Here is a 109223-nt window from a genome sequence, read left to right as displayed (position 1 = left end):
GCTTTGCTTAAGGACATTCCCTGATTACTAGGAAATGAATAAACACAAAAACTCAAGAATACACATCATAATATAACACAATTTTATTTCCACCTTCTAGAAAATGTTCCCGGAATGTGGATGAAGCTTGTGTAAAAATAGATGTTCAGAGTAACATGATTTATAATACCACAACCTTGGAAATCTAAACACGATATTTAAGTAAAACGTCAGGCAGGTATTTAAAATTATGTTAATAAAAACCTTGTGTTTGTCTTATACTTTTTAAAAGCCAAATGCAAAATTTATATATAATATGACTTAAACTATATTGACGTACATATAATGCACAAAAAGTGTATAAGTCATTTTTTCAAAATCACAGCAAGGAATTAGATCTAAGGATGGAATTATAGGTAAAGTATTTTTATTTCTTTATACTTTTCTGTTTTTTCTAGATTTTTCCATAATGAGTATATATTGTCTTATGATCTATAAAACAAAATTTTAAAATACTAGGGAGATGAGACTGGCTATTTGTAGAGAATGAGCCCAATTTAGATATACAAATATACTGTAAGTATACAAGGTAAAGCAACCAAAGGAAGGTGAGATAGCAAAATTTTAACAGTGGTTGTATCTTTGTAATGGCTTATGGCTGATTTGTCTTCTTTGTACTTTAAGATAGCTACCAAAATGTCTTCCATGAGCATATATTATATATTAGAATATTAAATATTTTTTAAGATGGTAAGAATCATATCATCTTAAGTATAGTTTTAAACTAATGGGCAAATTCTGGCACAAATACTCCCTATGTTTGATACTGTTAATTCCTACTTAATGTCAATGTTTTCTTCTCTTTTTATTACTAATTTAACCCTGTGTTGGGAATGACAGTGTTCTCTTAAAAAAAAAAAAAATCTCTCAACCTCTTTCTCAGTGAGCGTGGCCTATGACATGGTCTGGCCAATGAGATATAAGTATAATCTCTGGATGAGGTGTACTTCCATTTTATGTCTGTTGCCTTTCCTTTTCTTTCTACTTGAAATGAGAATATGGGGCTGAAGCTCCAGCAGCCTTGTTGTGAACATAAACATGAGGGTCACATCTTAAGGATGGTGGAACAGAAATGAAAAAGGAACCTGAGTTCCTGGTAATGTCATGGAACAGCCCTATCAGCTTCTTGACTGGCTATCTCCAGACTTTGCATGAGAGAAGATAAACCCCTATTTTATTAAGCTACTGTTATTTGGGTTTTCTGCTACATTCAGCCAAACTGAATCCCTGACTGCCACAATGGGTATGACTTTGGAAGTATTATTGAGCGTTTTGTGCTACATTGAATTATTCTACCTAATCCTTCATGCCTCTTAGCATCCACACCCTTGCCATGGACTTTGGTGGGGTATACTTCCCCAATCCTTGATTTTGAATTTAGCTGTGTGACTTGCTTTGACCAATGGGTTGTGGTGAAGTAACAGTGTGCCAAATCAGATCCAAGGCCTTAAGAGACCCCATATTTCTGCTTTCTCTCTTGTGCCTGTGTCATTGCCATGAGAAGTACATACCCTAGCAAGCTCTTTGGTCCCAGAATGACATGCATATGGCACAGAATTGCCTGAACCGATCTTTTAGTAAGATGCAGAGATGCCCAACTGGGGCCCAGGCCTAGACCCGCCAAACTCCAGTCAACCTGTAGATGTGTGATAATGAATGAGTATTGTTTTAAACCACTGAGTTTTGGAGTGGCTTATTATACAGTATAATTGTGGAAAGAGTTCATTTATAAACCTTTCGGTGATCTAAATTTCTCATTTATGAAACAGAGAAAACAATGGCATCTATCTCACAGAGTTGTGAGAGTAAAATGAGATAGCCCTCATGAAGCACTTAGCACAGCATCTGACATAAAAGGATTCATAAACTTTACATACTAGTATTTTGTGACCTTTATCATGGTTATTATTGACAACATCAACTATGACAATGTATTTTATACTCCCATGGTTTATTGGACTTCTAGTCTTTGTAGAACTAATTATTCCTAGTTTTAACATGGCAGCAATGGCATTTAATTAAAAAACATGGAAGAACCAGAGTGCATCCAGAGAATGATAAGAAAAATGTTGTCAGAATAAGATAGAATTGGATATATTTACCTTGAGAAAAAGAAGGCATGAGAACTCGTCTCAGTTTTGTTAAAAGAGAAACCAAGCTTTATGTTGTTTCAGAACACCAGATTACAAATCTACATAAAACAGTCTTAAAGTACAATTGTGATAGAAGTCTTTCTAGAAGAAGTGAACCCCATTTTATCAAATGTTTTTTATCTAAAAGCTGAAAGATTGCCTTTAAGAATATTGTAGAATTAATTTCTTCTGATTAAGTGATTTTAGTATGTCACAAACTATTCAACTTTTAAAGAGAGAGTTACATATTTTTCCTTTTCCTAAGACTTTAAGAAGTTTTAAGCTCAGATGAACTGAGCTTCTTAGCATGTTTAATAATTTTTTATTGAGTCGGACGCGTTGGCTCATGCCTGTAATCCCAGCACTTTGGGAGGCTGAGGCAGGTGGATCGCCTGAGGTCAGGAGTTTGAGACCAGCCTGGCCAACATAGTAAAATGCTGTCTCTACTAAAAATACAAAAAATTAGCTGGGCATGGTGGCGGGTGCCTGTAATCCCAGCTGCTCAGGAGGCTGAGGCAGGAGAATTGCTTGAACCTGGGAGGCAGTGAGCCGAGATTGCGCCACTGCACTCCAGCCTGGGCGACAAACCAAGACTCCGTCTCAAAAACAAGCAGCAACAACAACAACAACAAATAATCATTTTTTTATTGAATACTGGACATTGTGAATTGCATCCTTGTTGAGTGTCTGAATTTTATTGTCCCCCTTGAGGAAGGTTGTGCCTTTTTTTCAGCCAGTTATTTGTGGATGAGTTTGATTCATTTGAGGACTGTTTTTAAGCTTTATTAGGGTAGATCTAGAGTAGTCTTCATTCCAGGAATAATTTGGCCCTACTACTAATTAATAACTGCTCAGAGGTCTTCAATGGATTCCTTGGTTTTCACTGAGAACTTTTCACTCTGGCTGGTCAGAGTTCAAATGTCTTCTCATCCTCTGTGAGCTCTAAGAATTATTTAGCTTATACTCCCTGGTCATTCTGTGCTTGGCTGTATGGATTGACAGCTTGGCTGTATGGACAACCAAGTACTTAGCAAAATCTCAGACTTACCAGTTTTTAAATTTTATTTATTTATTTTTTGTATAGCTTCATCCTTTCCAAAACTCTGCCCTTCAATTTCCACATCTGTGAACTCTGATCTCTGTCTCCTCAACTCAATAAAGTTCCTAGACACTGGGTTTACCTTTCTATGCCCAGGATCTGGAAACTGTCTCCAGGCAGAAATTTGGGGGCAATAATAGCAAACAGTTGTTTTACATATTTTGCCCAGTTTTCTAGTTGTTTGTGGCAGGAAGTTAAGTCCAGTCCTTGTTATTCCATCATGGTCAGAAGTGGAACCTTGGGTAACCTTGGAGAGAGCCTAATAGGAAATACTCATCTAGGAGGGTAGAAGAGTGGGCTTACTAGAAAATTTCAGTAACTTTCAGTAATTACTGAGAAGTAATGAATGTGTATCTGAGTGTCAGGATCTTGAATTTAAAGTGAAAGCATTTTGCCATGTTAAGTGATTTTCTTTGGAAATTATTCAGCAGCTCAGGAGCAAGCATGATCTTGAAGAATAAATGGTTGGCTTGGCCAGGAACTAGTGTGTTGCCAGACTAGCATTATCATGCTAGACCATACATTTAAACCAATGTAGAGCAACAAAAGCAATTTACCAGTTGTTTTTTGTTTGTTTTTAGATGGAGTCTCACTCTGTCACCCAGGTTAGCGTGCAGTGGCACAATCTCAGCTCACTGCAACCTCCGCCTCGTAGGTTCAAGTGATTCTCTTGCCTCAGCCTCCCGAGTAGCTGGGACTACAGGCATGTGCCACCACGCCCAGCTAATTTTTGTATTTTTAGTGGAGACAGGGTTTCACCATGTTGGCCAGGCTGGTCTTGAACTCCTAACCTCAAGTGATCCACCCACCTTGGCCTCCCAAAGTGCTGGGATTACAGGCGTGAGCCACTGGGCCCAGCCAGAAGTTCTTTAGATATTGAAAAGACCTACACTAAATTTTTCAATTGCTAACAAAGATAGATAATTAACATTTGAAGAGTACTTTGGAGCTTACAAAGCTATTTCACAGATAAACTCATCTGTTCCTTAAAACAGCCTCATGAGAGTCAACATCATTATTTCATTTTACAGATATAGAAATCAATATTCAGCGAGCAAGAGGCTAGTCTAAGACTGCAAAGCTACTAAGTTACGGAGCCGTCTTAAGTCTTATTGCTCTAATAAGTACTTAAAATGAGGGGAACTCTTTTAAGCTTCTGAAAAGTTCTAGACTCTTTTTCCCAAAAAATTCATAAAGCCTCTAATTTTATATATAATTTCAGATAATTCACAGATTCCCTGAAGTTCATGCAAGTGGCAGTGTACTCTTGGTTTAAAATTTCTAATTTTTTCAGCACTGTAAGACAGGGTGGGAAAAAAAAGAAAAAATTTCTAGTTTTTAACTTGCATCTAGACAGTAGTTATATGGGTATTCACTTTATAATTTTTTTCAACTGTATAGATATACATATATACACATACACACATATGTATATATACATACACACATATGCATATATACATATACACACATATGCATATATACATATACACATGCATATATACATATACACATAGGCATATATGCATATACACACATGTATATATACATATACATATGCATATACACACATGTATATATACATATACATATGCATATACACACATGTATATATACATATACATATGCATATATACATATACACACATGTATATGCACATACACATGCATATATACATATACACACATGCATATATACACACATGCATATATACATATATACACACATGCATATATACACACATATGCACATATACACACACATATGTATATATACATACACATATATAATACATATGTGTTACATTGACTTGTCGATGTGTATGTTTTATCATAAAAAATAAAGGCTCAATAATGTAGAACTTCTCTACTTTTAGTTGTGCTTTGTGGATGTTAAGCATTAAAATAGAGCTGTATTTCTAAAAAAATCCTGAAAAGTTAAAAAAATACTGTTATTCACTTTGTTTTCCTTGTCCTTCTCCATTATTATCCATATGCTTCACAACAGTTCTCCTATTGTAAAAAAAACACAACCTATATATTATATGTAGTGCATTGATTTTGAAACTGTGAAAGTCAGAGTCCTAGAATTAGCTGACAATCTCCTTTTCCAGTTTATCTTTCCTTCTCCACAAAAAGGCTTGATAATGGAGAGGGAAGTTGAGTTTTCAGGTCAATAATGAGAAAGAAATTTTGGAACAAGCAAGACAATGCAAGTCACCCTTATTTCCGTTTCTCTTAGGATAAGCATGAGCTATTTTCATGTACTTTCCCATATCCTTTTAGTCAGGAGGATCCCAAGATTATTCCTTAACCATCTTCTCCATGCAGATTCTTTTTCAGATGTTACTTACATGGGCACAGATACAAAAAGGCAGAAAAAAAAGAAGATAGTTTCGTTTCCTGATACAAACATAGCATAGCTTCCTGAGTTGAAGGGTCCTGTCTGACCCTTAAAAATCTACTTTTCTTTGTAATTATCAAGAATCTTTTTCTTTTTTCTTCTCTTTTTTAAGAGACAGATTCTTTCTTTGTTGCCTAGGCTGGAGTGCAGTGGTGTGAATCATAGCTCACTGCAGCCTTGAACTCCTGGGCTGAAAGGATCCGCCTGCCTCAGCCTCCTGAGTAGCTGGGACTACAGGTATGCACCACCACATCTGGTGAATTTTTAAATTTTTTTGTAGAGGCAAAGCCTTGCTACATTGCTCAGGCTGATCTCCAACTCGTCGGCTCAAATGATCCTCCCACCTTGGCCTCCCAAAATGCTGGGGATTATAGGCATGAGCCACAGCACCTGGCCAAGAATCTGTAAAGGTAAGATGAATGATGAAAGAAAGCCTTAATTCTTCATTTTCCGTATCTTTATCCATTGCATGAATCAGTCAGTGGAGAAATAAGGGACCTTAGCATCAGATTTTCACAACCTAAATCAGGGAGGGTAATTGAGGCATTTAAGGAAGATAAACAAGCATAGGGATTTTTTATAAATTACAAAAGAAATCAAAATTATAAGAGCACAAAAATGAAAAAAAAAGAATCAGTGATTTCTACTATAATCATCAAGCTTCTATAAAAAGTGGGGGCAATAGTGGTTCTTCTTTCTTAGAATTATAAACCAGGTGCAACTTCATATGCATACCACATGGTCCTAATTAGGAAAACAGGATTGAAAGCATCAACATCTTCGCTACTGTAGCATGTGTGGCAATGATTCTCAACTCTAGAGAGTGAAGGACAGCATATCAGCAATGCATTGGCAGCCCACCATGAGCAACTCTGATAATGTGCTACTGATCTATTTTGTATATGTGGAAAATGTCACTGTGTAGCTTTTCTTAAAGGTGAATATCTCCCTGTCTTTTGCTTACCCACCATCTACCAATCCTTAACTAATAGGACTAAGTCTTTATTAACTTCTCTTGAACCAACTTGCTTTCTCCATTCCCACTTCTTCCACATTCATTAAAGCAACTGTCTTTTCTTGCTTAGATGACTGCAATAAACAACTAATTGAGCTCCCTGCCTCCAGTGTTGTACTCCCCCAATTATTTGCCTATACTCATCTTTCAATAGAAATCTGATATAGAAATCTGAAATAGAAATCTGATCATGTCATTCCCTGCTCGACACCTCGTAAAGGTTTCTCAGTGGTCTCTGGGTAAGTCCAGACTCCTTGGCATGGTATACAAAGCCCTTTATGTCAACCTCAGCTCTCACAACTGCCTCTCCTCTCCCAGCAGACCACACTGTTGCCATTCTCTGGCCGTGTTGAATTAACTTCCAGTTTTATCTGGCCTCCAGACCTTTGCCTAGAGGTTACTCCATCTATCTCTGAATGTCCCCTTTCCTCTTCATCTGATTAATTCCTCCATGTCTTCAGAAGCCATCTCTCCTATGAAACTGTCTCTGACCTGCAATATTGGGTTTAGGGTCCTAAATTTTTACCTCTAACTAGTTCTAAAACATTTTCACCACCCCAAAAAGAAACTTCATACTTATTAAGCAGTAACTCCCCATTTCTCCATTCCCCCACTACTTACACCTGACAAAGCTCTCAATACTCTATGGAAGTCTATTTTCTTGTCTGTCTCTCCCACTAGACCATAGCTCTTTGAAAACAGGGAACATACCTTGTTGGGTTCCCCACACCTAAGAAGAGAGCCTGGGATGTAATAGTCACAGTTGACCATTAGTGTTAAAGAGGTGAGTACAGAAGTGAGTGGGTTAAAAAAGGGGTCGGGGGGAGAAATTTTAAACATCTTTAAATGTGTTTACTAAAAGGTTAGAATGATTTCAGAGGGAAATTACAATTTTGAAGGGAAAGGAAAAGACATTGAAATTACAGGTTTCAGAAGAAGAGCTTCCTTTGACTCCAGCTTTGGCTCTCCTGCCTTAGTATCCCCAATCTGCCCCCAAGCACCCTTATATGCATTCCTCAGGAAGAGGGGTGTTGTTCTCAGTCTCTTCCTCTTCCCTCTGTGCCTCAAACTAGGCAGCTTCCAGTGGTGCCCTGGGCTTCAGAAGGTGGCCACTGAGCTGACCTCTAGGCTTGCAGGCTTCTTGGGAGAGCAGGTAGTGGAGGTGGGTATGGGGGGTGGTGACTGGGCTCCAGTTTGAATTTCATCTTTATGATTCCTTCTCACTATGGGGAGCATTACGGCATGAATCCCAAGGACAAATTTTAATTTGGGACCGTCTAAAACCTTATTAAAATCATACTAGTTTCTCAATCATCAAGAAAACTGCCTTTCTCTATAGTCCATAAGTCCTCAATTTTGTGAGGAGGAATTTATTTTTTATTATTTATTTATTTATTTATTTTATTTATTTATTTTTTTTTTTGAGAGAGTCTCACTCTGTTGCCCAGGCTGGAGTGGAGTGGTACAATCTCACTGCAACCTCCACCTCCCAGGTTCCAGCGATTCTCGTGTCTCAGCCTCCCAAGTAGCTGGGATTACAGACACAGGCCACCATGCCCGGCTAATATTTGTATTATCAGTAGAGACAGGACTTCACCATATTGCCCAGGCTGGTCTCAAACTCCTGGCCTCAAGTGATCCGCCACCTCGCCCTCCCAAAGCACTGACATTACAGGCGTGAGCCACCGCACCCAGCTAAGAAGGAATTTTTTGGATCTCCTTCCACCTTTGCTGAAATTCTAAAAAAGCTGCATTCCACTTTTAGCAGCTGTTTTCTTATGGCTGAATAAATGCCAGAGATGCCATCAGATTATTTTAATTCAATTGTCTCTCAGTTGAGGAGGGCAAAACTGTCAGTTTCCTCTTGGCACAATGCAAGTAGAAAGATAGTGATAAGTGGTCTGGTGCAGTGGATCATGCCTATAATCCCAGCACTTTGGGAAGCCTAGGTGGGTGGATCACCTGAGGCTAGGAGTTCGAGATCACCCTGGCCAACATACAGAAACCCCATCTCTACTAAAAATACAAAAATTAGCCAGGTGTGATGGTGTGTGCCTGTAATCCCAGCTACTCAGGAAGCTGAAGAAGGAGAATCACTTGAACCTGGGAGACGGAGGTTGGGGTGAGCCAAGATCACGCCACTGCACTCCAGCCTGGGAGACAGAGCGGGAGACTCCATCTCAAAAAAAGAAAAAGAAAGAAAGAAAGAAAAAAAGATAGTAATAACTCACCTGAATTTCTCGTCGGCACTTCAGGATCATGATCTCTAACGCTCATCTTCCCTCTGTCATACTTAGGGTTGGGGTCCAGCCCCAGCTGAGGTCTGAGGACAGTGGGTGGATGTGGGGCAGGGAACTGGAAGAACACTCAAGAGACAGCAGGTAAATGAGACATGGCTTTGTTCAGCAGCCCCTTCACAGGGTCCGTGTTACATTTATACACTACACAAACATTAGTGGCTGAGAGCCAGGTGGGGAGCTTCTCTATGTTGTGTCTACATGGCTATGATTGTATAAGACATGGGGCTGTGTACTTGCACCCCAATCCCGCTGAATCATCGAGGCTGTTTACCTCGGCCTGTACCTGCTTCTGTATGCGTGCTTGGTGACAGCACAACCATGTTCCTTACACTCTCCAAACCTGTCCCACTCTCTGCATTCTTTATGGGATGAATTGGCATTGATTTAATAGCTGGCTCAAACCTGATCCCATTTCCCCCACTCCCTCTCCCCTCACACTCAGACCTGTCACAAGCCTGCCCAGCCCTTCTCAGCAAGCCTCACATCCATTTCCTACCTTAATTACTAATGCTCTCACTCAGGCAGGTTACGGGAATCTCCTAACTGTATTATCTGCTTCCAGGCTGGGGCACTCCCACAGGTAAAGCTGATAATAGTACTGCCTGTGTACAGCCCTTTCTGCAGGCCACAGAAGGCCCTGCAGAAGAAAATTCAGTCCTCCTCAATGCATTGCAAGACCCTCCTGCAACTGGCCTCTATTTATCTCTAAACCTGCACTGTTCAATATGGTAGCCACTAACTGTTGAAGCTATTTAAATTTAAATTAGCTAGAAATAAATGAAAGTTAAGATTCACTTCTTCAATTGTACTAGCCAAATGTGGCTAGTGGCTACCGTATTGGACCGTGACGATATAGAACATTACCATCATTGTAGAAAGTTCTGTTGGATACTTACCTTACCCCTACTGCATCTGAACTCAAACTTTCAAATGACCCACACCTTTGAGCATATGGTGCTTTAGCTGAGGCAACCTCCTTTAATTGGATTACTTACCTTGCCAATTATGCCCTTCAAAACACAGATCAAATGTCATCCTATTCAGAGAAACCTTTCCAACCAGGCCTCCTATTCTTGTGCAAGTGATCACTTCCTCATTTGGACGCCCATTGTACTCTCTGCAGACTTCTACCAGAGCGCCCCTAACACTCCATGTCATCTAGTGTTGATGTCTGTTTCCCTTTACTACAGTATGAGCCTGGGCTGGGGGCAGGAACCCAATCTTATTCATTTTTCTAGCCCCAGCTCTATAGTAATGCCTGACATATAGGATATGCTAAGAACTATTTTTGGGAATGAATAAATATTACCAATAAATATTCTAAGGTCAAAATTTTATCAGATTTCAGAAACAAGAGAATGTCCCAATTCAAATGCCTCACTGACAGGTAAAAACCTTGAATATTTTCAGTCAAATCAACAAAATACTGGATATGCTCTTTTAAATCGCAATCTCATGCTAGAGTTGTGTTCCATTTACAGCTAACCCACGAGAGGCATGACAATTGGAGTGGATAATTGAGGTGGTTTGACAGGTATAGCGAGGTGTGGCTGACTGCACACGAAGGAAATTCTGGCTTCAGCAATTATTAGATACATACCTGTGATATTAAAAGCATGAAGATTTGGCTAGTCAATTCAAATATTAAGTGTCTAGGCTTAAAAATAATTTATTGGGACACTTTCCATTATAAAAATAACACACGCTCTTTATGAAAATTTGGGAGTACAAATCCCCCACCAATAGTTTCATTAACAAAGGATTAATATTGTTAACATATTCATGTAATGACTCATTCTATTGTACCTTATCTACATTCTTACCATATCTTCTGTTACTCTTTTACGCTTAACATTACAACGCAGACATTTTTATATCTTCTTATTGACTGTATTTTTAATAGCTGTATAATATGCAATTGAGTTCATGTGTCATGATTTACTGAAGTATTCCCACTATTATGTAGCATATTTTCAAGTTTTCACTATTATACATAACACTGGAATTATTTCAGTATAAGAATTTTTTGTATTGCATGTAATTTATTCAGATTCCCAGATGTGAAATAGCTGAGTTTTTAAATATCTGCTTCACTTTCTACTTTATTCCTAGTACCTAGAACAATGCCTATCACATGGTAGGTATTTTATTAATAATTGTTGAATGAATATGAGATGTTAATTAAGTGGAAAAAAGCTGGCTTGATATGTAGACATCAAAAGCATGTCATAGGCATGTCTTGTGATAGGTTCCAGGGAAGACTTTGTCCCCACTTTTAAAAAAATTAATAAATTTTAATTTTTAGAGCAATTTTAGGTTCACAGCAGAACTAAGTAGAAAGTACAAAGTTCCCATCTATCCCTATCCCCACACACATAACCTCCCTGGCTATCGACATCCTGCACCACAGTGGCACATATGTTATAATTGATGAACCCATCATTATCACCTAGTCCATAGTTTAGGATTCACTCTTGGGGCTGTGGAATTTATGGGTTGGGACAAACGTATAATGACAGGTATCCACCATTGCAGTGTTATACAGAATAGTTTTACTGCTATCAAAATCCTCTGTGCTCTATCATCCCTCCCTTCCCCCTAACCCCTGGCAATCACTGATCTTTTTACTGGAGTAAAATTGTTGAACCACATGGTAAGACTATGTATAGTTTTGTAAGAAACTGCCAAACTGCTTCCCAAAGTGGCTGTACCATTCTGCATTCCCACGTGGCAGCAGAGAAAAAGAATTACAGTTTCTCCACATCCTTGGCAGCATTTGTTGTTGTCAGTGTATTGTTTTGGCCATCCTAATAGGTGTGTAGTAGTATTTTATTGTTATTTTAATTTGCAATTCCCTAATGACATATGATGTTGAACACCTTTTCATATGCTTAATTGCCATCTATATATCTCCTTTAGTGAGATATCTGTTGACATTTTTTGCTCATTTTAAAAGTTGGGTTGTTTGTTTCATATTGTTCAGTTTTAAGGGTTCTTTGTATGATTTGGGTAACAGTCCTTTATCATATACGTATTTTGCAAAAATGTTATCCAAGTCTGTGGCTTGTGTTTTCATTCTCTTAATGAGGTATTTTGCAGTGCAGAAGTTTCCAATTTTCATGAAGCTCATCCTATCCATTTTTTTATTTTATGGATGATGCTTTTGGTATTCTATTAAAAAGTCACCATCAAATTCAAGGTCATCTGTTTTTTTTTCTGTTATATCCTATAGGTTTTATAATTTTGTGTTTTACATTTAGGTCTGTTATCATTTTGAGTTAATTTTTGTGAAGGGTATAGAGTTTGTGTCTACATTTTTTTTCTTTTTTTTTTCTTTGCTTCTGGATGTCCTGCTGTGCCACCCCCTATTATTGAAAATATTATCATTTCTCCTTTGGATTGCCTTTGCACCTTTTTCAAAAGAATTGACTATGTCTGTGTGGGTCTATTTCTGGACTCCTTATTCTGTTCCACTGATTTATTTATTTATTCTTTGGCTTATACCACACTGTCTTGTAGCTTTTTAGTAAGCCTTGAAGTCAGGTAGTATCAGTCGGTACATTTACTTTTCATGTCTTTTCCCTGTCTTACTGTTCTAATTAAAACTTCCAGTTCAATTTTGAATAGTAGCAATAGTATGTATGAGTTCCACTAGCTTAAAATAAATGCTTGCATTACCCCTTTAAGTATGATGTTTGCTGAAAAAGAAAAAATAAATATCATTTTTCTGGTTAAGGACATCCCTTGCTCTTTCTGTTTTTTCTTTTCTCTTTCTTTTTATTTTTTTTCTTTGAGACAGAATCTCGCTTTGTTGCCAGGCTGGAGTGCAGTGGCACGATCTTGGCTCACTACAACCTCCGCCTCCTGGGTTCAAGGGATCAGCCTCCCAAGTAGCTGGGACTGTAGGCATGTGCAACCACACCTGGCTAATTTTTTGTATTTTTAGTAGAGACGGGGTTTCATCGTGTTAGCCAGGATGGTCTCATCTCCTGACCTCGTGATCTGCCCACCTCAGCCTCCCAAAGTGCTGGGATTACAGGCATGAGCTACCATGCCCAGCCAAAAATTTTCATTTTAACAAGCATTCCAGCTTATTCTAGTGCAGATGGTCCAGGGGTCCACACTTTGCAAAAGTAGCTAATCTAAAATGCCATGTGCAGCAAGCACTTTTCCATTTTTCAATATTAGATACACATTCTATCTTTGATTCTGATGGACAATGATACATGTGTGCATTAGGCATTTAAAAAAATAGGTTATCCCTGTCAGCAACTTAGTAATAAAAATGACTTGAAATACCAAAAATGAGAGCATAGTTTATTGATACTTATAAACTTTTTAATCAATGTAAGTGTTGCAGACTAATTCTTATGATCTGATCATAATTTAGTCACGTACGATTGAAATCTGCAGTGGCCCAGATTTGCTCCATTTGTGGACTTTCTCCAACAGTACCCCAGAACAGAGGATTCTAGCAAACCTCAGATCGATAAGGAGAAACAGTATGGGACAACGGGTCCAACTGGCCAGAATGGAACTGAGATTACCAGCTATAAAATTTCAACAGGTCCACTTGATGAAAAGAAAGAGACTAACTGGTGCTACTACTTATTTCTGATATGAAATGAAGCTGACGTCTGTGGAGTCTAAGTATCAAGGAATGGTAAAATGAAAAGGTTCCTGGCGGGTTATCCATGCCATTACTAAAATTGTAGCATAATTTTGTAGTAGTTAGAAGTCCAGATTGTGATGTCTACAGCATGGATGAATGAGGTACTGTTAAAGCTGAATGCCAATCTTTATGAGAGAAGTTGAAGGAACATGTACTGCCAAGGATCTGACCTTTACTCCTAGAATAATAATCAGATTGTCAACCTCAAGAGGTAAGGACAGGTCCTAAGAAGGAAGAAAGTTCCTTCTGCTGCATTAGTGTCATCTTTCATACAAAAATCAATGTGAAGAATTGCCTCCATGTTCAGCCTCAATGATATACAGTATGTGACAATTACTCAAGTGACTGAAATGATTTCCTATACAGACCACAGTGCCACTTTTCTTACATATATGTAAGGGAGCCACCTACTGTCAAAATAGGATCTTACAGCTACAGATTCTCCCATTGCCCCACCCCCCAACTATACAACTACATAAACTTAGCCGCAATAATTTAGATGAGAATTTTGCAGAATTCAAGAAACTGACATAAAATAATTTTGGGGGTGGGAAGGAACAATCCATACTGCCCTGTGTCCTTTACAAGTTGGAAAATATTTATTAAGCAGTTACCTGTTACGCATTGCAAGTCTCAAAGAGAATCCTGGTATGCTGGAATTAGTAAGACAGTTTGTAGTAACAAATGCCCCTGCCAATGTCTTTCTTAGTATTTTTGGTAATGCTATCTCTTCCTGAACGTGTCTTTGCCTGTCTCAAGCTTACCTAGCCTGCAAACTCAGCTAAGTCTTACCTCCCCCATGAAGACTCTGCATATCTCCAGCCTGTTGCAGCCTCTCCTGCTTGGATCTCTGTTGCTCTGCTTCATCCCAGAGGCGCACTCCTGTGGGCATTTCCTCATACATACACTGCTTTGTGGTGGTAGCAATAGCTAGCATTTACCATATGTCGGCACTGTTGGACCACTTTCCTTCTATTAACTCATTTAATTATCATATTAACTCGATGAGGTGATTACTTTTATAATCCCCATTTTTTAAAAGAAGAAACTGAGGCCTAGAGAAGTTTAAAAAAACTTGCTCAAGGTCCTTAAGGTTATTAAGCAGTAGTGTCAAAATTTAAACCCATGCATCTGCATTTCCAACTTATTTGTAAGCACTTGGTGGACAAGAACTATGTTCTAAAATTCTTTTGAAGTTCCCACATTGCCTAGCCTAGTGCTGTGATCTTAGGGACTGAAGTTCTTAGTTTTATTACAGTTTACTAATTTTCCAGGAAATCAGAAGACCCAAGAAAGAGGATAGATTTTCCCCCATTAATCAGGCTGATAAAAAACAAGTTTGACAAGATACTACAGCAATAATAGGGAACTTGTATTAACCATGTTCTATAAGCCTGGCACTGTGTTAAGCATTCTTATATATTATTTAATTCTTACAATAAACCTTTTCAGAGAGGTACTCTTGTATATATATATCTTACGGATGAGAATGCTGAAGCACAGAGAGGTGAAGTAACTTGCCTAAGGTCCCTCAGATTCTAGCCTATGTCTAACCTATATGCTATCATCTCACACCTACTGTGTAAGAATGCTTATTTACGGCGGGGCACGGTGACTCACATCTGTAATCCCAGCACTTTGGGAAGCCAAGGTGGGTGGATCACCTGAGGTCGGGAGTTCAAGATCAGCCTGACCAACATGGAGAAACCCAGTCTCTAGTAAAAATACAAAATTAGCCAGGCGTGGTGGTGCATGCCTGTAATCCCAGCTACTCGGGAGGCTGATGCAGGAGAATCGCCTGAACCTGGGGAGCCAAGATCATGCCACTGCACTCCAGCCTGTGCAACAAGAACAAAACTCTGTCTCCAACCCCCCAAAACAAAACAAAACCTATTTACAAGGGGATTTAGAAATTGCAGTGAATACACCATGAGGAAGATGGCCTTCTCCCATAGAACAATGACTCCTAATTTTGTAGGATTGGTACAGGAGGGCGAATGTCCACAGAAGGATTGCATATTCCCAACTATTGATGTCTCTCTCCCTTGGCGAGCTCAAGAGTTACAGCTGCCATCACAGAACTGACCTCATGGGGGCACTGCTCCCAAACCCACAGCAATCCTGAGGCAAGGCTGGAACATTTGAAAAAGGATTTACTCAAGTCCAGGGTAACAGGACAAGTACACAACATAGAGCACCACAGTCTGGTTACAAGATGTGGCTCGCTCTCCAAGTCTTGAACAAAATAAATATTTTTGACCCTCCTTCCTGCAGTGGCTCCATTCTTATGTTTATGACAGAAGAGCAATCACCTGGCACCTTTCTCTTCAGTCAAGCCCCTAGACAGCTGGGTGCAGGAGGAGGTGGAAGTTTCCAGTGGTGTGAGAATTTCTATTTCCTTTATCAAGGCCTGGCACTTCTACATATGATGGCATTGTAGATGACCACTCTCTTGGGGAGATGCCTCCCCCTTCAGCTACTAGCTCCGGGAATGAGACCTGCTCTTAAGACTTACTCCTTGCTATGGTCTGAATGTTTGCGTCTTCCCAAAATGCATATGTTGAAACCTAATCCCCAAGGTGATGGGTTTAGTTAAGTAGAGTCTTTGGGAGATGATTAGGTCAGGACGGCTGAGCCTTCATGAATGGGATTGGTACCCTTATAAAAGAGACCCTAGGCCAGGCACAGTGGCTCACACTTGTAATCCCAGTACTTTGGGAGGCTGAGGCGGGAGGATAATTTGAAGTCAGGAGTTCAAGACCAGCCTGGCCAACATGGTGAAACCCTGTCTCTAGTAAAAAATACAAAAATTAGCCGGGCATGGTGGTGGGCGCCTGCAGTCCCAGCTACTTGGGAGGCTGAGGCAGGAGAATCGCTTGAACCCGGGGGTGGAGGTCACAGTGAGCCAAGATCATGCCACTGCACTCCAGCCTGGGTGACAGGGCAAGACTCTATCTCTAAATAAATAAATAAAAGAGGCCCCAGAGAGCTGCCTTGCCCACTTCTACTATGTGAAGACACAGCAAGAAGATGCCATCTATGAATCAGAAAGTGGGCCCTCATCAGACACCAAATCCGCTAGTGCCTCGATCTTAAACTTCTCCAGAACTGTGAGAAATAAATTTCTGTTCTTTATAAGTTTCTCAGTTTATGTTATTTTGTTATAGCAGCTGAAATATTAAGACATACCTCAAATGGACACCATAATGTCTAACTAGTCTATATAACATATTTACATGTACAATAATAGGTACAAGTAATAGCTGTCCACAAACCAACTCCTGTGGACAGGGTTTCAAGAGATGAAAGGAATCCTTGCACCCAGATGTCTAAGAGTTCAAGAGAAGCCAATAAGGTGAAAGGGCTCTTGCTAGGAGCACATCCTGACAATGCCGTATGCATGTGCACATGGGCCTGTGAGTGTGGACGAGAAAGGTGGTACATGTATTTTTGTTTCAAGATATTGCCTCTTGGGGTGCTAGTGACCGGGAGATCACTGAGAAGACTGCATGTGGAGACAAAGTGGAGGACAGCGCCTTCGGTGCTGGCGCTGCCTCCAAACCTGTCTGCCTACTAGTGCCAAGAGCCTGACTATCTTGTGGAGACCCAGACCCACGCTTGTAGGAGCTCAAAAGGCTATTCACTGATTTATATTAAGTGCTTGATTGATGTTTTTATTTTTATTTTAAAAAATAAACTATTTCTTTATTAGGCAACAATGCTTTACCTAGAAATTTCTTTTCTGGAGCTTGACTTTGGCATCAGTTTGGTCTTTGCCCTCTACTGAATCCTCAGCTCAGCTAGCCTTAAAATATAAATATATATCAGAGTATCCTGATAGTACTCCTGGTGATATCTAAGCACAAATGCAAGTGTGATAGTTGTCAGAATCAAACTGGAATTGCTAAAGTTAAGAAAACCCTGACAAATAGAGCCGGGAAGGCCACAAAGAGAGGGTTCGCATCCGTGTATGTCTGGTAACAAAAACTGTCACAAAAAACTGCAAAACCCACAACCTTGCACAAAGGCCATTGCCACCTTACACAAAAAAATACCTCTGCAAAGACACCTGTCCCACAACTGCCTGTCCAACCTCAGGCTGGCATCACCCTTGTTGTTGATCTTTATAGCCAAGGATAATTATTTCCAAACAATGATGTAATCCTCCTCATTTTTTTCCTTTAAAAACCTTTGTCTTTCTTTTCCTCCCTGAATACTCACATAGTTTACTATGGCATGCATACTGCCATTGCAATGCTCTATCTTTAAATAAATATCCTTTCTTTTAGAGAGTCTGTCTCTGGTTGTTATTTAAGCTGACACAAGTATTCCTAAAACAGGGTCCCTGATGCTATCCTTTTAAGTAAAAATCAGGGTAAGTATTCAAGAAATATGCCTCAAGCTGAGTTCCTGGTTTCTCAGGAGGGATGAAGCATAGGTTAAAGCTCAGAAATGCCACCTGTGAGTAAAACAGATTGATTGATCATTCATTAAAAACCATGCCTGAGTTCTTCCTTCTCTTCAGTTGCAGCCTTTCAACACACATTGCTCTGCCTGATTCCCCTCAACTCTTGCCCTCCCTTTGCATAGGTAAACAGCCAGATGCACATTTAAGTTTTATCACAGCACGAGGGGCATTTTTGATGAAAATCATATATTTGAAGTAATTTAGAAGCTCACCTAATGGAGTTTGCTGGAGATTTTTAGAGCTGTAACACCAAACTATTCCTTCCAGGTGCTCCATATCATCACTCACTCTTTTTATCAATGAATAGTTTTAGGTTTTCAAGGCCAGTCAGTTTCTCTGAGGCACTCTCTGTAATTCTTGCAGTTGCACACCAGAGTAGTGGAGCCTGATAGAGAACACAGGTTCATATATTTTTTTTTTTTGTTTTCTTTTTTTGCTTTTCTTGAGACAGAGTCTCACTATTGTTGCCCAGGCTGGAGTGCAGTGGTGCAATCTTGGCTCACTGCAACCTCCACCTCCCAGGTTCAAGCCATTCTCCTGCCTCAGCCTCCTGAGGAGATGGGACTACAGGCACCCGCCACCACGCCTGGCTAATTTTTGTATTTTTAGTAGAGATGGGGTTTTCCCATGTTGGACAGGCTGGTCTCAAACTCCTGACCTCCAGTGATCCACCTGCCTTGGCCTCCCAAAGTGCTGGGATTACCAGCGTGAGCCACCATACCCAACCTCATATAGATTTCGTATTCCTATTACAGAGATTCTCAAACTTTCTTGGTTCCCAGCATCTTTAGTGTTTCAGTAATTTTTTCATGGAAACTCTAGGCCAAAAGAAGTACCTAATTGTTCTGGACCTAGGCCAAAGCAAGTGCCTAATGGGTCTAAACAACTTAATAACAGCAATTTGTGTGGTAGCTGGCAAATGTCACCGTGTTCCCCTTGAAATTTAAAAATGTCCGGCTGCCTCCCTGTGAGTTCACTACAGTGCCCTGGAGCAACTGGTGTAGAGTTCGGGAGCACCATCTTTATGTTTTAGGGCAGTTAGCAAACATTCCTTTTCCAATTCATATATGATGTCCTTATAAAAAATAAAAATTGCTATGATTTCATGTCTCTCTAGAAAATAAAACGGTGACATATGTCAACATGGAGAGATCAAATGCAATGTTAGGTAAAAAAAGGCAAGTTGCAGAATAATGTGTAGAAAAGAATAGCTTTTATTTAAAATTTATATCTTATGTATGCTGGAAGGATGCACACTCTCTCTAGGAGAGTGGTTATCTCTATGGAGGAGAAAGAATTTGACTGGAAGGAGAATAAAGAAGACCTCCATTTTATCTGCACCATTTTAGATGTGTTATTAAAATATGCAAGGCAAACATGAACAAATGTTGACATTTGTTAATTCTGGGTGGTGAGCCATAGGTGTGTTTTTTATACTAGTCTTTGGACTTTCCCATATTAAAAAAATTTTTAACCCAGAAAGTATTGAGCAAGAACTAAAATGGTAGATCAAGTATTAGTTTTCGTTTCTACATATGATCAACCCTTATAGCTATTTAATTTAGTTTGGGTTCATAAAATAATTCTTTTCTGGGGTCAGAAATAGCCAGATGATGAACTACATACTATGTGTTCAAAAACCCCAGCTGCTGTGTTTTACAAAACCAGCTGCTTTCTAATCCTAATAAGGTGTAACTTTTGCAACTAATTAGTTCCAAAAGGCAAATTTAGATTTACATTCAGATTCAACACATTATCATGTTGAAGAAGAGACCACATCATGTAGGTTTTTAAAAACTTTCAGTATCTTGCTGGGCGTGGTGGCTCACGCTTGTAATCCCAGCACCTTGGGAGGCTGTGGGCAGATCACCTGAGGTCAGGAGTTTGAGACCACCCTGGCCAACATAGTGAAACCCCGTCTCTACTGAAAATACAAAAATTAGCTGGGTGTGGTGGCACGCACCTGTAATCCTAGCTACTTGGGAATCTGAGGCAGGAGAATAGCTTGAACCTGGTGGGTGGAGGTTGCAGTGAGCTGAGATGGTGCCATTGCATTCCAGCCTGGGTGGCAGAGTGAGATTCCGTTAAAAACAAACAAACAAACAAAAATTCAGTATGTTATATATGGTAGGTATTCAATGAATGCCTTTCGAATTAGTAAAATTAATTTATCTTTACTTAGCATTAAAAAAAATTAACAATAAAAAAACCATTAAGGCACAGCTTTGTGGCAGCTTTATAATGTGGCTTGTAATTTTTATTATTTTTTAAATGTTATTTTAATTTTAAAGTATAATATGTTCATATGGTTTAAAATTAAAAGGTTTAAATCGATATGCCATGAAAAATGAGACTCCATTTAACCCTCAATCTCCAGCCACTCAGTTCTCTGAGAGGCAACCAAAGTGACCAGTTTTTGTGCCTATGTTTAGAAAAGAGGCATTTTATACATATATACACCTATATATGTATTTTACATATATTATATATATGCACATGAATATATATACATAAACAAATACAAAAATTTGTTTTTAAAATAGTAAATACATGTCATATTCACAGCTCTCAATACCATCTATGGATGACATTGATTAAACAATCATTTGGATGTCTAATAAATATTTCAAGTTTTATTTGAAACAAACATATTTCAAATAAGCTCCACCTGTAGCTTACGCATTCAGTTGATAGCAACCCCGGCCTTCGGGTTGTTCAGGCACCCTTGACTCCTCTCTTTCTTTCACGCTACACATCTAGTCTGTCAGGAAAGTCTGTTGATGACTTTGAAACATTTCCAGAATCTGACCTCTGCTCACCACCTCATCTGCTGTCCTGACCACCAGCATCTCTCACAGGGACCACTGCCTTACCATACTCTCTACTTCCACCTTGTCTCTCACAGTCTGTTCTCCACCAAGCACAGAGAGATCCTTTTAAATTACAAGTCATAAATGCCACTCCTCTCAAAACCCTACAATAGACCCAGTGCAGTGGCTCACACCTGTAGTCCGAGCACTTTGGGAGGCCGAGGCAGGTGGAACGCTTGAGCCCAGGAGTTAGAGACCAGCCTGGGCAACATGGTGAAACTGTCTCTACAAAAAATGCAAAAATTAGCCAGGCATGATGGTGCCTGCCTATAGTCCCTGCTGAGGAGGGAGGATGCCTTGAGCCTGGGAAGTGGAAGCTGCAGTGAGCCGAGATTGCACCACTGCACACCAGCCTGGGCAACAGAGCAAGAACCTGTTTCAAAAACAAAAAGCAGGCCGGGCACGGTGGCTCACGCCTGTAATTCCAGCACTTTGGGAGGCCGAGGTTGGTGGATTGCTCGAACCTGGAAGTTCAAGACCAGCCCAGCCAACATGGCAAAACCCTGTCTCTACTAAAAATACAAAAAAGTAGCCAGGTGTGGTGGTGCGCACCTGTAGTCCCAGCTACTAGGGAGGCTGAGGCACGAGAATTGCTTGAGCCCAAGAGGCGGAGGTTGCAGTAAGCCAAGATGGCACCACTGCACTCCAGTCTGGGTGAGATGACAGAGCAAAATGCTGTCTCAAAAACAAACAAAAACAAAAACAAAAAAACAAGCAAAACCCTATAATTGTTTGCTTTTACTCAGAATACACTTCAAAGTCCTGCATTGATGAAGTCCTGCATATAGGCCCTGCATTGATCTGCCTGCTTTATCTTCCTTGCCTTCATGCTCTGATTCTTTCTGACTCACTCTGCTCAGCCTTGCTGGCCTCTTCTGTTCCCTGCATTCACCAGACACACTCCTGCCTTAGGACCTTTTCTAGCTCTCTCTGCCTGCAACTCTCTTCTCCCAGATCTTCTTTTGACTAACTCTCTCATCTCCTTCAAGTCTGTGTTTAAATCTTGCCTTCTGAGGCCCAACCTGACCACAGTTTTTTTTTTTTTTTTTTTGAAACGGAGTCTTGCCCTGTCGCCAGGCAGAGTGCGGTGGGGCAATCTCGGCTCACTACAACATCTGCCTCCTGGGTTCAAGTGATTCGCCTGCCTCAGCCTCCCCAGTAGCTGGGACTACAGGCACATGCCACTATGCCCAGTTAATTTTTGTATTTTTAGTAGAGACAGGGTTTCACCATGTTGGCTAGGATGGTCTTGATCTCTTGACCTCATGATCCACCTGCTTCGGCCTCCAAAAGTGCTGGGATTACAGGCGTGAGTCACCGCGCCTGGCCGACCACAATATTTAATAGTGTCTTCCCCACAGGCAGCACCTGGATCTCCCATGGCCTGCTCTACCTTTTCTTTTAATCATAGAACTTACCAGTTTCCAATATACTACGTTTTGTTCATGTTTGTTGTTTATCGACTGTCTCCCTTAACAAGGTGTAAGCTCCACTATGGTTGAGACCTCTGACTACTTTACTTACAGATTTATCCCTCCAATGTGATGCTTGACACATAGCAGATGCTCAAAGGTATTTGTTGGATATGTGAATGAATAAATAAATTATACTCTGTATATTGTTTTGTGTCTTTTTTTCACTTAATGATATATTTATTCAAAAGAGGTATCTTGAAAATCTTGGAAATTTCTTATAAGCACATTGTCTCAGTCTATTTAGTACTGTTAGAATATCTGAGGCTGGGTAATTTATTTTAAAAAATAGGTTTCTTTGGCTTACAATTGTGGTAGCTGAAAAGTTCAAGATTGGGCAGCTGCATCTGGTGAGGGTCTCATGCTGCTTCAACTTGTGGCAGAAAGTGGAAGAAGAGTGGGCATGGGCAAAGAGATCACATGGTGAGAGAGGAAGCAGAAGACAGACACCGAACTGAGGAAGCCAGACTTTTAACAACCTGCTCTCTCTGGTACTCATCAATTCCTGGAGAGGAAGAGCTCACTCATCCCCATGGGAGGGCATTAATCTATTTTTGGGAGTCCTTCCCCATGACCCAAATACCTCCAACTAGTCCCCGCCCCTCAACACCCTCACATTGGGGATCAAATTTCTTTCCTTTCCTTCCTTCCTTCCTTCCCTCCCTCCTTCCTTCCTTTCTTCCTTCCCTCCTTCCCTCCCTCCCTCCCTCCCTCCTTCCTTCCTTCCTTCCTTCCTTCCTTCCTTCCTTCCTTCCTTCCTTCCTTCCTTCCTTCCTTCCTTCTTTCTCTCTCTCTCTCTCTTCTCTCTCTCTCTCTCTAAGGTCTGGCTCTTCTGGAAGTGCACTGGCATGATCTGGGCTCACTGCAACCTCCATCTTCCAGGCTTAAGCCATCCTCCCACCTCAGTCACCCAAGTAGATGGGACTACAGGCACGTGCCACCACCCCAGCTAATTTTTGTATTTTTTTGTAGAGATGGGGTTTCGCTATGTTGCCCAGGCTGCTCTCCAACACCTGAGCTCAAGTGATTCACCTGCCTCAGCCTCCCAAAATGTTAGGACTATGGTTGTGAGCCACCGTGCCTGGCCTGGGGGTCAAATTTCAATACGAATGTTGAGGGGGACAAACCACATCCAAACATAGTACACATACTATTTTTTCTCTCTCTTTTTTTTTTTTTTGTTCTTTTTTTTGTAGAGACAGGGTATCCCTGTGTTACTCAGGCTGGTCTCAAACTCCTGGGCTCAAGCAATCCTCCCACTTCAGCTTTCCAAGGTGCTGGGATTATAGGTATGAGCCATTGTACCCAGCCCATTCTTTTTTTTTTTTTTTTAAATAGAAACTTATTATTCCACCAGAAAGTTGTATCATAATTTATGTAACTAGCTATATTTAAATCGTTTAGTCCTTTTTTTAAAACAAATAATACCATAATGACAATCTAGTCCATATGTTATTCTGCATGTGTTAGAATATCTGTAGGATAAATTCCTGGAAGTGGAATTTCTGGTTCAAAAGGTATATATATGCCAAAGATATTGCCAAACTGAATTCTATACTTTCACCAACACAGTTTTATAATACTATTTTTTGCCAGTCTCAGATTTTAAAAAGTCTTCTCAGTGTAGTTTTAATTTGCATTTATTTTGAGTGATTGAAAAATCTTTCCTATTCTTCAATGATGTTTAGTTATTTTTATATTTTCTATTTAAAATTTTAATCTACTTTCCTATAGGGTTGTTAATCTTTTTTATTGATGCTTAAGAGTTCCTTATATAGTCAAGAAATAAGCCCTTTGTCTGTGATAGGAAATGCAAATATTTTTCTTAGGTTTGTGGTTTATCTTTTGACCTTGCCTGTAGTTTTTCTTTCTTTCTTTTTTCTGTGTTTTAAAATTTTCTTTTACAGCAACATTCCACTGAAGGCTATGATTTTTGACCTAGAAGCTTTTAAACAAATTTTTATGAAGTTGAAGTCATCAATTTTTTATTAATATTGCTTCACCCCTGGGTTTTGTGTCAAAAATAGAAGGTCTTCCTCAATCTGATTTATGTAAAAATTCTTACATGACTTCTTTTCATACTTTTGCAGTTTTATTTTTACTTGTAAACTTCGATCTAGCTGGAATATATTTTGATGTATTACGAGAGAGGATTCAATAATATTTCACCTCAATAACTCTCCAGTTGCCTTCAAACCATTAACTGAATGTCATGTTTTTTTCCACTACTTTGAAATGCCATTATATTGGTTTGTTTTCTGTTGCTTATAACAGAATATCTGAAACTGGGTAATTTATAAAGGAAAGGAATTTATATCTTACAGTTTGGGAGGCTGAGAAGTCCAAGGTTGAGGGGCCACAGCAGGTGAGAGCCTTCTTGCTGGTGGGGTTCTCTACAGATCCCAGGTGGTGCAGGGCTTCACAATAGCAAGTGGGCTGAATGTGCTGTGTATGCTAGCTCAGATCATTCTTCCTGTCCTTTTTTTTTTTTTTTTTTTTTTTTTTGAGATGGAGTGTCATTCTGTCTCCCAGGCTGGAGAGCAGTGGGGCGATCTCGGCTCACTGCAACCTCCACCTCCTCAGTTCAAGCGATTCTCCTGCCTCAGCCTCCTGAGTAGCTGGGATTATAGGTGCCCGTCACCACGCCAAGCTATTGCTCTTCTTTTAAAGCCATCAGTCCCACTCTCATGCTAACCCATTAGTCCATGAGTGGATGATGAGATCGCTCATCATCTCCTCTTTTTTTCTTTTTCTTTTCTCTCTGTTTTTTTTTTTTTTTTTTTTTTTTTTAAGACAATCTCCCTCTGTCACCCAGGCTGGAGTGCAGTGGTGGGATCTCGGCTCACTGCAACCTCTGCCTCCTGGGTTCAAGAAATTCTCCTGCCTCAGCCTCCCAAGTATCTGGGATTATGGGTGTCAACCACCATGGCCAGCTAATTTCTGTAGTTTTAGTAGAGATAGGGTTTCTCCATGTTGGCCAGGCTGGTATCAAACTCCTGACCTCAAGTGATCCACCCGCCTCAGCCTCACAAAGTTCTGGTATTACAAATGTGAGCCACCGTGCCCAGCCCCAATCTCCTCTTAAAGGCCTCACCCTTCAATGCTATCACATTGGGGATTAAGTTACCAACACACGAAATCTGAGGGACACATACAAACCACAGCAGCGATCTTTGTCATATACTAAATTAATAAATGCATAAGTGTATTGGTATCTCTTTCTGGAAATTCTATTCTGTGCCACTGATTCTTGTGTCTCCTGCCCCACAACTACTGCTTCCATTTCTATTGGTCTATAGTGAAAAGGCTAGTGCTCTATCATTGCATTTATTGTCAGAATGTCTCCAGATATTCTTGCTGCTTATTTTTTAACCTGAAATTTATAATCAGCTAGTTTAGTACCTTGCAAACAATATCAATACCAAAACCAAGATAGAGACAAAGACTAAGACCAACAAGAGCAACAACCACAACGCTGTGGTATTTTGTGGGTTCCTATTATATTCATACTCTTCAGCTCCAATCTTAGCTATCGCCTTTAGCATATTTGAATCACGACAAAGTCGATTTCTGTTTTGTCTCTGAATCCTTCCCTTTCTTCCTTCCTCCCTCCCTTCCTTTCTTCCTCCCTCCTTTCCTCTCTTCCTCTCTCTCTTTTTCTTTCTCCCAGGCTGGAGTGCAGTGGTGATCTCAGTTCACTGCAACCTCCACGTCCTGGATTCAAGTGATTCTCCTGTCTCAGCCTCCCGAGTAGCTGGGATTACAGGCCCAGGCCACCATACCCAGCTAATTTTTGTATTTTTAGTAGACATGGGGTTTCGCCATGTTGGCCAGGCTGGTCTTGAACTCCTGACCTCAGGTGATCCACTTGTATTGGCTTCCCAAAGTACTGGGATTACAGGCATGAGCCGCCACGCCTGGCCAATTCTTTATTTTTTTCTTTTTTTGAGACAGTGTCTCACTCTGTCCCCCAAACTAGAGTGCAGCGGCAGGATATCGGCTCACTGCAACCTCCCATGCCTGAACTCAAGCCATCCTCCCACCTCAGCTTCCCCAATACCTGGGACTACAGGTGCTTGCCACCACAGGCTAGCTTTTTAAATTTTTTGTAGAATCAGGGTTTTGTCATGTTGCTCAGGCTAGTCTCAAACTCCTAGGCTCAGGCAATGCAGCTGCCTCAGCCTCCCAAAGTGCTGGGATTACAGGTATGAATGACCACACCCGGCCCGAATTAATTCTTTCTGAATCAACTTCTGGTTGTGGTGCTGTCTTAGTTTCTCCTTCATCATTGGTTTGGACTGTTGTTCTGGGTTCTGTGCTTCAGCAATCCTGATATCCTTCTATTCACTTCTTCTCAGTTCATGCTATAGCATAATTTAAAGCAGTTTGTTCAAAATTGTAATTATAAAGGACTTACCAGAACATACCTTTCATTCGCTTCTTTTAGATAGAATTCTTATACTCTTGAAACAATCTTTAGTCATTTCAATTCAAACTGGAGTTTGTGATTCTAACCTTTACATTTTTAAGTACGCTTTCCACTTGAGTTCTTCAAGATTTAGACAAACGACCGGTTTCTATGCAACCACGCAGGTGAAGGGCATGTTCTATCTTGCAGCTTTCCATTCCTTAGCAATGTGCTTCCATCTGTAGTCAATAAATATACTCCACAGGGAAAAAGAGAAAAACATGAATTGTCTAAAATAATTCTTACATTAAATGTCAGCAGGCATTTTATAAGATTAATTTTTTAAGCTAAAATAAAAGTTCTACCCACCATTGACTAAATATATTTTAAAGCCTACAGGCATAAACTATACTTCACAGACATCTACATGAATACATAAAAGACTGAAGAAACCAAACATGATAAAATTGGCACATTTTAAAAATTAGAATAAAAGCCTGGAGAATCTGCATGAGAAATGCAGAACAATATATGTCTTGTGGGGATGAAAAATAATAACCAACAGTTGGTGTACAGATGCTCCTTGACTTATGGTGGGATCAAGTCCTGATAAATTCATTGTAAGTTGAAATTATTGTAAGTCAAAAATGCATTTAATACCTAATACACTGAACATCACAGCTCAGCCTAGCCTACCTTGAATGTGCTCAGAACACTTCCATTAGCCTGCAGTTGGGGAAAATCGTCAAACACAAAGCCTGTTTTGTAATAAAGTGTTGAATATCTCAGGTGATTTATTGAATATTTTACTGAAAGTGAAGAACAAAACGGCTGTATGAGTTCTACGGAATGCATATTGCCTTTTCACCATTGTAAAGTTAAGAAGTCTTAGTGTGAACCATTGTAAGTCAAGTACAATGCTAAGCATTCTATTGAGTCCATGTCACGACCCTGTGGACCAGGTGCAATTATTATCCTCATTTTGTAAGTGAAGAAACCTGAGGCTTAATAAGCACTTTGTTGAAAGCCAGCCACTTACCAACTGGTAGACCAAGATTCACACGTAAGCAGCCCAATCCCAGGTCACTATACTGCTACTATGCAGAAATCCCAAAGTGCTGGGATTACAGGTGTGAGCCACTGCTCCCGGCTTATGAATGATTTTTTGAAATCAGCTTTATTCGGTTTAATAGACATAAAATTCACCAATATTCAGTGCACAATTAGATGCATCTCAAAAGTACACAGTAGTGTAATCACCACTGAAGTTGTAATATGGAACATTTCTGTCATCCTGGAAAATTCCCATGCCCCTTCACAGTCGGCTTCTCTCCCATACTCTCTGACTCTTGGCAACCACTCATTGGTCTCTTTTCTGTCATGAGAGTTTTGCATCTTTTAAAATTTCATATAAATTGAACCATATGGTAGTAGTCTTTGAGGATGAATTTTTTAATTTACATAATGCTTTTGAGGTTTATGACGTCACATGTACATTACTGACTTTTGAAAAAGAGACAGGGTCTTGTTCTGTTGCCCAGGTTGCAGTGCAGTGGCACATCATAGCTTTTACTGCAGCCTCAAACTCCTGGGCTCAAGCAATTCTCCTGCCTCAGCCTCCCAAGTAGCTAGGACTACAGGCACGTACCACCACAACTGGCTAATTTGTAGAATTTTTTTTTTTTTTTTTTTTTTTTTTTAGTGGAGATAGGGTCTCACTCTTTGCCAAGGCTGGTCGTAACTCCTGGCCACAAGCAATCCTCCAGATTTGTCCTGTTATTCTTTTTTATTGTTGAGTAATATTACATTGCATGGGTGTGCCACAATTTATTTATTCACCAATTGATGAGCATTTGGGCTGTTTCCAAATTGGGGCAATTATAAATAAGGCTGCTATGAACATTTGTATACAAGTCCTTGTATGGCAAATGTTTTAATTTCTCTTGAGTAAAGTCATACTAGAAATATGACTTCTAGATTCTATGACAAGCAATACAAAATGGTTTTGTAGGTGAAAATCATGAGGATGGTATGCAAATAATTGCCTTTTGTTAACTGATCCCCATGAGCCTACGAAACCATATTAATGTAAAATGGCATCTTTTATTTCAGTTAATTATTTCAATGATCACATCTTTTATTTCTTTCATTTATTTGTAGTTAAAAGATACCAAATTACTTTTTAATTAATTATCCAGAAATCAAGGGATAAAATTGCAAAACAAAATGTCAAATTTCTAGGTGGACCTTGACCCTCTTGAGATCCCTGGAACTGGTGACCACAATTGTAGGATTTTTTTTTTTTTTTTTTTTTTTATCTCCCAAGGCCCTTCCCAAAGAGTCTGGAATTGTCTGCATTCCAAAGAACCCAGAGATAGTATTTTGTCAGGTACAAACCAATTGTCCTGAACCAATAGAGGAAACAACCATTATCCTGACCATCTGAAATCTTGAGAAGAACAAACATATGAGAACTAGGAAAACTTGTCTTTGACACGGTAGAATCCACTTTATATGCTGAAATCAAATTTTGAATCAAGCCATTCCTTCACTAATGTGGAGAGGACTTAGCACTAAGCAAGAATAAGTTAGGCTAGAAGGCTACTGATTCTAAGTGTTGGCATCCACCAGTATAGTATAATATCAACTAAGTGGCACTACATGCCCATTATTGTTTTTTCTCCAGCCCTCAAACATAATGATATGGTTTGGCTCTGTATTCCCACCCAAATATCACCTTGAATTGTAAGAATCCCCACGTGGTCATAGGAGGGACCCAGTGGTAGGTAATTGAATCATGGGGGCAGATTTTTCCCGTGCTGTTCTTGTGACAGTGAATAAGTCTCATGAGAGCTGATGGTTTTACGAAGGGGAATTCCCCACACACGCCCTTCTGTCTACCATCATGTAAGACGTACCTTTGCTTCTCTTTTTCTTTCCACCATGATTGTGAGGCCTCCCCAGCCATGTGGAACTGTGAGTCCAGTAAACCTCTTTCCTTTATAAATTACTGAGTCTCAGGTATGTCTTCATTAGCAGTGTGAGAACAGACTAATACACATAACAAGTGTGTTCACTGTCTTACTATCCACTTCATTGAGTTCTCTAATTGTAAGGACTACTCCTTATTTTATGTACTATGAACACAACCATCTTCACCTGACATATGGTAGTTTGCTTCTTGATGCATGTTGAATAAACAAAATCAATAATTAATATCTCATACATCGAATTAAAAGCTGCAATATAAAATTAAAAACTATAATGTAATTAAGAATGACATCCATAGAATTAGCTAATTCTATTATGTAACTAAATAATATCTTTAAAATAGGCAAATGAAACAAATAGCACCACTTGGGGACACTGAGTTGGGGTGAGGGGATGAGGTATACCCGTGCAGCATACAGTAGTATATCAAGAATACTGCCTGGTCTTGGGGTTCAGTTTGGGTCCTCAGCAGAGGAAGTCCTTTATGATCTTAAAGTCCAATGATGGGAAATAGATACCCAAAGTAGGTAAGATGGAAAGTTCCTAAGGTAAATAAGAAATACCGTATGTGGTTAAGAGTAAGGCAGACAGATGGGCTTGAATTTTGACTTTGCCACTTACCAGCTTACTGAGCTTAGGGAAAAACACTTAGCCTCTTTGTTCCTTAGTTTCTTTATCTGTAAAATGGGGGTTATAATTGTACTCATGTCATACGGTTGTCGCAAGGATTAAATGAGTTAATATAGTATATGATAAATACCTAGAGTGCTTTGTCCACGTAAGTACAGAATACATATTAGCTTTTACAATAAATACAGAACAATATAGAGCTAGAAGTACAGTAGGATATTTGGGGATGGCATCCATCATTTTTCAGCTGTGTGACCCTAGGTAAGTTAATCTTGATAAATTTTAATTTACTTCTGTATAAAGTAAGAATAATTAATTCTTACCTCTGAGGATTGTTGACAGAATTGCAGACAATGTGTGTAAACCCAGTGCCTGATGTGAAGCATTCAACATATAGGAGCTATACTGTCCCCTCTTTTATGTCTCAGAATGTAAAATTTGAGACCTAACATGCAGTTGCTCTATATTAAGGGATACTTTTAACTTTACTCAATTCAATATAAAAGTGTTTCTATTCAGAACTAACTAGAGAAAAAAGAGCAATTTTCAATGCTGCAATTTAAACTCAGAAATAGTTGGTTCTGCAATTTTCAAACAGAGTGGCAGAAATTGGAACCAGGCAGAATACTACCCTCAAGTGCCTGAATGCCTTTATCTGGTGGCTGTGATGCAGCAGTTGAATAATGCAGGTGGAGCACTCACATGCTGTCTGGCTTACTATTAGCAGACAACAAATGGCAGTACTTTTTTCCTTCCTTTTCTAAGTGATCCCAGACAAGCACAAATAAAACTTTATTAGAGGTAGCAGAGTGTCTAAATCCTCTCTCTGTAAATGAACCTAACTTTTGCCAAATAGTGTCTACATGATGTCAGTGGAAATAAGGCCCCTAAAGCTAAAATATGCAAGCTTTATTTTTATTTTTTTTAAGACAGAGTCTCATTCTGTTGCTGTTGTGGTTTGACTGTGTCCCTACCCAAATCTCATCTTGAATTGTAGTTCCCGTAATTCCCACGTGTTGTGGGAGGGACCCAGTGGGAGATAATTGAATCATGGGGGCCATTTCCCCCATACTGTTCTCATGGTAGTGAATAAGTCTCACAAGATCTGAGGGCTCTATAAGGGAAACCCCTTTTACTTGGTTCTCAATTCTCTCTTGTCTGCTGCCATACATGATGTGCTTTTTACCATTCATCTTTTTTTTTTTTGAGACGGAGTCTCGCTCTGTCACCCAGGCTGGAGTGCGGTGGCCGGATCTCAGCTCACTGCAAGCTCCGCCTCCCGGGTTCACGCCATTCTCCTGCCTCAGCCTCCCGAGTAGCTGGGACTATAGGCGCCCGCCACCTCGCCCGGCTAGTTTTTTGTATTTTTTAGTAGAGACGGGGTTTCACCGTGTTAGCCAGGATGGTCTCGATCTCCTGACCTCGTGATCTGCCCGTCTCGGCCTCCCAAAGTGCTGGGATTACAGGCGTGAGCCACCGCGCCCGGCCTTTACCATTCATCTTCCACCATGATTGTGAGGTCTCCCAGCTACGTGGAACTGTGAGTCAATTAAACCTCTTTTTCTTTATAAATTATCATCTCAGGTAAGTCTTTATCAGCAGCATGAAAATGGACTAATACAGTAACTAGGTAGTGGGGTACTGCTATAAAGATACCCAAAAATGTGGAAGCAACTTTGGAACTGGGGAACAGGCAGAGGTTGGAACAGTTTGGAGGACTCAGAAGAAGATAGGAAAATGTGGGAATGTTTGGAACTTTATAGACACTTGTTGAATGGCTTTAATCAAAATGCTGATAATGATATGTACGATGAAATCAAGGCTGAGATGGTCTCAAATAGAGATAAGGAACTTGTTGGGAACTGGAGTAAAACTATGTTTTAGCAAAGAGACTGGTGGCATTGTGCCCCTGCCCTAGAGATCTGTGGAACTCTGAACTTGAGGGAGATAATTTAGGGTATCTGGCAGAATTTCTAAGCAGCAAAGCATTCAAGAGGTGACTTGGGTGCTGTTAAAAGCATTCAGTTTTAAAAGGGAAACAGCATAAAAGTTTGAAAAATTTGTAGCCTGACAATGAGATAGAAAAGAAAACCCATTTTCTGAGAAGAAATTCAAGCATGCTGCAGAAATTTGCATAAATAACAAGGAACCAAATGTTAATCACCAAGACAATAGGAAAAATGTCTACAGGGCATGTCTCTAGAGATCTTTGCGGAGCCCCTCCCATCACAGGCCCGGAGTTCTAGGAGGAATAAATCGTTTTGTGGTCTGGGCCCAGGGATCCCCCTGCTCTGTGCAGCCTAGGGACTTGGTGCCCTGCTTCCCAGCCACTCCAACCATGGCTAAAAGGGGCCAAGGTATACCTCAGGGCATGGCTTCAGAGGATACAAGCCCCAAGCCCTGGCAGCTTTCACATGGTGTTGAGTCTGTGGGTGCACAGAAGTCAAGAATTGAGGTTTGGGAACCTCCACTTAGATTTCAGAGGATGTATGGAGATGCCTGGATGTCCAGGCAGAAGTTTGCTGCAAGGGCAGGGCCCTCATGGAGAACCTCTGCTAGGGCAGTGCAGAAGGGAAATGTGGAATTGAAGGCCCCCCACACAGAGTCCCCACTGGGGCACTGCCCAGTGGAGCTGTGAGAAGAGGGCCACCATCCTCCAGACCCCAGAATGGTAAATCTGACAACTTGCATTGTGCACCTGAAAAAGCTGCAGATGCTCAACAGCAGCCTATGAAAGCAGCTAGGAGGGCGGTTATACCCTGCAAAGCCACAGGGGCTGAACTGACAAAGGCCGTGGGAGCCCACCTCTTGTATCAGTGTGACCTGGATGTGAGACATGGAGTCAAAGATGATTTTGGAGCTTTAAGATTTGACTGCCACACTGGATTTTGGACTTGCATGGAGCCTACAGCCCCTTTGTTTTGGCCAGTTTCTCCCAATTGGAATGGCTGTATTTACCCAATGCCTGTACCCCCATTGTATCTAGGAATTAACTTGCTTCTGCTTTTATGGGCTCAGGTGGAATGGACTTGCCTTGTCTCAGATGAGATTTTAGACTGTGGACTTTTGAGTTAATGCTGAAATAAGACATTGGGGTACTGTTGGGAAGGCATGATTGGTTTTGAAATGTGAGGACATGAGATTTGGGAGGGGCCAGGAGCAGAATGATATGATTTGGCTATGTCCCCACCCAAGTCTCATCTTGAATTGTAGCTCCCATAATTCCCACATATTGTGGGAGGAATCTGGTGGGAGATAATTGAATCACGGGGGTGGTTTCCCCTATACTGTTCTCATGGTAGTGAATAAGTCTCATGAGATCTGACAGTTTTATAATGGAAACCCCTTTTACTTGGTTCCCAATTCTTATCTGCTGTCATATAAGATGTGTCTTTTGCCTTCTGCTATGATTGTAAGGCCTCCCCGGTCACGTGGAACTGTGAGTACATGAAACCTCTTTTTCTTTATAAATTACCCAGTCTTGGGTATGCCTTTATCAGCAGTGTGAAAACAGACTAATTACAGTTTTTCAAGCTGGAGTGCAGTGGCAGGATCACAGCTCACTGCAGCCTCAACCTCCCAGGCTCAATCAATCCTCCCACCTCAGCCTCTTGAGTAGCTGGGACTACAGGTGCACACCACCACACTCAGCTTGTTTTTTGTACTTTTTGTAAAGAAAAGGTTTCACCGTGTTGTCCAGGCTAGTCTTGAACTCCTGGGCTCAAGTAATCTGCCCACCTCAGACTCCTAAAGCGCTGGGATTACAGGCGTGAGCCACTATGCCTGGCCTAAAACACACAAGCCTTAAATAAGTCAGATGAAATCAGAGTTGGAGAAAGAAACTATCAGAGTGACCTTTTGGTGATATAAAAGTCCAGTGATTACTAAACTGCCCAACTCCTTGTGCTTTGTGATTAGGATGGAGGCTTCTCCATCTGTCCGAGTGATGCTATACATCTGTTTCGTAGCGCACAAGTTCCTTTACTGCAAAAAGAAAGTTCATGTCTTGGTAGCATAAATTCCAGAAAATTAAACTGCAGTAATTTCTTAAGAGTCCTCAGTCTTAGAGGCCTTCCCAGATGGCCTCCAGGAGTTAACACAGCTTCCTAATTACCAGAAACCATGTGAACTGCATGCACTCTTACTGTACAGGTAGCATCTAAGACAACTAAGATAAATGGACTTCTTTAAGTTCTCTTTAAAGTAACTCTGCAAAATGTTTACAACTTTAATAATTTATATGGGGCATAGTATCTAAGGTCTATAATGGCCTCTCTAGGTATTGTACTCAAAGGAGAGTTATTATTGTTCTCTGTCAAATTATGCTAAAAATTGGTTCACTCAGGGAATTTTTTTTCTTTTTTTTTTTTTGAGACGGAGTATTGCTCTGTCACCTGGGCTGGAGTGCAGTGGCGCGATCTCAGCTCACTGCAACCTGCGCCTCCTGGGTTCACGCCATTCTCCTGCCTCGGCCTCCTGAGTAGCTGGGACTACAGGCACCCCCTAATTTTTTAAATATTTTTAATAGAGATGAGGTTTCACCGTGTTAGCCAGGATGGTGTCGATCTCCCGACCTTGTGATCCACCTGCCTTGGCTTCCCAGAGTGCTGGGATTACAGGTATGAGCCACTGTGCCCAGCCCACTCGGGGAATCTTTTTAAAAATAGTCTGACTTAATCTCTGTCTCAGTCAAGTTTCACTTGAAAATCAGCATGAGGGTCCCAATGAAATTTCAAAAACATAACTCATTTTCAATTTTCACTTGACTTTGCTATTTCACTTGACTTTGCTATTTCACTTGACTTTGCTACAGGCAATTAGTCTCTCTCCAGAACCCTGAGGGCAAATCTGTCTTTCCTGACATTAGGATGGTGGGAGGGAGCTACAGAGTGTACCCCTCCACACATTTACTCGTGAGGCTTGGCATCAGGAGAGTACATCCAGTATGTTCAGGGAAGGGCATCCAGTTCTGCTCCCCATCATTCTTGGCTCCCTGCTCATGTCTGCTGGAAGGGTTAGGGTTCTGAAACCACTTTTGCAAAACTTATGACAGTGAGAGAAATCTAACATAGCAGACTCCATCTTGCTTCTAACCTCACAAGCTTATTGCCCTTGCTCATTCCTGAGTGTAGGCCAAGCTAACCATGGAAGGAATTTATTGTTTAACATTAAAGCAAGGAAGATAATTGCCCCTTCCCAAAACTACCCTCCTCCTAGTTCAGGCACTAAAACCACCTTTGCAAAATGAATGAAAGGCCAAAATGTTAGAATTATGGGAGGAGCCTGAATTCTGCTAAGACGTATGCATAGTTCAGTGATAACCAGCCATGTTCCCTAGCTTGCTTACTACTCAGGAGTCATGTAGCCAGAGGTCACAAGAGTTGTAACTTTCTCAATTGTTCCTACAGATAACATCTCTATTGTAAAACCTAAGATTGTTGTTTGAGATCTTTTTCAGACATTTGCATCCTGATGAACTGACACCACTTGGACCCATGACTCATACCAAGGAAATTAATCAACTGGTCCTGTAACTCCCACCCAGAAGCTGACTCGGTGTGCGAAGACAGTTCCAGCACTCCTGTGATTTCATCCCCAACCAATCAGTAGCACCCATTCCCCAGCCCCCTGTCTGCCAAATTATCCTTTTAAAACCTTACCCTCTGAGTTCTCAGAGAAGTGGATTTGAGAAATATCTCCCACCTTTTTTTCTTTTACAACTGGCAAATATAAGTGAGTCTGTAGCCATACCAGACCAATCTGACCCAACTTTTATGTAACAAAGTAGTACATTGTTTTCCAGTTGTCATGGACCCTCAGGTCATGTAACCTGAGCATGCCCAGATGGACCAAGTGTTCAAACACAGAGGGAACTAATTGCTCAGACTCAGGAGTGGGAACTGAATTAAAGAAGTGGACATTGCATGGCAGGATCCAGAATCCAACTGGAGTGAGCTTTGACATCACCCCATGGCAGGATCCAGTTAGATCATGCCTTCCGACATCTCCTCATTACAAGATCCAATCAGATCATGCCTTATTACCCTATGCTTATAAAACCTGACCCAGCCCCCTGCTCAGGGAGACACTGCTTTGGGGACTATCCCTGGTGTTCTCCTTACTCCTTATAAATAATAAAATCCCCTTGCTAAATCTTCCTTGGTTGTGGTCATTGGGTTGACACCCACCAAGTGACCAAACCTGCCTGTTGTGTGGGCAATAAGTCCTTCCTGAATTACTCTATATGGGAGTCCCAGCATTTAAATTTTATCCTACCGTATGTGAGAGAAATTGCTTTTTTAAATTCACAATGCTACTGCATTCACCAAATGATAATCTCTCTACTGGAACTTAGCACACCTGCCCAAAACAGGAAAAACCTAAGGACACTTCCTTTACTTGTTTTCTATGGCAATAAATACTGAAATAATTAATTATATGTCTGATGTAGAAATGAATAAAGACAGATACAGAAGCGTGTTTAGGCTTCATCCAAGAAACCTTTCCCCTCTTAATCAGTTTGCTCCCTCTCACAGTTTTTTCTTCTCAGACTTGGCTCACTATAATCTGGAATGTACTTTTTAATATTTTGGTTTTCCATGAAAAATCTTACAGCCCAATAGTACCCTGCACAAGGCTGGGAAATCAATAAATGGTTTTTGTAATGAGTTAATTTATTTAGTCTAGAATGATGTCTTTTGTAGTGAAATTTCAGTTGAAGACTTCTAATCAAGAGTTGTTTTGTTCTCCTCAATAACAAGATTAGAAGGTGTTTTCTTTCTTTCTGGCAGAATAAAATCTGCATGTCCTGGTGAAAGCTTAGGAAAGGTATAATTGATGTATTTTTGAAATGCCATCCTGGTTTCCTGTAATTCCTCCTCTAGGAAATCTTTCCAATTTGTCATGATTCCCAGTTGTTTTGCTATAGACAGCAGCTCCCCCTGGGTGTTGGCCAGTGTATCCATCACATTGCCAAGAGTGGCCTGATGTGTTTTCTCTGCTTCTTGAAGCACTTCCTGTACCTCTTCTTGCTTCTGCCTCTGAGCTATGCCATAGAGGACGTTCATTTCATGTTCTTTTTCCCTCATCAGTCGGGCCACACTGGTCTTCTCATCCTTAGTAACTGTGATACCAGTATTCACAATTTCCTCCGTGGCTTTGCTACAAAGGATAATATGGATTTATAAGTTAGATGGATTGGCCACTAAAAACAAAATAATTTCATCTTTAAACACAGATGACTGAGTAATTGTTGAGATGAGCCACCAGCCTGAGACAGGCTGATACAGATGAGCTTTTGGATTGCATTAGCTGTTAACAAACAAAACATGTTTTCAGAGCAGGGACGCTTCCTATGTACTTACCTGCTGTGGGTTAGGGTGAGGCCACTAATCTAACATCTAATGGCAACTTTAGAAACCTGAGACCACCTTTTTCAGGAAAATATACATGCATTGTGCTTAAAAATGAGGAGATAGGGTCAGAGTTCCAAACTCTGTAGAGAAAGTATTTCTTTATATTAATCCAGCTGCTGACCTTTAGCCAGAGATGAAAAAACTTTATACTCACAGGATAGATTTAGCTTTAATCTTGATTTTTATCTGAGCAATACTCTATGACAGTCACCTCAAACTTTTTGGTCTCGGGAACTCTTTACACTCTCAAAATTATTGAGGAAACCAAAGAGCTTTCATTTATACGAGTTATAGGTACTGACATTAACAGTTATATAAACTAAAAGGGAGACATTTTAAAAATATTAAAAATCTCTTACGAAAAACATTTTCCAAAACGATGAAATATTTCATGAGAAGAATGGTATAATTTAACTTTTTTTTTTTTTGAGACAGTGTCTTGCTCTGTCACCCAGGCTAGAGCACAATGGCCTGACCCTGGCTTACTGCAACCTCCAGTTCCCAGGTTCAAGTGATTCACACGCCTCAGCCTCCAGAGTAGCTGGGATTACAGGTGTGCATCACTACACCCAGCTAATTTTTATATTTTTAGTAGAGATGGGATTTCACCATGTTGGCCAGGCTGGTCTTGAACTCCTGACCTCAAGTGATCCACCCGCCTTGGCCTCCCGAAGTGCTGGGATTACAGGTATGAGCCACTGCACCCAGCCTAATTTTAATTTTTTTTTTGCAAAACTCTTTAATCTCCAGCTTAGTAAAAGCTGAATTTTCATACTGTTTCAATTTATTGTGATATCACATATCACAAAACCCTGGAGAACACTATTTTATATTCATAGGAGACTAAGAGTGAAAAAGGCAAATAAAGTCTTAGTGTTATTAAGAAAATAGTTTTAATCTCATGGACTGCCTCCGTAAAGAGTCTCAGGGACCTTGAAGGGTCTCTGGACCACACATTCAGAAGCACTGCTAAATGATTAATAGACTTCTGGCTATAATGTAGGGAATTATATATAATTTATAGCAGCCAACCATGTTGACCTCTTACCATGTCCAAGCAGGTTAATGAGCATTCTATGCATACATTAATTCAATGAATCCTCAAAAACAATTCTGTAGTGTGGTTCCATTACTATGCTCTTTTTATGAAGAAGACATTGAGCTCAGGGAGTTAAGTAATTTGTCTAAGTTTGCTTAATAAGTAAAAGAGGCAAAATCTGCAACACAACTCAGGCAGTCTGAGTCCAGGACAAAAGCTCTTAGCCACTGTGATACATTTCCGGTGGATTTCTGCAGTTAACACAGTTTGAGCAGAACCTCAAAGATTTGAGGTTTTAAGATCTCAAATGTATGATTGTTAATAAAAATCCTCCCCCTCTGCCTCCCAGTCTAATACAGCCTTTCCAAGATTTACCACTGGCCCAATCTCCTAAATTCCATCCTCCAAGATGCAATTCTCTCATCTTCTCTGAGTCTTTCCACTTGACTTTCAAACCTGACAGACTTCCCTAGTCTTGAAGTAAATCACATGTTTCTTTAGCCTCTGTAGCCACTAAACTATTTCTCTTCTTCCTTTTCCCACCAACTATTTCCAATATTAATAACAAGGGTAATGATTTTTGAGTGCTTACTGTATTGCAGGAACTGTGGTAAGCATTTTACATGCATGATATCTCATTTAATTTTCACAATAACCCATTGAAGCTGATATTTTATTTATTTATTTAGAGATGAATCTTGCTCTGTCGTCCAGGCTGGAGTGCAGTGGCACCATCTTGGCTCACTGCAACCTCCGCCTCCCAGGTTCAAGTGATCCTTCTACCTCAGTCACCCACGTATCTGGGATTACAAGTGTGCACCACCACACATGGCTAACTTTGTATTTTTAGTAGAGACACGGTTTCACTATGTTGGCCAGGCAGGTCTTGAACTCCTAACCTTAAGTGATCCACCCTCCTCGGTCTCCCAAAATGCTGGGATTACAGGTGTGAGCCACCGTGCCCGGCCTATTTTTATTTATAACCTGTGACTATTCCCTTGTAACAGGTGGGAAATGGAGGCTTAGAGAAGAGTGAGTTGTTCAGTGTCACACAACTGAGCAAGCTGGAGAGTTCCTGCCCTTAATCATTACCTGCTTCAAGCTCGAGTGGGCACTATAAATTTTTTGTCAGGAGGGCAGCACAATGAAAATAACATTTTAGACTTGTTATTCAGGTAACAGTGGGTGAACTGAATCTTAGTGGGGTGAGCTAGAGAGACCAATTGTATCATTTCATAATATTCTTGAGGTGCAACGATGAGGGTCTGAACTAATGACAAAAGAGAGGGTTGGGAAGAGGAAGAGAAAGGGTTAAGCCTAGGAAATATTAAAAAGTCATAGCTGCCAGAATCTGTGACTGCAAAGATACAGGGGATGTGGGAAAAAGAGGAATTGAAACCAACTTGCTAATTTTCAACCTGGGTCACAGGGGAATGGAGGTTCCATTAATAGAAGTGATGCTGTGTATAGAGTGGGCAGTGTGCATCGACACACATTCTTAGGATTTAGTCTGATGTCTGATAACATCCTCAGGCTGTCGATGAGATTGTCAGGGTGATGACCAGGGACCAATCTCCAAAGAGGAAGCTGTGCTCCCTGTGTCCTCTGACACAAGCAGGCATGAGTTTCCTGCCAAGTGGGGCTGACTCTCCTTTCACTCAAATGGGAGGTTTCATTTATGGGCTAACTGGAAGGTTCTACCAGAATTGAGCTCAGGTAAAACTGATCCAGTAACGTATATCTCGGATGACTCCAGCTCCCAACCTCAATGACAGTCCCTTTCAGACTCCCTGATATCAAAATATCTTACTGCTATACAGAATCTGGTACTTAAAAAATCTTTCCAACTTTTCTTTCTTCTTTTTTTTTTGGTTTTAAACAGGGTCCCACTCTGTTGCCCAGGCTGGAGTGCAGTGGTATCATCTTGACTCACTGCAAACTCTGCCTCCTGGGCTCAAGCAATCCTCCCACCTCAGCCTCTGGAGTAGCTGAGACTACAGGCATGTGCCACCATGCCTAGCTAATTTTTGTATTTCTTGTAGAGACAGGGTTTTGCCATGTTGGCCAGGCTCGACTCAAGTGATCCTCCTACCTCAGCCTCCCAAAGTGCGGGGATTACAAGCACAAGCCGCCGCGCCCAGACCCAACTTTTCCCAGCCTGCCTTAGTGCTTGAATATTTGATCCTTTGGTTTAAGGTCTGAGTGACTCTGAATTTCATTCTGATGAGTTCCCTGAAGTTGTGGAATTAAAGCCAGGAGTGGTGTGGGGTGCAGTGCATCGAGGGTGTGACCCGGAATGCCCATTTATCTTTGTATCTCCCCTGCCTAGTGTGGTGCCCGTTGTGGATACAACAGGCAATCAATAAATGTATGAATGAATAAATGGGTAATACAGATGAAGTTCTCTCTAAATCATGTTGTGCTGAATAACACTAAATTTTAAAGCAGATATGTTGGAACATTACAAAAGCTTAAAAGAATTCATGAGGCTGGGCGTGGTGGCTCATGCCTGTAATCCCAGCACTTTGGGAGGCAGAAGCAAGTGGATCACCTGAAGTCAGGAGTTCGAGACCAGCTTGGCCAACATGGAGAAGCCCCATCTCTACTAAAAATACAAAAATTAGCTGGGCATGGTGGTGAGTACCTGTAATCCCAGCTACTTGGGAGGCTGAGGCAGGAAAATTGCTTGAACCTGGAAGGCGGAGGTTGCAGAGAGCAGAGATCGCATCACTGCACTTCAGCCTAGGCAACAAAGCAAGACTCTCTCTCAAAAAAAAAAAAAAAAAAATTCATGCTTAAAAAGGATTCTTAATATAAGCAAAATATTTGCCATAGGAAAATAGCCAATTCTTGGGATATGTGTAAAATGTTTTTCAATGTACATAAATTAGTCTACCTGTATTTTTTTTTTTTTAACTGAAAGAGGGCCTAGAAAGCTTATCATATGAGAAAGAACTGTGAAAGAACTAGGTATTAGTACATTTTGGTTTTTCCTTCCCTTCTTCAAATTAAATCTTGGACATATTCTCTCTCCTCAAACATTTGAAGAATCACCATGCACAGAGAAGGAGCAGGGCCAGAAGCCAAGGGTAAAGGTGAGGCCCAGAGTTTCTGGATCCACATAAGGAAGAACATGACAAGTAGAGGTGTTCAGCATGTGGACCAACCACCTCAACCAGCAACATAAGGAGGCTCACCAATGACTGGCTGGCAGAAGGAATGGCATGTCCAGCTCCATAACCCCCCCAATGCCCATTCCGACGTGAAGTGAATGTCTATGCTTTCTGTAAGCAGTGAGGTTCTTCTGCCCTCTCTATCTTTATGAGGCTGTACACTTGTAATTTTGAAATACACACCGTATTTCAGGGTGGCACTGGCCAGAAAAGTAACTATTTTCAAAATAGTTGTAGTGTGTGTCCAAATTTACAGGATTCAGTCTGATATTTTATAAAACAGACTCTTGGAGAATGAAAACAAGTTACTAAATAAAATCATCATCTGATATGTAATAACTCAATCTTAACTGATAGGGGAAAAATAAACCATGGAAAATCCATACTAGCAATTGATCCTTTGCCTGGTTAGTCTGTAAATAAGCTATTAATCTACTTTTCATTAGAACTATAGGACTGTTAGCACTATTTCAATCAGGTACGAGCATTGTGTTTACCGGTAACCTATATTCTGATTTTCTACCTGGGACATGGGGAACTCCTGGTTCTCTGATCTGGCAGGAGGCTGCAGGCATTTCAGAAGTTAGGTAGGTGAGGGACATCTCCAGATGCTAGCATTCAGCAGTGCATTTCTATCCCCGGGTTATTAACACTCTGGAACCTCCCCTTGGTGCTGCCTCATTATACATCATGCTTTCTCCTTCCATGTCTTTGCTCATTCTGTTCTCATTCTTTTACCTCTCTCACAGGTGGGACCTCCTACCTTCTCTCTAAGGCCCAACCCATGACAAACTTCCTCCAAAAAACCGACCTCACTACATACCCCACCCATACTGCTTGATCTTTCCAGGACTTTGAACTCTTCCAGCACCTATGTGCTATTTGTACCAGCCCATCCAGCCTTGCTTGTTGGGGGCAGCCATGCTCTAGTGATTTTACACAGTGTTGAGAAAGAGCCCTTAATTTGTGCCACATCCACAGAAGGTACTTGAGGAGCTCTGTTGAAGTGAACAAATCCTCTAGAAAACTCACATAGCTTCTCTATCTCTAGAGCAGGTAGCATAATGGAAGGTCATAAGCTTTGACATCATAAAGGCCAGGGTTCAAATCAGGCCCTGTCACCTCTTTCCTCTGTGACCTTTGGCAGTTTACTTAGTTTCCCTTTAAGGCCTTAACCCTCCAGGGTCTTTGCCTGAAGATATGTAGGATGATACAATCTCCTAGAAAGGGATATGCAGATACAAGAAGGAGTATACAAAAGGCCTTGCATGTGCTGGGTATTGAATAAGGGAAGCTGTCAGTAGGAATTGCAGCCATGACCACAAAAAGTCCTGAGTGGTTATTTCATTCATGCCTTGCCTTGGGCTAGAAAACAATTAGAACCTTTACAAACAGAGACTTTTTTTTTTTTTTTTTTTTTTTTTTTTTGAGAGGAAGTCTCACTCTGTCGCCCAGGCTGGAGTGCAGTGGCGAGATCTTGGCTCACTGCAAGCTCCGCCTCCCGAGTTCACACCATTCTCCTGCCTCAGTCTCCCGAGTAGCTGGGACTACAGGTGCCCGCCACCACACCCGGCTAATTTTTTTGTATTTTTAGTAGAGACGGGGTTTCACCTTGTTATCCAGGATGGTCTAGATCTCCTGACCTCGTGATCCACCTGCCTTGGCCTCCCAAAATGCTGGGATTACAGGCCTTAGCCACCGCCCCCAGCCTTTTTTTTTTTTTAACTTTAAGAGAAGGAGTCCAGTGTCTCCTGGGCAACGTGTTTAGAATCTAATCACCTCAATCCACAAAAAAGTTTTCTATATAGTTAACAAATTTCTCATGATATATAAGTGTTCTGAATCCTTAAGTCTTGATGAAAGTTTATAAGATCTGGTGTGCTGAAGAGTGGCTTCGACTAACTGCAAGAAATTTAAACCATTTGTTCAATAAATATTTCAAGAATGCCTACCATGTGCCAGACTTTCTTCCAGGCACTTGGGAAACATCAATAAACAAAATGGGCATTCTAGCTGGATATATTTTAACACTACACATGGCAGTTCCTTAATCCTAGTCTACGGATTCAATAAAAGGCAGACATTGAAAACCTTCCATCAAACCTCACAGAGGAAAGGGCTGGAGGGGGTGCAAAAACAATCTAGCAAGAGAGGGAGGAGACCACAAGTGTGTGTGAGGAGGGGACCTAGAGGGTCCCACGGGTGCCTGCACAGCTCCTGCAGATGCCCGGCAGGAGAAAAAGGAAAAGAGGATCCACCTTCCAGTGCATTGAGCCACAACTCATTCCCTAACCCCCTCCTGGTATCCCCTCTCATCTTCGTCTTCTACCTCCACAATGACCTGTAGTCTATGCAGGAAGAGAGGTACCAGTTAAACTGTCACAGCTGCAGCTCTCATTCTCATTTATCTGTACCTCCTCCAGGATCTTACCTGTGTCCCTGTTCTAAAGAGTTCTAATGAAAAAGATTTTACCCATTAATTATATAGAAATGGATTTGTTTGTTAACTCAAGCAGCAAAGCAAAAGGGACCAGTCACAAAGGCCAAATAGGGAGGTCTCAGTCTCAGCTCTGCTGCTACAAATCAGTGATCATGGGCAGGTAAATGACCTGGTACAAAAAAATCTGGAAATTACATTTTTTCTCTTGCCCCTGACAATCCCTGAACTCCTAACTGCTGTCCTGTTCCAGCAAATAATCATTACATATATAGAAATAGTTACCTTGGTTGTCTTAAAATATATATATATGTGTGATCTGATCTGTGATTACGCACATACATATGGCTGTAAACACATGAAAAGGGCATGGAAGGATATAGACTCTATTGTTTAAAATAACTGTCTCTGGGAGGCAGGGAGGGTGCAGGGGAAGAAATGCATCAGGACTTGCAATTTTGCTCTATATATTTCCATAATGTCAATTTCTTTTGCAACATATATTACTTGTATAATAAGAAAAAGACCAAAAAGTAACACAAACATAATAGTGTATGATCTAGGCTAGAGAATGTGAAGATTGATTTTAATGATGTGTTTATGGGAAACGATTTCTTGATTCCTGTCCTTGGTTTCTTAAAACTGGTGATACAGAATGAAAAATACCATATTTAGAGAGTAGCTATCTTTCAAGCAGGGACAAGAAGAAGATACGATTGAGGAAGAACACATGAGAGCTTTAGAAAACAGCAATTTTCAATCCCTTAAGCTGAGTGGTAGGTTTTTGAGTATTTACGTTATTATTTTTCTTTAAGCCACACACATACTCTACAATATAAATTGCTCCCTATGTTTGGTATTCTCCATAATAAAAATGTAAAAACACAAAAACTGGGCAATATCTACCTATGTACTGTAACCTTATCTGTTTCTCCAGGTTGATTTTGATAAAGGAAGATACTAATTTGCAAATGAGTTCTCTGGAATACCTTTTCTGGGCCTGGATTGCTTTCTGGGCGATGAGTCTTTCTTCAGCCCTGGCTTTCTCCACAGCTTCCACCTTCTCTCTGTGGCATTCCATCATAATCCTTTGGATTCTGTGGACCATGCGCTGTTCTGCAGCCAAGTGCTCTCTCTTCATTTCGTCATCCATGTTTTGATACATCTCTGTCTTAGTTTTAGCTGTCACTTCCTGAAGCAATGGCAAAACTAGGTTTAGCTATTACAGATTTGATGTCTAAAACCACACATTAAGAGGCTATTTAAACCATAGTTTTATCTATCTGCTGGCAAGTGTACCTGTTAACACTGATGATTTAAAAGAAGAGTGTGTATGATATGGAAAACTTTTATTTATATGATGTTAGGTAGAACCAAAAATATACAAACGATGTAATATAAATATCTACATAGATAATATTGAAAGGGAATATGGAAAAAAGAAAATAGTTGGGTTAGAGGGGTAGGGTTAAAGGTCTTTTTTCTTGATTGTTCAAATATTCTAGTATCATAGTATCATTATGCATAATTACATAATGCAATTCTGCTTTAGTAAGCCAGTCCTGGAAAATGGCAGAAATAATTATTATGCCTCCTGAGTGTCTCCTGGGTGGGAGAGAACCTGAGGTTCAGGCAGAAAACAATTGCACGGTATTACAGTCACAGGAATCTGCCCACCTGTCCCCACCATTGTTTCAGCATTCCAACTTATTAGTGTTGAGGGGCCCTTTCTCCTTTGCGGAAGGGACAGGAATAAGTGCTCCATTGTTCCAGGAAGGAGGACCTGAGGAGGGCCTTCAACCAAATAAGTAGACGAAGCACTAGTCAAACCAAGACCTGTGGAAAACAGACCCACAAATTGCGCTCAGGGAAAACCCTGTCACCATTTTGGAAATGCCTACTAATACCACAGTGTGCCTGGCACTCCGAGGCCCAGATGCTACATACACAAGAAGGTGGGGATCTTGGTCCTCAGGGGATTCACTGTCTAGTGGAGGAGGCCAACAACCTAATTGTGCAATACATGTTACAGAAATATAACAATACGTAGAAATATAACATTATAAAGAGGAGGAGCAAATCATTCTGTCCACGTATTTTAAAATTTTCACTTAAAGGTAATTTTTTTTTTTTTTTTTTTTTTTGAGACAGGTTCTCATTCTGTTGCCCAGGCTGGGGTGCAATGGCACAATCACGGCTCACTTCAGCCTCGACCTCCCAGGCTCAGGCAATCCTCCCACCTCAGCCTCCCATGTAGCTGAGACTATAGACACTTGCCACCATGCCTGGCTAATTTTTCTATTTTTTGTAGAAATAGGGTTTCACCATGTTGCCCAGGCTTGTCTTGAATTTCTGGGCTCAAGTGATCTGCCCATCTTGACCTCCCAAACTGCTGGAATTACAGGCATGAGCCACTGTGCCTGGCCCAAAGGTAAATGTTTATCTCTATTTGGGAAGACATCAAAAGAACATAGAGAAATTAAGTTATTTCACATAGCACATCAATGGAAGAACTAGGGATAGAAGCCAGGGTTGCTGACTGCCAGTTTCTCACTTCATTCCTGGCTGCGATGCTGGAGTCTTTCAAGAGATTCATCAATTGTACAGTCTTGTAAGACATAGTACAGTGGGTTTTCTTTGGTTTTCAATAGCTGCAGAATCCCTTCTTTAAATGAAATCTTACCCAGAATAGAAAGGAATAAAACCAGTAAGAGTTCTCCTGGCTGAAGATTGCTCAACTCCCTTTAGCACCATTTCTACGGGAGCCCCTGAGAGAGCCAGCTGTTTACAGTGTCCAGAGAGATTCCTCAGCTGAAGCTGAGAGAAAGTCAAGAGAACTCTAAATTATAATGGAAACTGAAATTGCTTCAGCTTCTCAGAAGATTATTTCAACAATTAAAATATTTGTTAAGACAGACCTTTCAGCTTTTTCAAGAGAAAAAGTTCTCAATTTCTCACTTTGGCTACTTCAAGGGTGAAAAGTTAAAAAATGAAACAGACACCAGAAATCAACTTTAAGAATCTCTCCAAAGTGGCCTCAGTTGATATATTTAGAAAATCATTTTAGGAAAACATTGGCCATTTAGAAATGCTAGCTGGGTTTCCTACAGAAGGCTTTGTCTCTTAAATTACTAAAATTTTTTTGGACAAAATATTTTGAATGGAAATGTTTCTAAATGTCTTTAACACCATAAAAAGAACATTATGAAACAATCTAACACTTTCTTGATGATCCAGGCTTGGTAGACAAAGATGAATGGTTGTACTGGGCCAAAAACTTCATGTGGCATTTAATAATTGTTGAAGTTCATAGAGCCACTTGTTATCTGTCATAAACGATCTCAGATTGCTTTGCTTTTTGAAATTTCATCTTTGTTCCTTGTAGGTATCAAATCAAATTTTTCTTTTCTTCAAAGAACAGGAAGATTACTTGCCATCAGGCTGAGGATGCTGCTGTAGCTGCTATCAGTGAGCCCCTTTTTGTTATTTTTACTTTCCAGTATTTAATCTATTTCCAATTTGAAAAATCAAGCAACCCTCCTGGGTGTGGTGGCTCATGCCTATAATCCCAGCACTTTGGGAGGTTGAGGAGGGCAGATCATTTGAGGCCAGGAGTTCAAGACCAGTCTGGCTGCCAGGCCAACATGGCAAAACCCTGTCTCTATTAAAAATACAAACTTAGCTGGGTGAGGAGATGCACACTTGTAATCCCAGCTACTCGGGAGGCTGAGGCAGGAGAATCACTTGAACTCAGGAGGCAGAGGTTGCAGTGAGCCGAGATCGCACCACTGCACTCCTGCTTGGGCTATAGAGAGACTCCATTTCAAAAGAAAAGAAAACAAAAGAAAAATCAAGCATCTAAGTCTGTTGGGTTTAGGTTGTCAAATAAGCATAATGACATCTGAGTGGGGGTGAAGAGGTTCTGCTATGTGTAATAAGCCTGAGTTACTCTCTCGTAGTCAGAGGCCTTTAATTCCTTAGGGACATATTTTAACTTACTTCTGGGTTTTCAAGTACATTCTCAGTAATTCAGACTGCTGGGTGATGGTTGAGCTTAAGACAGGTGAAGTACTACCATAATATATTCCTATATGAATCATTAATTTTTTTCAGAATGAAATGTATTTAATAGAACTCTTGCAAACATCTGTTGAAGAAGGAAAAAAAGTCAGTGTCAATAGGGTGGTGTGAGACTGTTGTATGCCTGAAATTTTTTGGCACAAAGTGATAGTGTTTTTGTTTTTTTAATTTTCAATTTTTGTGGATGCATGAGGTATTTTGGTATAGGCATACAATGTGTAATAATCACACAAGGTTAAATGGAATATCCCTCACCTCAAGCATTTATCCTTTCTTTGTGTTACAAACAATCCAATTATACTCTTTCAGTCATTTTTAAACATACAATAAATTATTGAATCATAGAATTTAAAAATGACATTCCAGCCCTTTACTTTGGCTGGGTTCTGAAGCAGGTATTCAGATAATTAGAAATTATCTGATTCCTAATTACTAACTAGGAATTCAGATAATTGAACTCAGTCCCTCTTTTATGTAATGATTTAATAAAACGAAAATTCATTTACTGTCTCACATAGCATGTGGAATATATATTTAAAGCTCCAAAAATAATTAAGTAACCTGCTGTTCGTCGGTGTTCTTATTCAATGTAAGGAGGCCTTACATTGCTTTTACTTTTAATGAAATGCTTTTACTGAAATGCATCTTGAGTGAGTCACCCCACATTTTGAGATATTGTAAGAAACAGATTCATGGACTCCATCGTGTTAACTGTACAGATGTTTGACAGGCATTTTTACACAATGTCCCCCTCAGGAGATACTGCTCTGAGGCTTCATAGCAAGGAATATCTGAGCCTCTCAGGTGCCTAATTTGTCTGTACCTTATGGGCATGGTGAGTCACAGCATTTCCCTCTTTGCATTGGCTGGCAGAAAGCTCAAGGTCCAATCAGTGATAACTGCACAGGACATCATGGCATATATACATTTTTAAGTTTTAAATTTACCTATGACTTTATTATATTTTCTACTCTAGTTTTTCATTTATTTTTCCTTTAGCTTTCATCTTCTCATTTACTTTTTGATATTATTGTCTTTCAATAATTTAAACACCTTTTCAAAAGATTACCTATCCATCAAATAAGATCTAGAAATTTTATCTAACAGCATGCATTTGAAACACACCAAACTCCTTTTTTTTTCACACTTTAAAAACTTTATTTATATAAAAAACTCATTTGTTTTTAAAAGCATTAACAAGACAGAAAGAAAAGAGAAAAGGTATGAAGCAGAACACAGGCCCCTTAGCTGTGTTCGGTGGGAAGGTGGGATTTTTGGTTCTCTGGAATTGAATGTTTAGTGTTTTTATAAACGAAAGAGAAAAAAAAAAGTTAAAGGTCCCCAAAAGCCCATGGCTGTTCTATTACCCACACCCTACGGAGAAAAAAGAGCACCAGGAAAAGAGCAGAAGAGGACAAAAGAACTCAAGAGTGGAGCCAGGTCTGGATGGGGCAATTTCCCCTGTGCAGGAAATACACCAAACTCTTTAGAGCAATCCCTGGTGGTCTCGACACATCAGAATTTAATATTTTGTTCTAGAGGAACTTGGTTTTCTGCTATATATTGGTAATCTCAAACTTTAATATGTGTGAGAATCACTTGGGCTGCTGATGGAGTCGGTAGGTCAGAATGAGGCCCAGGAATCTGTATGTCAGGCCCCCACGTGAATAGATTCTGATGCAGATGGTTCACAGACAAGCCCTGAGAAGCAGTACTGATGTCTGTGTCTTAGTATCCTGCAGATATAACAGGGTGAAATAACCCCACACACTACTCTAGACTAATCATTCCTTCATAAATAAAAAATACCTGAAATGGTGGTATAAATGTAAATTCCCAACCCCTGGACAATTATTTCAGGAAGGTCAATCCCCCTTTAACTATCTACCTTTAACTTTTCTTAGGGCTTCTTTCTACTGAAGCACTAAGTGCATCAACTCCACTCAAAGGCTATGTGGGGTACAATAACATTATTTAAAGAAAGACTTGCATGTGAACCTTGAAACAGGCATCACATCTTCCTCATGTCTTTACAACCTAATGCCAGGAAGGACATTCAAAATGTGTATCAACCAGCACAGTAGGGCCCACCTATCTGAATGGCCTCTGGCTGCAGCATTATAGCAGGGAACTAGAGCCCCTTGCCAAGCCATGAGTTATCTTTTTTTTTTTTTTTTTTTTTTTTTCTTTTTGGAGTTATCCTTTTAAATTGCTGGATTGGGAGAGGTCCAGGAGTCTGCTGGGGAAGCAACCAGGGTGACCAAGGTGATAGAGGGCTTAGCGGGTGACTAGTTATCAACTGATAGAGAAGTATTTTAATACTTTAATTGCCAGTATGGCCATACTTGTACATAGCAACTGAAGAGCAGGCCTGCCTAAGACATGCTATAAATGCTCTTCACATTTTAACTGAAATGGGGAATGGGCAGTGGGCCACCACAGCCAACCCCTCAGGCACCATACCAACCCTGGCTGAGGCAGGCCACTGGAGCGAAGCCTTCAGGAGCCCTGGGGAGGAGCTCCCCTTCCTGCCAGCAAGTCCTCTCTGGGTAAAGACAGTTGATTTTTCTCACCTGGTACACATCTAGTATATGGTAGGTGCTCGTTGTTGCAACAATGAATAAATTGGCCTGCAGTCCCTGAACTGCTCATTAGTGTTCTTAAGTTAGGCCAAACCTGGGGCTGGACCTCTGCCACTTTCCTCCAGCTTCTGCCCGTGTATTGTCATACCTGTACCTTATCCTGTCCTGTCCCTCCCTTGACCAAAATGTGAAAATTGATCTGTAACCTTTTCCTTTGAGCAGATTTTGTAATCCAGTTACTGAACTAACAATGAATACTAGGGTCTCCACCTGAAAGTTTGTAAGTTACCTAGAGTCATGTACCTGAACAGGCTACAGGTTAGTATCCTTCATCTGTGATATCCGGCCCTGCATTAAATTCTTGAGGGACAGCTCAGATGTCCCTCTTGGCAGCACAGTAAGTGCAAACTTTAGAAAAAAGGAAGAAATCACAGAAGGAGAACAGCCTGCTTCACTTGTTCAACTATTTGAGCACCTACCAAGTCAGGGAATTATGCTGGGCACCAGGGCTAGTCCAGTGATGAGACAGACACCCCTGCTGAAAGCTGCAGTCATGTGGGGGAGTCAGACATTCAACAACTAACCACACAATCATTTATTTAATTACAATGAAGGCTGCTATGAAAAAGATCAGGGTGTCATGGACAGTGTGTGGGTGGCAAGGCAAGGCTGGTCAGGCAAAGCTTCCCTTGGGAAGTAAGCTATGGGTTCTTCTTCACCCATTCATCACTGCTCTAGAGAGCTCAGCATCTCTTCTGAGAACCTCCCAGGGATCCCAGCTAATGGCCATGAAACACCAACCTAGATTTTCTTATTATTTTTTTCTCATTCCCTTGCCAACTTTTTTTTTCTTTTTACTAATATAATTACTTTTAAAAGACAACAAGCCACTATAAAAACCTGTAAATCTTTTTGATGTTCCTCTTTCAAAATCTGAATTTCAATTTTGTGTCTGTCATTTGCTTCTTCAAGTGCTTTCTCCACTGCTTGTTTTTGACGTTCATTAGCCTTTGAAAGAAAGAGTCCATTTATCTATTAATGTAGCAGAATAAGCACAGGGCAACTTGGCTTATTCGGGATGTTAGTAAATCAGGTTTTCAAATTTACTGAAAATTAGCAACCACCATGGAGTCCCTAATTTCTTGCCCCATTCCCATCTCAAACCTCCCATATCAAACTGTCTGCCTTAGCCAGAGATGCTCTAACGCATCCCAATCCAGGGCTAGCCTTGCCGTTTCTGGAATCGCTAAAGGCAAGGCAGCTTTACTATACGTAGGCTGCTGGGTTGCCTTTTCTCTTTGGCACTTTATTTCTTGCTTGATTGACTCTCAAAGTAACATATGTGCATTGTGGAAAATCTGGAAAACACAGTGAAGTGAAAAGATGTACAAAGCTAGAAGGAGCCGAGTAAAGAGGCAGAGTACCATCCAGGTTCCCCGCATTAGGTCCTCAGAGAGAACTTCAACTCTATTTGAAACGAATACACAGAACACTAGACCAACTTACATTCAAATTGTAGACTATTTACAAAAGCATCACCTTGTATAATTGATGTATAATTGATGGTTCACAATCAGTTTGAATTTTACCACTAATAAAAATAGATGACTACAAAGATTTTGAGATAAATCAAAATCTGGGGTATACAGAACTGGAGTATTCATACAGAACTGGAGTATTATGTATGTTCAAAACATTTTCATAACAAGCTTTTGCTGGCATTAATACTGAACAATGCTAATACTATTTGCTATAATGTCTATTTTATAAAGAAACTGAGAAACATTGTTCTAAGCACAGTGGCTTGTTCTGCTCTCAAGGAGCTGTAATTCTCTTTAGGAAGTTATTGATGTCATTCTATGATTGGAAGAAGTGGGGCTACAGGATTGAGGCTTTGCTTCAGTTTGATGCCTTGGATCCCAATGTCAGCCCTGATATTTAAATTGCCCTTATAGCGCTCAGCAGTCGTATGGACAAGGTATTAAGGATTTTGGAGAGAGGGGAGGAAAAGGGGAGTAGGCCATAGAGAAGCATTTGAAGAAACAGGAGTGTTACATGCTCCACAAATGGATAGTCTATATATTAAATGTTAGGCTATAAGAAACAACTATCAACAAGGAGTCTTCTTAGTTATTTTTTTTTCTTTTTAGTTCTGGTTTCAATCAAATGAAAATAAAGGGAGCAGGAGTCCTCCATACAGAGAGGGCAGCTGAGAAGGAAGGAAGCTCCTGATGATGCCAGCTTCTTACTAAGCATCTACTGTATGCCAGGCATATTATTTCACTGAACCCTCCCAACTATCCCACAGAATGGGTACTATTATTCCTCTTTTACAATGAAGAAACCAAGACTACAGAGGTTGTAGAACTTTCCCACGGTCCCACAGCTAGCCAGGATTCAGTCAGTTCTGACCACTACACTATACAGTTGTTTCAGACAAATCCAAAATGTGAAAGAATTGTAAAGATGGACTTTGGGTTGACATGTAACTTCTTTTACCTGAGCCCATACTTCAGCTTCTGCTTTTGCAATGCGTTCTCTGAGTATATCTTCTTGAAACTTCTCTTCTTTTTTCAGAATATTTGCCCCAATATCTGTGTATGTGAAGAGCAATGGTCACAAACCTCCACCGATTGCTTCCTGGCTTTCCTTTCCACCATTATGTAGTTATTTATGAGGGCTACTTAGGAGATACATCCTTTTAGGAGATGTCAGTATATATATTTCAAAGATACCCATTGAAAGAGTAAGTTTTTCTCTAATTAGGAGGGAATTCACAGCACTGTCAGGCCTGGATAGAGTTGGTCATTCCTCTCATCACAACCAGTCCACAACCAGCAGACAACTGGGGAGGTGAAATAAATGCCCTGAAGAAAGGGACACATTTTGTACACTCAAAGTAGAATGATGAGTGAATATTCAAGAGGTCTTAGCACATTATACAGCTCTCTCTCTCTCCCCCTGTTCCTATTTGGGTGCTAGTGCTAGCATCAGGAGAGGCGAAGTGGAATGCCTTCAACACATTACATGCCTTTCTTTAGTCTGTGGTTCTTTGTGGGTTTAACTGCTTCAGTATGGAGTGAGCTAAGGGGTAGAAGTTTACTATTTTTCAGCCAATGATCTAATTTGATTTCCAGATAATAACGTTCCCATAATAATATCCTCTCTACCCAGACAAGGTAATAAAAGTCTAGAGGAGGTTAGAGGACCACGCAATATCAGATAGCCAGGTCTTTCTCCACTGGTATTTCTTTCTTTTTCTTTTCTTTTCTTTTTTTTTTTTTTTTTTTGAGAGGGAGTCTTGCTTTGTAGCCCAGGCTGCAGTGCAGTGTCCCAATCTCAGCTCACTGCAACCTCCGCCTCCCGATTCAAGTGATTCTCTTGCCTCAGCCTCCTGAGTAGCTGGGATTACAGGCGCCCACCACCATGCCTGACTAATTTTTGTATTTTTAGTAGAAACGGGCTTTCACCATGTTGGTCAGGCTGGTCTCAAACTCCTGACCTCAAGTGATCTGCCCACCTCGGCCTCCCAAAGTGCTAGGATTAGAGGCGTGAGTCACCGTGCCTGCCCTTCCTCTGGGATTTCTATGCTGAAGGTAATAGATTCTTAGAGCTATCTTGATCCACATTCCTCCTTTCCCAGCGGCTGGAGTAAGTCTAGCTGCAGCAGTAAACCATTAAGCCAACTCACTAAAAGGGTAAGCATGGACAGACTGAAAGCCTTGATGCCAGATTTCCCTTGGGTTTCTCTGTTAAAAGAGTCAAGAAATTCCATTTTATGCAATCTATTCTGAGTTAATGTTTCTGTCACTAGCAATTAAAAGTATATGTTTGATGGCAGAGAGTCTCCTACTAGTTCATCAGTGAATCTTAAAAACACAGGGCAGCATATATTACAGTAGAGATGGACACATACTGCAAAAGCCCAACATTGTATAGAAATAATTAGAAAAGATTTTCTAGGACAAAATGTGACTAAGCATGGACCATCAATGTATTGAACTTCATAAAAATATGATACAGGCGTAGGCTACCGCTATCCTCTTTCATGTTTAAATCCCATTGGTTTTATTAGTTGTTTTCAACCCTGATTGTACAACAGGACTCCTGCAAAGCTTTTAGTGCACGTACTGTAAAAGGAAAAAACTATTAATAAACAACTTGGATGAATCTCAAGGGCATTATGCTGAGCGAAGAAAGCCAATCTCAATGGGTTATATAATGTATGATTCTTTAGATAGCATACTCAGTGATAAAATTATAGTGATAGAGAACAGATTAGTGGTTGTCAGGGGTTCAAGTTTGGGGAGAAGAGAATGACAGCTAAGGGGTAACACGAGGGAGTTCCTTTGTGGTGATGGAACAGCTCCATGTTGTGATTGTGGTGACGGTTACATTAACATACACAAGTGATAAATTTCATAAAACTATATGCCTGGGGGAAAAAAGTATACATAAGGTCTGTACCTGAGTTAATAGTATTGTTTCAATGCCAATGTTCCGGCTTTGACAAAGTGCCAGGATTACATAAGATATCAATGGAAGCTGGATGAAGAGTACAAGGGAACTCTGATATATTTTGCAACTTGTGAGTCTTAAACTATCTTGAAATAAAAAAGGTTATTTAAACATGAAGGAAAAAATACACATGCTTAATCCTGACTGTAGAGGTCCTAATTTAGTGGCTCTGTGTTAGATTAGTATTAAATCCAGTGGGTCTGTGTTTGGATATCTGTATTAATGTATTTTTCAAAGTTCTATATAGTGCACTGCCAGGATTGAGAACTACTGTCCTATGAAATACTCACTAGCTCTTCTATGGACATTTCAACATGCTTTTGAACTTATAAAGAACAGAGAATTTCAACTTTTTTTCTTTTTAACTTAAAACAGTTCAGCGACAAATAAAGGTCACTGAATAGAAAAGATTAATTTCTAACAATAGATTTAACTTATCCACTTAAGGTTTGGGTTAGATATTCCATAAGGCACAAGGAAATCAATCATTAAGGTATATCTAAGAATGGAGATATACTGTCCTGGGTATGAAAAGTCACTTTAGAGATTATAATGAATCATTCATACTAAGCATTTACTAAATGCTAAAAAACAATTTTGGTATTGATGTTTTTAGAGGATGATTCCAATTTGATCTCCTCCTACATTTTAGTTTTTTTTTCCAAACACCTCTCCAGCTTCTTATATTTTCAAATATCAGAAGTGAAATGAAATCACCTCAGTTTACCATTTTAAAGGAAGAGAGGATCAGAGGAGTATTTTGAGAGTCCTTAGGAAAATACTTACAAGGCTCAAGGTCAGATTGAAAACTCTTATGAGAATAAAAGAGAGACGGAAACCTATAGCACAATTTGATTTGCTTATGTATTATACATATGTATATACAGTAAAAGTCCTCATGTTATCTATATGTATCTACTTTTATGCCACTAGCTACTATTTAAAGGTTATAGTTTCTTTTACCCATTTATTAGGGTACTTTAAATTTTTTTTTTTTTTTTTTTTTGAGGCAGAGTCTCGCTCTGTCACCCAGGCTGGAGTACAGTGGCGTGATCTCAGCTCACTGCAACCTCCACCTCCTGGGTTCAAGCTATTCTCTCACCTCAGCCTCCCGAGTAGCTGGGATTACAGGCACATGCCACCATGCCTGCCTAAATTCTTTTAGTAGAGACGGGGTTTCGCCATGTTGGCCATGCTGGTCTTGAACTCTTGGCCTCAAGCGATATGCCCACTTTGGCCACCCAAAGTGCTGGGATTACAGGTGTGAGCCACTGTGCCCATCCAATTAGGGTATTATTTAGAGATAATATTTCCTCTCCTACACATACTGAAAGGTGCCCAAGTATGGCCAAGGGCAAAATGAACTCACATTTACTATTATGTGCTAGGATTTATAATAGATACGAATACTTCATTAAAGTCTCATAACAATCTGTAAGATAGGTATTAGTATCTTTATTTCCACATAAGGAAACAGATTGAGAGACTAAATACCCTGCCCAATACACACAACTATAAGTGGAGAAGCTGTATTCCAACCCATATTCTTCTCAAACATCCCTGTACAGACAAGCAACTCTGAAGAGAAAAAAGCTGATAAAAGTCTGTGTACCAGAAAGAATGACACATAACGCTATGAAGTGTTACAACAAAGGAAAACAATAAAGTCACTTACCTAGTATGTCTTTGTGAGTGTAAAAGCGTGTCTTCAGTGGCTTGTATTCATGGATCCGTTTGAAGGTTTTTCCAAAAGGGGCTGGTGGGATTATTTTATTACAAACAGCACAGCAAACAAAGCTGTTGTAATCTGAATTTCTGATCATAGTTAAATTTCAGATGTCTTCTCCTATTTACAGTTAAAATAATCTTAGAATCAGAAAAAGTCGTTTCAAGAAAAGCTGACAGTTTAAGAAAGCTGGAAGAGGTTCAGGGTTTTAGGATGTTAGAGGCTGGTAAGGATTAAATGGTTCACATGATTAGGTAGTGGTTATGTGTCTAACATTAAAGAATGGTACTAAAAGCCCCTGCCATAGAAGGTATGGGCACCAGATTTGGGAAGATTTAAGCAGTTGCTCCTTCCCAAACTCTAGCATTAAGTTGTTAACTTACTTAGCAACTGTTGCTAGGTAAGACAAGCTTTGCTCATAAAAGCAACTTCAAATAATGACAAAAGGGAGCATGATACAGCCATTCATTTTCCTGATACTTTCTATATTAGTTTCCTATTGCTGCTGTCTTACTCTGTTTTCTGTTGCTTATAATAGAATGCCTGAAACTGGATAGCTTATAAAGAAAAGGAAATTATTTCTTACAGTTTATGGAGGCTGAGAAGTCCAAGGTGGAGGAGCTGCATCAGGTAAGAATCGTCTTGATGGTGGGAACTCACTGAAGAGTCCTCAGGTGGTACAGGGTATGACATGGCCAGGGGCTGAGCTCACATGCTAGCTCAGGCCTCTCTTCCTCTTCTTATAAAGCCACCAGTTCTCCTTCCATGATAATCCATTAATCCTTTAACCCATGAATGAATTCACTCACCTCTTAAAGGCCTCACTTCTCAATACTACCACATTGGGGATTAAAGTTCAACATGAGTTTTGCAGGGGACAAATATTCAAACCATAGCACCACTGTGACAAACTAACACGAACTTCATAGCTTAAATGTAACACAAATTTATCCCCTTGCATTTCTGGAGATCAGAAGTCTAAAATGAGTCTTAGGGGCTAAGATCAAGTTGTTAGAAGGGCTGGTTCCTTCTGGAGGCTTCAGAGGAGAATCTGTTTCCTTGCCTTTTCCAGCTTCTAAAGACCATCCATATTCCTTGGGGTCATGGCCTCGCATCACATAGCCTTTCCCCCCAGTGCTTCCATAGTGACATTGTCTCTTCCTCCGATCTTCTGCCCTGCTTTAAAGACTGTGGTGATTATATCAGCCTCATCTAGATAATCCAGGATAATCTCCCCATCTCAAAATCCTAAACTTACCCGTATCTGTAAAGTCCCTTTTGCCATATAAAGTAACATATTTATAGGTTCCAGAGATTAGGATCTGGACATTTTTGCAAGAAAGGAAAGCATTAGTCAGACTACCACACTTTGTTTTAAATTGGTTTTTAAAGAATTAATTTCTTTTAAGGCCAGCAATGGAGGTAGCTTAATTTCTTTAAGGTTTTTAATAAACGTGATTTTTGGTGCCATGGTAATAAAACGGGGAAATATCATGGTATCTTGAAGAAGAAATTACTTTCATTAAGTCAGCATTCAAAATTACTAAGCCTGGTTTTAACAATCACATGGTTAACTAATTTGTTCTTCTAATTTTAGATAAACAGCCATAGAAATTCTGCCTATCACAAAAATCTGTGCAACTGATTACACCAAATAACTGAATTTTTAAAAATTGCCTGACAATGTCATATGCTGCAGCTACTTGGCAGGACTATTTTATAATAAGTGAATGCCATCAGTGAAATTAATTTCAACAATAGGACTCCCATAAGGCCCTGAGCTAAGTGTAGCACAAGTTACTCTATAATTTCTATTGACACATACAGCCTGATAACTGGCTGAGGACCTTAAGTAACTATCAAATTGTGCCAGATCTGACTTCAAGAAAAGGGTTACCTGGGACTTGGAGAGGAATTAAAAACAAAGAGATGAATTAGTACTAAGAATGGGGATTACTGCATCCACACAGTTAATTATCTGGATTGGGAACTGAGGCTACTTGTGCCAATGACTTTCCTATCTGTTACTAGAAATTCTTGCCCAGATGAGAGGATAACTAACTGGCCTTGATTTGCCTGGGACTGTCCCTGTTTTAAACTGAAAGTCCTGAAGAACTTCCTTAGTGTCTGGCAAATTGGAAGAGTTGGGCCCCTATGGAAGATAAGGCTGTAAAACCAATAAGTAATTTCAGTGTTTGCCCTAGGAAATCCTTGAAAACAAATTTATCAACTGGACAGCTTGCTGATCTAGGCAAAGAGCTCTTCCATCAGAAGATTAGATTACTCCCCTGGGCAAAGAGCTCACTTAACATTTATTGAACAATAGCTTACTAATCAAGACTTGCTTCAAGATCTAATCTATTATGTCAGGTGTCTTGCCCATTCTCAACCAGATTCCTGCATTGAAAGACCCTTCTTTAATCACCTGAACTCAGACTTCAAAACACTTTAACATCTTCCCCTGACCATCCCCTTCTTAAATACAGCTAACTTTGTAAAAGTGGTATTTCCGGCCGGGCGCGGTGGCTCAAGCCTGTAATCCCAGCACTTTGGGAGGCCGAGGCGGGCGGATCACGAGGTCAGGAGATCGAGACCATCCTGGCTAACACAATGAAACCCGGTCTCCACTAAAAATACAAAAAAATTAGCCGGGCGTGGTGGCGGCGCCTGTAGTCCCAGCTACTCGGGAGGCTGAGGCAGGAGAATGGCGGGAACCCGGGAGGCGGAGCTTGCAGTGAGCCGAGATTGCGCCACTGCACTGCAGCCTGGGCGACAGAGCGAGACTCCGCCTCAAAAAAAAAAAAAAAAAAAAAGTGGTATTTCCCCTTAGTGCAGTAGATTCAATAAGCTTAGTTTTGTTTGATCATCAGGTTGTTCTGATGGTCTTTTGAGGGAGCTGGCAGTTAACAGTCCTTTACATAATTCTGTTTTAAAGTACAGGAGTGTTTCTCTACTTAAGATCTAAACTTATTTTTAAGAGCTAATGTGGCTGCTTTATTATTATGTGGACATTTACACATAGGAGGTGGTATAGTATGGTGAAAAGATCCCTAGACTTTAGAGCAAGAAGATACAGGTTCTAGTCCTGAATCACCATGATCTTTGGTAAATCTCTTAGCCATTCTCAGCCTATTGTCTTAACCATAAACTGACACGACTGGATCAGGTGAAGTTCAACGTTCAGAATCTTCGGACTATTTGAAAGGTATTTTATTTTTGATGGTTATACCCTCATTCAAAAGAGAAAGGATGAAAACATCAACACATAGCCAGGCAGCCGTTGACATCAGCACACACAAAAACTGTCCTACAACTTGTAGCCATTCTGTAAAAAGTATCATAGTCAGGTACTTGTTCCTAAAATTCAGTATGATTCTTTCCTCACACTACTTTTCACAGCTTTGTGTTTGACTGACTCTAGTTACTTTGGCTGATTCACACAGATCTTACATGAGTTAAGTCTGCAACTTGTACAGTTTCTGTTGCCCTCCTGCACTGCAGTCTCTTGACAGTTCACGCAACTAATATCTCCTCTGCCACCAAACATCAACTTATTCTGTTAAATAGTAAAAAATTCTAAAAGATGGCAATGTGTCATTAAATGCATAAGTTAAAAACAGAAGAACCCTAGTTTTTTGACAGCCAAAATACACAGGGAAACCAAAAACAAAAGACGGTCTTTAAAAGGGATTTTGTATCACTGAAGTGCATTTTAAACTATATAAAGTACATTATACAGAGAGGCACAGCAAATAAATATTTGGGGCTCAGTAGTAAAGATTTTATTTAGTTGCATGTAAATTCAATTAGCTAAGTTCTTTAATATCTACAAATCACACATAATTACATATTCATATACCTTACAAAACGACAATGAAGTATGATAAATTAAAAATAACATTATGATAAACTCTGCCTGTGCTGTTATTATTACTTGGTAATATTAATAGCAACTGAAGCAAAACTTCAGAGGTGAGATTTACTACTGAGGCCCAATTACAATGATTTGGAGAATTAGGTACATATCTAGAAATGAAACAGGTCCAGAACCCTTGTGATAAAGATTTGAATTCTATAAGGCAGAATCTGGCCAGACACAGGGGCCAAGCCTTGACCTCTGTCCTAGGCCCCTGGGCCAGGTGCCAGGACAACCAAGGCCATTCTGCTGCTCGGTGCTGACAGTGGGGCTCGGCTTTGTTTACACTCATTTTTACCCCCTTTTCTGTCCCCACTTCCATAAAAGACACTTTAAAATGCTGATGCTTCAGAGAATAAGAAACATTCTGAAAAGAAAAAAAACAAAAAGGCCTGCTGCCATATAAACTTCAAAAGAAAAAAAAAGCATATAAGGTAAACCTGGTACAATAAGGAGACCTTATCTATTTCTTATCTATTGAGTAGTTGTAGTTTTTAAATAACTATAAGAACACTTGGTCTTATGTTTACAACATTACTGTAACATTAATTTACAAAAACTAAAATAGATAACATTTAGTTGTAGTCAAAATCATCATACCTCAGTAAAACATACTTTCTTTTTTAAAGAAAAACTCCAATTACTCTGGGATATTCTTATTTAATCTTTATTTTAGCAGCTGAGTGGAAGGATCTTTTCCATTAAAATAAAATTCTGCCCCAAAAATAGCTAAAATGGAAACTGAAATATATGAACCATTTGTGACACTATAAGAACTACTTGTCAGAGCCAACTCAGTTTCTCATATCTCATATTTTTAATATTGACTTCAGGCTTTAAATTTTCTATTTATCTTTCTTTAAAAATATAGGTTCTATGCCAGGGAGAACATGAACATTTCCTTTGCAAGTAGCAAAACACAACTAAACTTTCACGACAGCTGCACCAGCATAATTCATCTTAAAATATTTAAAACATCATGCAAATTTAACAGCATGGATACTTTTATTATACAGAATTTAATAATTAACAAAGACAACTTCCATTCTCATGGCACTTTTATAAGAGGCAAGGAAAGAAAAATATTATGAAGCTCGCTCTGTGGAAAAAGAATGAGATAACGGCTGTGAAAGGGCAAAATTTACGACAGTTGTCTGGTTGCAGCTGCTATCTTCTGTCTTCATTAGCATGTTCTAGAACAAGAAATATGATACTGTACACTCACAAGGTCTTTCAGTTGAAGATTTCAGAACGCTTAATAAACGTCCATCTGCAGTAACCAGCATTATTAATCCCATTTGGATGTTTTCCGCCTCATGTAACTGTGCCCCTCACTATCAATAGCTTCATAGAGGTCCTTTTTATTCTCTTGTGTTGCATGCAGATAACCAATATATGCCACGCAAAGTGAAAGAGTTACCAATCCGAAAGCCATTACAGGTTTGTTCTGTCAAAGAAAAAAAAAAGTATAAAGCTTTAGTAAGACTAACAATTTGAGGAGACCCAAATATCAGTTGCATTTTCCTCCTGACATGCCACATCTTTATTACAACACTAGCATTACCATGGCAATATTTCAACTATAATCATTTATTCAGTTCTTTATTCAATTAGCTAAACTACTGATTATCCAGAGATTATAGAAGACTCTTGCTTCTCCTCTCCAGTCTTTCTCCCATCTACACCCTGGACATCTCAGACCTCTACCCTCAGGAAAGTGACAGCTGGGAAAGGAGTGGGGCAGGAAAACTGGCCTGGTATCCAGAGTTTTCAATGTTATCTGTGTGAAGTGGAGGAGCTGCTTAACTTCCTGGGTCCTGGGCCCAAGTCCCTCCGTTTGCAAACCTCAAATTAGTTCATTTTATTAGGAAGTGAGGATTGAAGTACACACGCTATTCTTCTTGCCCAAGTCATGAATAACTGGCAAAAAACCTTTTATATATTAGGCACAGAAATGATGATGATGTATACACTCTTCGCTGGGAACCTACTCCATAACCTCAAGAAATTTAGTGATTGGAACAGCTATTATGCTGTTAACCTTGATTTACTCTTGGACAATCCAAGACCCTAAGAGGCAAAGTTATGTTTTCAGCTTCACACACACACACACAGAAAAGCTGTGTTGTTGTTGTTGATGTTAAGAGACAGGATCTCACTCTGCCGCCCAGGCTGGAGTGCAGTGTGCAATCATAGCTCACTGCAGTCTCAAACTCCCGGGCTCAAGTGATTTTCCTGCCTCAGCCTCCCAAGTAGCTGGGACTACAGGTGTGCACCACCATGCCTGGCTAATTTTTTTGTATTTTTAATAAATACGGGGTTTCACCATATTGGCCAGCTAGTTTCAAATTCCTGACTTCAAGTGATCTGCCCACCTCAGCCTCCCAAAGTGCTGGGATTAACAGGCGTAAGCCACTGTGGCCAGCCTAATTTTAAATTTTTTTGTAGAGATAGAGTCTCGGTATGTTGAACTCCTGGACTCAAGAGATCCCTCTACCTCAGCCTCCCAAAGTATTGGGATTGCAGACATTAGTCATGATGTCCAACCCCCACACCCCCCCCAAAAAAAGCTTTTAAATACAGGAAAGATGTTCACAACTCCAGAAAAGCATTTTTGTTATTCCTGAAACTGTACCTTAGACCATTTTCTTTGCACGTTCACACTCAACGAATTGGCCTTTCTTAGGTCAATGTAAATGCACAGTAGTGATACAAGTAATAGTTTCTGCTTCTATCACCATACCTGCTATACCACTACTGAGAAATAAAAGAAACTCTTTAACTGAGGAATGTGAGCCCCCTTCAAATTATCAGGTCCAGAGAGGCACTGGAATGAGCTAGTAGTCACGTCTTGAGCTAAATAATAATTTTGAAGCCCTTGCTATGTGGGCTCTGGACTGACACCACCAATAGCTATAAATTAACCTTACAATGCCATCCACCAGACATTATAACTCCTACTCTGTAATTCAACAATGTATAGCCAATTACTAATCAATGTCATTTCTGCAAACCAATGAAAATTACTGAAGAGCAACTTTTGTACTTGCCCCCTCTCCTGATTCACTTTTTCCCTGAAAAATTCCACCCTCTCCTTTGTTCTCCAGAGTGCTTCGCAAGGTTACTGTGAAGTGTTTCCCAGGTTGCAGTCCTCAACCTTGGCCCAAATAAACTCCCTACATATATTAATTTGCCTCAGTTTATTCCTTTAGGTGACATTTCTATTTCAAAATAAGGGTCAAACTTTTTCACTTAGATGAACATCTAAGAAAGGACACGGACTCAGAGCAGTTTAAATTTATAATTCTTGAAATGCTTTTAGCAATTAAAAGAACACATTACTTCAAAGCTTTTAAAATATTTTACCTTGGGCCGGGCGCAGTGGCTCACGCCTGTAATCCCAGCACTTTGGGAGGCCGAGTCGGGCGGATCACGAGGTCAGGAGATTGAGACCACCCTGGCTAACACGGTGAAACCCGCTCTACTGAAAATACAAAAATTAGCCGGGCGCGGTGGCGGGCGCCTGTAGTCCCAGCTACTCAGGAGGCTGAGGCAGGAGAATGGCGTGAACCTGGGAGGCGGAGCTTGCAGTAAGTGGAGATCGCACCACTGCACTCCAGCCTGGGCGACAGAGCGAGACTCCGTTTCAAAAAAAAAAAAAAATTTTACCTTGATTTAATGATCTGATTAAGTTGACCTATTTAACAGTTTACACTGGTAACTGTGTTACTAAAATTCTAATCAGATTCAACACACTTAAATATTTATCATATTTTATTTTAACTTGATTTTACATTTATTTTAAAATAGAATCTACATTTATTCAAAAATAAACTCAGCCAGGCGTGGGCTCATGCCTGTAATCCCAACAATTTGGGAGGCTGAGGTGGGAGAATCGCTTAAGGCCAGGAGTTCAAAACCAGCTTGGGCAATATACTGAAACACCATCTCTACAAAAAATTTTAAAAAGGAGCCAGGCATGAAGGTGTGCACCTGTAGTCCCAGCCACCCAGGAGGCTGAGGTGCGAGGATCCCTTGAGCCCAGGGGTTTGAAGCTGCAGTGAGCTATGATTGTACCACTGCACTATAGCCTGGGTGACAGAACCTCTAATGAATAAATGAATAAATGAATTTCATCAAATCAAATGTTTTGGAATTTTTCACAAAGTATCTGTAATATTGCTTAGATAAAAATATTACCTACAGGCTAGAATTGCAGTATGTAAGAATGGTCAGATTTTCATTTTGGTTTCCTTGCTTAAATGGAAGGTCTTATTTACCTAACAGTACTTGATCAAACAACAAAAGTTGTCTTCAAATTAATGCAACGACTAAAATAGTACTTTAGATAGTTTGAGAAGCCAATCCATTAAAGTGCAACCATTTTCCATTATAACTCTCAAATGCCCTTAAAATATTTTTATATGTGTATTTATATGTGAAACAGCATTTACAATCGTCCTTCCACCTGCTTTTATTCACAGGGAGGTCTTGTCAACATAAAATTTCCATGATAAAATCAATTACAAGAAAATCAGAACTTCCTGACAGTCTGGTTAGATTAAAAATAAAGTCTTATCCTGGATATATTTCTTACAGGTTTAATGAAGAGCTCTGGATTCACAGCACGAAATAAGGTTGTTGTGCGCACCCGTCTGAGCCCCGGGCTTTGAAAGTCTTTCTCTTTGGGTGGTTCCTTTTTGAATGCTGGAGGCTCAGGTGCTGAAGACATCTTCATCAATGATGAGTTATTATCTAAAAACAAAATAATATATTTTTTCCCTTCATAATTGTGCTTCTCTGATAAATTTCTTTAAAAAGTCATTCTTAAATTCTTTCTTTGAATTCCAACCCAGATACATACCAAAGGTGATTGTCAGTTATCTTATTACTTTGTATTATGCACTTTGTAAATGGTGTTTTAAGTTTAATTTGTTAATTTCATTCATTATTTTAATTTTCACCTCAAAATAAAAGCTGTGGGCAAAGGTTGTTTTCCTACTTTTACAGAAGACGGGAGAATTGTTTGTTGGTCTGAGTCACGTTGTATCACATGAAACCAGGACTGAGAGTAGGTGAGGCCAGTAGGTTATCTGTTCCTTTCTTTATTTCCTTGTTTTCACTCCTCCTCACCTTTCAACAGCCCCTCCAGAACCCTAACCTGAGGGAAGGATCAGCATTCCTTTGCTCATTATCTTCTCCTACAGATTCACTCCTGGCCGGTTTCCTCCACTGCTCCTCTGTCTTCCTCCACGACCACCCACGAACTCATTTTCCCAAGCAGTAAGGATAAGGAGCTGTTTGTACTCACTCCTCCTTTGCCAATTAGCAACTTCCTGGGTAGGACATGCCCTGCTATCTCCTTAATCTTAATATCCTTTTTTATCTTAGCTACTCTAAATCTATCCTATTAAATCCAAGTGTGTCTTTTGTCTTCTTGTTTTCCTAGCTGAAATGTCAGCACTTTGGGAATATTTTTCTCTTCTAGGTATTATTAGGCAAAAGCTTAGTTTATCATCTCTGCCATCTAATGCTGGGATGGGAGGTGAGGGTTGAAAGAGGGGAGGTAGAGAAAGAAAGCTTCCAAAGATAGACATAAATGACAATATAGTAAAATTATTTGGGGGAAATGCTGCAATCACTGTACAGTAAATGTTATTGGGGCTTTGTTTGTACAATTTTTTTTTTTTTTTTTTTTTTTTGAGACAGAGTCTTACTTGATTGCCTAGACTGGAATGCATGTGCAGTGGTGTGATCATAGCTTACTGCAGTCTGCAGCCTCAAACACCTGGGCTCAAGTGATCCTCCCACCTCAGCCTCCCAGGTAGCTAGGACTACAGGCAGGCACCACCACACCTGGCTTTTTTTTTTTTTTGGTAGGTCTCACTATGTTGCCCAGGCTGGTCTCAAACTCCTGGCCACAAAGCAATCCTGCTTCTGCCTCCCAAAGTGCTGGGATCACATGCATGAGCCACCACACCTGGCCAGTATAAGTATTCATTAAGCTTACTATTTTATAGACGTTATAAAATCAATATTTTCACAACTTCATAGTTAAGGAGAAAACTAGGAACTTGGCTTTTCAAAATACATTGTGTTGCAGTAGACACTGAATGTTCATCTATACCACTTGATCAGGTACGCACCTCAAGAGGAACATCTGCTTGAAGAGAAAGGAATGTTCTAAGCACTTTCTACACTTGCAAAGGCTTCAGAAATGTTCACTCTTGCCGGTTCAGTCACTTATTCCTCATGCACGACATGATTATCATTGTTGCCTTCTTCATCATTATCACCGACTTTCTGGTTCAATTTTTACATCAGTTAGCACTCCTGTAGCAACTTCAGGATTTGGTAACTTGGGAAATAAACTGCTATCTGTAGCCACACAGTCTTCAAAATCAAACTGGTTTGAGACATCAATGACAGTAGTAGTTGAGTGCTAGATTGGTTCAAACACCACATTTGGTTGCAGCCTCCTTACAGGAGGACCTCAGGGGATCCCACAGGAATCATGCCTGTGTTTTGCTAACATTTCATGATTACAGATAACTTTATAGACCACCAAGTCTCTGCAATCATGTCAATGGCTTATTCATGTTGCTTTTCTCCATTTTCTCTTCATTCTCTATATTTAGAAACTGCTTTCAGAAGTGAGCTTTCTCTGTGCCAATTACACCCTCATCCAATGGCTGCAGAATGGCTGTGTAGTTCAATGGGAAAAGCTCAACTCCTACATGATCCAAGTGTGGGAGTATGTTGTGGGCAGAGCAATTGTCTATCAGCAAGAGGATACTGTGGATTGCTCCTTGCATTCCCTTGTCAATCTTTATCAGTCATTCAGTAACACATTTCTCATTATTCAGGCATGTGTATTGGCTTGGTAATCACGGGGGGGAACATTTCTGAAGTACTGATAGTTAGCTGACTTGCCAAAGACAATTGTTCCAGAATGCATTACAGTAGAATACACCAATCATCAATCTGTTTATTTCCTTTGCAAAGTCTACCTTTGGCATGAAGCATATGATAAGGTAACAAGAACATCTGTTTCATCAGCATTTAAAACACCATTCAGGCTGGGCGAGGTGGCTCACGCCTTAATCCCACTATTTTGGGAGGAAGAGGTAGAAGTACTGCTTGAACCCAGGAGTCTGAGACCAGCCTGGGCAACACAGCTAGACCCTGTATCAAAAACAAACAAACAAACAAGCCATTGAAGCTGTAACCAGCAATTTTTGTTTTTGTTTTTAAGTTTCTCCTGCATGTAAGTTAATAATTTTCTCTACCAAAACAGTGTTTTCTTCACTACAGGCAACTTGTGAAACGATTCCAGAATATGCCCGAAGTTTGTTGAGGCAGCCCCCACTTGCTTGAAACTCACCATGGCTGACAAGCTCTGGATGTTTGTCCCTTCTAAATCTCAAGCTGAACTGTAATCCCCAGTGTTGAAGGTGGAGACTGGCGGGAGGCATTTGGATCATGGGGGCAGATCCCTCATGAATGTTTTGGTGCCATCCTTGTGGTAATGAGCAAGTTCTTACTCTATGAGTTCACGTGAGATCTGGTTATTTAAGAGTGTGACACTTCTTCCCCCTCCCTCTTGCTTCCTGTCTCACCATGTGACATGCCTGCTCCCACTTAATCTTCCATCACAACTGAAAGCTTCCTGAAGCCCTCACCAGGGGCAGATGCTGGCACCATGCTTCCTGTACAGTCTGCTGAACTGTGAGCCAATTAAACCTCTTTTCTTTATAAATTACACAGCATCAGGAATTTCTTTATAGTGATGCAAGAAGAGACTAACGCAACGCCCAAGGTTGACAAAAATCCAAAGCTTTCTATAGCACAGTTACATGCCCATTTCTTGCATGAACCCGATACCATGCAGAAACAGTGATAAAAGGGGCCTCATATTCACTTCTGCTTTAGTCCCAGAATCCCTTTTTAAATTTTCTCTTCAATCTTGGCTCAATCTTTCAAAAATGTGAACAATGTTGGGGTCGTGGTGTTAAATTCCTTTGCTATTTCTCCTTTATTTTGGCAGCAATCTACTGCTTCCATTACCGTCATTTTTTTCTTCTAATGAGAACTGCTGGTGTTTCATTTTTCTTCTCTTAGCCATGATGGTGTTTATAAAGGTATTTAGAATTTAAGTAACAAATGTTGGCCACCAGGTGCCTATACCAGGTGTCAGTGATGTTTCTCCCTGTGCTAAAAACTTGTTTGACTATAAACGTGGGTACTATAGTTTGGATATTTGTCTCCCAAACCTCACGTGGAAATCTGATCTCCAGTGTCAGAGGTGAGGCCTAGTGGGAGGTGTTTGGGTCATGGGGGTGGATCCCTCATGAATAGATTAATACCCTCCCTGGGGGAGGGTGGGGAGCAAGTGAGTTCTCACTCTATTAGTCCCCTGGAGAGCTGGTTGTTAAAAACAGCCTAGCACCTCCCCTCTCTTTCTTGCTTCCTCTCTTACCATGTGATCTCTGCACATGCCAGATCACCATCACCTTCCACCATGGGTGGAGGCAACCTGAGCCCCTCACCAGAAATAGATGCTGACACCATGCTTCCTGTACAGCCTGCAGAACCATGAACCAAATAAACTTCTTTTCTTCATAAATTGCCCAGCCTCAGTATTCCTTTATAGGAACACAAATGGACTAAAATAGGGAAAGAAAATGCAAAATGAAGCAGTCATTAAAGTGGAAGGAATATTATAGTCTGTCAACAGACAAACCTATAAGAAACATTAGGCAGAAAATAGTTAACCCATGGCCATGTTATTAGAACTGAATCTCAGCCTCAGAGTGTGCCACTACATGAAACTGAGGCATTAGATAAAAATACTATAAAGGCCTGAAAAAGCAAATTCACAAAGGTAAAAGTCATTCTAACCAGAAACTGACATAAACAGCATTTTTCCATTTATTATTAGAAAACAGCTGCCTGTATTTAAAACAAAGATAGCCTGTGGAAAACAGATTAAAGTTGTTCATTGGGAAGAAAAGGTAATGGAAAAGATGGGTATAGAAGTTCATATTGCAGAGCACAGAAGGGTCCTCAGAGCATAGTTTATTTACATATACTTTGTGTGGATGATAATGTGCCAGGAATTGAGGATGATGAACTACTCCATACCTGATGCCCAAAATTAAATAAAATTGTTATATATTAATTATATGTAATATATTAACATAATAAATTATATATTAAACAATGATTTATTATAATATACAATTTACATCATATATTATTATTACTCTACTCCTGGGATATATAAAATTATACACTGTATATAATTTTGGACTTCAGGTGTGGAGTGAGTTCATCATCCCCTCAGGGAGGGCATTAATCTATCTACAAGGGATCTGCTGTCATTTACATATATATATATGTCATTTACATATATATATGGGGGAGAGGAAAGGGGGAGAAAGAGAAAGACTAGTTACAGCTAACAAAAATGTCACTATTTTAAAATTAAACGGATGCAGTGATGCTCAGTGTTACGAAATTCAACCTATATGAAATATGTCTGTAAAAAACTATATAGTGTTCTAACACTAATTGTGATGACTTAATTTTAGTTGTAAGATTGCTTGATCTCCTTTTTTCCTTAGCAGAACCTATATTTCCTTTACAATGAATCAATAAAATAACCAGGGTAGTATTGGTTATATTGCAAGTCCCAGACACCAAATTTACCTTAATAATTCACTGTTTATGTTAAACTCTTTGCTAGAAATGACAAAGAATATTTTGACTGGAAACTCACATGTATATTTTAAAAGATTTAATATACCCCAATTTCCACTGTTACTGACACTTTCTGGAAAGTATGAGAGTAACATTTTCTATTATTTATCATTCTTTTATTAGAAGTGGGATAAAACAGCTCAGTTTTATTGCTGCTTCTCCTTTATAAGCTACAGTCACTGATGATACAACAGTTCTCCCAAAATTGCATGAACTTATTCACACCATCTATCAAACTAAGACTTTTTAACAACCATCTATACTTTGTTAAAAAAAAATTCAGATTACTGAGACCAGAAAGGGTCTCAGCAGCCAATAATTTGTTATATATAACTATTTTAACAACAACAACAACAACAACCTTTTCTACATAGGAGAAAATTCTTCTGTATTTGTTCACATGCCGGCCCACAGAGCTGTACAAGTATGACTGAAGCATAAATTCAAGACGTGCCAGTTGAATAAATAAAACAGGTAGAATGCAAAACCTTAAGTCATTTCTTCACAGATGTGTAAATTGTTTTGGGGAAAACCAATCTGTATTTTAACAAGTAAACTTTTAATCCTGAAGTTTAAGTTGACTAGCTATTTTCAAGTACAAAACTAATACAAGTTCCAATTTTAAAAGGTCAAAGCATGGCAATAACTTATTCTGACATTACCACTCAGGTGAACTGCACCTAAGACAAAACCAGTTAATGTCTAGCACACTTTCATCAGAACTAGTCTTCCCACTAGTTTCTTCACCTTCTTCCCTTACTCTTTGTTTCCATTACAGCTGTCACTCGCTTACTTACAGATGATATTGACCAATCTCTAGTTATTATCACTTTGAAGATCTATTTATTTTAAGCTGGATTTAAAAACTTCATTTACTGTGTTAAAACAGTAATCACATAAAACATACAGATTAGTAGGGATGCTGGGAACCTGGTATTACACTGCTCTTGGCTAAGTAATTTTGGGATTAATTTGTGTGAGGCCCTACCTGCAAAATAATTAAGCAGGCACCCCTGGCTGTGTAATCTGCCCCACTCTTATTTCTTCTTCATTTTTCCATCACCCACTTCTTGTTCCCTTTTCTATGCATGATTAAGAAACTGCTATTTATCTTTTCTAAAAAAAAAAAAAAAAAAAAAAAAGGAGAGTAGAACATTTCACAGCTGCCTGTAAAAAAGGTCTAAACTAAGCTGTATTTACTTCATTTGTTTTCTCCCCGGTAACATGTTCTTTACCTTTTTCTCCTGTCCATCCTCTGTGATGGAAGCGTGCAATGGAAAAAGAAGCAAAGATAAAGGACTGCCTATTTACCCAACTCCATGAGAGTCATTTACATCTCAAAGCATAAGAATAGTAAGCCCCTGAAATTAGTAACACACAATGTGAGAGGTTGTACAGATGGTCCTATGCCGAGAGTCAGGACTAGTCATTTTTGAATGATTTTCCCTCCTTCAGTAAAAGTCTTGCTCAGGGAGTTATTCCAGAATACATGACTACCTATTAATATATTGTACATGCAAATTAGACCAAGATATAAAGAATATAAGAATTACTTCAAGGGAAACAATCTTCAAATATATATTTTAGAAATAAGCACCTCAATAGAAGACAAAACAAAATGACCAGAATCATAAAATGTTAACAAGCAGGAACCTTATTAATAATGAAAGCCTTTCCTTTAAAAGACAGAGAATTATAAAATGGGCAAAATATTTTAATGAAAGTATAATACACTTCTTAATAGTTTCACATGCCACATTATCTTAATACTTAAGAAACTAACTTGAAGTTTGGGGCAGAAAACCTTAAAAATAATTTAAATTAGTTTAAACAAGTTTGGGATAGAATCAGAGGACTTCATGGCTTGAGGGAATTAGCATAACCTCAAATTCTCACTTCGCTACTTATAACCTGTGTGTCTTTAGGTGCCAACTCTGATTTTCAGTTTCCATCTTTATAAAAGGGGCACTACTATCTATTGCATAGATAGGTACTAAATGTGTGTATTAAATAAGACGAATACATTTTAAAGGATGCAGATGTTCAATGAATGGTAGCTACTGTCGCACTCACCACTTTGTCTAACTCCCCCTTCTACATCCCCTTCTGAGAAACCCAGACCCAGGGAGATGTCTTTACCAGGAGGGTGCGATCACCTAGGTCTCCCAATCTCCAGCCCACCAATATTTCACCACCTCACCCCATCTTACTTTTAAATTGATAAAAGGCCTTTGCATATCTATTACAATATTTAAGAAACAAAATTATAATCACTTGTTTTAAAAACTGATTATATATATGTTGTTTTTAAGGTAAAATATACTTTTTAAAAAAGTATCTTTCCCGCCGGGTGGGGTGGCTCACGCTTGTAATCCCAGCACTTTGGGAGGCTGAGGCGGGTGGATTGCTTGAGGTCAGGAGTTGGAAACCAGCGTGGCCAACATGATGAAACCTTGTCTCTACTAAAAATACAAAAAGTAGCCGGGTGTGGTGGCGCACATCTGTAATTCCAGGTCCTCGGGAGGCTGAGGCACGAGAATCGCTTGAACCCGGGAGGTGAAGGTTGCGGTGAGCTCAGATCGCACCACTGCACTCCAGCCTGGGCGACAGAGTGAAACTCTGTCTTAAACAAAACAAAACAAGACAAAACAAAACAAAGCACCTTTCCATCTCTTGGATGTACTACGGTCCCTGAAAAAAGGAGAAAGGCTTTGCTGGCGACAGCCTGAGGACTGACAATCTGAGTCTTATCTGGCTTCCCCCAATGTCATGGACTACTGTTCGCTGCCGAAGGCTTACTCAAAGACGCATTGGAAGCCTCCAGAAGAAACTTCATTCAGTTAAGTTCTACACATTGTGTGGCAGGGCTGAAAAAGTACGCGTGTCCGCACAATGACAAAAGAAAAGGGGCATCTCCTGAAAACACCACCATGCTCCCCTAACTATGAGTCTGGTGAGCCAGGACACTAAGAAACTGGAGGAAACCAGAGAGTTCTAGGGGTGGGGGAGTCCATGGATGAAGTACCGAACAGACTGGCGCCCGCAAGGTGAGTCCGGGAAATGGGCTCTGTGGGGCCAGAGAGCTCCACCGACTTGGGGTGCGGGTACAGGGCGTCCACCGAGAGGCAAAGATTTGGGCTGCCCGAGAGGACGCTCCCTCCCTGGTGGGCCCGCAGGGCAGCCAGGAAGGGCAGAGACGGGAGCGTGATGGTGCGGCCGCCCGGTCCCCTCCAGGCCGGCGCCCAGCCACTCAGCACCGTAGCCGCCGCCGCTTACCTTTTGCGGGGTCACGTCCTCTCAGCGCCCGAGACGCCCCGCCCCACCTCACCGCCCCACCTGCGAGAGAGAGCGGTAGAGCGCGCCCGGCCTGGCGCCACAGCGTCCCCTATCTCCCGGAGGTTGCAGCGCGGGGCTGCAGGAACCCATCCAGCGCTCGTCGTTCCGGTTCTGAGGACGCGCTCGCGCCCGTCCTTGAGGTCTGCGGGCTGGAGTTTGCAAGGGACGTTTTTGCTTTCTTCCCTTTTTGACCTTTAGTTTTCCACCTCCCAACTTCAAATTACCTTCCAGTTCCGTGTGTATGTTTGTATAAATAAAAGGAGACATCTCCTAGAAGTATGTTTATTTCATGAAAGTGGAAAAGCATTCTGATTTGGGAAAGAAAGCTAGATCTGATCTCCTCCTACCCCTACTTTAGGGGCACAGTCATTTAAGTGTAGAGTTAATACTCTGCCATTACGTTAGGGCCTTGAGAGTCCAAGATGCAGATGTATGCAGGTGCAGTTGAGACAAGAATAGATATAGGGATGCTGGTTTGCACATACTTTGCTGATGTTTAAGTTTGTTGGGATACACGTGAAAACTGATATGGTTTGGCTCTGTGTCACCACCCAAATCTCATGTGGAATGATAGCCCCCTTGTGTTGAAGGAGGGCCCTGGTGAGAGGTCACTGAATCATGCGGCAGACTTTCCCCTTGACATTCCCATGCTGAAGTTCTCAGAAGATCTGTTCGTTTAAAAGTGTGTAGCACTTCCCCCTTCGCACTCTCTCTCTCTCTCTCTGTCTCTCTCCTGCGCCATGGTAGGACGTGCTTGCTTCCTCTTCTGCCATGATTGTAAATTTCCTGAGGCCTCTGGAGCCATACCTCCTGTACAGCCTGTGGAACTGCGAGCTAATGAAACCTCTTTTCTCTATAAGTTACCCAGCCTCAGGTAGTTCTTTCTAGCAGTGTGAGAAGAGACTAATACAAAAACCAAAAATAAAATTCTAAGCACCACCACCACCCACCTACCCCCAAAAGGAATGGACCTCTGTCTTGGCCAAGGTAATCTCAAAAAACCCTGAAAAATGAGTTCAGACCCTGATGGGAAGGGGTGGGTGGTTGGACATGCCTCATTATACCCTCCTCCCATTGGAGTTTAGACACAACTGACCAGAATTAACATTAAAACGGAGATCTTAAGACTGATAAAATATACTGTAGCAATAAGAAAATTCCAACCTGACTCTGGAATAACATCACATGACACATAGTGGGACCTGAAAGAAATAAAAATATGTTACCCCAAAATATATTTATTTGACATATTTTGAAGTGGCCTGGAAAAGCTGTCTCTTCCGGGGAAAATTTACATTCTATACAGAATCACTTTCCCTTACTAGATTTTTTTTTTTTTTTTTTTTTTTTTTTTTGAGATGGAGTGTGAGAGTGTCACTCTGTCGCCCAGGCTGGAATGCAGTGGCATGATCTTGGCTCACTGCAACCTCCACCTCCTGGGCTCAAGCAATTCTCCTGCCTCATCCTCCCAAGTAGCTGGGACTGCAGGTGTATGCCACCGTGCCTGGCTAATTTTTGTATTTTTAGTAGAGACAGAGTTTCACCATATTGATCAGGCTGGTCTCGAGCTCCTGACCTCAGGCAATCCACCTGCCTCAGCCTCCGAAAGTGCTGGGATTACAGGCATGAGCCACTGCGCCTGGCCCCTTACTAGGTCTTTTCCAGAGAGTCTGACATCTTTTAAGGTCTGATAACAGATGTTCACATCTATTCTCTGAAGCCAGCTACCTGGAGGCTTTATCTACATAATGAGAACCTTGGTTGCCACAACACCCCCGCTTACCTTAGCTCAAGCTGGCTTCACATCTTCAGGCAGAGCTTAACTCTTTCAACTAATCGAAAACATGAAAAATTTTTCAATTCACTTTTGACCTGGAAGCCCTCTCCCATGCCCGCACGCTGCTTAGAGATGGGCCAAACCAATGTATACCTTACATGTATTGATATATGTCTTTGCCTGTAACTTCCATTTCTCTAAAATGTATACAATCAAGCTGTAGCCCGATCACCTTGGGTACATGTTCTCAGGACTGTCTGAGGCTGTGTCACAGGCCATGGTCCTTAACATTGGAGAAATAAACCTCTAAAATGATTGAGACCTATCTCATAGACTTTCTGGTTTACACAAGTTATATTAAAATGAACAGAATAGTTGGAATGGAAGGTACCCATATTTTGGCATGGCTTTATGTAAAGTTTTGGTAAATATGTTTCGAATTTAAAACTTGTTCTCCCAAGCCAAATTAACTTCACATTTGATTTGAGGTTTAATTTTTTAAAAATTTTAATATTTATGTGTATATATTTATGGGGCACATGAGATATTTCGATACAAGCATACAATGCATAATAATCACATCAGGGTAAATGGGGTAGCCACATCGAGCATTTATCATTTATGTTACATTCCAATTATACTCTTAGTTATTTTTAAATGTACAATCAACTATTGCTGACTGTAGTCACCCTGTTGTGCTATCCAATACTAGATCTTATTTATTTTATCTAACTATACTTTTGTACCCACTGGAAATCCCCATTTCCCACTCCTCCCGCCCCCACTACCCTTCCTAGCCTCTGGTAACTATCATTCTACTCTCTATCTCCATGAGTTCTTTTGTTTTAATTTTTATCTCCCACAAATAAGTGAGAACATGCAAAATTTGTCCTTCTGTGCCTGGCTTATTTCACTGAAAATAATGTCCTCCAGTTCCATCTATGTTGTTGCAAATTGTTTTTTATGGCTGAATAGTACTCTGTTGTGTATATGTACCACATTTTCTTTATCCATTTATCTGTTGATGGACACTTAGATTGCCTCTAAATTTGGTTACTGTGAATAGTGCTGCAATAAACATGGGAGAGCAGGTATCTTTTTGATGTGTCGATTTCCTTTCTTTTAGGTATATACCTGGCTTGAAGTTTAATTTTTAAAAGTTCATTGACATCTGGTATTACAAGGCAATCTTCTGACAGAGTAAGTTAAATTTCAATTAAAAAGCTGTTACTGCAGTAGCTAAAAACAATTGCAAGGCTACAAAATATTATTATGTTGCATCCTAAGCAGACCCAAACTTTTTTCTTATCCCTTAGGGTTCTCAGTAATCTGTAACATGTCAGATGTCACTATGGAAACAAAGTACTTTTACTGTCATGATCAGTAGAAAGTGATCAGATGAAATAATACAAGAAACATAAAAATGTGTAAGAAAAGAGCACAAGCTGTAGGTAAAGATAACAGAGAAAAGCCTGAGGGCCTTGCCCATTTCATGGATATGAATACAATGTGAATGATATGAATGATTTTGTTTATAATTCATTCCATTTTATGATGCTTTTAAGAAATTACTTTGAAGAGTGATGCCAATCGGATTCGGCTTTTGTAATCTTCATTTTGAGCAGGGCCATCAATATTTAATAATATTTCCAGGGGATTTTGTATTTGATGGGATTGCATAAAGCAAAGTTTAATCTGTGTGAAAACACATTCAAAGGGACCAACGATATCTGTTTTAACCTGGGGTTCCCAAAGTGTGCTCTGAGAACAACACTGGTGGTCTGGGAGCCTTCTCAAGGGATCACTGATGCCACTAGTGCTTTTTAAAATTCAGGCAAGAATAGTTGACTGACAATATTTAATAAAAATCATACATGACTGGTATTTTGTCAAAGGCAGTTCTTTTTTTTTTTTTTTTTAATAATAACATAAATGCTGGCGCTTATTTTTTTTCCTAGCAGAAAGCCAAGCCAAAGCAGTTGATATGATCAATGTGAGCCAAGGATATCTGACTCCCTTGAATGAATTATTAGTTGACAAATGAAAAAATTAAACATATTGTGGTAATTTGAAAAAAATCTTCCTAATCCTTCACCCCTCCCTATGTCCCACCTTTATCCATGCTCTCCCGCTCTGACTCTGGGGGGGTCACCCTTGTGATTTATTTTTGCTAACATGATATTAGCAAATGTGACACGAAATAAGCTGGAAAAACACCTGAACTGATAAACATACTCCAGCTAGCCTGCTGGAGATGAAAAACATACAGAGCAAAGCCAAGTCATCCTAGTTATTCCAACTGAGGCCACTCGAGATTGACCAGTTAGGTGTGCACGCCTTGAGTGAGGTCAGTCAAGCCTGCCCAGATCAGCTGAACTTTGCAGATTTATGAACTTAAATATGTGTATTTTTGTTTGCCACTGAGGTTCAGTTCGTTGTTGTGCAGCATTATGGTGCCAATAGAAACTGATAATATGCCCTCCATTGTAAATTCCTTGGAATCAAAGAGAATTTGCCTGGTAGTTTAAGGAGCGGTCTGTTTTCTAGTGGTGCTTGTAAGAAGGACAAACATCTTGCTATTTTTGAAAACTATGTAGTTGTCTGGCATCACAAGAATGTATGACCTGGGAAGAAAATGAAATCTATGAAATGCTATGAGATATAAATTAGTAAAAAAAAAAAAAAAAAGAATGGTGAACTGATATTATTAGAGGATCACAATTCATTACTGTTTTTCTTCCATATAATTTTAGCAGAACTGTTTTTAATACTTTTCATGTCAGGTCATCTTGTATTTACTTCTCTCACATTTTGAAATACGGGAAATAATAATAATTTATTCTATATTATTTAAAGTCTTGTGTGTTTTTTTTGTTTTTTGAGATGGAGTCTCTCTCTGTGGCCCAGGCTGGAGTGCAGTGGCACAATCTCAGCTCACTGCAAGCTCCGCCTCCCAGATTCATGCCATTCTCCTGCCTCAGCCTCCCGAGTAGCTGGGACTACAGGCACCTGCCACCACGCCCGACTAATTTTGTTTTTGTATTTTTAGTAGAGACGGGGTTTCACGGTGTTAGCCAGGATGGTCTTGATCTCCTGACCTCGTGATCCACTCGCCTCGGCCTCCCAAAGTGCTGGGATTACAGGGGTGAGCCACCACACCGGCCTATTTAAAGTCTTAAAGTACCTTAAAAGAGATATGAGATGAAAACATTTTTATCCTAACTGTTCTTCTTTTGAAAAAAGCATAAGTTTATTATCAGAGTAGTTAGGCTCAGGTTAGCAAGAAAATTTTTGGTTCATTCAGTGTGGCACATGCTTTCCTGGGCACCAGGAATTAAAAGATGATTAAGACATAATCTTTGCCCTTAAAACTCTTAAAGATTAGTGAGGGAGGCCGGCCACCGTGGCTCATGCCTGTAATCCCAGCACTTTGGGAGGCCGAGGCGGGCAGACCACCTGAGGTCAGGAGTTCAAGACCAGCCTGGCTAACATGGTGAAACCCCTTTTCTACTAAAAATACAAAAAATTAGCTGGGCATAGTAGTGCATGCCTGTAATCCCAGCTACTCGGGAGGCTGAGGCAGGAGAATTGCTTGAACCTGGCAGGCGGAGGTTTTAGTGAGCTGAGATCACGCCATTGCACTCCAGCTTGGGCAACATGAGTGAAACTCTGTCTTTAAAAAAAAAAAGAAAAAAGAAAAAAGAAAAAGATTAGTGAGGGAGACAAATATAAAACAGATAATATCTTGTGTTTTTGTTTGTTTGTTTGAGACAGGGTCTAGCTTTGTCACCCAGGCTGGAGTACAGTGCCGCGATCTCAACTCACTGCAATCTCCGCCTCCCAGGCTCAAGCAATTCTTGTACCTCAGCCTTCTGAGTATCTGGAATTATAGGCGTGTATCATCATGCCCGGCTAATTTTTTTTTTTTTTGTATTTTTTGTAGAGACAGGGTCTCACCATGTTGGTCAGGCTGGTCTTGAACTCCTGATCTAAAGTGATCTGCCCACCTCAGCCTCCCAAAGTGCGGGGATTACAGGCGTGAGCCACCACACCCAGCCAGGTACTTTAAATATAAAGTGATTTACACAAGGTTCTACGGAAGCACAGAGAATTATATGTTGTTTGGCCTGGATATACCACAGAGGATGGTATGTTGCTGATGACTGAGCCCAGAATCACAGTCAAAGTGATAACCAAGGCAAGGAAGTTAGAAAGGATGTTTCAGGTCAGAGGAGACAGAATGAACACAAACCTCAAAGCGTGAAGCCATATAGTGTGGTGTGGTGTGTTTCTTATTGCTAAAGAATGGATAATAAAATGGAACATAAGAGAAAATGACAATGGAGAAACAGATGGGGGCAGTCTAGGAAGGCTCGTATGCATCCATGTTTAGGGAATGAGTAGAGCAGAAGGAGACCACGAAAGGGTTTGAGAAGAAATGGTCAGAATAGAGTGAGGAAGATCAAAAGAGGAGTGTCTTGAAAGCCAAAGGAGTCAAGATGATTAAGAAAATTAATGCCCCAGCGGCTTTGCCACCAGCCAAGCTCCCCTACAAGCTATTGTCCTCCTTTCTAGAATACACATCTAATCATGTCACTCTTCGGCTTCACACTTCCTGATGGAACACTCTTTCCTGCACCTGCCCTTTGCCTCACTCCTACTTATCCTTCACAAGGATAATCAGGGGAGGCATCACCCCCACAGCTCAGCCCTGCTTGGTGTGTAGGAACTATATTTTCTGGGAGCTGACTTTTGGAGAAGAACTGGAGCTATGCAAGAAAAAGAAAAGGCTAAGAAACTGAGATAATTTTATGAGGAGGGGACTAGAGCAGGACAATCCTGAGCTCTTGCAGAGATTGGGCACATGGATCCAGCAACTTCTGCCCCACCCATTCAAAATATCTAGTGTCTATTGTAGGAGTTGATAGGAAAGGAGGTCATTTCTTTCTTGGTTAAGCGGGAGGGAAGAGAGTTGTACATCAACTCATGTGTGCAGAAGAAATAGAGAACAGCAAGTTTTCCTGTTCCTTGGCCAACTGAAAACAAGATCTGATCCCCGAAAGGGATGGTGAGCAGGAAGAAGCTGAAGAGAGAATTTGTTGAATATAGGGTCTTGAAGACTCAGCACACACCTGTTATTTCAGTTGCAAATGACAGAAACTTGACTGAAACTAACTCAAGTTCAAAAGGAGTTATGTTACCATATATAATGGGAAGTCTACGGAGGAAATGGGTTTCAGCAGTGAGATATGGGACATCTGAACATGTCAATAGGAATGTCTTGTTTCATGTCTCCATTCTATTTCCTTTCTCTTCTCTTCTCTTTCTTTTTCTTACTCTGTCACCCAGGCTAGAGTGCAGTGGTGCGATCTCGGCTCACTGCAAACCCCACCTCCCGGGTTCAAGCAATTCTCGTGCCTCAGCCTCCCAAGCAATAGTAACTACAGGCACACCCCATCACATCCTGCTAATTTTTTGGGTATGCTTAGTAGACATGGGGTTTTGCCGTGTTGGCCAAGCTGGTCTTGAACTCCTGACCTCAGGTGATCCACCCGCCTTGGCCACCCAATGTCTGGGATTACAGGTGTGAGCCACTACACCTGGCCTCTATTCTGTTTCTTAAATACACTGATTTCATATATTGGGTACATCCCTGCTGGCAGCTCCAGGTTTCTATCCTGTTACAATACATCCAAGTGGAAAGGGAGCTTTCCCTATCATCCATACATCAAATATCATACAACGACTCTTTCGGCCTTGTTTGGGTTATGTGTCCTTTTTCAGGCAAATTGCTTTGGACAGGAGGAAAGCTATCACTGCTGGACAGGCCAGGGTTAAGGTCATATTATCAAAATTGCGGAGGTGCAGTTCTCCAGCGGTTGGGTTGGGAGACAGATGCTAGGAAGATGAAATCAACAGATGCCCACTTCACACAAGGGGTGGGGGGGAGGAATATGCTCCTGAAAAGCAGCATCCACAAAACAGCTCTTTTCCAGTAGTGGTGCTTTTGCCACATGTTTGTGGAAAAGAAATGCCTTCTTCCAATGGCAGCTAATTAAATGAAGAGGCCAGAGTGGAAAGATAGCTGGGCCTATCTTTGCTCTGAGTGCACACGAGAGAGCTATTGTCTCTGAGTGCACAAGAGAGATTCCTGAGGGACTTAAAAAAAAGTTTACCATTTCCTGACATTATATGATTTATTTCTTTATTGTCCATATTCTCCATTAGAATGTCAGTTCTGTGAAGGCGTGGATGCCCCAGGAAAGCTCCATGGAGCTCCATGCAAGCTCCGTTCCTAAATGTGTAAGTTTTGCTTACAGCTGGATTCCCAGATATATTGAAGAGTTCCAGAAATATTAATTGAAGGAATGTTTTTTTGTTGTTTTTTTTTTTTTTTTTTTTTTTTTTTTTGAGACGGAGTCTGGCTCTGTCACCCAGGCTGGAGTGCAGTGGCGCGATCTCGGCTCACTGCAAACTCCGCCTCCCGGGTTTACACCATTCTCCTGCCTCAGCCTCCCGAGTAGCTGGGACTACAGGCGCCCGCCACCTCGCCCGGCTAGTTTTTTGTATTTTTTAGTAGAGACGGGGTTTCATTGTGTTAGCCAGGATGGTCTCGGCCTCCCAAAGTGCTGGGATTACAGGCTTGAGCCACCGCACCCGGCCTGAAGGAATGTTGAGTAGACTAGGGAGATGTTAAGGAAGGAGGCAGGGTGTCATGGCGAAGTGAAGTTAACTAATGCATTACTTTGAGTCCATAGACCCTGAGGGGCCAGCCACTTGCCTAGAATGAGGGTAGGAGTGAGATAATGTCAAAGAGGGCCAAGTGGAAGAGAATGGAATTGATCAGGATGGGCCTACAGCCTCTATCCATGTCCTAAAACATGCCGTAGCTTCTACCCACAGCACCCAGGGCTACTGAAACAACTTGTCTCAAGGTACTGAGGCACAGGTCTCTTATTTCTTCATAAACTTCATCCCATAACTGAAATAAAAACACAAAGAAACCCCTAAACTCACCCTTCTCACTCTTCTACCCTTGCCCAAACCCACTTCCCAGAAAGAAGGGAAAACAGGGGGCCTCTGAGATAGAGAGGGGCCCACGTGAGGCTTTGTTGCAGATCTTTTGCACTAGCCACACCCTTGGGTAGGGAGGGCTAAGGTCCTAAAGTCTGCAGGGAGAGGCAAATAAGTCAGTGAAATGCCAGTATCAATGTTCTAATGGCCTTATATTTACCCAGATACTAGAAAAGCATGGAAACATTTAGGTTGTACTAGAAATTGCTGCTCACCATACAGTGCCTGTGAAATAAAACAACTTTAATGTAGACATAAAAAGCAGTACATTATGAAATGTATAGCTATTTAGGGGAGATGTCCTGGAGCTTAACAGATGAACTCACAAGATTTCTTAGTGCTTCTGAAGACTTGTCAATTGGTCCAAAACATCCACATCTCCTCAGCATTATCCTACATGAGGAGTTCTCAAACTTGAGCATGCATTAGAATCACCTGGAGGATCTTGTTAAAACACAGATTCCAAGATCCCATTCTGAGAGCCTCTGATTCTGTAGTCTGGAGTGTGGGCCTGGGAATTTCCGTTTTTAAAAAGTTCTGAGGTGCTGCTGCTGCTCCTCCAACCCCACTTTCAGAAACACTGACCTACATGATAAGGCAATTTTTTTCCTTTTCCATTTGCCAAATAAGACATAATTACTTTTTATTACATAGTTTCTACTTTGGGGAGAGAGATGTGTGATATTTTAACTCAAGAGAATTCTCTGAAGATTTAAATTTCTGACCTAGTGAAGCCTCCAGCACAACAGACATAACAACCATTTCAGATGGTTGCGATCTGAATGTGATTAGAGTTAATAATAAATCTTTATGGATCAGGAATGGGGCAATTTTATTTGAATACAGTGACATTTATCCTGAGAACATACTTCACAAGACTTACAAGAAATACAGAGATTTTGGGGGAGATTAAAACTCTATTTTTAGCTCCATCCTTTTAGGGCACAAAGCAAATAACTGAATTACTTAGATGCATTAGCTATAATAAAGTCCCTCACTGTAACAGTCCTAAAAGAGCGTCCCCTAATGCCTCAAACGAAACCGAAAAGTCTTAAGTTCAATAAGTAGTAGGAAGAATTCCTTCTCTTTTATTTTTGTCTATCTTTTTATCCCCTTTCTTCTCCTGTTCCTTGATTCATTTGAAAACTTGTGAGATTTTCCTCAAATCATTGAGAAGTTGTTACACAATAGATGACACACAGGCAGGGTTATTTTTAGATTACAGTCATTGTTTTATTCACAGCAGAGCTGTGAATGTACCAAATTAAGATAACTCAATGCTTTTCTTGATTAATGATAGAAGTTGTTAAAAATGCACAGTGAAAAGACTGAAATCTCCAGGAGAGGACAGTCTCACATGGTAACAGGACTTTTGGGTTTTTCTAATCTGAACAATATGCTCACCTTATTTCTGTTTCAGATCAAACTTCTACCACTCACTCCAAGCAGCTAGGAATGCCCTGTCTCTTTCAGCCATGGCTCATAAACATCATATATTACACATTTTCTTCCTGAAGAAAGTAGAGCTTTGATCAATACAATTTGAATAGGGAGGCAGGTAAAGAAGGCTCTGCCATTTGCCCATGAATGTCTGATAAAATAAGGCAAAGTGGCAGCAGGTATGCAATAATGGAAACTGGGTGAATCAAGGCAAAAGGGATAATTGGATTGTATACTTGTGAGAGATTCTCATCTTTTGTTAAAATGTTCTTTAATACTGTTGTTGCACTTATTTTCAATAACATACTTAAGGTATAAACTGGTGCTAGAACTTAGGTCTTTGCCTTGACCAACTCCAGTTTTTCAATAAACTTTTTGTTTAATTGAAGTATAACTTATGAATGGAAAAGCATACAAATTCCAAGTCTACTGCTTGATGGATTTTCACAAGTGAACATACTCAGGTAACCAACATCCAAAATAGGAACTGGAATATCACCAGCATCCTAGAATCTCTCATGTCTCCTCCCACTCACTATCAATTCCCTCCCCTGGGAACTGACTTTTTTACTTCTATCACCACATACTAGTTCTTTTTTAATTTTAGGTTTCACGATTATTCATATTGATGCATTATTAGTTCATTATTCATTTCCATTGATGTCTAGTATTCCACAGTATTGAGAATCAAGGGTACTTGCATCAGCCTAAACTTAACTATGGGACTGAGAGCTGAAATCACCTGTGTCAATATTACTGCTTTTATGTCTCAAGAAAGTCTTGCCAGGGAAAATGTGATTGCAGAACAATAAAGTACTATACTATTTGTATCGGGAAATTCTGCAAACCAATTTGTACAATCAGTTTGCTTACTTAGGTAAACAGCTCACTTAATCAGGACAATAGTTTGCTCTTCATAAAACTCATCTCCAGACTGTCGCCTTACTATGTCCACCAGTCCTAAAATACTGTGTCATGAACTTCACACATTCCTATCAATTCCCCACCTGGAAACACTTGCCTTAACCTTGTGAATCCAGAACCCCAAAGTCTGTATATATTCCTCTCTGATTTCTCTTTTTAGAGACACTAAGACTCTGTAAGCTTTGCTTGGTCAACAGGTTTTTCTGGTGGTCTTTGTGAGGAGGTTGACAATATGAATATTTCCCAATGTATCTACCCATTCTAATGTTGATGGGCATTTGGGTATTTCCAGTTTGAGGCTATTATGAATAGTGCTGTTGTGAACATTATTGTATTTTGATACACATATGTATATATTTGGGATCGGAATTTCTAAGTCATTGGTAACCATATGTTCAATTTTAATAGATTCAATAGTTTTCCAAAGTGATTGCACCAATTTATACTCCCAGCAGAAGCGAATGCAAGTTTGTTTCTACATCTTCTCACCAATACTTAATAGTGCCAGTCTTTTTGGTATTAGCCATTCTAGTGGCTGTGTAGTGGTAGCACATTGTGGTGTAATTTGTATTTCCTTGATGATTATAATTATTCTCTTTTCATATGCTTATTTTTAAACATTTTATTTTGAAATAAAGATAGACTTACAAGAAGTTTATTCCTTATTTTCTCTTTGGCTCCTGCTTTTGGAATCATCTCTAGGAACTCTGCGTATCCCCAGTTTGTGGAGATTTGTTTCTGTGTTTTCTTCTGAAAGTTTTATAGTAAAATAACAGGTTTTACATCCAGATAGACGATTCATTTTGAGTCAATTCTTATACAAAGTGCGATGTTTAGGTTAAGGTTCAATAGTTTGGTGATTAGTATCCATTTACATGCTTATTTTCCATTGGGTATCCTTTTTTACAAATTACCTATTTTTTGGCTGTCTTCAATTGAGTTTCTAAATTTTTCTTGTTGATTTGTATGAATGTTTTGTTTATATTTTCCTTTTTTACTTCAATATGTTTTGGGGGAACATTACATGGCTAAGTTCTGCAGTGGTGATTTCTGAGATTTTGGTGCACCCATCACCCAAGCAGTGTACATGGTACCCAATGTGTAGTCTTTTATCCCTCACCCCCCTCCCACACTTGTTGTATTTTCTTATTAATTTGTATGAATTCTGTATAGGTGCTGGATACAGTTTTCTTCTCAGACACATGTATTGCAAATATCTTCTCCCATCTTCTGATTGCCTTTTTACTCTCTGATGGTGTCTTCTGATTAACAAGTTCTTAATTCTAATGAAATTCAAGTTATCAATTCCTTGAAACACTGAAATTCAATTTATTAGGCCTTATGATTAGTGCTTTTCATATCACATCTAAGAACTCTTTTCCTAAACCCTGGTAATGAAGATATTCTTCTTTGTTATCTTCTAGAATCCAGAAACTTTATTATTTTATCTTTCTTGATTATATCTACAGTCCTTCTAGAGCTGTATTTTGTGTATCGTGTGAGTTAGCAATCAAGATGAATTTTTTTCCCATATGGATTTCCAATTGGCCCAGCATTGTTTATTGAAAAGACCATTTTCTCCCCAATTACACTGCAACATCACATAAAAAATTATGAACTATATAGGAAACGAGCCTGTTGCATGACAAGAGTGATGCATCTTGATGCAAAATTACCATGATGACTGATGTTTGACTCTTGCATACCAAGGTGTTCTGCAGCAAGGTCTTTAAACAATGCTCATAGCACAGACAACCCCTCATAAAGCTGCTTCTCTGATCTCTCCAGTAGTCACAAGTTTCAGCAAGAAAGTCTGAGGTATGACCAGCTGTACGTCTTACCATAAAAGCTTCCATAGAAAGGATACTTTCTAGAGGGTGGATGCAGGGATTTATTGTCTTACAGCCACCAGAAACATGGTTTCTGGTTGTAAGTCCCTATTAAATATTTTCTTTTTTCTTCTCTGATCAATACATCTCAAAACAGAAGGAAAAAAAAATCAATATTTTCTCTCTGAGAAACTGGTTTTTTCAGCCTCTTCCTTCAGCCTTTCAGCTCCCTTGGCCTTTGGGGGTAGGTTTGCATATACCTGCTCACCACGGAAGGGACTGTATATGTGTGGGTCTGTTTCTGAGCTTTCAGAGAATTGGATTGTGCAATGGCAGGAGCTGGTTGAACAGTCTCTGTGAGGCTGTTGTCTCCACGTGTGATACTGGAGTGGAAAGTCCACGAGGCAGGCAGTCAGGCAGGGAAGACTCTGGAAGGCTGGAACTCAAAAGCACAAGCTGGAAATCCACAAAGAACTGAAACCTTTGTCTTGTTGCCTCTGACCTTGGTGACAAGGGTATCCTGCCGAAGCTTGTGCCCTTCATTACAAAGCTAAACACGTACCTGACCCAGGAGTCAGGGAAGATGAAGGAGGATCCAGGAGAATGTAGAGCAATTGCAGGCCCAGTTGCTGCTTCACACCAACAAGGTGAATTAGCATGACAGCAACAACACGTGTCAGCTGCCAAGGCTGTGGCTTGTCTTCCAAACCTCCCACATCTCTCCCTGACTGTCCATGCCAATCAGAAACATGCAAGAAAGGGAATTCAGCCCAGCCAGAGGGACATTTCCAGTATTTGTTACAGATGATTCATAATATCTTTGTCTTTTTTGTCAGGAAAAGGAGATGGAGATGTGTTCCCTATACGATTAGTTTAATTTGGGTAAAGAATTTTAGGTTGCACTTCTTTTCTTTCAGCACGTCACATATGTCATTACATTGTTTTCTGGAGTCCTTTGTTTTTATTAATTTAATCAGCAGTTAGTCTTATTTTGTTTCTTTAAAAGTCATGCATCTTTTTATCTGGTTGCCTTTAAGGTCTTCTCCGTCTCTGGTTTTTAGTAGTCTTATTATGATATACCTCAGTATGTTTTCCTTTGTATTAATCCTCCTTGGGATTCATAAAGATTCTTGAATTTATGTCATGATAACTTTCGCATGATTTAGAAAATTCTTGGCCAATAATCAAATATTATTTCTCCCTATTTTCTCTTTTCTCTCATTTTGGGACTCTAAGTATTTATATTTTAAACTTTTCATTATGACCCAAATGTCTTTTTCTTTTTTGTTAAATACATCTTCATCTTATTTTCTCTCAGTGCTTCAGTAGACATTTTCTACTGATTTGTTTTCCAGATTAATGAATCTTTTTTTCAGTTAATCTGCTGTTAAAGCTATCTTTTGCAGTCTTAATTTTAGTTATGGGACATTAATTAGAATCTCTAATTGATTTTTTAAATGTATTTTCATCCTCTGATGAAATTTTCTATCTTGTCATGTGTTTTCTTGAATACATTAATAGCTATTTTAAAGTCTGTATCAACTAACATCAGTATCTGGATGCTTGTCAGTCTGTTTTATTTTTTTAGTTTAAACAAATTTTTATTACACAAAGTTGTCACATAATTGGATATTTTCCTACTTTGTGTACAATTCTTACTCTCTACAGAAAGGCTGCTTAACTTTTCATCTGGTGATAGTAAGCACTAAAATTCTGACTTATAGAATAGTAAAAATACCTCTGTGATTTAAGTTGAAAGAAGTACATTGGTACATGGTGGTTGCACCCAATATCAGGAATGCACAAATGTCCTTTTATTCAAAAATACAAAATAAATTATCTGTAGGCATGGACAATGGCAGCAGTAACCCATTATATATTGTCAACTGAAACCAGTAACTGATGGTTATAGTGATTTTCTTAAACATCAGCCTTCAGTCATTTTCTCCAACTGACTTCTCCGAAGTTATCGGTGAGGAACACTGCCTTGAGCTTCCTGTTGCAGTTCATTAATAAAGCACTATTCTAGGAATAAGAACATCTCACCTCCCGTTCCACCCACTGCACCCATTCCAGGGTTCTTCTCTTCTTTAGAAATTTCTATAACTACAACTTATGATGTAGTTAACAGAGAGTCTACCCCATTAGCACCCAGTAAAGCAGTTCTCACAATCTTTGTTGGGTCAATTTTTCCTTTTTCCACTATATTCATAACATAGCATCATCACCAACTGCATAATTTTCTCAACTATCAAAAATCCTTCAACACCTGCATGCTTAGCAACAGTAACTTCAGGATTTTTGAGTGTTCTTTTAATAACTTCTATACCAATTTTTAAATCTTCATTAGCTGGAGTTAATGAATCCAAGGCTCGAATGCCTTGGAGCAGGGCACAACCCCCTCCCAGAACAATGCCTTCTTCAACAGCAGCTCTTACAGCATCAAGGGCATCCATAACTCTTTCATTCATTTACTTTGACATCACCTGTCCCACCAGCCTTCAGCATTGCTACTCCATCTGAAAGTCTTGCCAGACATACATTCAGTTTTTCCTTTTCATATTCACTAGTTGTAACATCTAACTGCTCAATGATTACTTGAATACATTTTTTAATTTGAGCCTTAAAAGAAAAAACCTTTTCCTTTTAAAAGCATAGCATCATATTTGGTCAAAATGACCTCTCCATTTTTTTCTAAGTTACGAGGCTAAATAGCTTCAAGATTGAGGGCTAACCCCTCTTCACTAACCACTAGACCACCGGTAGCAATAGCTATATCTTCATGTTGGTTCTTTCTGTTGTCACCAAAATCTGGAGCTTTGACTGCTATGATCTGAAGACCAACTTTTAGCCTATTAAAAATGAGTGTACTTAGAACTTCTCTATCAATATCTTTAGCAATTATGACCAAGGACTTACAGTGAGGATTGGCAATTTCAAGAGCACGTACAGTGGTCTGGACACTAGAAATTTTCATTTCATTCAATACAACATAGGTATCCTGGAATTCACATTTCTAATCTTTTGATGTATTAATGAAGTATGGAGAAATATAGCCTCAATCAAACTTTATGCCTTTAATAATTTCTAATTCATCATTCAGTGTTTTTGCATCCTTTACTGTGATGACACCCTTTCTTCCAACCTTTTATTTGCATCAGAAATGATGTTGCCAATTTCTTTGTCTCCATTTGCAGAAATCATAGCAACCTGAGCAATTTCTTCAGGGGTTGTCACAGTTCAGACACCTTCTTAAGTTCGGCAATTACAGCATCAACAGCTAACATCACACTTCTGATTTCCACAGGATTAGCACTTTCGCTAATCTTTTCAAAGCCTTCCTTGGCAAAAGAGCATGCCAGTACAATAGCTCTGGTGGTGGCCTCCCCAGCTTCCTCATTTGTGTTATTAGCAACATCTTGAACAAGTTTAACTCCAATATTTTTATGTTTATCCTTTACATCAATTGACTTTGCAACAGTCACACCATCTTTTGTTACTTTAGAACTTCCCCAGTTGATCAATCATTGTTTTTGGCCCTACTGTAACAGCTACAGCATCTGCTAAAAAGTCTACACCTTGAAGAAATAAGGCTTGGGAATCTGCACCAAATTTTACATCTTTGGCAAAATCCCAAGTGAGATAAGGGGCTAGTACCCTAGACATCGGTCTCATCTGGCAAAAGACTGTGGGTAATTGAAGCATTTCTATGGGATGGCAGTGGGGCGTGGGTGCGGTGAGGCAGGTCATCAGTGGCGAGTGAGGGATGAGTTTATTTCCATGTTTTTTATTAAATGGCTGAAATTATGCATTTTACACTATGGAAGTGCTTTCTAGATAATGCTGTTTTCCTCTTGAGAAGTATTTTTTTGTTTTGTTTTTAGCTTGTGAGACACAGAGTAGGAACATATCATCTTCATCTGGTAAGGACTCCGTGTGATTTAGAGTTGGATTTCAGCCCTTTCATTTCTTATTTGCCTACTGAAATTCTGGGGTGTATACCAGGAATTCTTTACGTTGGCAAATCCTGAAGACTAATTTTAACTCACTAGCACCAAGAGATGCCAATAGCTCAGCTTCAGTTCTCAACCTGACAGTATTCACTTTCCTCTTGGTTCTCCTCTTCTTGGCCTGTGCTGCTTCTATATCAGTGAAAACCTAAGGGAAATAGAGAAGGGGAATGTTGGGTTGGCTTCAGTGAATTTTCTTTCTCTCAGTGATCTTGGTTCCACAATTCCTGGTTACACTGGTGGCTCTCTGATGCCTTCAGACAATTTAACTTTGTTTTGTTTTTGTGTTATATTAGCCATTCTAGTTGTTCTCAGCTAGAGGATTGATTGGCCACAAATCTGTCATAGCCAGTAGGAGGAGACCCCTCCATTCCCTTTGATTCTGTCTCTGACTCCAGCCAATACCTGCCTTCAAGGACCAGAACACTTTTACTTACTTTTGATTGATCAAAACCTCTTTAATTCTGGTGACAGAGTTGTTCAAACACTCTTTATCTCCTCCCCTTGTCCAAGGCAAGCCCTTCTCTGGAGGATCATCATAAGAAAACCAAAGAGAAAGATGGCCCTGCATTCTAGGGTCAAGTGAACTGTTTCTACAAAATCCTTAAGTCCTCAAACCCAGTCTCCTCATTTGCCCTGACCCTGCCCGTCCAGGTGGAGTGAGGAGCAACACTAACTCAGTGCTCATCCTACTAGAAGCTCCTGCCTCATGACACTGTAATCATTTGTGGAACTCTAGAAATGTTTCTATCATTTACTAGACTAAATTCCTTAAGGAACTTTTATTGTCTGTATATTCAATTGCCTTTTCATGTGACAGTAACTTTGTTAAATTTTCTCTAGAGAATCAACAAAGATAATTCAGTCATTTCTCTACTGTAGTTGTTTAAAATGTGCTTTTAATTATTAACAATTTTTAATTTTGTATTAATTTCTTTTTTCTGATTACTTTTTACTAATAGTATTTACACTGGAAATGATCAATTTGGGGAAAACTTCCATTAAGTTTCTCCATATTTGTAAGGTTTTTCCACAGACTAATATCTGCCTTGATATATTTCTCTTCCAAGCTCACATCCTTTTGATGCTGGGTATCACTGGACACATTCAAACTGCAATACGACATTGATCTCTGCTCCTTTGGTTACAACATTGGGTGAGTCAGCACAATGGGAGGTAGGATGATTCTTAGAAGCCACCCCTATACCATAACACATAGCCATAAATTAACTGTAAACATAAATGAATGTGAACCACACAAGTACACCTCACTAAATCAAAACAGCCCAAATTAGCTTACCCAAACCCTTAGCTAGGTCCTGTGGCCACTCCAACTCTATCTGACAGGAGGGGAAGTGCAATGAAGGAAAAATTACAGTAGAAACAGACAGCTGTTTTGACTGATTATGGTTAAAATGTATTTGCAGATTTTACAGAAACATGTTACTATGAGAACATACTGCCCGAGCCCTTCCCAGGGCCTTACGGGGGCCATGAAGCTTAAACTTCATTAGCTTCAGGGTAAATCTACCTTGCATTTAAATATTATTAAAGACCACCCCCTGCAAAGAGTTAACTAATTTGGAATGTGGGCTCTGAAATAATCATGGACCAAGAAAAGAGGGCTAGGTCTTTTCCCTTTATATAAATTCATACATAAGGTCTTAGAGAGATTCAGTACCACATCAACCCCCTTCCCCTAATAGTCTTATATCAATAGGACTTCCCAAGGGGAGGAACAAAAGAGCAATAGTTATTCCCCAAATCCTTTCTCTCTTTCCCTCCAAGGCTTCAGTCCAATACACTTGTAATATTATTTAATACTTTGCTTCTTTAACCTTAAATGGAACTAACATTCATCAAATACCTATTACCTGTCAGACGCTGTTACCCAATATCTTCACATTATTGCCAGATAATTAGGGCAACAATTCCTGAGGACATAATGAAGGTATAGTTGCAATGAGTCAATTCCAGTCACTGTAGACGGGAGGTCATTACTTATGTACATATTTATGTTTCATATATTAATCTACAGGTTATGTTTAAAGTATAAGGATTTATATAAATTTTCTAGAATAGGATTCTATTGGCTGTGTTTATGTCTTTATATAAAATTTAACTCTTAAAATAGGATTCTTCTTGGAGGTATGTGTGAAAGTGATTAAGAATTGTTTATTTGGTAAAAGTTGGTGGAGATCAGTTTGTTGTTTGTTTCCCAACACCTGCATTAACATCCATGTGCACACAGTTTTTTTTAAAGCAAATTCAAATAAGGAAGGAGCAAGATAAAATACTAGATTTATCTATCACACGACTATAATAACTATTGTACTGTATATACAGCAAATACACAAGTTGGCTCTAAATGTTTTGTGATACTGCACACTTGTTTTCTTAAGATCCACAAAATGCTGATGAGTGAAATACGGCTTTTCATTTGTTGACTCAACAACCAGAAAACTAATTAGGGCTAGAGGCACATGCATTCATCAACTTAGAACCCTGTCAAACCCTGAAAGGTCTGAGGCAGTGGTAGCTAAATTGATGTTAGGAATATGTGAGTTCTTCTTTCTTAGGAAAAATAAGATCTCAAAACATTTCTTGGACATGGAAATTGCTTAGAACATATTTAATGCTTTAAGTGCAAATATTGAAAATGTTGCAATATTGAAATTCTATTACCGGGGAGGAGACATGGTATCTGGCTGGGACCAGAGTGGCGGCTCTGCTGATGGTCAGCTCTGGTGTGGGGCAAGGTCCTTCACCATGCCTGGCACCACTAGGTTGCCAGGCAGCAATGAACTGTGATTAAAATCAAGAAATCAGGACTCACATTTTCATTGGAAAAAGGCTGAAAACTCACTTCAGATATAGAAATGGTGCTAAAATGTGACCATTTCTATGCCCCTCAGATATTCTGTACCCACAGAGTATTTTCCCTCCATTCTTTCCTACATCAGTCAGAAGATGGATGAACCACCTATGGCACCAGAAAAGGCAGCAGCTGAAGGCACAGAGCCCTTCACCCCATTCTTCCCTGAACAGGAAACCTCAAAAACACTTGTTATTTGACAGAGTTGATGTCACTAATGTCAGTCATTACTAAGTAATGTTTATTGCATTCCTGGAGTTGCTCTAGATGCTACAAATCATCTGTTACTACTGGTACAACTGAGAATTGCCAGTCACTTCCTTCTTCATGTAGGTATCTTATGTTTCCAAATTGTACCAAGAAGTAATTGTTCTGACATTTGGAGGCAGCCCTCCCCACAAGTGTTTTGCTGCCCAGTACAAAAGGTAGTTGTGGTTTTTTTCCCCAAATCTATGCATACTTCTCTCATTTCTTATGCCATTTTTTTTTGGCCAGGAAATTATACAACCCAAGGTCAGTGTTGCTTTCAAAGATAATGATAGCTGCCATCTATTGAGCAGCTATTGTTTTGTTTAACCATTATAAAAACACTGTGAAGCAAGGAATCCTTTTCCCATTTTGAGACAAGGAAATGGAAGTTCAGAGAAGTCAAGCATCTTGAGCAAGGCTACAAAGTAAGAAATAAGTCCAGGATTCCAAGCCCAGTTTGTTTGAACTCAGAGTCTATGGGATGGATAGATGGATATATATTGTGGGGGAAACAAACAAACGAACCTGGAATTAGAAATGACACCAAATTCTATTAAGTAACTCCCCTGTACCTTGCCTCTCCGGGATAAACATCTCAAATTGCTACAATCCTTCTTTCTATGACATGGTTAGAGATGTCCTCATCCCTCTGGTCACTGTCTTTTAGACCTACTTGAGTTTGTCAAAGGCCCTATTCAGGCCAAAACAAAACACAGTGCTCCAACTGCCTCTAACCAGTGCAAAAAAGACCAGAACCCCCGGTTTCTCTTGGGAGGGATACTGCTGAGAAATAAAGGTCAAGTTTAAAGCACAGTTCTACATGTGTGATGGTTCCCAATGCATAGTAGTGCTTGTACTTTCATCACTGCAGCCAGCTCTGGTGCTAATGCTTAGAACCTTGACCATGTTCTTCTCATATGGCAGCTGCATTCAACACAACTCTGTGGTCTTTCTCAATAGAGTGATCACTCAGATGTGTCTTCCTGCAGCCCCCACCCTTGTGTAGTTCATTGAGGGGGACACACTAGTCATTCAATGGCTCTGGCTTACACTGCCTTTGTCTGCTCTGGGCTGTGCACTTTCTGATTATCTTGCAGGGTCACTTATTCACACTGAAGAGGCAGCTATTAAAATTGAAATCCAAAAGGGGCAGAGAAGAATGAGGCTCATAATATTCATCGCATTTCTCCAGTTCTGCTGTTCTTATTTCACTTTACCCTTAGCCTTTTGACTTCAATATGGTGTTATTTTCTATTACAATACTCCACTGTTTCTGTGGTCATTATTATATTTGTTTCTCCCAAACCAAAGATGGAGGTGGAAGAATTAAATCCCTTTGTCAAAAGTGTAGCAGAGGCACTGTGTCCATAACACGCCCATGTTAATGCCTCTCTTTCCACAAAGATCCAACTTGTATCCTGCTCTCCATAGAACCTCTTCTGATCGCCCCCAGCCCCTGGTAATTTCTCCTTCTTCCAGCTTCTGTGTGCGATACTGCGAGATACTGGAGGGATCTTTGTCTGGAAAATTACACCTCTGTCATACTGGATTCTTGCATGCTACCTTTGTTTGGGTTAGTGCTGACATTTTTAGAAGGCTGGGATCCTCCGAATCATCAGCACCTGGGGCTTCAGTACAGTAACCTTCAAGGTTATGGCAACAACAAACGTCCTTAGCCCCGCTGCTCCTAGCAGAAGGTGTCTTAGCACAAACAGGTGATGCTTTAAGTTCACGGATAAAGTTTGGTGAGTGCCAATAATGAACAAAGGAGTGGAAACTGAAAGGGACGAACAATTCCAGAGACAAGACTTTGGGATTTTATCACGATGGTAACCCTTTGGGAACTGGGAACTGGATCAATATTCTGGGATCCTGGGATCTCTGTAAAACAAAACAAAACAAACAAAAACAAAACAAAAACTCAGAAAACAAAGCAATATCTGCTTTACTGGATATGGAGAAAATTTATCTAGCAATTGCCTAGTAACATAACTAATAATATAAATTGATGATTAAAAAAATAAACTGCAGGCCAGGCACAGTGGCTCACACCTGTAATCCCAGCACTTTGGGAGGCTGAGGCAGGCAGATCACGAGGTCAAGAGATGGAGACCATCCTGGTCAATATGGTGAAACCCTGTCTCTACTAAAAATACAAAAATTAGCTGGGCATGGTGGCATGTGCCTGTAGCCCCTGATACTCGGGAGGCTGAGGCAAGAGAATCACTTGAACCTGGGAAGGGGAGGTTTCAGTGAGCCGAGATCGCACCTCTGCACTCCAGCCTGGCGACAGAGCGAGACTCTGTCTCAAAACATAAATAAATAAATAAATAAATAGAATAAAATAAAATAAACTACATTCTCCTTTGGATTTTGGATTGCATATATGGATATATGGAATAATTCCAAGGGCTGTGAATATGAAGAGCAACCAGAGAGAACCTGCGCTGAAACTCACATGGTTTGTGGATGTGGATACCACAATGTGAAGAAAAGAGCCCTAAGACGTGTGTTTCATCTAGCTTCTTTCTATACTTTTCATGCTGGCTCTCAGTCCTAAAGCAGGTCACTCTCTGTGGTTATGTTTTCTCATCTCTAAAATGAAGGAATGAAGGTGTTAAATTTCATGCTATCTAAAACATTTCCAACTGTAAAATTCTCTTTCTAAGCTATTCTCATTCCAGCAGAAAATCATTTTGTTTTCATTTCTACGTATCTTTAATTTTAGATAATCTCACGCCTAGAAATGGTTCCATAAAAGGATAAAGTACTTGAAATCACTCTCTCTCTCATCTGTTTTTTTGTATACATAGAAAATGTCTGTAATCAGTGATTTCTGGGGTTGGGAAAGTGATTTTTACTTTTCTCTCTACTGCTGTGCTATTAGATTTTTTTTAAAATAATAGCATACATTTATTAAAAATATGAAAATGAAAACTATGCCCTTTTACTTTCTGGATTTCCAAGAATAGGACATATGAAGTGAAGTTAAATTAAGCTCATCAAAGATAAATTAACTTAAATTGTTATTTTGTTGATTGAATTTTTGTAGGTAGTTTTTGATAAAATGTTGGAAAATCATTTAAAGAGATGAAACACACCCTCATTGTTCCAGCTTCTTTGTGTAGATGATAGCAAGGTTTTATAAAAAGGAATATTCAATGAACTGTGTGTATATGAGTGACTTTGGATTTTTTCCAGTTTCAGTTCTCTTTCAATACATATTGAAAACAGCAGAGACCCAGGAATTCTTATCTAAGTTATGTGCCAAAACAAATGATCAGGTTACACCTGTTTGGCTTATACTACCTTGGAAACCACCGGGCTTAAAGCACTAGTTTGCTTTCAGGGAAACAATATAATCAACTCATGCTTTTTTAAATCAAATGAGTAACTGACTGGATCTCTTATTAATCTCCACATCTGTGTCAAGAGGTAAGTTAAGCTTATTTTTCTTACGATAGATTTTGTCTATTTAAAGGGAAAATTGCATTTCTTGTAATTGGGTAGTCATTACTTCTTTTTAAAAAGTTTCAGTGACAGAAGTTATCCAAATTATTGCAAATCTCATCATACTGCCGTTCAGTTTTGTGCCGCATCACATGTGCTCTTTCTGGATAAGCTGCCACGAAGTAAGGTTGCCTATGTAGAATGTGTGGTTGACTCTAAAGCTTTCAGAGAGTGTAGCTAAGAAAGAATGCCGGACCTGAGCAAAAAGTGTGAGGGCTGATGTGAATGAGCAGGACGAGGGGGCACAGAAGAGCAGTCCAGGACCCTCTAGGGACATTTTCTGTGTGGATGGAGGGCAACTTTAGCACTGTTTCTAATAGGGGATTCTCTAAAAATGACAATGCTTATACAGGAAATTTAAAAACCTTGCAAGTGGTGTGTATACACATATGTCAGCCTGTGTGGGTACTGTTCTTTCTACTCAGTATTTCATGGATTCCCAGTGTCAAAAATTATTTTTTTAAATATACAATTATTTACATGTATCAAACCTAAAACTGCATGTAGATTTATGGCTCTTATGCATCTACATTTACAAAATAAAAATTGAACATTACAAAACCAATACAATTAAAATAAAGTTTAGCAGACAGAAGATATGTTGCTGAAACTAAATCACTACTCATTGAGAGAACCAGCTACTGACTATAGAAGCCTGATTCTTTGAAGCTGGGCTCACCTGTTCTGTGGGCCGGGTGATGGCTTGTCTGTTGTCTACCACTTGTCTCCAATCAAACTACTAGCAGGCTTCATTCCTGCTGTACATCTACCCATCGTGCTTCATTTATTTGGCTTTCTCTTGAGCATACCCATTATGTGTTGTTTCTCATAGGCTGAAATAATTAAAGTTCTGGTACTTGGTTCCAGTATGATTTTAAGTACTATGTAAATGTTTTATGCAAAGGGCCAGATAGTAAATATTTTAGGTTTTGAGGGCCATCCTGTCTCTGTCGCAACTACTTCACACTGCAGTTCTAGCATGAAAGCAGCCATCAACAACAGTAAACATTTAGGCATGGCTGAGTCTCAAAAAGTGTTATTTACAAAACAGGTGGTGGACTGGATTGGGCCTGAGTGCTGTGTAGTTTGCAGAATGCTCATAAATATGAGTGCAGAAATGCTGACATCCTCTGGCAGTCCTGAAATACGAGCTGGTCATTCAGCTTTTTTGCTTTTCTGTTTGTTTTTTAAAAGCTTAGGAATATGAACGTACATATAAACTTCTTGTAGACACTTGAGAATATAACAACAAACCCTCAGGGGACCACAGATTGGAAAACAATGTTTTAGGGATTTTCCAAATAGGCCATCTTCAAAAATAAAAATGCCTCATTCAAACAGGGAATTAGAGTTTGCTAGCGTCAGCTGACACAACAGGACTCAGAGATGGAAAGATGCCTGTGGGAGGAAATAGTTTTCTTCAGGGGTTAGATGATTTGTATGCAAGGCAGAACAGAGTTATGAATGGACCAGAGAATCCAGCACTCAGGGGAGAGCAGAGACTAGCCATGTAGAACTAGGGTTCTTCTACTGCTGGATTTGCTAGTGACTTATTGGGAGTGTTGGATGAGTCTCCTACCTCTCTGAGTTTTTCAGTTTTTCCATCACTGAATTGAAGGTTGTACCATACATCCTGCTCACTACTGAAGATGAAGGTAAGCATTGGATGAGATGCTGTGAAATGCTGCAGAAATGGTCAAGTGCCCAAGGGTGAGCATTATTGTTACTAAGAGGCGAAAAGAGCTGGGTATGAAGGCTGATGGATTTTTCAGGGAGTGTCGCTGGCGTCTGCAAGGCAATTGGAAATCCAGTGCTCCTCAAACACAAGTTTCAAACCAGCACTTTTGGGGAATGACGAAGCAGCTCTCTGGCTCCCAGCAGTGCAAGGGCTTTTTGGACAGTATTTATGCAGGTAGCCTTGCCTGTCTTCCTCCCAGAGGCCAGCTTGACATTGCCTGAACCTCGCAGGAAGTAAAGCCTCCAGTGTTGGGCGAGAAGTTGCTGGTGTGGCAAAGCTCATACTGCAATAAAAGAAGAAAAGTGGGTTGCTCAACAGGGGTCTCAACAGTGTCACCACAATCAGAACTGGCACTCAGTTCCAAAAGTTCAGAAAGTCAGGCATATTGTTTACTCAGAGTTCAATCTATTCTAAGGGATTCATCCACATGAGCCAAGCCCAGGGACCTGATTTATAAAATGCATCTCCAGCAACTGGAACTCTTGTGTCTAATTTCAGGAGGACTTCCTTGCACAGCATAAACCATTTCAGCAAGAAAAAAATTATTACTCAGAAGGCTGCTTGCTAAATTGGCATAATGAGAATCAATTATTATGTGTAGTATCTGAAATTCAACATTTCCTGTGCATTCTACACTTTTATTTGCTTCATCTGGCAACTCTAGTTCCTTCTCTTAAAGAACATGTGGTCTGTAAAGACATTAATCACAAAACAAGTACATGATTACAACTTACAAGTGGCATGAAGGAAAAAAGCCAACATAATGAACAAGAATACCAAGGAAGACCTAATTTAGATTAGTGGGGTCAGGGAAAGCCACTCTGACTCAGATTAAGGGGACCAGAGTATTGTAGGAAGGAGGAACAGAATGGATGTACTGTGTAAAGGAGAAACCAGAAGAAGGAAAGCATGTCTGGAATTCAGTATCCTTTGGAGATATGCAAGACAAGGTTGGAGATGCAGGCATGGGCACAACTACACAGGCTTTTGTTGTCCAGATAAGAGTTTGGCCTTTTTCCCCCTACCCTCAATGCAACAGAAAACCATGGTAGGGCAGAGAAATGAGAATACACAGTCTCCATTTTAAAAGTTAATCTGAATGGATAATGGGTTGGAGGGGCAAGAATGAGAAAACGAGTGACAGCTAGAAAGCTGCTATGGTGTCTAGGCAGGAGATGAAGGTGGCTTGGATTAGAGTGGTGCAAGTGCAGATGAAAAGAGTGAAAAGTTTTGCTATGTATTTCAAAGGTAAAAACTTTGGCCTTGAATGTAGATTAGATGTGGGGTTTGAGGCAGAGAGAAGGATGAAGAATGACTTCCAAGTTTCTGGGTTCGACACTTGGGTGGATGGTGGTGCAATTTACTGAGGCAGAGAACACTGAGAAGGATCATTGCTTTGGCTGGGAGGCAGAAAGTGAAGAAAGTACTGGCAAGATTTCACTTCTGAATATTTTAAGTTTATGAGATGACATCCTAGTGGAGATGACAAGAAGGCAGCTGAAAGTCAGAGATGAGAGGTCTGCACTGGAGATACATGATTTGGGAACATTGACATATATGTAGAGGCAAGAAAGATTTAAAAGGATTCACTATATGATTTTTCTACATGGTAATCTTCCAGATGTCTGTTAATTGGCTTGCTTTGTAAACATTATTCTATAAACAGCTTTCTCCAATTGTTACAAGAACCAAATATATACGTATGAAAGAGTGATAGGTCTCTGATTTCATAGTGTTTCTTATTAGGTTTTCTTCAGATTTAATTTTTATATTCTTATTGTAAAGGATAAGAATGCCATTGTCTTTCCATCAGCAAAATATCTGAAAATAGGGGCCAGGCACGGTGGCTCATGCCTGTAATCCCAGCACTTTGGGAGGCTGAGGTGGGCAGATCTCAAGGTCAGGAGTTCGAGACCAGCCTGACCAATATGGTGAAACTCCGTCTCTACTAGAAATACAAAAATTAGCCAGCCATGATGGCAGGCACCTGTAATCCCAGCTACTCGGGAGGCTGAGGCAGGAGAATCGCTTGAACCCAGGAGGCGGAGGTTGCAGTGAGCTGAGATTGCACCACTGCACTGTAGCCTGGGCAACAGAGTGAGACTCCATTTGAAAAAAATTTTTTTTAAATAGGATGGACATTTATCAGATAAGTCATAATTATGACATTTGATGCCATCATCCTCTGATTCTATTCAAAGATCAGTCACTTTTTTTTGTTGCCTTTCTTTTAGCAACACAGTATCTTACCTTCCTCCTACCTCTAAAATGCCCAACAAGGTACTTTCAAATGTTCAGTAAGATTACATAAATATCCTCTTGAGTAATATGGACAAACGCCCAGTGATACATGTCAGGGGAAACATAATATTTTTTTCCTTTTTAATCTTTGGGGCTTTGTTTTAATAATTCATAAAGACATTAACCTTTCCGGTAGGCTTAAGAATCCTTTTTATTTAATACAATTTTGTTTGTGTCCTGAAAACAAGGACATTGAAGTATTTATTCCCTGCTGAATAGGGCATTGTGTACATGTAGCTTTGTTTTCCCTGAAAATACCTCTTAGCCTTCATGTGCCTTCTCAGGGCTCTGGAATGTGGGCTTGCTCTATATTGCTTCCTCTGTAAGAGAACATGTATTATGCTCCCAACATGCATGCTGTTGGAACATCTCAGTTTTCTTAACTCCCTGTTTCCCCTCACATCACCATTTCCATGATTCTCTTTTGGCTGAGTCTATGCAGAAAACAAGTAGTATTAATTATTGTAATAGGAAACACGAGCTGAAAAGGCAAAGCTTTCACCTGAGAAATTATAAAGTAAATTAGTGGCAGGCCTGGAGCTCTAGCCCATATCTACTGGTTATGGTAGAAAGTTTAAAAAGTGGCTCTCGACTGGGAAGATTTTGTCTCCTCTCTCCCAGGAACATTTGGAAATATATGGAGACATTTTTGGTTGTCACAGATGGTAGGGGAGCTGGTTTCTAGCTGCTAGCAGCCAGAGATGCTGCTAAACTTCCTACAATGCATAGGACAGCTGCTGAAACAAATAATTAATCAACCCAAAATGTGTATGGTGCGAATGTTGAGAAACCTTGCTGTCAGATAATGGAAATTAGACTTGAGCCCTGCTCTGCATCTTACTTTGTGACCTCGAGAAAGTGGCTTCATTTCTGAGTCTGCCTTTTCATTTGCAAGAACAAAACCACCACCATCATAAGGCAAACAAAGACAAAAAACAAAACAAAACAAAAAACCACCTTTCGGAGTGGTTTTGAGAGATCAATTCAAAAGCACAGAACAGAGTTCTGAGCATATCATGGACCCAACAAACAATGAATCAGGCCCATCCCACGGAGTTCAATGATAAGATGGAAGCAGTCAGTGCCAGAAAGAAAATGTCACTGAAATGAAAAAGAAGGCTCTTCAGATCCTTATTAGCTTTTATTGGGAAAAGAGCAAGAGATGCAAAGAAGTTTAAGAGAATTAAATAGCATCGAGGATGTACTAGAAGGTGAGGGGAGGAGATGATGAGACTGGAAATAGAACCTAGTGACAGAGTCGTAGGAGTGATGAGATTTCAGCAGTGACCTGGAGATGGATTTGAGATGCATTTAGGAGGAATCTGAAGAACTTTGTGGACAATTAAAAAAGGGTTATGAGAGAGGAGTTTAGGATGAATATGAGATGAGTTTAGGATGAATAGAGGAGATTTGATGTTGGTGATGCCATTCAATAAGAATGAAATCGAAGGGCAAGGAAAAGAACAAATTCAGTTGTAGATGTATCAAGTTCAGAATTCTTGTGGGACATTTAGATGATCACCACGAGGCAGGGAACTACGTAGGTTTAGGGAGAGTCAGGAAGGTGAAAGCAGAAGTCGAATCCATGGGGATGAGTGAAATTTTCTAGGGAGAGCATGAAGAGTAAGAAAAGAGCAAAGGACAGAATTCTTAAGAGCTGGACAACAAAAACGAAGATGAAAGAATCAGGAGGAGTGAAACAAGAAGAGAGGGTAGAGTGGTGTAGAACTCAAGTCTGAAGAAGTTTCAGGAACACAAGTGCAGGCAACAGTGTCAAATGTCACAGGAAAATTACATAAAATTCAAGTGTCCACAAGATTTGGCAGTTGCATGACGGTGCTAACTTTAGCATAAATGTTAAGTACAATGATGAACAGAAAACCTAGACTCAATGAGTTGAGGAGTAAATAACAGTTGAGGAAGTAGAAATGAGGGATAAAGGAAGAAAGACTGTCAGCAAGATAAGCTATGAAGATTCTCCCTCTCCCCCACTAAAAATGGACACTTAAGCATATTTGTAGGCTGAGAGGAAGGAGACAAGGGAGATTGAAGACCACAGAATACAAAACAGGGAAAACTGACAGATCAAGAATGGGATATAGAGTGTGAATGATTATTTTGGGGCAAGAAGAGGGAGACTCTCCCTCCAAACTGGGTAAAGAAGGTAAATTGGGTGTGAATATGTCAGTCTGGAGGGTGAGGGAGAGGAAGTTTGTATTGGAGAGCTTTACTTTTCATTATCAAATTGGTGGCAAGCTGAGCTGCTGATATGGGATATGCGAAACAAGAGGAAGTAGGAGCAGGTAATAAACCTCAAGGATTGGGAGGGGCATTAACGAATTAGAGAAAGTGAGTAGAGACTACAGCGTCAACAATCTGGCATGTGAAGGACATCTCAAGATACCAGGATCACCTTGATATTCATATCTAATTATCTTCATATGAGTAACATGACCCATCCATCTTTAGAGGGAAGCAATAAACCAGAAAGATTTTGCTAACCACAGAATTGTTTGCAAATGGGGTAGTGGGCAGTGGGGTAGATGACCAACCAAATCTCAAATTAAAGTGGACATGGGATTAATTATGTCCATGGACCAGTTGTATCATCTCCTTATATGTAAGCATATCCTTCGGGATTCTTGGAGAGCCCTAAACCACCAGAGTTGTTGTAATGCAGAAATTGTAATTTATCTTACATAATCCCTCAAATAGTAGAAATGATCTGTAGAATAGAAGTAAATGAATCCTGATGAAATTGTTTTATTTTGCAGAGTCTTGCCTTCTTTTGAGCCTAAGTCATGAGTTGGATGTTCCTCAGAGATCTCCTGAGTGGAGTAAATAAATACTCCACTGGGATTGGACGGATTTGGCTGGCTGTCGTGTTTGTCTTCCGTTTGCTGGTCTACATGGTGGCAACAGAGCATGTGTGGAAAGATGAGCAGAAAGAGTTTGAGTGCAACAGTAGACAGCCCGGTTGTGAAAATGTTTGTTTTGATGACTTCTTCCCCATTTCCCAAGTCAGACTTTGGGCCTTACAACTGATCATGGTCTCCACACCTTCGCTTCTGGTGGTTTTACATGTAGCCTATCGTGAGAGTAGAGAGAAAAGGCACAGAAAGAAACTCTATGTCAGCCTAGGTACAATGGATGGTGGTCTATGGTACACTTATCTTATCAGCCTCATTGTTAAAACCGGTTTTGAAATTGGCTTCCTTGTTCTATTTTATAAGCTATATGATGGCTTTAGTGTTCCCTATCTTATAAAGTGTGATTTGAAGCCTTGTCCCAACACTGTGGACTGCTTCATCTCTAGACCCACTGAGAAGACGATCTTCATCCTCTTCTTGGTCATCACCTCATGCTTGTGTATTGTGTTGAATTTCATTGAACTGAGTTTTCTGGTTCTCAAGTGCTTTATTAAGTGCTGTCTCCAAAAATATTCAAAAAAACCCCCAATTCCTCAGTGTGTGAGTGCCACAGCCTCAGACATGTTGAATGTGGTAGGAGAGGGACCCTACTCCAGAATCATCATTCACACTTGGCCATAAACATACTCCCACCACCTGAAGCAAAGCTACTTGGTGACACACAAGAGGGTTACACAAAGAAAACCTGCATCCCTCCTCAGCAAGGCCTAAGCTGAGTTGGAAGACAAAGCATGTCAGCCTTAGTATCATTTGGGAGGATTTTTTTTACATTGTCAATATGCTTTCAGTTATGAGCACTAGACAGAGGTCTCATTGTTTTGTTGTAGGGTTCTCCAGTATGTGGATAACATTAGTTGTTTTAGAATAGGTAATTGCAAATTAGTCTGAAGAAATCTAACAGGATTCTTTTAAGAGCTTAGATTTTTCAACAAAAAACAAAAAAAGAAACCCTGTGTCAGTTTTCTGTTTTTTCTAACTATCTCATTACAATTTGTGCACAATGAACTGGAAAACATAAAAAGTGACACTTTAGACAAATGTGATGGCCTTCGAGCTGAAATGAAGGAACTGGCAATCTTTCCAAAGTGGCAGCCAAGGCCCCACTCCCTGTCCTACTCAATCTCTGTAGGGAAAAACTGTGGGATAGGACATTAGCCAGATGGAGACACACAGAGGAACATTCAACAGGAAGATCTCCAGGCCTTTTTCCGATTCAGGGAGCCTTGGATGTAAGAGGACTAGAGGAGAGGGAGGAAAGCTATCATTTCAGTGGTCTCCAAATTAAGTACAAATATTACTGGGAGGTATCCCACTTAAGCCTGAACCAGCAGATGTTCAAAAGGGTCACTCTAGAGTCAGAAAGGCAGGTCCCCCAGAAGGCAACACATTGATAGGAAATGGAGGCCACAGAAAAAGAATGTGCCCACTTGACAATTACTTAAGATTTCTATTTAACCAAAAGAACATTGAAATACTTTGTAAATATTCATATTGTTGAATCTTTCGTAATCAGGAATTCCCTATGTACTATATAGTATGTATGTCCCAGTTTGCCTATAATTTAGTAGTATATCTCCCTCTAGGACAAACAGTAAAATGTGTACTATGTTGTTACAGTGGTGCAAAAATGTTTAAAAAGTTTATCACCTGTTTTGAAGACTAGAACTTTCTTTACTTTTCTTTATTTTTCTAGAAATTCACAGATACATTCTCTTTGGATTTAATACTCTAACATATATACACTTCTTCAGAATAAAAATAAAGGTATTTCACAATGCTCTTTGGCTGTCATTGGTATCTTTGCTAGACTGTAGTGGGTATGATTACTCTGTGAAATAAAACATGTTCTGACAACTTTAGAACAGGATTTGCAACACTGCTTGGTAAAGATAGCTCAGAAATTCTTCTTCTCCCTTGGGAATTTAACAGAAAATCAGGGCATAAAAATGTAATTTTAACTAAAGACCAATTATGTCTTCCATGCCTTGCCCTCTTCAGAATATAATCTCATTACAAGTCATACGCAATGAGGGTTATTTGGGTGATTACGTGGTCTACAGACTATGTCAGCAGCAGTGGTCGTTATCTCTATCTTAAAGACTGTGTTCTAGACAATGGAAAGAAAGGTGAAATTTGTGGTTTACCCCTTTTTTCAATTTATAAGACAGGTCACTGCTGGACTTGAGCTTACAACCATGTACTTTATCATTGAACATGAAAACATCTACCCTGCACGAATGCAGGTAATTATGAATTTTGTGTGTGTATGTGTGACAATAATAGGTGGTTAGAAGAAATTTAAGGTTTTTGAGACCCTGATCGTGGCACAGAATCTAGAAAACAGGGTTTCAGAATGCAGAACTGGAATGGAAACAAGGGATTTTGTCAGTCTGAGGATGAGTTTGATGCCAAAAATGTTTTGGGGGAGCTCAGTCTCTTCATACCAGTTATGGCAAGTTCTGCCTAAGCAAAAAAGTCCAACTGCTTGGCCATATATTCTTTGCATTTCCACTTTGTATAGAAAAGAAACTGAAAGGTAATGTGAGCAAGGGTAATGGCAGCGTAGATGTTTAAATAGGAAGGTGAGTGATTTTTGTTCCTTGAGTCTTGCTGGTAGTACCTTAATTTACAAGTAAGTTTCCTATGAGAACATTCTGATGACTTTCTTGGGGTCAGTGAGGACCCAAAGTATTTGATTGAAATTGGCAGTTAATTTGTATCATATTTATTGTTTCTCTTGTTGGTAAATTAATATTTATTGAGCACCTAGGAGCAAGACACTGTGCTATGTACCTCCCAAGATTTAATGCATAATTCCTGCTCAAGAAAATGTCCACTTCTGTTAAGGGTCATGGAGGATGGAGTATCTTACACCTGTGTCTTGGTCTCATTGGCCCACCTCAACTGTTTCACCCTGAAACCTTCTGGTGCACATAGAGCAGACAATAACCTTGGAGATAAGGAAAAAGCAGTCACTTTTCTTCAGGGATATGCAACTAGTACAGGCAGACTGAGCAATCAACCATAGGTCTTCCCAGATCACTAAACAGAGGTCTCCCTAATTTCATTTAAGCCACTCCCAGCTTGCAGTGATTATTCTGACTGCTCCGCACTTGTCCCATACTCTTTCTAGTTACAGACCTTGTTCCTGGCCACAGGAGTTCTCATTAGAGCTGGCAGGAAATGTTTTCAAGCACTTGTACAAAAGAATGCCCAGAGCTCTAAGTGGTTGTAGTTCCAGTCTTCCTAGTGGAATGAAGCCAATCTAAAAACAAGACTGTGAAGATGAGAGAGGAGGGGGAAAAAGGCAAAGACTTGAGGATGTTTGAACTCCTCAATACCATTGTCCCTGAGCCTGGCTCTACTTCTAACCTTTCTGTGGTTAGTCACATGAAAGATAAATTCCTTTTTCCTTAAGCTGGTTCAAGTTGGATTTCTGTGTCTTGTAACTGAGAGTCCCAATAAAGCCACATTCTTCATAAATTTATTTCCTGTATAATACAAAATTTTAATAATTTAAAAGCCTATAGTACCCTGCCTCTCCTTATTCTAGCTCATATCTCATCGCATACATGTAATGCTTTTCTTAAATACTGATGCCATTTATTTCTAGTTTGTTTGTATATTTAACACTGCACAGAGCACAAAAGTGAGGAGGACTTCATAGCTCTTTAAAAGACTAATTAGAGGGCAAGTGCAGTGGCTCATGCCTGTATTTCCAGCACTTTGGGAGGCCAAGGCAGGAGGATCCCTTGAGCTTCGGAATTCAAACTTGAGGTGGGCTATGATCGTGCCACTTACTGCATCCAGCCTGGGTGACAGAGCAAGACCCCGTTTTTTTTTTTTTTTGTTTTTGTTTTTTGAGATGAAGTCTTGCTTTCTCCCCCAGAGTGGAGTGCAGTGGTATGATCTTGGCTCACTGCAACCTCCGTCTCCCAGGTTCAAGTGATTCTCCTGCCTTAGCCTCCCGAATAGCTAGGATTATAGGTACCCACCAACATACCCGGCTAACTTTTTTATTTTTAGTAGAGACGGGGTTTGCCATGTTGGCCAGGATGGTCTCGAACTCCTGATCCACCTGC

General features: G+C 40.0%; 3 protein-coding genes, 1 long non-coding RNA gene and 2 pseudogenes across 7 annotated transcripts; 1 reads left to right on the top strand and 5 right to left on the bottom strand.

Annotated features, from left to right (window-relative positions):
• Positions 1-8713: 8713 nt before the first annotated feature.
• Positions 8714-36218, bottom strand: LOC126952933 (uncharacterized). Of its 2 annotated transcripts, none has more exons than XR_007725075.1 (6): positions 36161-36218; positions 30275-30413; positions 27576-27688; positions 26889-27136; positions 18342-18514; positions 8714-9044 (listed from the first exon to the last, which is right to left on the bottom strand). It is a non-coding gene; the product is annotated as an uncharacterized LOC126952933 (long non-coding RNA). The 2 variants fall into 2 exon arrangements; XR_007725076.1 differs by having other exon boundaries at positions 26889-27118.
• Positions 36219-37165: 947 nt separating this feature from the next.
• C4H6orf163 (chromosome 4 C6orf163 homolog) lies at positions 37166-59975 on the bottom strand. 2 transcript variants are annotated; one of them, XM_050788066.1, is made up of 6 exons: positions 58057-59975; positions 57420-57590; positions 53726-53820; positions 52127-52234; positions 45554-45756; positions 37166-37661 (listed from the first exon to the last, which is right to left on the bottom strand). In XM_050788066.1, the coding sequence occupies exons 2-6, from the start codon at positions 57565-57567 to the stop codon at positions 37226-37228; spliced, it is 990 nt and encodes a 329-aa protein (XP_050644023.1). In that variant the 5' UTR covers positions 57568-57590; positions 58057-59975; the 3' UTR covers positions 37166-37225. The 2 variants fall into 2 exon arrangements, with proteins under 2 accessions (XP_050644023.1, XP_050644024.1); XM_050788067.1 differs by lacking the exons at positions 52127-52234; positions 58057-59975 and having other exon boundaries at positions 57420-58042.
• Positions 59976-60664: 689 nt separating this feature from the next.
• Positions 60665-74518, bottom strand: SMIM8 (small integral membrane protein 8). Of its 2 annotated transcripts, XM_050788072.1 has the most exons (4): positions 74425-74500; positions 72384-72404; positions 65984-66141; positions 60665-62833 (listed from the first exon to the last, which is right to left on the bottom strand). In XM_050788072.1, the coding sequence occupies exons 3-4, from the start codon at positions 66122-66124 to the stop codon at positions 62675-62677; spliced, it is 300 nt and encodes a 99-aa protein (XP_050644029.1). In that variant the 5' UTR covers positions 66125-66141; positions 72384-72404; positions 74425-74500; the 3' UTR covers positions 60665-62674. The 2 variants fall into 2 exon arrangements, with proteins under 2 accessions (XP_050644029.1, XP_050644028.1); XM_050788071.1 differs by lacking the exon at positions 72384-72404 and having other exon boundaries at positions 74425-74518.
• A 15030-nt stretch (positions 74519-89548) lies between these two features.
• On the bottom strand, positions 89549-90505 carry LOC126953419 (60 kDa heat shock protein, mitochondrial-like; annotated as a pseudogene).
• A 39-nt stretch (positions 90506-90544) lies between these two features.
• On the bottom strand, positions 90545-91643 carry LOC126952930 (60 kDa heat shock protein, mitochondrial-like; annotated as a pseudogene).
• A 6345-nt stretch (positions 91644-97988) lies between these two features.
• On the top strand, positions 97989-106920 carry GJB7 (gap junction protein beta 7). Its single transcript, XM_050788068.1, has 2 exons — positions 97989-98097; positions 104986-106920. Exon 2 carries the CDS (start codon positions 105013-105015, stop codon positions 105760-105762), a length of 750 nt encoding a protein of 249 aa, XP_050644025.1. The 5' UTR covers positions 97989-98097; positions 104986-105012; the 3' UTR covers positions 105763-106920.
• Positions 106921-109223: the final 2303 nt, after the last annotated feature.

The sequence above is a fragment of the Macaca thibetana genome, chromosome 4 (genome assembly GCF_024542745.1).
Source record: "Macaca thibetana thibetana isolate TM-01 chromosome 4, ASM2454274v1, whole genome shotgun sequence".
NCBI lineage: Eukaryota > Metazoa > Chordata > Mammalia > Primates > Cercopithecidae > Macaca > Macaca thibetana.
Note: the sequence above shows the minus strand (reverse complement) of the source record. Positions and strands in the feature narration are given on the sequence as shown.

What these genes read in the sequence shown, in the direction of transcription:
- C4H6orf163 (XM_050788066.1), bottom strand. Translation starts at nt 57,567, where the DNA reads ATGATCAGAAATTCAGATTACAACAGCTTTGTTTGCTGTGCTGTTTGT. An exon ending in AAGCTGAAGTATGGGCTCAG is followed by an intron (nt 52,235 to 53,725) that starts GTAAAAGAAGTT and finishes TTTCTTTCAAAG; the next exon opens with GCTAATGAACGTCAAAAACA. An exon ending in GCAATCCAGGCCCAGAAAAG is followed by an intron (nt 37,662 to 45,553) that starts GTATTCCAGAGA and finishes TATCCTTTGTAG; the next exon opens with CAAAGCCACGGAGGAAATTG.
- SMIM8 (XM_050788071.1), bottom strand. Translation starts at nt 66,124, where the DNA reads ATGAAGATGTCTTCAGCACCTGAGCCTCCAGCATTCAAAAAGGAACCA. An exon ending in CAGAGCTCTTCATTAAACCT is followed by an intron (nt 62,834 to 65,983) that starts GTAAGAAATATA and finishes TTTCTTTGACAG; the next exon opens with AACAAACCTGTAATGGCTTT.
- GJB7 (XM_050788068.1), top strand. Translation starts at nt 105,013, where the DNA reads ATGAGTTGGATGTTCCTCAGAGATCTCCTGAGTGGAGTAAATAAATAC.